This window comes from Sorex fumeus, unplaced genomic scaffold (assembly GCF_029834395.1).
Source record: "Sorex fumeus unplaced genomic scaffold, SorFum_2.1 ptg000061l, whole genome shotgun sequence".
Classification (NCBI taxonomy): Eukaryota; Metazoa; Chordata; class Mammalia; order Eulipotyphla; family Soricidae; genus Sorex; species Sorex fumeus.
Genome location: NW_026606118.1, coordinates 39062525 through 39206703, shown reverse-complemented (window position 1 = coordinate 39206703; position 144179 = coordinate 39062525). Strand labels below are relative to the sequence as shown.

Sequence of the window (144179 nt, the reverse complement as noted above, 5' to 3'; positions counted from 1 at the left end):
TCAGTCAGCATGTTGTACATTAGACTTCTGAACTAACTCAGTGTGCAACTTAAAATTTGTATCTTTAAACCTACATCTCGTCACTTTTCCTACTCTTACCAGAGCACAGCAGCCACCACTCTACTTTCTTTCTATAAGCTTGGCCAATGTTCTAATCATGAAAATGAATCCAGCATATAATGTATGTCTTCTGTGTGGTTTATTCACTAAGCATGCATTCTAGTTTCAATTATGCTGTTGTAAATGACAGTATTTCTTTGATTGTTCAGTGTGCCTTGTGGTATGTATTTCCTAGCACGTTTTCTTTCAAGTTCACTCATTGACAGACATATCAGTTGTTTTCATTTTTTTGACTATTGTGAATAATTCTGGGATAGACACTGAAGTACATATACCTCTTAAAACAGTGACTTTCCCCCTTTGTTTACATGTGTGTGTGAGTGTGTGTGTGAGTGTGTGTGTGTGTATACACACATATGTGTGTGTGCTCAGGGATGAGATTGGCAGATCATCTGGCAGTTCAATTCTTAAATTTTTTTATATGTGTTCATACTATCTTCCATGGTCGGTTGCTATAGAAATCAACATACTCATCCTCAATATAGCATAAGGATTATCCTTCACCACTTATGAATTTTAAAATTTAGGGTTACATCTCATTTTAGCTTCAGAATGCATTTACTTGATAATCTAATTTTTTTCTTAAATTTTTATTAGTGAAACACCATAAGGTACAGTTGTAGACTTACAAATTTTTGTGCTTGGGTTTCAGTTATACAATGATCGAATACCCATCCCTCCACCACCACCAGTCCCAGTATCCTTCCAACCCCCCATCCTCCCCATCCCACCCTACCTCTGTGGCAGGGCATTCCCTTTTGTTATCTCTCTCCTTTTGAGTGCTGTGGTTTGCAAAAGAGACATTGAGTGGCAATCTTGTTCGGTCTATAGTCTACTCTCTTGCATCAATTTCCCATCACAAACAAACACTTGCTATTATTACAGTAGAACCTTGATTGGCAAGAGTTGCTTCATATTCATAAGTGGTGTCATGGATCTAACACAGCTATTTTCCAAAGCATATGCTCAACAGTCCTTGTTTAAGGAAAGAACAACTTATTTGTGATTTTTAACAATTTAAATGTTTTAAATATAAACAGGCTGCTAGTCTCCATAAAATTTATAAAATTGGGGATCTCAGAGGCTTAATTCTGTGGCTTAGCACAGGGCTTCTTAACTTTTTCTACTCTCACTCGAATTTGTCTGAGAAATTATAATGTGATCCCAGGCATATAGCTCTATATATAAGAGGCATAAAAATCTATTCTTCTGTTAATAAAACAATAAGAAAATTCATTTGGTGTTTTGGGAGGGGCACTCCCAACAGTGCTCAGGATTTATTCTTGCTTCTGTGCTCAGAGATCATTCCTGGTGGTGCTCAGGAGACCATATGTGATGCTGGAGGTTAAACTAGCAAAATCCATGTGCAAAGCAAACATTCTCTCCATGTCTGAAATAAAAATCTTTAATTGACAGTTTAAGTAGCTTGAACATAGACCACCTGCATTACAAGTGAATGATCATGAACTCAAATTCCTGACGTCAGCACATGTGCCACTCTCTATCCTGGTAGCTCCACTCTCTGAGATCCCTGGTGCTGCTAGTGATTTCTTACAGCCGTGTGTGTGTGTGTGTGTGTGTGTGTGTGTGTGTGTGTGTGTGTGAGAACAGCAAAAGAAAAGAACCCAGATGAGCACCACAATCAAGAGGCTCTTTGATGAGCATGTGTGTGAGTCCTGCAGTGACCTTTGGGAAACAGCAGCCACAACTTTCATCCCTCAACTAGGAGCACAACTAATGATGAAGACCCTGGTCATGACAACAGCAGTAACAGCAGCAAAAAACAGCAGGGAAGAGAGAGGGGGAGGGAATTTAAAACAGTTAGAGCAATGGACCAGAGTAAGATTTGGGGGGAAAACAGGAGGGTTCTAAGTACCTGCAATAGTGCTTTTATAGCCAAATGTTTTGTTGAATTAATTGAATAAACACTATTGTCTTTGTCTCTGTGTGTTTGTTTGCTTGGTTTTGTTTTGGGTCCACATCTGGAAGTATTCAGGAGTTACTTCTGGCTCTTTGTTTAGGAAATAGCCCTGCTGGGGCTGGGGGGGGGGGGGGAGAACCATGTGAGATGCTAGGGATTGAACTCTAGGGGTTGGTGGCAAGTGCCCTATACTGTGTCTTTCATATGTCAGAAATTTGAATGCCTGGTATATGCAAAATAGAACAATCTGGTTAAATGTTTTGAAACAAAAACCAATAATCCTGAGTAAAAATGGAAGCAATTCTCTAAAGTTATTTTTTAATAACTTTATTTTTATTTTATTTTTAAATTTTTTTTTATTAGTGAAACACCATGAGGTACAGTTGTAGACTTACAAGTTGTTGTGCTTGAGTTTCAGTTATCTTAGCTGAATTGAAGAAATACTGAGTGGGGAAAAAAGCCCCAGGCCAGATCAAATGCCAATAGATTGGCTCCTTTGACCTCCGTTTAGTGGGGATTGGTTCAGAGTGTGGAACAAACACATAAGAGACAAACAAATATACGCAAGGACTTTTCATGTCCTGAGGTCTCCTAGCAGCCATCAGTGGTCTCAGTAAATCAGGCCATTGATTTACTATCATATCCCTCCCCACTCCTATTGGGATACCAATACATGAAACATTGTTTAAGTTCACAGACACTAAGGACTTCAACATCCAATAGATACATGAAGAGCAGAGTCTGGGATATTCCACAAAACCAACCATCAGGCATCTAAAAGACCCTAAACCGTTTATATGATTCTTTCCTGGTTATATTTTTTTTAATGAAATTATCATGAAGTTACAGTTATTTGTGATTTAGCTTGGAGTGTAAGTTTCAAAGCCAATCCTCTCACCAGAGTTCACATCCCTGGTTTCACATCCCTAGTTTCAATCCCCGTCCCTCAAGTCAGCCTCTATGTCAGGGACTTCTTTTATTATTTTTTCTCCTTTAATGCACTGTGTTGTACAATAATGTTACTGATAGGACATCATACATGTCACTTTACTTCCTTTCAGCACCCAGTTCTCATTCAAAGTGACCACTTTCCTCTATCATTGCTATAATGTTCCTTTCCCTGACCTACCACCCTCTCCCAAAAGTGACAAACTCCCGACTAAGAACCTATCCTACTGCTCTTCATTTCTATAAACTTTTGTGATTAGTTATTCACCTACTATGTTTCTTTATATTCTGTGTATGAGTGAGATCATTCTATATCTGTTTCTCTATCTCTAACTCATTTCACTAAACATGATACTCTCTAGATCCATCCATCCATGTAGCAGCAAATTGCATGACTTCATCTTTCTAAGGGCTGCATAGTAGTCCATTGTGTATATGTATCATAACTTCTTTATCTAGTCATTTTTTCTTGGGCACTTGGGTTGCTTTCAGATTTTGGCTGTTGTGATAGTGCTGCGGTGAACATAAAAGTGCATTGTCAGACTGGAGCAATCATATAGCAGGTAGGGCATTTGCCTTTTATGGGGCTCTCCTGGTTTCGATCCTCAGCACCCCATACAGTCTCCTGAGCAAACCAGGAGTAATCCCTGAGTGTGGGGACAGGAATAAGAACTGAGCATATTAGGTTTGACCTCAAAAAAAAAAAAACAAAAGGTGCATTGTCTTTTCTGCATTGTGTTTTAGGCCTTTGGAGTATATTCTCAAAAGTGAAATAGATGAGTTGTATGAAAGCTCAATTCCTGGGTGCATTTTGCTAGCCCAATTTTCTATTTATTCTCTCCTAGGTGCAGGTTTGCAAACAGTTTATGTTTTAAGACCTAAGCTCTTGTACCCAGAGGAATATCCCAACCTTGAAGTCTTTTTTAAGGTGATGATTTCCCACAAGATCTATTCATTAGACTCTCTGCAAGTGAAATTAAACATTTGAACAATTCACAATTTGGGATAGGACTATTTTAATATTTCTTATAAGTAATATAATTAAGCTTTTTCACTTATCTGTACATAAAACCTATGTACGCCATCCAAAGTGATTATATTATATATAAAAATTAAGATTTAAGTGTTTCTCTTTGGTACATCTACACAATGGAATACTATGCAGCTGTCAGGAGAGAGGAAGTCATGAGCTTTGCTTATAAATGGATAGACGTGGAGAATATCATGCTAAATGAAATGAGTCAGAAAGAGAGGGACAGACATCGAAGGACTGCACTCATTTGTGGAGTATAAAACAACATAACATGAGGCTGACACTTAAGGATAGTAGCTACACTGGACAGATAGATTGCTCTATAGCTGGAAGCCTGACTCATGAGCAAAGGGGAGAATGCAGCTGGAACAGAGAAGGGATCACTAAGAAAAAGAGGTTGGAGGAATCAGTCGGGATGGGAGATGTGTTCCGAAAGTAGATAAAGGACCAAAGATGATAACTTCTCAGTATCTGCATTGTAAACCATAACGCCCAAAAGTAGGGAGAGTATGGGGAATATTGTCTGGCATGGAGGCAGTGAGAGGGTGGGGAAGTGGGGGTATACAAGGGATATTGGTGGTGGGGAATGTGTACTGGTGGAGGGATGGGTGTTTGATAATTGTGTGATTGTAACCCAAACATGAAAGCTTATAACTATCTCACGGTGATTCAATAAAATTTAAAAAAAAAAAAGATTTAAGTGTTTCTAATCAGAAAAGTTGTTCCCATTCTTATGTTTGTATAGGAATTATTCACAGTATGCAAAACCCGAAATCAGACTCAATGTTCACTGATAGAGAAGTAATAAGGAAACTGTGGTATATATTATCAATAGAATATTACTTTGCATTTAAAAGGGTCAAATAATGCCTTGGGGGACAAAATGGTTAGGGCTGGAGTTGATGATGCTAAGTAAAATATAGAATAAAATTAAATGCTATTGCCAGATTATTTAACTTATATGTGGAATATAAATAACTAAAGTGAACAAACTAGTAAAAAATAATAGGACTAATACTGACTCAGGGAAAACCAGAGTAAAATGATAGTGGGAGTGAGAGGAATAGATTCAGAATTCATTTTGGTTGTGGGATGGCATTTAAAGTCTGAAGATGGGAGAAAAGAGTCTTAAGCATAAGTAGAGGTGTAACACTCTACTACTGATATTCTGTAGTATTGTTGGCTACTGATGCTATTTTTTTCAGTCTATAGATTTATTGTTTATCATATATAACAGAGGCAGAATAATTGAGAAAATATAAAAATCATGATAACTGTGAAGGATACTTTAAATGTGGGTAATCTACTTCATTTTAGATTTATATATTACAATGTTGCTTTTATATTTTAAAAGTAACTTCTAATATAATGTTTTTCCTAAAACATGTGGAATGTGAAAGGACTACTAAATGTTAGTATGTATTGATATTGTCTGTTCTTGGCTTGTCATGTGTAACTGTGTCATATTAAGAGGTTCAAGCCAAGTAGTGATAATTTAGCAATGTGTAGGACAACACTGTTTTGTCCTTCCTGCATAGCCTCAGGTAGTTTAGTTTATTGGGTTGCTCCCATCACAGTGCTCCCATTCCTCTTTGTTTATTTGTAACTTTCTTTGTGCTCTGTTGACTTGTAAATATTGTTTTTCTCTTCTCCCTAAGTCCTTTGCATAGTTTATTCAGAGCAATGTCCTTTTTGTATGGACACAAGCAGACATGCTTTTGTAATGTGACTCTCAGTGATATTTCCCTCCTGGGCATCTGTTCTCTCACCTAAGCCTCAGCTGCCTTTACTTCCTAGCACCCCTAAAAGCAGGGTCCTGAGGAGGGACTAGATGGAATCAGGGCAAACCGTAAGCTATTTGCTACCCTAGCATCAAGATGGGCCTGGCCGAAGTGCCATAATGCTTAACTATAAGTTAAGAGCTTGGTCATGGACAAATGCTGCCATGATCCAAATGTAATAACTATATTTGGACCCTGCTAGGTTAGGAATGATTAATCTGGCCTGAGCTCTGTAGTCTGAGTCTGAGGCAAGATGTTCCCAGGAGAGCTGCCCTACAAGTCTCAATGTTATCTCTTACTGTGTCCATACAAAAATAGCTAGTATTTTCTTCTGTTTCAAATTTTGTGATTTTTGTAAAAAGAAAAAGGGGGAGATGTAGGATAACACTGTTCTGTCCTTCTGCATAGTCTCAGTAAATTGATAGTTGATAGTTTATTGATAGTTTATTGGATTGAGGAAAAGAGAAAAATACTTTAAGGAGGTATTTTGCCTGGGGCAGTCAGGAAGGGCTTTCTTATGTTGATTTGGCTACCTGACTGGGTGGAGTGTTAGCCCAGACTAAAGGGGAGTTGGAGACTAGAGAGTTAGAGGCGAGAGAGCTGGAGAGAGGAGAGAGCAGGGCTGCAAGATGGACCATGGAGAGACTAGCAAGGGCAACACGTGCTTGAGAGAACCTGGGCCCTTCATAACATAAATTTCTTCTATGGGATAAACTTCCTGGTAATAAACTGCTACTAAGACCAACCAGCCTGGCCCTCATCTCTTCCTTCGTCTGCCCTTGGTCAACAGCGATCCCGATCCAAACCACACACAGTGGCGCAAGAGCACCCAACGTGAGCGGTGAGACAGAGCCCTCCAGAGAGCCCGCAAACACACAAACTTCTGCGTGCTTAGTTTTTTACAGCAATGTAAAAGTAGCATGACAGCTTAGAAAGATTATTTGAGGTTACATAAAGTAGCCAATTGGATTTTCTGTTTGTCAATTTTGGATTAATCATAGAGGAATAACACTAAATTTTACTTAGCTAATGCACGACTCCCCTATTTTCTGAGGAAAATGAGTGATCACACCTTGTTCTCAGAAAATATTTAATAAATAAGCACTGAAGTGGGTTTGAAACATCAAGTCATATTTTTCATATTGAAATTAATAACATTAACAAGGGGAAAAATACTGGACATTGCTGAGTCAATTAATTTCTGTGTTAATTCTACCACTAAATTTTTATAAGGTAAGTGAAAATAAACTTTTTAAATATATCTGTTTTAAATAGTAAATAGTGAGGATGAATGCTTGCTTCAAGCATATTAGACATTGGATATTCTGACCTACAAAAACAAAAGTCATTTGTTCAACAAAAGTAAAGTCAGCGTCAAAGCACATAGTAGACTCAGAAACAAACAAAACATAGCAACTTTTGTCCTTAGGATTCATGGTTTTACTGAGAAGATAGAAATATATGAAGATAAAAGGTAAATGTATTTATTAAATTTCTATTTGGGGTGGAAAATGTACACTGGTGGAAGGACGGGTGTTAAATCATTGTATGACTGAAACTCAATCATAAAAATTTTGTAGCTGTAGCTCATTTCATTTCATTTCATTTCATCATCCTGTTATTCGTCGATTGCCTCAAGCAGGCCCCAGTAACGTCTCTTTCATCCTAGCCCTGAGATTATATTCAAGGCTCTTTTGGAGAATGAGACCCATCATTGTTACTGGTATTTGGCATATTTGGTATGCCACGGGGAGTTTGCCAGACTCTGCCCTGTGGGCAGGCTACATTTGATAGCCTGCAAGTTTGTCCAAAGTAGGAATGAGATAATAAGATGTCATAAAAAGATGTCTTGATAAGATGTCGCGCGGCCGCATTTGTGGCCGCGCGGTTCCGGGAGCTGAATTGTATAGTCTCTGAGTCTTGGCCGCTGATGGGATTACACGGCGCCAGGGGGCCAGGTGGTGGGTGTGACCCCCGCCTACTGGAATTTGGAGGATCTGGGTGGAAGATGCTCGACTCCAATCCGAGTAGGCTGGGAGATCTCGGCCCCGGAGCCCGCGTGGATTTGTCCCTCTGCCAGTACCTTCATGTGTGCGGAGAGTGGTCTCAGCATGGTGGTGGCTGGTCCTGGAGATCTTCGGCTGCTGGAGCCCTGGTTGGGGCGGGGAGGAAAGCTCAACCCGCTCCCTTCCAAGGGGGCTCCGGTGAGGAACAGCCAGGAGCAGGGGCAGAAGACTGCACTGTTCTCGTTCAGGAGCTGAATTTTATAGTCTATAGTAGCTGTAGCTCACGCTGATAAAAATAAATAAAAATAAAAATGAAAAAAATTGATTTTGTATAAAAAGGGAAAATATTCTATTTTGTACTCATCTAATATGTGAAGACTTCACTGTAAACGTGGCAATAAGAAACTGCAAGAAGAAAGAAAATGTATTAAGCTTAAATAATAAGTGACAAGACAATGAATATAGAAAGGAATTATAACAAGTAGTCTGAGGCAATTAACACCTGTTTTTTCAAGCAATCATAAGACTGCAAGCCACTGAGAGTCTTATGATATTTACATATCAATTAGCCTTGGTTTTTTCATCTAATAAATCAGAAAAACTACAATGCTTACCTATCAGTTATGATAATAGGGAAGATCAAATGAAATGATGGCTGCGAAAGTGCTTTGAAACAAAACTACAGAGTCATGAATGCATTCTGTGAATTTTAGATGGGAAAATGATGTGAATAACCAAGAACTTACCCAACCCTCTGTTCCCAGCTTGAACCTATTGTTTAGAAGCAGAAGTGCTGAAGACAGCCAACTTGGTTGGCTTAGAAGAATTATTGGGAGAAAAGAAAAATCAAATCAGATAGGTAGATTTAAGGTCAAATGATTTTTGTAAGCAATCCCAAAAACTATTTAAAGTTATGACACTCTAAACTCTTCTAGTTGACAGGAAAGCAATCAAAGCTCAGTTTTTTTTAATGTCAAAACTATTACATTGACTCAAAAGAGGAAGAACAGAACAAAAATACTACCACAGCTTTTCAAAAATAATTTAAAAGCAATCTGTGCTAGAATACTCTCTATGATAATGGAAAAGATGGGCTGCATCTGAAAGGTTTTGGGATGATGACAGTATTAACTTGGCAGAAACAGAATATTGTTGCTAAAATGAGCTGTTCCAAGAGGACACCCAAAATTTCATATTGCTCTAAAACATCAAATAGAAGCAGAACACAGGAAAATAAGATTACTTTTGTTATTGTTGTCTGTGGGCCACATCTCTGTGTTGTGGGTTACTCTAGAAGGTACGCTGGGAACAGTGCAGTGCCAGGGATTGAACCTAGAGCTCCTACACTTTTGAATTTTCTTCCCAGTCTTGAAAATTCTTTAAATGTCCCAAAACGAGAAAATCCAGAGGGAATGAAAGCATTAGCAAAATTATAGTTTATTATAATCACATTGAGATTCTGGGGAAACTGAAATTTGAGGTAAAATAGAAACATTTAATTAATGAGTATAAAGTTTAAAATGGAAATATTAAGGAATATTGATTTCTTTGCATGCCCCATCACCACTGACGGCAAGCTTCCAACCGTGAACCAACTGGAACTAGTTCTGGCCCTTGAACTGAGTGCTGAAAGTAGGTAAAGGAATACATATGATAAACTTTCAGTTTCTGCATAGCAAAACATAATGCCCGAGAGAAAAAGAGAGAGAGAGAGAGAGAGAGAGAGAGATGGACAAAGAAAAGTGCCTACCATGCAAGTAGGCTTGAGTGGTGGGACATGGTGGTGGTAAATGTGCACTGGTGAAGGTATTGGACAATTGTATGACTGAAACCCAATCATAAACAACTTTTTAACTATGTATCTCATGGCAATTCATTAAAAATAAAGTAATAAGGTCTAAATAAACTTCATGAAAATTGACCTTTAACTCTTGTAATTTGAAGATGAAATTATCAAGATGCTATAATATCATGGCAACAGAATGTTTTATAAGTACATAGGTTAGGTGTGACCATTAAGACTCGGTCTTCCCATTGTTCATCGATTTGCTTGAGCGGGCCCAGTAAAGTCTCCATCATGAGACTTGTTGTTACTGTGTTTGGCATATCAAGTACGTCACGGGTAACTTGCCAGGCCCTCCGAGAGGGGCGGAGGAATCGAACTCGGGTCGGCCATGTTGGCTGCATGCAAGGCAAACGCCCTACCGCTGTGCTAGCGCTCCAGTCCATTAAGACTAAATGTTGGTATTTATTAGCAAAGTTTTCTGTGTCTGAACCTCAGCCATGTCATTTCTAAAAGGGAACAATATAGCATAACCTGATAGAGTAGTTGAGATGAATAATTTAATATACCTGACATTTAGCCTGATCTTAACTGCTCAATAAAAGTTATTACTGCTATTGTTTTAGTCAATATCAATATCACTATCATTATTATTCTTATTATTCCGAACTAATAAGATGCTGTGCTGAAATGTAGGTCTCACGAGCCATATTCCCATATTTTTTTTACTTTAATTTCAAGGTCCTTTACAGAATTTCAAGTAAATGATAATGCACAGGATTATGGTTTGAGAAGCCACAATCTTCTTGGCTGCCTCAACACTGGAAATTCTGTTTTGATAAACATCACCACCCTCACCACAGTCAATTACAATGGATACCCTTGCAAAAAGGCAATCATAATTGTTCATCACAAGTGCAAATAGCAGTACTCAAATTCGAGACAATTAAATACACAACCATCTAAAGACAAACTGGAGCTGAAATTTTCACCAGTCTGGCTCTTTTGGCCCTGCACTCTAATCCTCCCACGTTCTTCAGATGGCAGTAATGATAACTCCCATTTCCATAGCACTATACAGATTTTAGAAAAGCCTACTTTCACATCTTTTCAGTTAATTTTCATACATTGTTCTGCAGTAGGAAAGAGCCTCATTAATGTATCATTGCTTTGCAGATGAGGAAAGTAGTAGTTGTGACTGACTTGTTTGGTCAATGCACTTGATAAACAGTTAAATCTTACGTAAGCCCAGAAATTCTCACTCCACATGCATGGATTATTCCTTCTACAGTAAAACACACTCCTGAGCTCGATTTCTTCTATATAAAGACAATTAGTTTGGGTGGAGGGTTGATTTGGGGCCACACCCAGCTGTGCTCAGGGCTTACTCCTGGCTCTGTGCTCAAAGATCACTCCTGGCAGTGCTTGGGTACCATATGTAGTGTGGGATCAAACAGCCAGCCACATACAAGACAAAAGCTTTAATCCTTGCGCTATCTCTTTAGCCCTATAAAAACAATTGCTACAATATTATCTAAAAGTATTCTCAGATCAGCTTCAAGAAGAAAAGAGTTGCTAGGAGAATTCTTAAATGAAATGCTATAAAATAAGAGAGTACATGTATAGAATAATTAATGCGAACTTTTAGAGGGTCAGTAGTTGTCCTCCTGCCAGAAAGAATTAGATATCTTTGAATATATGGCTAAAATTCTTTTTCTAAGTCCTGAGAGCATCTATAGTAAACTTTCCAGTGAAAAAAAGAACTCTGACAAAGCAGGCACACAAGCAGTGGTCATCTTTCTCAGCTGTTATCAAGACTTCTGTGCAACATCGGATCCTGCGATCTGTCATTGCCAAAAGCCAAGAAATGAGGAGACAGTGGGAGTCAAGTCGTTTGTAGAAAGCAATGGAGTGTCAGGGGCTTTGTTTCCTTCTTTCTGCCAAATGGGATGGGGCTCTGGCAGCAACACTTCGAATGTAAATCGTGAAAACAGTTCTAAGGGCCAAAGAATTACTCATAGGGGAGATACAGGGAGAAAAAAGGAGGAGGCACTGAATCCCTGGAACAATCAATTTATGTGCTGTGGTATGAGATTTGATTATCTTTACATGATTTATGTAACTTTAAATGCTATTGGTCATAAAATAGCCTGATTTTTAAGATCTCTGGCTCACTTCTGAATCAAGTAACCTATCTCTTCATAGTAATACTTCATTTTTCCCAACTAATGAGTATGCTTTATCTAGATTGTCCCTAGGAGTATCATCTTGTCTTTTGTTAAGTATCATTAGCATTAGCTTTTACTTCTAAATTTCTAATTCTATTTCTAATTCAAAGTGCAGTGCATGTTGCTTCTGCTAATGCACTGTTTTCAATATCAAACTAAAGTAACAATAGGTAATAGTGAAGAAAAAAGCGGAATTTGAGAGAAGAAACATGACCAGTGGTTCTCATTAATTAATTTCATGCTTACTCACCCCCTATTCTTGTTTCCTCTTCTGCTCAGAAAAAAAACATTTATTCCTAATTTCTAAGATATTAATGTTTTATGGATGTCTATGAATTTTTGACTCCCAAAAAATCTACAGGAATTCAAATGTTGCCAACCAGAGGGTACAATTTCTTAGTGAGATACACTTTCTTACACTCTTAAAGACAAGTAAACTAAACCATAGTACAGAGAGGTAAATCCATATTTTATTCAAAATAGCCCAATATAGGTAAATTAAACAGAAAAAATAAAATATCTTATAATTGTTATATACTGCTTTTAATTCACAGTATAAAAGCTCATATAATTATATCAAAAATAAAACTATTTTGATATCAAAATATGGAAACTGAGTAAAATAGAATATTTAAAAAACTATAGGGCCAGAGGAGAATAGAAAAAAAATATGATCATATACTGTCATTAACATTGAACTTCATGTCTGTTTTCCTCAAACTTAAAGATCACAAACTTCTGGATGAATTAGTGGAGTCATGCTCAGTAGATTCAAAGACTTTATTCCTCAAATATTTGAGATTTAATATCAAATATGTCTAAATATTTTCTTATGTGGGCAGGAGAGAGTATGGGGAGGAAGAAGGGTTTGGTGAGGCCTTTGCCTTATATGTGGCAAATCCCAGTTGAAATCTCTGGCACCACAGAAGGTCTCCTGAGAATTCCCAGGAATAACCCCTGAGCACTCAAGGTGTGGCCCAAAAACTAAATATTTTTTCTCATAAAATATTCATCTCATTTAGAAAACCATGTAACATTCAGCACACTTCCTAAATTCAACATCATATTTAAAGCATTCAGGATCAAACAATTGTATATATCTTATGAAAATATTGTATTCTCTATGTTTCTTATTTGACCCATATGTAGATTTAAAATCCAAAGTCTGAATATATAGTGAAATAATTTCAACATGCACATCCCAAATGTTTATTACTGTTGGGTTCATTTTACTTTACAGTCAACTCAGAAGATAAAGTCAAGAAAAGCCTTGATTATTTGGTAGGGAATTTTACTGAGAGTGTTCATGTTTGGGGTGATGGTTCCTTTTCATAAAAACTGGTGAAAACTAGATGTGAACTTCAATGCTGTGAATCAAGTCCAGGCATTAGACAGAATCCAGGAGGCCTGGCTGGATTAGATATGTTTCCCAGAGAGCACTGGATAACAGATGTAAGTCAAGGAGCAAGCAGTAATATTATCACAAGGATTACCAGTCACTATCAGACCATGATTAAACTGAATATCCAAGAAAGAAATATAAAGACAGACAGGAAATGAGGCAACAGGTCAGGATCTATAGAGATAATGAGCAGGTCAGAAATTAGATTAGAATGTAGCATGTAATGAACAATTTATGATATTGCTCTCTTGGCTGTGCAAAGAAGAAAAAATACCAGAACATATCTTTGTAAAGAGTGGCAGGTAGATAGGTCAGATTAGAGTAGCATTAGACTGCATATTTATAACAGCTTTCCAATAGAGAGAACAAAACTGTCAAAGCTTCATGGTTCTCTGGGTCACTGAATTTTCTTGTACTACTGTTCAGACAGAATAAGCAATAGGTTCCTTAAATCGCATCATAATTTCAGTGTAGAATATTGTAACAGAGGAATATTTTCATGAAATATTGCTTCAAAAGGCAATTCTTTATGGGTCTCATCCAATTTTCCACATGATGTAAGAAGAGGTACTTTTGATAATTATTGTGGGCTATGTTTTTAAATGTTTGTAAAACAAAGAGCCTTGGAAGATAAAGTGTTTTCCACCAAAGCAAAGGACAGATTTGCCCACTGTTTTATATAATAAAAATATACCATCTTCATATCTATATTCTACTGACCATAGTAAAATACTTGGGTTCTCCTGTCTGACTCCTTTCTTTTAAGCTACTGCATAGAGAGGTATAATCTAATCTTTGCACTGTTTTATGGACATTGGAGTGTGGGAAACTAGCACAAGAAAGTGCTTATACTTTGATTATTGCTCTTGCTGATAATAACATACTTTGTTTTATTTCTGTTTCTTGGGGGCAACCCCAGGCAGTGGTTAAGTCTTACTCCCTGACTTTATGCTCAGCGATCACTCTCACCTGCACTTGGTAGACCATCTGGGGTTCCAGGGATCAAAACCAGGTTGGCTGTGTGTGAGACAACCTCCCTTCCACTGTTCTAAATCTCCAGTCCCAAATGTACTTGTTTTTGAAGCAGAAGTCTTGTGTCTTTTGCCAGCATCGTAAAAATGTGGCAAACTGCTTTGTTACCCTATAAGGAGGATTAATTTCAAACAGAATAAAAAATAATGTAATTTGCTCATAAAAGTACTACCTTAAGAGGAACTCATCTTTGTGAGAATTAATACTATACCAGTAGAAATTAACCACTACATATCTATTATTTCTACTGTGTTTGTGAAATTCTTATTTTTTTATGTATGAAGATACTGAGTGTCTCTATTCCATATCATATTTCTTTTTGGTTGACAAAACCTGAGTTTGGAATTTCTATGAACTTCCCACCTTTGACTTTGATTATCAACTCAGTTATCCCTGATCTCTCCTCCAATTAGCATAGTATTTTTTTTCTAAAGTGGTATACTGTCCAGAGTATTTTCGTCTTATTTTGCATGGTTCAACAACTAAATTACATCAGCTTATTGTTTCTTGATTATAATATCTGCACCATTTTGTCCAGATTGATACTTTAAACCTTTTATAAAAACTCTAGGGAATGTGAATTATATCTACATGATACTCTTTATACAGGTACCTCATAATTTTTTAATTTATAGTATCATATCAAACATCATATCAGGATAAGGCAGTATGAAATATAGTTGGATAAAGATGCATTTGGAAAAGAATAATGATCATAATATTGATTAAAAAAACTAACTGTAGGTACTTAAGTTGAATATTAGGCAAACAGGCAAATTTCATTATATACCAGAAAGATATAATGCTATAATGAGAGAAAAGAAGAGGAAGAGTGACAGACCATGTTGATTGAGGTGTGGCCTAAGGTGTACATTTGAAAGAACCCCAAGCTTCTCCAATTTTATGACTTTCATGTTCCAAACAATTCACTCAACACAAATGTGCCAACCAACCCATTCAATTCAGCAAATCTTTGCCAATACTAAGTAAATTCCAGTTTAAACACATGACACAGATGTTTACATTAAGTAAAGAAATTTGAGAATTTTCATCAGGATATACAAAAATTGAGTCTGAAAGTTTGTGGTCTCACAAGTCTCCTATTCAAAAGCAAAGTCATTATCACTAAACTGATGGCACAAACTGTGACAACAGACCAAGCGGTTTCAAAGACCATGGTAAAAATCCAATAATTGTTGTATACCATAAATTAAGCTATTTTTCTGGCCACATCAAAATGACCAAGACTTGATGCAGGTGCATACTTGACTTGGTGTAACTCAGAAAAAAAAATGAGTTATTTATATGTCAATAACTACACTTTGAAATTTAAAGTTTCATTTCAATTTGTTTGATTTCAGGACCTCATGCTAGAGCTAAGGGAAGACAGAATTCTTATTTATGTTGATGGTGTTTTCCATAAGTCTATGTTTTCAACACTGCCAATTTCTTTTCAGTTTATCTTTGTTTTTTCAGACTTTTATTTATACAGTGAAAGTCATTGATCACTTACAATCTTTAAAATATTTTAGTCAGAAGTGAAATATTATGAATAAAACAAAACCCCTGTCTTAAGGAAATTAAATTGGGCAGTTATCTTTGGAAACAGACCATCACAGAAGCAAGCATATATTGCTACTCCAACAAAAATATTTAGGTTTCACTTGCCACATTGATTAAATTATTTCACCTATAAAAATAAAATATATATACTAGGTATAGATTTTTTTTAATAATTTTGTGAAGTAAAAAGTGAAGCAAAATAACAACCAATTAGACTCATTTTTGTCATTAATTTTATTAAATTGTAAGATACTTGAAATATGAAAACTAGAAAAACTACCCTAGTTTAAAACATAATATCAATAATAACTTGTGGTTTTTCCAAAACCACTGCAATCCCCATTCTTCCATCGTGGATCCTGGATTTTGTCTGGGTCATTTTTTCTGCCTCTGTAAATGAGCTGCTAAATCATTCCCATCTTACTGTAAAGTCACTACCCTACCATCATAAAGTTTGTACTATTAAAAATGAATCCAAGGAAAGTAATCCAGAAAAAAAGTCTTTTAGAAAGGATAGCCAAGACAGAAGCTTATATAGGTTCTGGAGAACTATTCTACTGAGTGGATCTTTAACAGCACATTCACAAGTAAACTCTCTGAAATTTGATCTCTCCCTCCATTTGCTTTGTGATTGTTCTAGGAAAGTTTAATAATCACTTATTTTCAAGCTATTTTTACCTGCAAAGCTCCTTGACTAAGGTTCTGTTATTTTGTTTTGTTTTGTTTTCATATTATCTTCCCACTTGGATCCAGCAAATCCATTCACTGTGACCCTACTTCTATAAGTTGATAAGCCCCCCAGCACTTATTTCTATATAAGCTTAACATGGCAAAACCTGAATTTTTAATTTTCTGCCTTGTATCTTTATCCTTATCCCTGTGCTGTTATTAGCTCAATAGTGCAAGTTAGAATCTATTGTTTATTGTAGAGCAATTTCTTTAAACATCATGAACAGTTAATTGTTAAGCATTACTATTGTAATGCCCAAATATCTTCTCACTTGTGTTTTGTTTCTGTTTGGAGGCCACACCAAGCTGTGCTCAGGTCTTACTTCTGTCTCTGTTGGGGGAACATATGTGGTATTTGTGATCATACCCGTCAGTTGGATGCGAAGCAAGTGCCTTACCCACTATACTATCTCTCTGTCCTCACCAATGTCTCTTGAATCTATTTTCTTGACTGTAATCCTCCTTCTTATATTTAAGTTTTCATTGTTTTATGCTACTATAATCATTAATAAGGCTATCAAGCATTTATATATACATATAAATATGGATAGAACCTCATAATTACAATCAATGTCATTTACGTAAACACATTATCCATGCTAACTTAATCACATAAGATCAACAGTTCTAATACATCTAAATTCATCATGAAAATGCTAGGAATCTGATAAATATCACCAATCACAATCTAAAATAGCACTGCACTGCACTGCACTGCACTGTCCTCCATTGTTCATTGATTTGCTCTAGTGGGCCCAGTAAGGTATCCATCGTGAGACTTGTTGTTACTGTGTTTGGCATATTGAATACATCACGGGTAGCTTGCCAGGCTTTGCCATGCAAGCGAGATACTCTCGGTAGCTTGCCGGGCTCTCCGAGAGGGGTGAATGAACCTGGCTTGGCCGGGCTGGCCGCGTGCAAGGCAAAGGCCCTACAAGCTGTGCTATCACTCCAGCCCACAATCTAAAATAAATGAGAAAATAATATAATGCAGGGAATGAAAGTTGACAGAAATTAGTAAGAGTTTTCAACAAAGCTGAAAGGAAGGAAAAAAAATAATTGCACTTCTAAAGGAAAATAAAACTAATGGCCACCTGAGAAAAGCTACACTAAACTTTAATGTCAATGGAAGAAAAAATATTGAAAATCTAAGGTGTTTCTTGGTTTAGCTTCTTTGGAAAATGGTTTAAAGACAACTGAAAAATTAATAAGCTCCCATTTGATCCCATAATTCTATTCCTGGGGGCATTTACCCCAAGAACACAAAAAAATATTTATCCAAAAGAACATATACACGCCTATGTTCATTGCACAATTATTTACAGTAGCCAAGATCTTGATATAAGTACCTCATTATGGATAAGTAGAAAAAGAAATTTTCTTTTATATTATTTTTATACTATACATAGTGGTATTCCTGTGTGTGTATATGTATGTATGTATACACACACACACACACACACACACACAGGAATACCACTCAGCTAGAGAAAAGATGAAATCTTGTAGTTTACCACTACTTGCATAGAAAGGGAGGAATTCATGCTTAGTGAAGAGAGTCAAAAAGAAAAGGACAAAATGACACTCTTTATTTGGATTTAAAGACAATGCCCAATTGTAGGATCACATTGGTTTGTCCTTGCTGCATAGCCTCTGGTAGTTTAGGTTTATTGGGTTGCTCCCATCACAGTGCTCCCATTCCTCTGTGTTTATTTGTAACTTCTTTCTTTGTGCTTTGTTAACTTGTAAACATTGTTTTTCTCTTCTCCTTAAGTCCTTTGCATAGTTTATTCAGAGCAATATCCTTTTTGTATGGACACAAGAAGACAATAAATGCTACGCTTTTGCAACATGACTCTCAGTGATATTTTCCTCCTGGGCATCTGTCCTCTTGACCTAAGCCTCTGCTGCCCTTACTTCTTAGCACCCCCAAAGGCAGGGTCCCAATGAGGGACTGATGGGCCCAGAGCAAGCAGTGAGCTATGTGCTACCCTGACATGGAGATGGGCCTGGCCAAAGTGCCTAATGCTTAACTATAAGTTAAGAGCTTGGTCATGGACAAATGTTGTCATGATCCAAAAAGTGATAACTAGATTCGGACCCTGGTAGGGTTAGGAAAGATTAATCTGGCCTGAGCTCTGTGGTCTGAGTCTGTGGTAAGACATTCCCAGGAGAACTGCCCTACAAGTCTCAATGTATCTCTTACCGTGTCCATACAAAAATAACCAGTATTAAGATGTTGTTCATTGATTTAAAAAAGGCCTTTGATTCTCTTGAGACTGAAGCGGTAATTGAAGCCCTAGCCAAACAGGGCTTTCAAACTCAGTACATCAGGATCCTCCTTGAGCTGTATTATGAATTCACCACCAGGATCTCACCATTCTACAAAGAAGTGATCATCCATATCAAGAGAGGGGTTTGACAGGTCGATGCCATTTCACAAAAACTTTTCAATGCGACCCTCAAGAATGTCATATGATGATTAGAATGGGAAGAAATGGGAGTGAAGATAGATGGTCAGCAACTACAGCACCTCCACTGATGACATCTTTCTAATAACACCAAACAAACACCAAGCAGCACGAATGCTGGCCAACTTTGACTGTGAGTTTGGAAAGGTTGGACTGTAGCTGAATGTCATGAAGACCATGTTCATGAGAAACGGACTCATTCCTGATGTTCCATTTGCTCTCAATGAAACAAACATCTCTGAATGCAGCAGTTATGTGTACCTTGGTCAAGAAGTCAACATGACGAATGACCTGGCACCTGAGCTGCTCAAGACGAAGAGAGCAGTGTGGAATGCCTTCAAAAGCAGCGAAGAAATAGCTAAGAGGACGAAGAACCTCTGGCTCTGGGCAGATCTTCGACTCCACCATTCTTCCTGCACTAACATACGCCTCAGAGATCTGGGCCCTACAAAAACAGGATGAGAACGCTATTCCGGTCTCCCAAAGAGGAATCGAAAGAACTGTGCTTGTAGTTTCATGCTTCACTCAAGTGAGAGAAGGAATCCAGAGTTCTGACCTCTGTCGATGTTCAAGAATCAGGGACACTGTCTTGTTTGCCAAGGAGTCAAAAGTCAGATGGGCTGGACAAGTATTGCAATTTGAAAACGACCACTGTACTAGAGCTGTTACCGACTGGATTCCACGGGACATCAAAAGAAAGCGTGGTCGCCCACCTATGGGATGGTCAGGCTTCTTTGTCAAGACCCTGAACGAACAGTTTGAAGCTCTTTGTGTTCCTGAAGTGAGCAGACGCCATTTGGCTACACGAGCACGCTACAGGGATGAATGGAGACGTTACTGACGCCCACTTGAGCAAATTGATGAGTAACTCGGGATGTCAAGTGATCAAGTGATTAAGATGTTGATTGAGTTATTGGACTGAGGGAAGGAGAAAAACACCTTAAGAGGTATTTTACCAAGGGCTGTGGAATACTCCTAGGTAGTATTTCAGCCCTTGAGCCTAGCAATCAGGAAGGGCTTTCTTACATTGATTTTGCTACCAGACTTGGTGTAGCTTGGGCCCAGAGGGCAAGGTGTAGAGAAATAAGTTGAGGTGGAGAGAATAGTGGGGGATAGGCAGTATCCAGAGAGCTGCATTGAGGAATGAGGGACTAGAAAGGAAGAGTGCTGGAGGGAGAGAGGACAAGAGAGTTGGAGGAGACGAAAGAGAAGAGAGAGGGCGGCGAGATAGAGTACCTAGCAAGGGGGCCAGAGAGAGAAGAATGTAGAAGAAGAATAAGGAGCAGGCACCTGGAGAGAGAGCACAGGCTGTCAGATGGAGTGTGGAGAGATGAGGGAGAGAGAGGGGAGTAGACAGGAATGAGGGGCAGCGTGAGACTAGAATGGGAGACTGGGGAGTTAGAGAGACTGGAGCAGGCGAGTGGGGAGAGTGGAATAAACAGCAAACTGATCAATCAACTGGCTTGGCCCTCGTTTCCTCCTCCTTGTGCCCCATGGCCCGGGCCACCCTGACTGGGGGAGCAGTCCCAGTTCCCCAAATGCGGACAGTGAAAGGGAGAGCTGCCGGGATTCTCCCCTGGCAGTCCTTCCAGAGTTTATACACCCAATTGACCCAAACTCTAAGATATGGTCAATTGGACTGTGATTTGGGGTTGCTCCTGGTTGGTAAGGGAATCTTGAGACAATGGCAGAGAGGTCCTGGCACTCATGGTCGATATTATAAGTCATTTCTGGAAGTAGAGAGCAATATTGTACTCTTGTTAAAATTTTTAAATGTAAACATGAACCAGAGAGATTGTGCAAGGGTCACGGAATTTGCTTTGCGCATGGCAGACCATGGTTTAATCCGAGGAACATCACCAAAAGTGATTCCTGAGCACATAGTCAGAAGTTAGCACTAAAAATTGTCAATGTGACCCAAAAAATAATTTTGAAAAATGAACATTTTGTGGGCTGGAGCGATAGCATAACAGTAGGGCATTTGCCTTGATTCCAGCCAGCCCGGCCTAGCCGGGTTCGATTCCTCCGCCCCTCTCAGAGAGCTCAGCAAGCTACCAAGATTATCTCGCCCGCACAGCAAAGCCTGGCAAGTTACCTGTGATGTATTCAATATGCCAAACAGAGTAACAACAAGTCTCACACTGGAGACGTTGGTGAGTAGACAACAAAATAGAAACTGCCGGTAGTGAGCCACATCTTAATCACACTTAATCACTTAACTTCCCGTTAGTCTTCGATTTGCTCAAGAGGGCGCCAGTAACGTCTCCATTTGTCCCTGTCGTGTGCTAGTGTAACCCAATGGCATCTGTTCGCTCCGGGAACATGAAGGGCCTCAAAAGATCGTTCATGATCTTGACGAAGAAGTCTGACCATCTGGTAGGTGGGCGGCCACGCGGTCTTTTGACATCCCGTGGAATCCAGTCAGTAGCAGCTCTAGTCCAGCGGTCATCTTTAAATCTCATTACGTGACCAGCCCATCTGATTTTCGACACCTTGGCAAATGAGATCCTGATCCTTGATCGTCGACGGATGTCAGAACTCCGGATTCGTTCTCTCATTTGAGTGAAACGTGATATTCCAAGCATAGCTCTTTCTATTCTTCTTTGGGAGACCTGAATAGCGTTCTCATCTTGTTTGCGTAGGGCCCAGGTCTCTGAGGCATATGTTAATGCAGGAAGAACAGTGGAATCAAAGAGATGCGCCCGGAGCCGGAGGTTCTTCGTCCTCTTAGCTATTTCTTCAACGTTCTTGAAGGCGTTCCAAGCCGCTCTCTTCCTCCTGCGCAGCTCGGGTGCCAGGTCATTTGTCATGTTGACCTCTCGACTTCTCACTTCATGCTCAGTAATCACACCTGGTGGGTTCATGGGACCATAGAGATGGGATCAAACCTGAGTCAGCTGTATGCAAGCCCTATATGCTGTGCTATCTCTCCAGCCCTGTGAATTTTATTTTCTAACAGTACATATATGCTTGTGCCATACAAGAAAAACTAAAGCTAAAAATATTCCTGGAGGGGGTATGGTGCTGCCAGCAGGTCAACCTGTACCTGCGGGATGAGTGCATCAGCAGCCTGATGGTCCCTTCAGATTTCCTGATACCCCAAAATTGACGCTGTGTCTTAGGCCAGATCCCAACAACTTGGGACCAAGTTTACCAAAAAATTAAAAGGTCAAAAGTTAGGTATATGGGAGCCACACCCACAGACTACCTCTGGCTCAGCTATACAAGCTCATTTATTGGCATTATTTCAGAGACCCATAGATAAATCTCGAAAGAGATCAAATACCACAATTAATCTCGGACCTGCGCATGGCTAAACAGACTGGGGTAAATCGAAGGGGGGCTGGTTGGCATGGTAGTCCACCTAAGCAGAGCCCCCAGCAGCTGCTTGCTTCCACAAATCAAAATCATCACCATATTCCTGGCCAGACTCCACCGTCTCAGGATGGAGCTCACTGTCACTGTTACTGTCCTCCTGTTGTTCATTGATTTTTTCGAGCGGGCCCAGTAGCGTCTCCATGGTGAGACTTTGTTGTTGCTGTGTTTGGCATATTGAATACGTCACGGGTAGTTTTCCAGGCTTTGCCGTGTGGGCGAGATACTCTCGGTAGCTTGCCGGGCTCTCCGAGAGGGGCAGAGAAATCGAACCCGGCTCAGCCGGGCTGGCTGCATGCAAGACAAACGCTCTACCCACTGTGCTCTCGCTCCAGCCCAGGATGGACTTCACCAAGATATAATCTGCTGAAAATCCTGTTATGCAGGTTTTGTGACTGAAATATCCTGGCTTTCTCAGAGTTGGGGTGGGCTACTTCCCCCCACTCCCCAATACACATGGAAGCACTGGCAGTCACTCCCACAAACCAACTCCAGTGCCACCCTATAAGCTCTACTGCCAGCTTTGCTTCAGAGACCCCTAAATAAATCTCGAAAGAGATCAAAAGAAAAATAAAAAGCCACAGAAAATCTCGGACCCATGCATGGTTGGCCAGACTGAGGTACATTGGAGGAGGGTGGTTTGGCCTGTGCTCACTCAAGCAGAGACCCCAGCAGTCACTTGCTTTCACAATCCAAAATCGCTGCCATACCCCCAGTCTGACTCCACCATCTCAGGATGGACCTCATTAAGGTATAATCTGCTGAAAATTTTGTAATGTGGATTTTAGTGCACCAACAGCCCTGGCCCAGAGATACAACAGCAAGTCCCAGAAGATATCACAGTGCCGGAGATCTCTCCAGGCCCCATAACGGGCCAATTTCACCAGGGCACCCCAGATGGAGCAGGTGCAGTCTCCCCGCCTACTCTAGATGACCCAGTGACCAACAGCTTCCACAAACAAGGCTCAGGTATGCAGGTTCCAGGACTAAATCTCCAGGCCACCTGGCAGCAGAGGATCTGGACTGTCTCTCCCTGGATTTCTGCTGCCCAGCAGACTGGTTGTCACATATAATTTGCCTCCAGGTGCCGTTTTAGCCCACCAATAGGCTTGACCCAGAGAGTCCAATTGAATCCCAAAATGGATTAGTGCCATACAGAGATGTCTCTGGAACCCAACCATTTACAATCTAGAAATTTATATGTAAAATCACGGCCTTGCGAGCTCTCATGCTATTCAAAATGAGCAATATAAAATAAATTATCCTGTGCCTGCCCCTGGCAGGTAGGCTTGAATAGTGGTGGGAACACTGTCCTCCGTTGTTCATCGATTTGCTCAAGCGGGCCCAGTAATGTCTCCATTTTGAGACTTGTTGTTACTGTGTTTGGCATATTGAATACACCACAGTGCGGGCGAGATACTCTCGGTAGCTTGTCGGGCTCTCCGAGAGGGGCAGAGGAATTGAACCCGGCTCCACCAAACTGGCTGCGGGCAAGGCAAACGCCCTACCACTGTGCTATCGGTGGTGGTAAATTTCAAGCAAAACAAAATGACCAAAATTAGAGAGAGAGTATTGGTTAATTTGTCTGCTATAGAGGCATGGTGAGGGCTATGATGTGTTTGGTGAAAAATGTGCACTGGTGGAAGGATCGGTGTTACATCATTGAATGGCTAAATCTCAAACATGAAAGCTTTGTAACTCTATCTCATGGTGATTCAATTAAAAAAAAATGTAATGTGGAGTTCATGCCCAATTCAATCAGCTTAACCAATGGCTGAACAAATAGCAGTACTTCTATATTATTTAAAATATATATTATTATTTATATTTATTCATTATATTATAATATAATATATAATAATTAATAATATATAATAATATATAACATATTTATTATTATATATAAATATATATTATATATATTCCTGGAAATTAAAAACAAGCCAAATTAGGGTATGCAATCATTAATATTAAAAATTATGGTAGGGGCAGGGGATATAGCTCACAGTGATGAAGGACATTCCTCACATGTGCAAGGCCCTGAAGTCCATCCCAGCACTTGCCATCCACTCGCACAATAGCCTAGTTCCTGTGACTCCCAAGCATCTCTAAAATTAGTCCCTGGGATCCCCAAAACCTGGATGTGGTGTCTGGTGTTTAAATTATGGTAAATCATGAATTCTATTAAGCTTATTACCTAATCAAAATACTAGATACTAAGATATAGTGAGAAATCAAAAGAAAAAGAAATATTTGCTAATAATAATCTTGCATAAAATTCAATATTAAAAATAATCAGTACTTCAGTACCAGAAAGAGCTACAGTGAATAAAACATTTCAATAATTGATCATATATGTGAACCAAACATACTATGAAGAAAGAATAAAAACATAAACTTGGAAAACTATTTGGCTTTCTTAAGAAAATGTAAATTAAAACAGCAACGAAATCCTTTTCCCCAATATACACTTGGCATGAAGTAAAGATTTTTATTAGCCAGAGCTGTTTAAGCATGCTTGGAGTTTAAAAATCCCACATTGGAGTTCACTATTCTAATTTGGGAGGAAGGATTTTCCTTGGTCCATAAATACTTCCTTACTTCAACACCCTACTTCTCATTCTCTTGCCATTTATGCCAAAATATGCCTAAGTCCACATGCTATTTCAAGTAGGCTGTGACCAAGGGTGCAGGCTTTTTTTTAATACTTTTTTTTTTTTCAGTAAAATGGCTATTTCACACAGGGACTACTGTCTACCTTGGCCTTGTTAGCTCTGGGATCTAAGAGGATCAAATATATATATATATATATATATACATATATATATATATATACACACACACATATATATATCCAAGAAAAGAACTACTATTAGTTTTCTAAGAAAAACCAGTAATAGTTGGAATGCATTAAACTTGAGTTTCTTAGATTTGACTCCCTCTAGAGTATGTTGGAGGAAAAGACGACTCAGTGAATTCTTTCTCAAGACCCTTTTTTTCAGAACATGGAACTTGTTGCTACTGTACTTCCTCTCTCCTATAAAATCTACAAGTTTTCTTTTTAAAAAATAAAAGCAGAATTCAATCCTAATAGAACTAATTATTTTTCTGTTGAAGAAACTACTGATTTTTGTCTCTACTAAACCAGTACTGATATCTCTAAAGTCAAGCCACTTGATACTTATCATGTGATTTGAAGTATTAAAATTTCTAATTCACAGTGAGGCAAAGAGGTATTTTTAATTGATTAAGATTTGCAAATGATATCAAACCAGATAAGCCTATCATAAGGGCTTTATGTCTATGATTTAAAGTTCACTAAAACACTGAGATTCAGATTTTCAAATATATAATAAACACATATTTATTTATAAGTGTCTATGTTACGAATCATATATGTTCATTTAAAACTATATATTATTAGTTTCTTGTTAAAAAGGAAAATCCAGGGACTTGCTTAATTTTCTTAAAATCTTCATGTTTATGTCTATATATATATTTGTGCGTCAAAGAGATAGTAGAGCAGATAAGAGACTTGCCATGCACAGTCAACTCAGATTTGATATCCGGTACCACATACGGTCCACTGAGCACAACCAGGAGTGATACCTGAGCAGAGAGTCAGGAAAAAGCCCTGAATACTGCTTACTGTTAACTATAAAAATAACAACAAAAAATCTTGATATTTGAATAAGATTTTTTTCCTTCTTTTGAATTCTCAATTGCTCAAAATAAAATTTTTTTCAAGGTCGGGGTGATCTGATCATATTAAGTACTTTTTTGTCTTTTATTTTTATAACAACAAACCTATAGAACTTACATTTTTAAATATATCACAACCATATAAATAGAATTATGGATATATAAAGATATCATTATTTCATGAACTTCTGCTATCCTATATGGGTAGACCCTATTACAGTGTCATGCTGGTATCTATGATAATTTTTTACAGTGTAGATAAAGAAATGATATACATAGACATTCTCAGAGAATATTTTAACATTCATCTGAATTTATGCATAAGTTCTACTCTGCAGGAATATACATTTTGCTTTAGAAAACTCCTTGGTGCAAAATTACCCCTTTCCCAGCTAAGAAAGCTCTTATTAGATGTTAAGTCTCCAGCTATTAGCTGATTAGGAAGATACTTTGACTTGTCTACTAATAATTAATAATCTAACTTGATTGATAAAAAACGCTTTAAAGGCGACAGAGGAAAGTCCTGCTGGTGGGAATCTGAAACAGATTGAAGACAGTAGTGCATTAAGAATTCATCTGACTTCCTTGAATACTGAAAACAGGATAATTACTCTCATTCTGCAGAATTGGGAAAAATCCCATTTTTTTCACAGGTTGCAAAATATAATGACTAATTCTTATTATATTGTATTACACAGTTGTGTGAAAGCTCCTGATGTCAATAGACCATTTCCCATCCCACAGACCGAACTCACTTGACTTTCTGTTTATTTAAGTGACACTCTTGTTTGAAATTCTGGGTGCTTCTTATCCTTTGAGTCACATACTGTGTCTAAGAGTCTCTGCTCTGGCACTTTTAGCACCTCATTAATTACTAACTCTAGCAAAGTCCTGCTGTTTTGCAACTCTCCTGCCTTTGTTGGGAAATCACACTCCCCTTATTAAATGAGAAGAAAGAACAATACTATACAACAAATGTCCAGTTTGGATGTATGTAACAAAGGCTAATTATCTTCGGGTTTTGTAATTTGCCCAGCTATACAAACTAGGTGAGATAACTCACTGTGTCTCTGAAGTATCTCTATATTAGCACTATGGGAAATCCAATATGCATTTACATTCTCTTGAATTAGCTAAATAATAGTTAATGAGAAGCTAAAAAATAGTTAATGTTATAAATGATAAGATGAAAATTGTCTCCTCCTTCAAGATTTTCTACATATTTCTCTGTGTAGATGCTTTAGAATACCTTCTAAGCTAAAAACAAAATTAAATAATAAGATTATTTTGTAAATGGTTCTGTAAGTCACTGAAAGTTCTTGAAAAGTACAGTATTTAATATAACTAACATATTTGGGAATAATCAGTTGAACCAACCTGGTTTTCCTTGTCAATATGGCAGATAAGTTAAACAAAAACAAGTACAAACAAGAATAATACACACCAATAACAGAAAAGCAGTTTCTCTTTCTGAGTCGCATTTACCAAAAAAGAATGCTACATGAAATCAGGAGTTTTAGATATCGGGGTCAAATAGTAGCAACAGGCATTTAAAGAACTCAGCATTTTGAAAAGCATGTACTGATTCCCTTCATATTGAATGTGCCCCAAGACTCAGTCAAGTCAACCATTCAGATTTCCTTTCTCTATTGTTCCCTTCATATCTCTGAAATGTCCCCCTTCAACAATAGCCCTTTGCCAAACAAAGAATGTTAGTGAGAATAATTCGCTAATCTTGGTTCAGTAGTGATATCCTGAGACTGTTAAAAAGGGTGCAGGTGATTCCAATTCCATCTTCACTTTTGATCCCATCCCATCAGATACTTGGGAATTTGTATCTTACCACACTCTCATCTTTCTATATTTACCACACTTTGTGAGACCATTCCATCTCCTTACCTGTTAGAAGAATGTAGGTGTTCTGAAACATAAATGAACTCCTATGAGGTCACCAGATGGAAGAAATGGAATAACATATGGATTACTGATGTTTCTCAGTCTTGACTGTTAATAAATGTCAATGAGATTGCTTGTTAAATATACAGATGAACAGTATCTTCATGGAAATTCTAATTGCTAATTCAGTATGTACTAAACCTAAACTCTGAAATCTGTTTTGTTAACAAGGGGAGCACTTCTTATTTGAAGATAAGAGGCTCTTGGGGGAAAGTAGAGCTTTACTGGCATTTTCTGGTTCTTTTCTAGTATACATTAGAATCTCCTAGGAAATGCTAAATCAGAGATATCTCCTCCCAATCCCAGATATTTTAATTTAATTGTGCTGCAGTTCAGCCCATTTCTAATAACATATCAGTGCTGCTTCTCTGTGAACCACATGTGAAGAGCAATGAAGATTAATCTGATATCTCTGGGAATAGAGCCAGAGCTTGAGCACTCACTCACTCATATTTCCTTTCCTTTACCTCCCCCAAAAGCACATTATTTATATATTTTTGATTTCAGGGGTGAGTAAGAAAACAACATGAAAGAGAAAATTGAGAGTATTTTGCCAATCTTCCCAGATAGAACAGTTAGGCACCATAATGTACCAATAAGTCCTGGTTCCATCAGACCTGGAACACAAGCTCTCAAAAGTTGAATCTGAGAATTTTGAAGAATCATATACACAGAGTGGGTCATGCAATTCATCTCATATATTTAAATCCAAGTTTTTCCTTTGAACAGTGATAACTTCAATACATGAATTATCTTTCCCCTCTATCTTCATCAGATTTGCTTCAAAACTATTTTAATACTCAAGCCATCAAAGACTGGCACCATCAAAGAACCCTTTGAAGACAAGTACCTTGACTTGAATGACTTGAAATACCCTGGATATTCCAAGGGAGCCACAGGTGAAAGTCGCCTAAAAGAGGGATCACAGCATGAAAATGCAGGTCATCTGGTAGGACAAGGAAATCACTGTAAGGAAATAAGCTAGGAAGGGGGACCACAGTCAGGAAAACATTAAGACACTGGTACAAAGAATCACCTCTTACTAGGGATACTTTATTTCTCTATAAGATCTTCATAACTCAACTATGACTTTAAAGAACATAATCCTCATTTCTTAGTAATCACAGTGTTTCATAAATTTATGTTTATTACTCATTATACATACATAGTACTCTCACTGATTGTCTTTATGGAAGTAGGAAGAAAGTGATTTTTATAATGTTGTGATCAAATAATAAGTGAATAAATTTTACCTATTTTTTCTATTTATTCACTTATTCATTTATCTGTTTGGAGTTAAAAAAAAAATCTTATCGTGCTTTAATCTTGCTCTTTTCTCTGCTCAGAAATCACTCCTGACAGTTTTGGGGGTACCATAAGTGGTGCTGAGGATAAAATACAGGTCAGCTGCATGCAAGAAAAGCACCTTACCCACTGTACTATCTCTCCAATACACCATTCGAATTGTTTGACCAATGTTTTCCTTAATATGAAAAAAGCCAGATTTTCTAAAACAATTATATTAAATATCTTTTATTTTTTAAAAAAATAGGAACCAGAAATATGGTACAGGAATTGACACATGCTTGGCATCTGCTGACCAGTCAGCATTAGCCCCAAAGTACTGCTGATATGACCTTCCCTTTTTTAAAAATGCACTTCTGTAACAAAAGCACATATAAAATTGTTATATCTTCTTTATACTACATAGGACCAGTTTTCCACAAAATATCCAGTCATTTTCCAAGGTGTCTAGAACTGATTTTTTTCCATTGAGTGCCACTTTGACAAGAAGTTTACATTTATAAAGGCCCTGTAGACCTAGGGAGACACCATTGCCATAAACTTACCCTGTGCTTACTACCTAAATTTGAGGCTATCCACAAAAGTACATTTTTATCAGAGATATTTATATTAAGGCAAGACAAACATTTGGAGGCAAGGTTTTGTCATAGGAAGTTACCAATCTCTCAATCTGAGAACCACTGTTTGTTGTACTTAGATTAGGATCAAAACCCCCATTTGTCTTATTTACCTTAGAATTCATAACCATGTAAATTAGCCATTGCTACTTAATTAAATATATTTTCTCCTATTCATGTTTCTAATATTCATTTGTTTGCTTCTCCTAAAAAAAATCAGAGCTAAGGTGTTTTCCTCTATACCTCATAATTATATTCAGAATTAGTCTAATCCTAAATTCTGAAAAAAAATCATTAAAAATCAATGAAGAGGGTCTAGAGACATAGTACACCTATAAAAATAGTAGAAGGGTGCTTGCCTTGTATGTGGGTGATGCAGATTCAATCTGCAGCATACCATATGGTCCTCTGTGCACTATCAGGAGTAATTCCAGAGTGTAGAGCCAGGAGTAAACCCTGAGCATTGCCAGGTGTGGTCCAAAAACAAAAACAAAAAAAAAAAACAATGAAGAATCATTCAAAATTAGTATTGAAATGAAGGTGTATGAAAATTGATAGAGCCATATTTGTTTTTGACTATAGAAGAATTTTTCCTTTGCTAATCATATTGGAGTTAAATGACAAATACAAAAAAAAGTACTAAGACAATGTTGAATATATGTGAACAAAAGAATGTATGTACTGATAAATGAATGAGCTGTTCTTGGACTCTGTTGATGGGGGGAAAAATAATAGTATGAGTGATGAAACAGTGAATTCTGCATAAAGGACCATTTAGAATCTTGGTGTGGTCAAAATGATTCTAGTCATGAGAGGGAGTGAGTGGGTTTTAGTCTCAGCTTTGCCAGTATGCCCATAACAAGTCTTCTAATCTTTTGAGTCTTAGTTCCCTCATGTATAAAATAAAGTAATACATTCCAGATGATCTTAAGAGTTCTCTGTTGTAGAATTCAACTTCATAAAAATTTTAAATCAAGTTAAGTTAAAATGTTCATTAAGAATCAGGAGTTTACCAGTTTCTAGGCAAAGGTTCTGATTTACTTTCAAAATTTCAATTCAGCACATAAATTTTTTGTGGACATAACTTATTGTTAGAACAAAATTAAACTTGGTCTGTATTTTTAAAAATTGCAAAAAACAAAGGCCTGAGCAATGCTGCAGCAGGTAAGGTGTTTGCCCTGCACATGGCCGACCCAAGTTCAATCCCCAACATCATTTGGTCCACAAAGCACTACCAGGAGTGATCTCTGAGTGTGGAGCCAGTAGTAAGCCCTGAAAATTACCAGGTGTGGCTCAAAAGCAAAACAAACAAACAAACAAACAACCTTGCAAAATGGATTGGAAATTTCCTTCCCTAGAGGTCTTTAAATGCAGTCTATACTTTTGCCTCTCTCAAGGATGCTTTAAAATGCTCCAATCCTCTCAAGTCTGGTGGCAAACAGATTTCAATGTTGTCGAATTCCTACTACCTTTGCAATTAGGGAACAAAGAACTGTGACCTCGGTATCCTGAAGTGTTTTAGTACCTGGTTATTAAAATGCTGAGAGCATATCAGTCACATGTACCTCAAAAGAAGGAAACTGTGGCATGAGCTTGAAATATTTGCCAAGTATAAAAAACTAGATAGACTATTATTTTTTTTAAGTTTTCCACAATGTATGCTTCAACTTTATAATAATGGCAATCTTTCTTTAACAATGCACATAAAAAATAATGAAAAAAATATAGAGGACTATTTTGCATCTTTATTTTATCAAGATTCATGAATTTTACTTGCTTTAATGTAGGTAAACTTTGTTTTTTGTCCATTTTACTATTCGTTAAAATAACATCCCTCTCTTACATGTCTTTTGACTCAGATGAATTACTAATCTAAGCCAGGAGAGAGAAATAACTGAAGTAAATGTCTTTATTAAAATACCAATAAAGTTTTCAATTTCAGAAAGAAAAAGTGAATCACTTTATTTCACTTTTAAATTCCTACTAACTTAGCAACTGAAATGTAGTGTATTCCAGAAGAATCAAATTTTCTATGATTTGGTGAGGGGAGGGGTTGTTTGGATTTTTGTTTGTTTGTTCATTTGGTTTGGGTTTGGGTTTGAGATCACACTTGGTGGCGTCAGAGTTTTCTCCTGACTTTATACTCAGGGATCACTCCTGGTGGGTCTTGAAGAACCATATGTGGTTCCAGAGATCAAGCCTGTGTCAGCTGCATGCAAGGCAAACACAAACACCTTACCCTCTATACTATTACTCCAGTCAGAGTTTACTGGACTATAAGCTATATTCAACATCTCACTTGATTAGTCTGATGGAAATTGTGGGACTTTATTTCTTTATTTATTTCCTTCCTGAACAATTATGTTGGTTTATATCTGCTAATGTCTATACTGACTCAAGGAATCAGAATATGAGTAAAGGGAAATGTTAGGAACCCAATTACTACAAAGTATCTGTATGTCCAATATAATCAGCGGAGGTCTAAAGTGAGAGGATTGTTCACCATAACTTCATAGTGATCTAGCCAAAAACTTTGATTCATTCTATGCATTTCCATAGCAATCTTAAAAAGGGAGTAAGAGAAATCTGACCTTGGTTCTTTAACTTCTACCTTGAAGTGAATCATATCACTTCAGCTCTCAGTGCTTTTTATTTATACATTTACTGCCTAATTGTAAAGGGGGGGGGGCGGGGAGGGACCAGTGAGAAAATAAAATCTCTACGTATGTTCAGAAGGCACAGTGAGAAATAGACTATTAAATAGCTGCACAATTATCACATATGTCCATGCCAAGGTCAGCATTATAGGGAAATATACATTATGATGTTTTACACTTACAGTAGCACTGTCAAGGTGCCTCTGGACCACAAGAAGATCTGACTATAAATATTATATTAGGTTCTACAAGCATCGAGAGCAATATTAGTATATCCTCTGACCTTTGTCTTATGTTACTTATGAACATTTTAACATTTTGCATTGGATCCCTATGTATCTGTGATAATTCTACCACTCCTAAAAAATGGAAAAGATTATGAATGATCACTTTTCAGGGAACTGGACTATGGCATTTTTGTTTAACTCATCTACTCTTTTTCTTCCCATTCCAAATGTGCTCTCCATTCTCTTTTCCTTCTGACAATGATATGGGCGTGTGCCTTGCACGCAGCCAACATGGCCGACCCGAGTTCGATTCCTCCATCCCTCTCAGAGAGCCCAGCAAGCTACCGAGAGTATCTCGTCCGCACGGCAGAGCCTGGCAAGCTACCCGTGATGTATTCGATATGCCAAACACAGTAACAACAAAAGTCTCCAATGGAGACATTACTGGGCCCGCTTGAGCAAATCGATGAACAACGGAAGACAGTGACAGTGACAGATGCTTAGCTACAAGATGTCTTTCCATAAAGTTCTATATTTGGATCTCCAATTTTCCTTGTGAATTATCAACAAGTTTTAGAGAGCAGAAATTTATACTATCTTCGTAAGTTCATGGCAAGAACATTACTAGGGATTCAAGAAAGATTACTTGAGCAGACTCAAAGTAGAACAATCCCTTTATGATCTAGAGGTACCTGTCCCAAATAATGAATGTTTTAGATTAAATGGATAAAATAGTTGTAGCTATTTATTTCATTTTAAGTAATGACAATTCTATCTGTTAAGCACTTTTTTAAATATTTCACTGAAATAAAGCAATAAAGAATATTAGAAGTCAGGACCATAATTTAAAAAAAAATTCCCTAATGGGAGCAATCTTTAAATCATAATAAGGATACTAGTAGCCAATCAGAAATCTTTGTTGTCACTGAGGATTCTTAGTGAAGTATTTATTTTTTTGTTTGTTTGGTTAGGTGTCATAGAAGTGCCTAATTTATTTTTTATTAATGATTAATTCCATTATATAAATGTGCGGGTGAGATATTCTTCGTAGCTTGCCGGGCTCTCCAAGAGGGGCGGAGGAATCGGATTCTGGTTGGCCATGTTGGCTGCGTGCAAGGCAAAAGCCCTACGCGCTGTGCTATCGCTCCAACCTAAAAACTAAGTCATCTTTAAATACTCATATATCCTCTTCTGTGGCTTCATTTTCCTGCAGTGTCTGCTTTTGCTTTTACTTTTTTTTTCTGCTTTTACTTTTCTTCTTCCAAAATCACTCAGAATTCTTATCAGACACGCATTCTCTCATACTCTCATATTTCATTATGCTATTTATAGGCCAAACAATCTTTTTAATATAAATTTATAGATAAACAATCTTTCTTAATATAAATTTATACAGAAAACAATCTAGGTCTCTGGAGAGATAGTACAGGAGGCTAGGGCACTGGCCTTGCATGCAGCCAACCTCAATTTGAATCCTGGCACCACATATGGTCCCTAAGAACTGTCCATGGTCACTCCTGAACCAAGTCAGGAATATCCACTAAGCATGTCTAGATGTGACCCAAAACCCCCTCCCCAGAGAAAATAATGTGATTTAAATAATTCCTTTGTTCTTACTTTTCTTTGGATTATTTGCATCTAAAATAAGTTTGTGGTAGAAAAGGCAATAGCAAATGGTCAAAAGCAAGAGGTAGAGGTCGGGGGTGATGGTCACCCTGAGCAGATACAACGGTGGAGAGAAGTGGAGACTCTGATGGAAGGTGTTATTAGAATGTCATATGTATGGAACCCTATCAGTAACAAAATTGTAAATCACAGTGCCTAAAATAAAAAATAAAATAAATAAGTATATAACAATGAAATTTAAGTAGTATGTATAAAATTATGTGAATATCTTTGTGATAATAGAATATACATACAGAGAGAAAACTATACATATAAATATAATTCTTTTAATGAGACATCCTCCAGTTGTTATTGGAAAACATCCTCAATTCATCTACTAAAAGCCAGGTTATCTTTGAGTTTCTATTATTCCATTTTCCTTTAACAAAAACATGAAAGATATCATATCTTATACAATTCATAATTTATGAAAAGATGTGTTAATCCTTATGATCACAGTAACAATTATTTACCATAAACTCATGCAAAATCAATAGAAAACTGTTTCTTTCTTTATTTTTATTATTTTGGGGGATGGTTGGGTCAGACTAACTGGTACTCAGTTCTATGCCTGCAGGAGACAATGTCTTTTTTTTTTGGTCACACCCAGCGATGCACAGGGGTTATTCCTGGTTCATGCACTCAGGAATTACTCCTGGCTGTGCTCAGGGGACCATATGGGATGCTGGGAATCGAACTGGGGTCAACCGTGTGCAAGACAAATGCCCTACCCACTTTAAATTTGAATTTAAAGAAAGAAAATTCACTAATTTACTTGCCTTATTTTCTAAATCCTGAAGGTAAATCTATTTTATAAGCAAAACAATAGCATCTATTCCATTAATCTTAGAATTATGCCACTCCATATTCCTGTGCTCTAAAATGATGTCCTTTAGTCAACTTTGGTAGATTAAAAAGAAGGCTTCCCAGCAGGAGAAGGCCTTCTCATTTAATGGTCCTTCCTAATGAGATCGCTTCTGTGTTGTATTCACAAATCCTAAGTAATGCTGTCTTAACTCTTCAGACAAGAGAGAAAGAAAGAAAAATAACAGGATAAAGTTACCTCTTCATGAGGAAAGCCCTCATGACCTCACTCAAGGTCAGAATGGGCCAGCTTTTTTTTTCTCCCTTTGCTGTGTGTTCCAAACCATAATAACTTTATATGTAGTCCAAAAAGCCATCCTTGAAGAGGCCTGGAACTTTGAACAGAACTAACTTTTCTGAGGCCTCCCTCAATATTAGAACTAAATCCAGTGGATTGTGTGTGTGTGTGTGAGAGAGAGAGAGAGAGAGAGAGAGAGAGAGAGAGAGAGGAGAAGCAACTATTCTAGAATTAGTACACTCTGCAAATTGTAAATTCAATGTCAGTATTCTGGTCAGCCAAGGGATTCCAAAGCCTCCCTATATAGAGAGACCAATTGATTACCTATTTATAAACTATATGGTGGATATAAATAGACAACAATTATTTTTATATTTTTCTTATATTAAATCATGGGTGAATTCTGGAAGCTGAGCTTACTCTGTGACTTTTGTTACTTTGATAACAAAATTTAGTGCAAGTACATTGAAAAACATCAGGTCTCTACAACTTGCCCTGCATGTACCTAGAACCCAGAAAACTGATGAACAGAGGAAGAGTTCTAGTATCTCCCCCATCTCAGTTGAATCCAGGTCCCAAGTAATTTTATAGCTAAATGTAGCATGTGAATGAGACCAGAGATCAGCAGCAGCCAGTCAACCCACAAAATTATTGAAAGCCTTAAATAGTTGACATTTTAAGCCACTGAGTTTAAAGGGATTTGTTGCATATAGAATATAACAGATATTATGTTTCTGTGAGTAAAGTCCTTTGCTTCCCTCTCTCTTTTTTTTTTTCAGAATACTCTATTGTGGCCATTTCACTATAAACACAGACTATCACCTGCAAAAATGGAAAAAGTGCAAGTAAATTTAAAATTGTCAGGACCACTAATCAACTAGAGATTTTTATTTCTTTTCTTTTTCTTTTTCTGGGGGGGGGGGGCAGTTCTTTGTTTTTTGTTTGAGGGCTACACCTGCTGGTGCTCAGGGATCACTTCCTGGTAATGCTCAGGGTACCATATGTGGTACCAGATTTCAACATTTATTCAGAGGTTAATGATACCCTCCCCTTGGAACAGTGTTTTGGGCTTCACTGACCAGTCTTTTCTAAGCACTATATTACCTGAGGCATGCCCTCTAAGGCAATGTGAAATTAAAATATGGCTCTAGAGGAAAAAAAAAAGATTATGTAGAAGAAGAGAAGGATAAAGGGAAATGCTAAGCTAATTCTTTATCACTGATATGTGAAGTAGGATTAGGTTGCAAGATAGGGAACTAGTGATGTGAAGAGGACTAGAATGTTCAATGTATGAGACTCAGCAGGAGACTTTTATCAGGGTTGAATGCACAAAACACTGTCTGAAAAGAATATGTAGAAAGCAGTGCTAGAATACATGAGGATAGCATGGAGATAGAGCAAGTGCATGAGAGTACCAGACACCTAGAAAAACTGACTTTCTTCTTTTCCTTGGGTTACCCTAAATATCATCAAGCACTTCGAGGAAAAAAATAGAAATGAAATGTCATTTTTCTCGTTTGAGAGAAATCAACTCACCATCTAACTACAGTGCACTGGTCAAATCATTAACATACATAGACCCCCCACATAGGTATTAGCCATTAACAACACTCCCACATGGCCGATACTCAGTCACATTGAATTGCCTCAGGAGAAGGAGGCGCGATGCCACTCTTGGAGTGTGGCTGCCTCCCTACCAAGCAGGCAGCCAACCGTGGCCACAACCTCCAGAGAACAAGATGGACTAGTTTATTCCTCCACCTTTCAATCTGGATCAGCTTAAAACAAAAACATTGTCTCTGCCCTCTCCATATGAAGATTTACCAACAGTCCTTTAAACTTTTTAAATCAGTCTTTTAAACATCTTAGACACAGTCCTGCTCTTCCAAGTCTAATTCTCCCTTAGACACCTTTTTCCTTCTAATTTTTTTGTTACCCTCTGAAAACATATTTCCTCCTTTTCCTCTCTCCTCACATCTAAGCAATCTCATTCAAGAAAAATTACATTTCTTCATTTAAAGAAAAACTCAAACTAGACAGTTTATCCACCCTACCCAGCAACCCCCCATCCCACCCCAAAGAGCTACTGTTTCTCTAGCTTCTTCCCACAAGACACTACAGAGCCTTTATCTGAGGAATGCTTTTTATGGTTAGAGGTCTATCTTACTTACCCACAGTGTTCTACATAAGGGCAAGTGTCTATTCTTCAGTTTCATACCTCTTTACATCCATTTTATATAGTGTCAGCAACTTACATAATGTAGTTACCCAAATCCATCAGTAGTTTGTAGAATTGTCCATTTGCTCATGTGAAAATTTATGAAATAGGCTTATTAAAGCCAAGCTTTATGCTTTTTCCCACCTTCTTATTTAATGTGTTAGTTTGCTTGTCTTCTTTAGTCATTATGTTCTACATTGACTGTTTCTTAGACTGGAAAATCTTCTAGCATTTTGATGAAAATATATAAAAAAAACCAACAGACTTAGATGCACAATAGTCATATTCTACTTTACCTCATCTTATATGCTATAGCTATATCTATGTATATGTGGATATATGTATAGATACAGACCTACATACATGTAGCTTCTTTTAAGATATGCTTCCTAATGCTTATTATTAGACATACTGCTACATTTTCTGTTGCAAACTATACAACTGCGTTTTTTTCCTCTCCCGTCCCCACTATACCACTGCATTTAACAGTACTCGTACTACTTATAAAGTCATTCCTTCAACTGTCTTTTTCTTAAAAATCATGCCTAAACTCTGTTTCTTGAATCACACAGTGAACTCAATCAATAAACATTTGTGTGGTTGAAGAAAGAATGGTTCATTTCTTTTAGCTGCCAGCTTTCACTATCTCTTCCCATAAGGCACTCTTGACTTTTTAATTAACAGTAAAAATAGATAAAAAGTGACTCAGACAAAATAGGCCTAATGTCAATATCATCTCTTACTTTTGTATCTGAGATATCATTTCAAGTCCAGTTCTTCTACTTATAGCATCACTTGTGGATCCAGAAAGAATTTTTTTTAAAGATTTTGCTCTACAAAAGGACTATTTATAAAAAAAAAAAAAATCTGATTAAAAGGAAACAACAGAAAATATTGAGGCATCCAGAGGCCTGAAACAATGGAAAATGATTTTTCATTCTAGTGCCTAAAGAGCAAAGAGTAAATGGTGAACTAGGTTCAGTCCAAGATCTACAAAAACAGGGGCTGTCCAACAAAGCTTCAACCACCTAAGGGGTAAAGTCACTCCAGAATCTCAACAAAGCCGAGAGGGAACAGAATTGATCTCTCACCATGTTCTGATTTCCTGCTATTTCCCTCATTGACTCAGCCCAACAGAAATCAAAGGAAAGTTCTGATGATTTGTCCCTAGAAGCCAACATCCTAGGAAGCATGGAGAGCAAGGAAAATAACCGTTTGAGGTAAAAAGCAGGTTATATTTTTTATATAAACTTGGTCTAGTGAGAATGGCTTCAGCTTTCTCATTTATGAAATAATGTCTTTCAAGGCTGTTTTAAGATAATGCATGTAAAAGTCATTGCAAATAATAACAAAAATGTTGCTCGTTTAAGTTATACCTGGTTTATTCTTGTACTCTATATCTTATAGTCCTTTTATGTGTTTGAGAGTAATCCCTCAATCTCCAGCTGTGACCACAGCTACTCAAGCCTCATTGATGACTTTCTGAAGAAGTTTCTAGAACAAAGGAGACATGGACATAAAGCTTAATCCAAAGATATGAACAAAAATGCAACAAATAACAAAGAAAAGTCTTTATTCTATAAAACACATCGTCCCTCCTCACCTAGGATTTCAATCCCTGACATCAAGATGAGATTGAGTGAATTTCCCTGAGGTGGAAAAGTTCTTTTCCCTACTCATTCTAAAAGCCTGCCCAGAATTTGAGGTTTAAAATCTGTTCTTCGTTGGCTCAAATTCTATAAACATCTAGAAAAATTATACTAGTCCTGCACTTATTTTGCTAGACGAGAGTCATCTAGGATTCTTGTAATGGGTTAGGCATTTCCAGAAAAATAACAAGTTTGAAAGCAGATTTCTAAATCTGGGCCCATTCAATTAAACACAATTCCGTAAATGAAAGTTGTGATGTCACATTACTAGAAATAGCTTTGACATTTGCAATCACAAGTCTGTCTTTCTTTTTTGGACATATTGCCTTTTTCTTCAGAACTGAAAGGGAGGTCAATTTTTGTTGAACTTCTCATTTTCAAAAGAAAAAAGCTGAAATACAATAAATACAGAACAGACCAAGGATTCACCTTGATCTCCACATTGTTAGTCTAATCTCCCCTTTATTACAATACTCAGCTCTTTGATATTTTAATCCCATCATCAAATTTTTCTGAGGCATCAAATTATTTATATAAAGTATATTTGGATATTCACTCTTTTAAAAATTCCAATTAACTGACTTGTGAAAGGATTTTTTCTTTTTTTTTTTTTTAACATAAGCACTGCAGACTAGGCTTAGCACAGTTTTATAAGTGACCCATAACTTCATCTGGGAAGAAGAATTCTTGTTGAAAGAAAGTAATCCATCACAGGTCTTGATTTTCTCATTCCCTTAATGCTACATAAACATTTTATCATTCTTCAATTGCTGTAATAATTCTGTCTCCGTTATTTCTCTCTCTAAAAATAGTAGTTGTCCTTCACCTACTCATTTCAATGACTTTTACATGTTGTTGGCTGCTCTGTATTTCAGAGATGTCTTCTAGTTCTGTCAGTTACATAGCCCCAGCCAGCAATGCCCTGTTGATTTACTCACTCAGATGCCTCCAGACCTGAGTAACTGGAGAACTGAGCATTTTCAGGATCTGCATGTCAGCTCTGTGGTAGAATGACTGATGTCAGCCCAAACTTTGCCAAACATCTCTCAGCACTACTAGTTATATCCCATTCCAAACTATTGGGCTTGTTCTTTCTTTCTCAAACACACCCCCTTCCACATATTTTCAGTATGGATTCAACAATACGACATTCATATTCTTTCCTTAAAGTGCCACTGCTACAATGGATTAAAAAAAAAAGTAACAGTAACGGTTGTCACTGGCAAATAAGGGAGGTTATAAAGAAGAGAGGAAGTAGTCTCAGGGTGGTTTAAACTAGTCTCGATATATTCTAAACTATTCTGTTCTTCTGGTCTGATTCTCTTAGGTCTGATTCTCTTAAACTGCCTGGACTTTAATGATTTCTAGTGAAAAATAACAAGCAAATGTTGCCTTCCATGCTGAGCTTATGGTTTTTAATTTGCTTTAGGCTTGGACCCTAGAATTCACTGGCAGGCACAGGCTTCTGTGAGTGCTGCTTTCTTGATTAAAAAAAAAAAGGTGGGGGGGGGCAACTGTGTTGTATAAAATAAGCCAAGACATGCTTTCCATAAGCTGCTAGCACAATTGAGGGAATGTAAGCCTCATCCAGGCAAGTAAACATGCATTTAATAGCACGGTAACATGGATCAGGAAAAAGTTATTCTAAAGCATAATGTCAAGAGAGAAAGAATACACTCGCCGTTTATTTAATGTTTTCCTTATGTTCACTCAGAACAGCACTTGACAAGCTTTTCCTGGCCCTTGCTTCTAGTACTTCTTTTCTAGGATGGCTCAAGAACTGCAGCTTCTCACTATTTGTTTATTTATTTACACTGCCATTCCTGTTCTCATCCAAGCTAACATATGTCTACACAACCCACAGTGAAAAGTAAATGTCTTTCTTCATGTTTATTTCCCTGAAGTTGTTCACCAAATTGCTTTTTTACATCCCTTTTGCAATCTCAGCCCATCCGGCTCAAGTGTCCTGGATTAGAAAGGCTGTCTCTGGAGTCCTTTTCAAAGGGAGCCTCCCACAGCCTTTAAATCCCCCACGTTTTATGGTGCAGATATTCAGGATCTGAGGTATTAAGTAAGAAGGAAAGCAAAGCTAAGAGACAGGAACAGAAAAAGAGAGTAGCTTCTTTTTTGGATAATCATTATTGGAATTGCCCTGTTGTCTCTCACTACTCTAGTTCATAGAGATAAATTCAATCATTTGTAAGGAGATCTTATGCAGTGTAATAAAAGAGGTGTGTGTGTGTGTGTGTGTGTGTGTGTGTGTGTGTGGTGTGTGCTACAGAGAAGACCACAAAAAAAAGGAAAATACTTCAAATAGAAACTCCTTAAAAATAAGCCAAATAATAGTCTTGATGGAATTGCTGTCTTCTCCAAAATACCAAACCCTTTAAAAAACAAAAACAAAAAAACAAACAAACAAAAGAACAGGGTTGCAAGGTAAGAGATGATATTTAATCAAATTAAGGAATTAGCAATGGAATGATCAGTCTGACAGATTCTAACTTCAAACATTTTGACAAGAATGCAGATTTGATGTTTTCTTCCTTTGGCTTCCAGTCCATCTCAGAGCCTCTTCCATTCTCCTTTCTGGAATGTGTAACAACTTCACCACAGAGGACTTCAGAGAAATAGATCAAACTGAAGTACTACAAGTTTGCAAAATGGGATGGAATGGGTATCAGTGGCCTGTTTGGTTTCTTCATTCTCCTCTCAGTTATCAACACATAAATTGAAGGCAAACCAGTAACAGGGATTACAAATGAAAGGAAAAGAAATACAATCTTGTCTCCCCCTTCAAGATTTTTGGTATTTTATTTAGCTATGGTGTCCAAGCTATGGTGTCTTTCAAAGTGCTGTGCAAAGTTTGTGCTGTGCAAAGGAGTAGTAATACCAAGTGCAGTCCCTTAGTGCAATAGAGAACAGGTTTATTATAAAATAATTGGGGGAGGGGGGACTTGGATTTTCAACGAAATATTTTGCAGCTTCTTAGAGCTCATCCAGTGTGCCACTGAAGAAAAGAGTTGGAAAGCTTACCACTGACCACCAATAATATTCAGATCCAGAGAGCCTGTCCTCAATTCTCCCAGCCCTGGGTGAACCAAGGAAGATTATTTCTCCACAGCCTCTGGGGCCCTACTTGTTCTGGGAACCCGAAGAAGGCATGAACCCCTCCCGTCCCGTCCCAAGACTGGTAAAGATCTTGACAAACATCATTCCCAATCTCCCAGATGAGAAACCAAATTGCACGAAATATCCTCAGAAGAAAACTTGAGAGGAGAGGAGAAAGGAGAGGAGAAAGAAGAGAGCAGAAAAAGAGAGAGAAAAGAAAAGTAGGGGAGAGGAAGAAAGGAAGGGTGACAGAGACGAAAGGGGGTAGAGCCAGGGGGGTAGCGGGAGAGTAGAGCCAAGGAGAGAAAGAAGAGAGGAGAGAGACAGAAAGAGGGAGAGAGGGGAAGGGAGGGAGGGACGAGGCACGGAGGAAGGGCAAACGAGCTTCTCGCAGCGAGCTGCTGAGCGAACTGCTGGAGTTGGGGGAGGAATCTTCCAGAGTGGCTTCAAAGACTGAGTTCGGGAGGGAGCCGCGGCACAGCTGCATTTCCCCAGCGTCCGTCCGGCCGCGCGCACCTCTGGGTCCTGGGGCACTCGGGGCAGGTAACCCGAGGCCGAGCTGACCGCTAACGGCCCCGGAGCTTTCCCGGGACCGACCTCCCGACGCCCAGCTGAAGCTACTTTTATTGAGAAAACAAAAAAACAAGAAAGAAAGGCCAGGAAAGCAACGGAGGAGGGGCTCAAGTACTGGGGCGGGGGGTGCAGGAAGCCCGCTGCCAGCGACCCTCCGCAGACCCCCACGGACCCGGCCTGTGTGCGCGCGGGCGCTGGAGGAGGAGACGCGGGGCACTCGGTGGCCGAGAGCCGGGTGCGCCCTGGCCCGGGCTGTCGAGACCCGCGGATCGGCGAGGTGGGGAGGGGGACGCGGGTGCCGACCCGGGGGTCTCCACCCTCCCAGCCCCCGCGCGCCCACCGCTGCCCCGGGAGCGGCCCTCCTCTCCGCACGCAGGGCGGCTGGGGTGCCACCGCCTCCTTGGCGGTGTCCAGGGATGCTCCGCTGCAGACCCGGGACCCCTTAGGCGCCTCTTCCCGTCCCTCTGCCAAATCGCGGCGCCTGTACTTTTCCAGCTCCCTCTTTCCCTCTTGAAATTGAAAGTTATTGAGGTCGCTCGGGGTTGTTGCTCCAGCCGTTTCCTTCCCCGCCCCCCGAGCTCCCCCGCCCCCCGCAGCCATCCACTCCTCTCCCCCTCCCTCGCCCCCTCCCTCGCTCCCTCCTCCCCTCTGGGGTGCTTTCCCAAGCCCTGCCCGACACTGAAGCGGCTCCTACTCGCGCGCGGCAGAAGCATCTCGGGGTCTCTCTCCGCCGCCCCTTGGCCATGGCCGCGGTGCCCACGGCGCCCGCTCCCCTGCGCTCCTGGGGCTCCAACCGCTGCCGCTGCAGCCGCCGTCACCTCTGAGCCCCCCGGGCAGCCGCCGCCGCCGCCGCCGCCTGCCCGCCCGCCCGGATCGCACCCGCCGCCGCGCACCATGCTACCTGCGGCCGCCCCGGCGAGGCCGCTGGCTGCTCCGAGAACCCTCGCTCGCGGCACTGACAGCCACCCTAGCGGAGCCGCCACCGTCCGGGGCTTGGAGCATTTGAAAGCACTATAGTTGTTTTTCCCAGTTCACCCGATCCGCTTCGTTTGCCATCCCTGCAAGCTTCTCGGATTTGCGTGGTGGAGTCCGCTGCTCGGGTGCTCTCGCGCCCGCCCGCTCGCTCTCTTTAAACGCCTAACACCTACGTATATTTCTAAAACGTTCAATACCATTAACAATCCAAAGGGGGGGGGGGGGACAAAAAAGGAGAAAAGGAAGGGAACTCTTACTGGGTTACTATGCACTTGCGACTGATTTCTTGGTTTTTTATCATTTTGAACTTTATGGAATACATCGGCAGCCAAAACGCCTCCCGGGGAAGGCGCCAGCGAAGAAGTAAGTGCAGCGGTCTTTACGCATTTGCTCCCTCCCGCCGCGTTCACCTGTCGGGTCGCTTTGCCTGTCCGGACCCGGGGCGGCTGGTCCTCCAGCCCTGCATCCACGACTCCCCCCCCACACCCCACCCCCAGGAGATCAGAACTCAGTGTTTGCGCTGGAGGCATCTTGCATGCCTTCCTCTGTGTGCCCTTCCGTCCTCCTCGCATCCTCCAGGGTGCAGGACTCGGGAGGATCGAGCGCTCGGTGACTCCCGCCCCCTGGCAACTTTAGGTTCGCTGAGAAGTTCGCTGCTTTGCCAGACTCGCTCTCTGGGTTCGTGCGTTCCTTCCGAAGTTCGGACGAGGGCCTCGAGCCCCAAACGTCCCAGACGCGCAGCCCGCGAGGTTGTTGCCCCCTGATGGCTGAGGAAACGACGGGGCAGGGGTCGGAGGGGCGGGGATGGGGGTGCTCAGCAGCGGTACCCGCTGGCTTCTGCGCGACACCTGGAGTGGGAAGACCTCCCTGGCTCTGCAGCTGCCTGGCACAGAGCTCGCGTCCCATCCCACGATCAAGCTTTCTGAGCGACCCCCTGCCCTTGGCCACGCACAAGCGGAGCAGCGAGGTCGCGTGTCCGCACGCATGCAGACCCGCTCCCAGCGCGTTCCCGGGGGGTCCAGGAGTACCGAAGCCTGCCACTGAGAACTGCAGGGGCCGGGTTTCCAGTTACAATCTTGCCTGTCACGCGTGAGCGCTTTTACGATCTCAGGCCCTTCCAAATGGGTCCCCTGGGGCCAACACATGGGTGGGGTCCCCCGACAGACCTACGCGCGCATCTTTCACCGGCTGACTTCTGTTCCTTGCACGGTGGGCTGGGGAAGTCGCTCAGACAGCGTTCTAGCTAGGATGGAAGGGGCACCCCAGGGTGCACCCTGACCAGATGAACGGACCCCTCTCAAGCATGGACCTCTTTCTGCAACGGGATAGCCGGGAGCGCTCGCCGGTGGGGCAGCGGCTGTGGCTGTCCCAGGAGTCCGGTTGCAAATAGAGACGGGGAGGGAAGGTGGGGGCAATTCTGGATCCGGCGTGTGGGGGTGGGCGCTGGCCGGGGTCGAGAGAGGAGAAATCATGGCGCTCGCGGGGGTTGAGGGACTGCTTTGACCCCCCCCCCCCCCCTCGAATTTAAGCGGCCGGGGAGCCCGCGACTCTCCGCCCGCTGAGCCCTCTCGGAGCGCCCGCCGCGAAGACCCTGCGGGCAGGCGCGGGCGCAGCCCGGAGGACACAGTACTGGGTTGTGTGAGATGGAGATTTAGCAACCGCTGGTCCAATGCTGTTTGTTTCTGCCCTGCCTCGGACTCGAGGGTGTCCTGAAAGCTGCCTTTGTGCCTTACTGCTCAGGCAGACAAGGTTTGATTCACCTGAAAATTGCCTTTTTGAAAATCCTAGTTGGGCCAGAGCCCCGGGAACTCCCGCGCGGCTACACCGCTGCTGGGATGGATGGAACTTAGCAGCGGGGCAGGAGGGCCTAAACTAGCGGTCAGAGCATCCGATTACTTCTCCTGGGCCTCGGAAAGGGTTGTCTTCTTGCTTATTTCTCCACCGACCCGTTTGCTCCAGCCTTGAGGTGGCCGCTCCTAGGAGCCGCCTCGGGCTCGGTGGGGTTGGCCCACCTGCGCCCCTAGCACTATCCCGCCAGGGAATCCAGGTGGTCGGTCGGCACCGGGATGCGAGATTCCAGCATCTCCTGCTGCTGCTGCTTAATGCGCTTCCAAACTCGCGCCCCACACCCACCTTCAATCGCTAGAGACTCCCGGGGAAGGGGGGGAGGGGGAGGGAGGCAGGAATCACTTAATCGCTGGCACGGGGTAGGGTCCTGACTGTCGGGGGTTAGAGGTTGTCTCGGTTGAAATGTTCAAGACCCTGTTGCTGAAGGAAGACACACGAGAAAGAAAACTCGCTGTCGGTTCGTTTCCACCTCCCTCAGCTAGAACAGCGGTCAGGGAAACTAACTGGAAGCTGCGGGGGGTTGGAGTGGGGAGTGGGGTGGCGGGGTGCACCTCTGGTTTTGGACTGGGGAGGAATCCTGGAGTCCAAAGGCAAACTGCTTTTTCGACCTGCCTCAGCTGTCTCAAAGCCAAGGCTAAAGCGCCCTCTGGTTGTTTGGTGCAGATGAGAGGGGGAGGGGGGCGGGGGAGGCAAGGGGAGATTGGGTTGAAATTCCAATTATTCAGCGGGGTGGGAGCTCCTGTACTTTGAGACTCTCAGGACTCTGCACTTGAGTCTGGATTTGCGACTGTGTTTGCTGGCGCAATCTTGGGAGAGGGGCGACCCCTTGCGTTCTCCAAGGGGACAGACGAAACGCTCTTGGCAGGTGCAGTTGGGGTGTTCCTTTTTTTCTTTTCATTTTTTTTTCTTTTTTGGTCAATGGGGTAGGGGCGGCTACTAAAAGACTTCTTAAATGTCTAAAACCTAAAAGTCAAATTGAATAGGCACATTCTTATTTCTTTGGAAATCTCTGAACAAAATAGAAAGAACAGGGATTAGTCAAAGGTGCTTTAAAAATAATAAAAAATAAGGTCAACGGTATTTTATTAAAAAGCCATCTTTCCTGTGTTTTGCCTTTAAGAGACAATGAAATGAATATTCAAGAGTATTTCTTTGGACCTATAGTTAAATCTCTTCCTTTTTTTCTTCAACTTGTACATTTTTTAATTAAAAATATGAGAGAAAATGAAGAATAGGAAGTAGCTACCAAATCGTCACTTAAATATTTTAGCAGAAATACCTCTTGGGAGTTATTTTTACTGCTAAATATTGTCAAGTATAAGGAGCCATGGTAAATCCTCAAAAAGCGCTGATAAAAACCAACATTCTCAGCCAAATAATTCTCCTGTTTCCCTAAAACAACTGTTACAGCACACGTTCCTACTTTGTTGCAAACTACAAGTCTTGTTCCTTTAATAAAAAGAATAGCATTTAAGTGAGAGTTTCAAATGAGAGTTTCGTGTTTTAAACATACTCGTGTACATACATGAGTTATAGGTGAATGAACATACAACAATTTTTTTGCCCGTGTCATGGATTCCTGTACTGCTCATAAAAATAACATAAAGTACAGTCCTTACAAAAAATATGCAGCAAAGAATTTGAAGTGAAGAAAGCAATAAGAAGTAAACTTTGACTTAAGTACAAGACCCTACATCAAGAACCCAAGTTCAGTTTTATGCTGATTTCCAGTGTAGTTTTCACAACGTACTACCCTCAATTTCTGAATTCCTGATTAGATTATCTGCTAATAGAATATTGGTCATAGTAATTATAACCACAATGCCATGCCATTTCTCTAATTTTCATTTGAATTACTAACTTGGCATTAACAGAGCCACCCTAGGTATAGAAGCAGGTATTAACTTTGCTAAGAAACAGAGGACTAAGTAAACCAACTATTGCAGACCCATTTCACAGAGAAATGATGAAGTATGCTAATATATCTTATGATACCCAACTCATCATTTATTTAAAAAATTTTAAGACCAAACTTTTCCGGTGAGTAGAATTTTTTGAACTGATACTTACATTATATATGAGACTACTGTCAAATAATTAAATAAGTAATAGTACTAGTGAGACATGCTAGACATAATATAATATTCTGATTAATTCAGAACACATTGTGGGATCACATTATGTCTGAAGACTATTGTTAGAAACATCAAATACTACTGTAGTATCCTTTTTATTTGAAGTCATTTATTGGGTTTGAATCATTTGGATTCTAGATTAATGTAAGTTTTGAAATCATATGCATCATTAAAACACACCCTTTCCATCAATCTACAAAACTTGCATATCTTTTACAAGTATCTAAAACAGATCAAGAGTAGAGAATTAATAACAATAAAATAAATAGGATTCACTGGAATTTATTGGTCATGACGCACTAACAATGTTCAAGATGTTGACCCATTTTCTTTTTTAAAAATTTTTAATTGAATCACAGAGAGGTATACAGTTAATTTGTTCATGATTGAGTTTCAGTCATACAATGTTCCAACACCCATCCCTTCACCAATGCACATTTCCAGTCACCAATCTAATGTCTCCAGTTTCCTTCCTTCCCCTATCCAACCCCACCTCAATTGCAGACACTTCTCTCTCTCTCTTTCTTTACCTCTCTCCCCCTCCCTCCCTCCTTCACTCCCCCCCTCCCTCCCTCTTTCCTCTCTCCCTCTCTTTTTCTCTCTCACTCCTCTTTTAGGCACTGTGGTTTGCAATGCTGTTACTGAAATGGTATCATGCATATCACTTTACCTCCTTTCAGCACTCAGGTGACCCATTCTTTCAATATTCTGATATTCTTTTGCTAGTCTTGGAAAATAAAAATTTAACTCTCAGATAGTAAAATCTTTCACTCTTATATAAATTTTGTGATATTAATTTTGAATAAATGAATGTTGTGGTATCTGTCACAATGTAGTAGGAAAAGACAAATCGTTTTTTATCTACTTTTATCCCCAACCTACCTTATAAAGTTATTTGGGGGCAAAGGCCACACATTTGACAACCCTTGTAGGACCTTGTGCAGGGTTGGGGATTAAACCAGGGTCAGGCACATGTAAGGCAAGTGCCTTGCCTGCTGTACTATCTCTGTGGCTCCATGAGAGAAGTGTTGTTTAATAGATGGAGACATGTGGAAATTTTGTGGGAAAAGTCTATTTGGAAGCATATCAATATGATGCTTGTGGAAGTCAAAGCCACAAATTCAAATACTGAGGCAGTATAAGCAATATCCATCTACATACAAGTAAAAACCATTTAATCTTGTGGATTCAAATTGAATTATCATTATACAATCAAAGCTCCTTCTTAAAATACTAGTGACACTGTTTATTCAGTTCTCTATTACTTCAATAAGATGATTTACTGAAAACATTAAGAATGATGATTTTAAAATATTTTCTTAAATATCTTTTAGTCACAAGTTATAAACTATTCCATATAAAATTAGTGAAAAATAAAAGAATGAGTGTAAGATTGAGTTATTGTTTTGATTTAGTTGTCCTTTAAGCATAAAATGTGAACAATATTGAAACTTGTGAATAGATCATTTTTGCTAAATCATTTATCCATTAAAATTTTCCCTGGAATTTAATACTTTACAAATTAGGTCCCAAGAAGGCAATGAATGAAAATTACAACATGCAGTTAAATTTGATTTTCAGATTATTATGGGGTAACCCTTGCCACACTATAACAAAACAAAGCTATTAGTCATCTGATCATTTTAGACTATTTAAACATGGACAGAGACCTTCAAATTGCTGCTAAGCTTCTAAAATACATTCTAGTTAAGTGGTTGAAATTTATAATGGAACAGTTCTTCTAAATCCTATGTACTATTGATAAAGTAGTACATCAAATTCTAAACGACTCTATGTAGAGTTTAAACCAATGATCACTCTTTAATTATAAGAATGAACTACTGGGGTGGAAAGCTAGTCTATGAGGATTTATTTACTCAATCATCATTTCTCTCTTTATCTCTAGCCAAATGTTTCATTTTGGATATTGTCCTAACCTCTCTTCCCACTTCCTCACAATTCATTCCCCACCCCACCCCCAAAATCTTTTTCCAAGTAGTGAATTCTTGAAATACCATCAGAGTGGGTATTGTGTTTCATGAAATGTAAGAATCAACTTTGGTTACCATTAGGAAAACATCATTCAGCTTTGAGAGCATGGTAAGGATCATGCAAGACAGTGTGTTGAAATTATATGTTTTACTTGGTTAGGATATTTTCTTCTAACAGTGTACTGCACACTGACATTCTTTGGAGAATGCTGATTTGAAAACATGCTGTATCATAAATTATATGTGTATATATTGCCTTGTTTTTTATTTTAAAGGAAAATGTGGATTTGTTTTTAGATATGGATTAGATATCATGGTTATAATAGTGTCAAACTTTATGGTATGATATACAAAGGCACTTGGCCCACTATCCACCAGAGTGCTCATGACCTTTTCTAACTGTTCCTATGTCATCTCTTCTTAATGGTGGTAAACTTTCTACTAATGTTTACATTTTTTATAGCTTGATAGTTATTTTTTTTATCATGAGTTTTGCAATATTTTGTAAGAGTAACAAAACTATAAAATATACATCTATAAAAGATGTTGTTCCATTTTTCTATAATTTAGTTTTGACCATCAGATGTCTCCATTCAGGCATGTTGCTAACATTCTGATTGGAATACTTATCCTGCAATACTGAAATGAATGGAATATTCCATTTCAAGAATTAGGGGATAGATTGAGATTTACTATCTAAATTCCATTAAGTACTAAGAACTTTCACTTTCTACTCCTATGTTTCTACAAACTTTCAAGTAAAATATCTTGACTTCTTTTGCATGTAAAAATTATGATAATTTCAAGTTTTTTATTTAAAAAATAATCTTTGCATATAATCTTGGCAAGGTCTTAGTTACCATGTACTGTCACTGAAATTCTTGTGGAAGTTCTTTAGAGAAAATTTAATGGTGCTAGAAAATATAATTTCCAGATAATTTATAGAAAACTTTAACCTGTCATTATGCTTCATGCAAAAGTATAGCCTAGCTACTTTATTAGGCTTTCACCTGACCTGTAAGAATTTGAAGAATAGCAAACATCATAACTCGTGGTTGATATTGAAGTCTCGGAACTCATTGAGGGAGAATCTCTAATGTATTCTGGGATATATAGTAGGCTGGGAGGTAGAAGATCTGAGTGCTACTAATATGTATCTAAGACAAAATAGTCTCTTTCTCATGCTAAGTTGCAGTTCCTCACCTAGAAGATGAGGTGATTGGTCAAAAATTTTAAATTTAAAATGTTTCCTATAGTGTCTTTGATTTTTAATATGAGAACATAAGCCATGACTAGGGCATTAGACTTTCCCCTAAAATTCACTTATCATATTCAACTATGTTTAGTGGATGAGGATTGAAAATGAAAGCAAATGTAACTATCCATTTACTTGTAATGATATGGGTGAATTGGATATGATGATTATTGAGTTAGTCATATCAAGATTATTCTGTAATCTACCAAAGTTGAGAATGAATTTACTATGAAATTGCTCACATGTCACAATTTCCAGTGACCCAAAACCATGATGATAGCATCAGCTCAGAGTCATTCTTTGACAACCCCCTCCTGCCTTTGACCTTGAATCTGGTTTAGAATATCAACTCTAAGAGATTTGTCAGAGCTCCAAAGGGTTCTTTCAGGTGTGGTCTTGTAAACAGCAGCAGTTATGGAAACTAAATCAATTGGTCTTAAATACAATGGGCTGGAGCGATAGCACAGCGGTAGGGCGTTCACCTTACAATCGGCCAACATGGCCGACCTGAGTTCGATTCCTCCGCCCCTCTCAGAGAGCTAGGCAAGCTACCGAGAATATCTCGCCCTCATGGCAGAGCCCGGCAAGCAACCAGTGATGTATTCGATATGCCAAACAGAGTAACAACAAAGTCTCCAATGGAGACGTTACTGGGCCCGCTCGAGCAAATCGACGATCAACGGGAGGGCCTTTACCTTCACCTTTACAATGGATACAAAGGATAAGAAAGTAGGACCAAATTTTCTACTAAACTTGAGAGTTTGAAGATTCAGGTCGAGGTAAATAAAAAAATACTAGAATTTAAAAAATAAATAAAACTGGAAGTCACTGTCACTGTCCTCCCGTTGTTCATCAATTTGCTCGATCAGGCCCAGTAACATCTCCATTTTGAGACTTGTTGTTTCTATGTTTAACATATTGAATATGTCACGGGTAGCTTGCCAGGCTTTGCCATGCGGGCGAGACTCTTGGTAGCTTGCCGGGCTCTCCAAGAGGAGCAGAGGAATCGAACCCGGCTCGGCCGGGCTGACTGCGCACAAGGCAAATGCTCTACTGCTGTGCTATCGCTGGGTAGTAGGAGAATTATATTTGTTAGGCGACTTTTGAGCTATCTTTACTTAGAGGGAGTAATAACACCAAATTTGTAAAAGGTATTAGATGTTCAGAAATAAAGATAATTTTAAAATGTTTACTTTTTTACTTTTGTGGTGTAAAGGATGGAAGTGAAAGTTTCACATACAGAGGGCAAGTACTCTACTCCAGCCAGAAGATAACTATTTTTAAAGTAATTAATATAAAGTGAATAGTTGAATGTATGAGATAAAAATCTAGTGGTAACTTGTTTGTTGGTATCAAAAGTGTCTGCATTGCTGGAGTAAAGATTCGTTTTTATTTTTTTGGATACCATCAAAGCAAGATTAATTGCATAAGGGTACTTTGTTCTAAAGAGTCTTTTATATCATTCTCAATTGTGGTTTCTCTTTTTTACAGTATGCTTTGATTTAGGGAAGAGTATTGTCTTTGGGGTAGTAAGCTGCAATTTTAGATTGCCAAATCTTCCAGTTAAAGAACATATGAATTGTCATTTTTTGTGTAAATGTATTACTTTACCACAATTATTGAAAACTTGAAAAATTTATGAATATGAAAGACAAATTTTCTTAAGGCACAAGTATGGCTCCTTTTATTTTTCTGGAGCGATAGCACAGCGGTAGGGTGTTTGCCTTGCATGCAGCCAACATGGCCGACCCGAGTTCGATTCCTCCACCCCTCTCGGAGAGCCCGGCAAGCTACCGAGAGTATCTCACCCACACGGCAGAGCCTGGCAAGCTCCCCATGATGTATTCGATATGCCAAACACAGTAACAACAAAGTCTCCAATGGAGACGTTACTGGGCCCCTCGAGCAAATCGACGATCAACGGGAGGGCCTTTACTTTGTCCTATATATCATTTCATTTATACTAGTAAATGTAGCATCTACTGACAACTGTGGCATTTATTTTCAAGCAGATTACTCTGAAAGGTTTGCTATCTTAAAACAAGAGAACTTTAGGATGGGATAAAAATTGAAGCATACCTGTCCATCAGTACAACCTGTGACTACATTTGAAACATTCCCATAATTGTTATTGACTAATTGTCTTGCCTCAGTAACAAATAACCCTCACACTTTGGTCTCATATCTGAAGCACATTATAATTATACTTTCCCTTTTATGTTTTTTATATTTTTATTTTTTACATTTTATATATTTCAATGTGTCTAGCCTACTTATTGTTCTCTTTAGAGTATGTGGCATGGGCCCAGATTTAGATTGAGTTACCTTAAAACATCTTTCTAAATGAATATGTGATAATATGCTGCTCGATAGTCACTTCCAAATTTTGTCCTCAGGAAAGTAACTGGTAAGCATATTTATAATTATACCCCAATACAAAGCACATTCCTGAGAGTAAGTGGTAAAGTAGCCCCATTTTATAACCACAAAATACAAACCACCACACAATATAAAATAACAGAATTTGTGAGCTGCTTATTTTAGAACACTGTTTTCTTAACATAGGCTTGATAAGTTGGTAAGAAAAGGAGCATCTAGTTAGTTTCTCACGGTTATATTACGCTCATACAAAGAGGCCTCACGGAGTGAATCTAGTCATCCCACGAAGTTGTAGATGTAGAGAAACTCTGTCATATTTTGATAAAAAATTATTAAGTAAAGGCTATACCAAAGTGTGTAAATGTCTCATTGTATAAACTCTACCTTTGTTTTGTTAGAACCAATGTTATATTCAATACATTTTGCTTTTACATGTGTGCTTATTTGCTAAGGTGTTATGATGAGATAAAATAGAGGTTGTTTTCAGGCCCTTAAGAACAGATTCTGTACTTGTTTTTTTGCAAATGTTTTCTTATTTGGTCCTCACACTTCCTTGAAAGGAAAGTGCCAGTAGTCCTATGCTCATTGCATAAGGTCACTCAAGGAATATATGGGGACTGAGGGATTCCAGTCCAAAGTCTAACTCCAAAGCCCATGGATACCCTTGATTGCTTTGCTCCACTTCAACTATTAAGATTAGCAGCCATGGAGATGTTTCTGCAAACCCCACTTTCTTATTTATTTTTCTTATTGTCTGTTTGCTCATTATCTCTTCCTTCTCACTGAACAAACTAGAAGTCTTTTTTGAACATTTACTATACAGATTGCTCTCTGTGTAATAGTATTCTTCTCCTAGGTCTCTTTCTTGAGTCTCTCGTCATTCTTACTTATAGCATTTCACTTATTGATTTTTTTGTTTTTTGTTCTTTTGGGGGTACCATATCCTGGCTCTCTGCTCAGGCATCATTCATGGTGGGTCTTTGGGGGCTATGTAAGCTCAGGGATCGAACTTGGGTGAGCTGTGTGCAAGGCAAGTGCCCCATCCACTGTACTATCACTCTGGTCCTATTTATGGCATTAAACAAAACTTGGTTTTGTTTTGTTTTGTTTTGTTAAAAGCAATAGAATAGCAGAGTTTATTTAAAGTACTCTCAGATTAGTTTTCCCATCTATGGTGAGTACATCCAAAGAAGATTAACTTAGGCATTAGGATATGGGCAAAGTCTATAATTTTGCAGTTAAATATCAGAATCCTTGTATGTAATTTACACACCACAATAGATATTTCACTGGCTAGTCTTTGTTATAGTGAAAAGTTTTATCTTTATGGTGCTTCATGAAATCTGTTATTTATACTACTTTTACCATGTGCATTAGCAGTAACCTCCTCTCCAAATACTTGCTTTATTAACCTTGGTATAAGGATTGTTGGTTTGTTTTTTGGTTCACATCCAGCAGTGCTCAGGGTACTTCTGGCTCTGAGCTCAGGGATAACTACTGGCAATGCTCAGAGACTCATTTGGGGTGCCGGGGGTCAAACCAGGTCAATTGTATGCAAGTCAAACTCCCTACCTGCTATGCTATCACTCAGGCCCCTTGGTCAAAGGATTTTTAACAAAAAATTCAAATTAGAATCAATTGAGTAGCTTAAAATGAAAAAATGACAGACTCCACCCTAGACCAAATGAAACAGTCTCAGGTGGGCCTCTGTATTTTCCAAAGCAGTCCTAGTTACTCTTAAGATTAAAGGTCTATGACCCTTAACTCAGTAATAACTGTTACAGTTGTACAACTGCTGAAAACAGCAGTTTCATGACAAAATGTGTGTGGAGTATGAGAAGAGATGATATATGACATTATTATAGATAGTAAATTAGAATATTAAGGCAAGCTGATGACCTCATATTGTTTATCAGCAGAGCATTGTTAAACTAGTAGCACTAACTAAGGCAGACAAGACTGATAGAGAATGTTCTCCGAGTTTAAGAAAGGAGCAAAGTGCAGAACAGGAGAGTGAGTTTCACAGATATTCATTTTGTAAGAATACTGCTGATGAGAAAGGTATGATTGTTCTTACTGGTTAACTATGCATTAAAATAGAGATGGATTAAATGGGATTAAATGTAGAAGATGGACTATCAGTCATAGCAAATCAATCAATAAATAAATAAGCTGCTTAGTCATCAATTATCTGAAGCAGGTGAATAATATCATGGCCTAAAATCCTCTTTGTTTTTGGAAAAAGCATAAAAGCTATAAAACTACTAAAAGAGAAATAAACATCCCCTTCATTTTTACTTTCTATAATTCTTGAACTAACTTTAGAGTGACTACTGGTGATCAGTCAAAACTACTATAAATAGCATAGCTTTAACTCTTTTAATGGGCTGTTCTGCGGTAGATTGTTTATTAGTGAACTTTGTTTCTATTTCCCTCATAATGTGTCCTTCTCGGAGTGGTTATCTTCATTAAATCTTGTTGTTTATTCTTTTCTAGTCCATGAAACATGTTCAAACCTCTCCATAAACCAGGGAAAGCTCCCTGTTAAAGTGAGATAGAAGTCTGGGTTTCCTGTCAGTCCCAATTCTGCCTCTTAAGGGCAGGGTGGGGGCGGGGGTTCCTTGGGAGAATTTGGGTTCTAGTGAGTCACTAGACCAAATCCCAATTACCACAATTGCCAAAAGTAATTAGATTGAGGAAAACCAGGCTCCTGGGGAGGAGGGTCATCACAGCACGCTTGAGCCATTGCTCTGTGGTCAGCCCTAGTTCCTTGTCTCTAAGGATTGAGAGCAACCTTGAGTTATAGAGAGCAGGAAATAAAGCCACCAGAAAACAATGCTTTTCCATTAATTTTATCCTCAATAGATTATTCAGCCTAAGCAGGAAAAAGATAGAAACATGTCACTAGCTTACACACATAGGTCAAGTCCCTATCATCTTATAAACCTTTGTGAATTCATGATTATACCCATAGAACGCCTGCTATCATTGTCGCAAATTCCCCCTCCTCCCTTCCTGAGTGGAGAAGCCAAGGAGTTTAGTCTGAGTCTTTTGCAACAGGGATGCCCGATTAAGATGGAAAGGGAAAGGGAAAGGTACTTGTAAACAGATATAATATTTATTAAAGTTAACATTTAGAAATAAGAAACTAGTTGTACATTACATTAGGAGAGGAAACCTCTAGAACTAGAAAATGGTCAAGTGCAAATCTAAGATATGTTATACTGGAAAGAATACCATGTAGATGTTTGGTACTATAAATAGATCATTAGAAATAAATAATCACTGTATGGTTGCTTTAATTTTAAGCTTTCTATATATTAGAAGTTTGATTTTTCAATATACTGGAAGATCCAAACTTTTGGAAAACATTCAAGCACCACAAATATATCTGTGCTTAATAACCAAAGTGAAAGTTTGCCTTTGAAATTATTGGCATTGCTTCACATACCCAGAAAGGATACTTCTTCATTTCATGTGATGGATCATAAGCTGAACGGAGACTCGCGGCTTCCACGGGTTTCTGTCCTTAATGTGGAAAGTTTTACATCCTCATGACTCAGAATAACTTCAGGATATTTCAATAACTCTAGAGCTTAAGAATCCTCTCTTTGCTTAAATATGTGAGTGGGTAATACTGCTTATTTGCAAGCTGCAGAGAAGCAAGCAGTTAGATTCTTTTGGGGGTTATTTTTGTCAAATAGCCATCCTAGCTAACATTTAGCTAATAAACAGTGACCTTGTTTATTCTGAACACTTAATAGTTATAATAGCATGCTATGAATATAATCTATGTAGTGCATGTATATAGAGGTAGATAGATATTTCAAAGATAATATGGTTTCTTTCTGTGTACTATGAATCTATTTGGTTATCTTTGATCTTTGACAATGAGAGCACCTGAACAAAGAAGATAATTAACCTTAAGACCTCATCTTTTGTGAGGGGAGGGGAAGAAATGTGAAATCTCCCAAGTGGTACTCAGGGTCCATGGGCTGTTTCTAGCAATTTCTGGCCAATCTAGCTGGTGTTTCAGTGCAAGAGCCTAAGGAGCTGGAGCTGCTTGGGCCCTGAGGTGTTCCAGAGAGACCTGGGTCACCTTGACAGTAGTCCAAGATCTCCAGGGCTTTACCTGATGATTTGGAGGGGAATGGGGCATGTGGTGCTGGAGATGGAACAAGGGTCAGACACATGCCTTGCATGAACTCTAAATCTATACTATCAACTCGACTCTTAACTTTTGGAAACTAATCATCAAAACTGTGCCCTATATTTATTTGTATCATTTCCTTCTGATAACAAGCAATTTCTGACTTGAAATCAAAATGTATAGACAAATGCCAATGGGTCACAAACCAAATTAACACATCTTGAGTATCTGAATGTTCATATTATGGATTGCACTGTTTTTTAGTTTATCACCGGGTTGTTCACCTAGAATCCAAAAGGATCCTCATTACTTGTTTAGTAACGGGTGGTATCCTTACCACTCCCAAGCCTAAATTTACTGACTCATGACTCATTTAATTTCATCCTCCAGATGTTAATTCTTAAATTATTATCATTTAAAAGGGATGTTGTCTCTCTTCCCAGTAGAGTGTTTCTTTCTTTTCCTGTTTTTTTTTTTTTTTGGCTTTTTTTGGGTCACACCTGGCGATGCGCAGGGGTTACTCCTGGCTCTGCAGTCAGGAATCACTCCTGGTGGTGCTCAGGGGACCATATGGGATGCTGGGAAGCAAACCTGGGTCTGCCGCGTGCAAGGTAAATGCCCTACCTACTGTGCTATTGCTCCAGCCCCAGTAGTACTTTTCTAAGACAGTCATCCAATTTCCCACTTTCCTCAGTATTTGATATGAACTCCAGTTTCCAACACTATCAGTAGGATTCCTTGGAGGCCAATTAGCTTTCACAGTATTATGTTGATTCATACTTAGCCTCATACATGGCAATGGTGTGAATTAATCCACTCAACGCTATTACTCAAGGATCTAGTTCTGATTCGTGTCTGTTGTTAAACCAGTGAGATTAAGAGCCTGTGCCTCAAATTATCATTTCTAGTAAAACCAGAACTCCAGTAAGAGGAACCCCAGGCCATTTCAGACTATGGCTTCCATAGTCCACACCCACATTGACCTTCAAGGGATACCTCTGATATTTTAATAGATGTCTATATTAAGTAAATGAAGAGTTTACAATCCGAGAAACCTTTATGTAATAGCTTTTAACCACAGGCTGCATGGTAGAAGTGCAATAGTTCATTAGATAAGGACAAGTTTCAAATGAAAATTGCAACGATATCCCAGTACAGGATATTTTCTCTGCATTACCTAGCCCAAATTCACTTCCTAATCCACTCCCCAAATTCTAAACCACTACTAAGATAGATTGAACAGTCTTAATTTTAGAATTTCCCCCAAGAAAAAACAAACACAGAGACAGCTGAGTTAATTTATAAAACACTGCTGCATTTATCTTGGCACATTTCAGTTCTCCCCTGTCTAAACCTTGCATGCTTACTCTCACTCAACAACTCATGGAAAGGAACAAGTCATTTCTATGTATTAAGCATCTAGCGAGTTTGTACTGAATAAATTTGGCATTTCTTCATGCATCTTGTACAAGTTCCTGTCTTTCTAAATAATACAATTTATTTAGGAAGATAAATAATTACAATTTATTTTGTACAGTAAATATAATTTATTTACTGGGTGTTTGAAACCTCAACAATCCCTTAACTTTAAACCTAAGGCAAGAGAAGTAGCTATTTGGATACTGTTCTTGAATTGTTATGCATACTAGAGTACATTTTTATTAATACAGACCCTTTGTACCAGCAAACAGCTCCCTGAAATTCTAGGGTTGCCTAAAATATAAGACCAGAGACTAGATATCTCCACCTCCCCCCCCCAACACCACCCCCTTTCACCAGTTCCCTGCTCCTGGGAGTGTGCCAGCAATTTTGCAGGATTCATTCTAACAACTGTTCTGGCATAAATATTTAGAAAAATCCTTTCCATTAGAGATTAAACAAAGTGTAAGTAACTGTTCCTAAATGATAGATCTTATTAATGTTTGCAACAGGAGGCCTTACGCTATCTGATGCAGATTCCAATTCTTTACACTGGAGAAAAGACTAAGGGGAAAAGAATCAAGACAAGAATTAGATTGAATTGCATGTAATCTGAACTGAAAAATGTTATTTTAAGATAGCACTTTGTAGATGACATGTTTAAAAGTTCCCCTGTTCCATGAGTTAATTTAAATTGAAAATAGCAAAAAAAAAAATTACTACTGATATAATGTTTTTAAGAAGGTGGATGCATATGTCCAGTGCAGTTCCTGAGCTTTTCATCACCATGCCAGTTCAAATGCAGTTCTTAGTAATCTCTCCATATTTCGAGCAAAAATAAAGAAATACATTCAAGATACTATCTGATATGAGCTCTAGTTTCTGTATATTATTCAAGCACTATTGAAAGGGATAATGAATTAGTAGGAATGCCTATATCAAATATCACTTGCTAAAATAGGGTGTACCTTAGGCAAGCAAGCTCAAGGGAGGGAAGTTCACCCAAATTCCACTTTCCTGCTTTCCTGTTTTCATGGCACTTGCTATGTATGTGATGTGTGAGGAGATTATATCAGCAAGTAACCTACAGTGAATAAGTTTCAAATTAATTCTACAGTATTTAGTACTGAGATGCTTGATGGGAAAACATATGCATGCTATTAGACTAGTTACTGTTTTCTCGTTTCCTAGATTTAAAGCCTAGTTAAAAGACAGAAAGCCGTGAATTTTAATTGAGCATTGTTTGTTATTGTGTTTTGAGCCACACCCAGCAATGCTTGAGACTGCTCCCAGCAGTGTTTGGGGGATCATGCAGTGCCAGAGGCAGAATTCAGGATTCCTGTAAGCAAAGCATGTCCTCAACCCCTTGACCTATCTGCCCAGCCCATTAATTAAAGACCTTCAATGGTGTCACAATCTCTAAGATTTCTCATTAGTATCTACAGCTTTTTCTTCTTTATAGGAGGAGTAGAATTATTCTTAATAGCAAGTTTTATTTTTGTCCTGTGGAAAATGATTTCAGAAAAAAAGATGTTTGAAAATAGTGTTAAAATACAACTTTTTTTCCCCTGTTTTGTTTCAAGTATGTAATGACAATCATACACTACTGAGTCTCCAATTAAATATCATTCAAATTCTGTGTTTGTTCATTATTCAGCAAAGAAAACAATATTTTAAAAAATATTTAAGTGAGATGAAATAGAAACTATACATTTCATTTTAGGAGAATCATGTCTTTCATCTTTTTATAACGCAGATTTTACAAACTGAATCATGATTGAGTTTCAGGCAGACCACTAGTTATTCATGATTGATTGAGTTTCAGGAGCACAATGTTCAATCACCAATTCCTTCATGGGAAAATCACATCTTTCTAATGCCTTCTTAGAATCTCTATCTCCTTGAGTTTTGACTACAGTTAGAGAAACCCACATTAGTGGGTAGATCAATCAATTTGTTCCTTTTGTTGTTGTTAATTTCCTCCCCACTCCCCCTCTCCATCTTTATTGTTATTGTGATAGCTGAGGATACACACATTTCTGGCTGTGACAGTCACACATTTGTAACTTGAGTACTCACTGAAGTTACATTTCAGGTTGCAGTGCTCACAAGTGTTTAGCCATGTTTGCACTTCTTTAGTTGCAGGGCGCGCACATGTACTTACCAGGGCACACACTTATTTTAGGCACACAAGCTATGTGGTGCTCACCAAGAGTTACATCTTTTTCTGTGCTGCACACACACACACACACACACACACACACACACACACACACACACACACTTTTCTGTTACACAGACAGAAAATACTTGTGGAGCCAGAGATCACAAAGTGCTTAGTTGTCAGGCTCAAACTACAGAGCTTCTCTGTGCATGTGAGACACCAGGGATTTGAATTTGTGACCATACATTTTCAAGGCAGATGTTCTATGCTCCTTCATTATTCCTCTGGGCCCATTCTTTCTAAATAAAACTCTGTTATACAATTTATACATATAAGTCTCTCTGAGATTTAGTTTCATCCACTATAAAATGGGGTATATAAACTTTCAATTTTCTGAATGCTAAAGGTTGAGCCAAAGTTCTTCCAGAAATAACATCAAAGGGCTTTCACCTTTCCTCTTGACTGGATGCTGTAAACTTATTTATCTGAGTATGTATCAACATTTCAAGAATGTGGAGTTAAAATTTAAATTCTAACATATCCATTTCTCTGTACCTTTATGATGTGCTCACACAATACTTTTAAAATATTTGTTTTCAATTTAAGGCACCGTGATTTACAAAGTTGTTTATAATAGAGTTTTAGGTATAAAGTGTTCCAGCACCAATCTTAACACCAGTGTGACCTTCCCTCCACCAATGTCCCCAGGTTCACTCCCACGCCAGCCTTCCTCATTGACAGACACATTTTTATGTTTAAGTTATTATAGTTTGGCACTCCTGTTTGCAGTATTGTTGATTCTGTGATTTATATATATATATATACATATGCAAGCACATATAATATATGTATATATATGCCACTTTTCTACACCTAGATCCAGGATAATCTAGGTAGCCTCCCTTTGATACTTTTCATTCCCTTGTCCTATTATGATATATAACACAGATAAGTGAAATCATATCTGGTATTTTTCCTTCTTCTGAATTACTCTCCTTAATATATTTTTCAGTTGTAGTAAAATGCATGAATTCATCATTCCTTGTGGCATATAGTATTCCATTGAGTATAAATACCACACCTTCATTATCCTTTCATTTGTTATTGAACATCTGGGTTGATTCTGTATCCCAGCTATTGTACTAACTGTTGCAATGAAAAATTTACATACACTATAATTTTAGAAAGCTTACGAGATAAATGCAGGTTTTGTTCACGGAAAATTATGAAAGCAAATTGAAATTAAGCTTATCCCTAATTAAAGCAACTGTTAATTGAACATTATTTTTTCAGTTTGTGCTAAGATTATAAAGGTGAACAAAATATACACAAAACCCATAGTTATAGCATATCATAGTAGGAAAGAACAAAATGAAACCAGTATTAAGCAATTTTAGCTCAAGATAAAATATAACTATTCCTTCTCCTAAGATTTGTCTCCTTAAACATATGTCTTCTTAAAAATATGTTTAAAAGCCTTGATTAAATCAAATTGGAAATTAGTTTACAAATAAGCCTAATCCAGATTTTTCTCTGGAAACAAGGAGAATAGACAGTGGATAGGAATGTATAAAGAAGGTTGAAGATCAACTGAAAACACTGAAAATTAATAGTCCTCTCACTATGAAAATTTATGACCAATAAATAGAAACCATCACTTAGCATGACATTTGTGACAGAGAGTGTTTACCATGTGTACTATAAACTTAGTTGTCATTGTTAGGTTGAGTTTGTAATAGACTGGCATACTTTGGCTAAGCAAATTTCCATTTTCAGTACAATGACTAATTTTTCTATATCCGAACTTTCACACTAGTTCACTAACTGGAATTACTTTTACCAAACAAACATTAAAATATTGTGTGTTTAAAAATAGTACATCTTTGTTCATCTCTTAGAGTCATTTTTCAAACCTTTTATGGTAACCCCTTGACCACAGAACATAGAATTCAATCTACTAAGAGCACTAGTTTGGCAAACACTTGTCAACAAGTTATTTAGATTTCTTACGTAAGTCTCTTGATGACATTTTTCTAACATCAATTGATAGCTTTAAAGATGTAATTTTCCAGAATTCATTCTTGAAAATAACTTGATCCACTTTTTTTCTGGACATCATTACTAGCTAGTAAAAGAATCTTAAGAAAAAAAGAATAAAATTTATGAGGTATCTTTATGTGATTAACTCTTGTAACCCACATAGCGTTTTCATAATAGCCTCTTTATACATGAAGAAAGTGAAGCTCCACATAATTAAAGAATAGACCAAATTAACAAAGGCAGAAATGGTAGAAGCAAGCATTCCCTGTATCTTCCTTCCTAAAGTACAACTTTGCCTATTGTGGCTAGTCATTAAACCTATTAAAAGAGCATGCTGGAGGGGATTTAAATGAGAGAGCTGAGATGGTATTATGCTCTCTTCCTTAGATTAAAACTGAGGGTGAGGGAAAGCTTGGACTAATTAACAGAAGTGGTTACTTGGAAAGTGGGTTGAGAGGATCTTAAACTATTTTTAAAACAGGAGTCTGATAAGATCATAACCATTGCTCTTAAAAGAACATTCTCACTGGGAAATGATGCAGTAGTAGTGGTAGAAAATGGAAAGTTGACAGAAGCCAGGAGAAAGAGTGACTGGAGATAGGAATGAAAAGATCTCCTCTGTTTTCACTATAGTGATTGTTGTCATTTATTCAAATAGAAAATATTAGAGAAAAAACATGTAAGGAAAATATGTAAGGATTACATATTTTAATCATTAGGTGGGTTTCTCAAAAATAATTTATGCACTGCTGTGTTCATACTAACAAAGAAGAAAAGAGAAGCTAAATGCATATGCGACTTTACCAAAGTTTCTTGGCAATAGAACCAAGAATGGATAGAACTCCTATGACCATTCTATAATACCAAATGTCACACACAGATGCTCCAAGACCTGACATTCCAAATAAGTACTTTTTGGATCTTTTGGCAATCTGATTTCATACATGCTGAAATAATGGTCATTTCAAAGAAAAATATCTCTTCACTGGCTGAAGATTTATTTCACAATATCATCTGTTCCTGCTCCATGAGATCCTAATCTTAAAAAGTTACTACAACCTAATATAACATGACAATGGAGCACAATTTTTAAATTATACAAATTTTAAAGATTTAACATTTTTTAAATAAAATATACAATTACAGAGACTCTCATCAAGCACATTTGCCTATTTTCTCATCAAATCTATTCTTATTATACTCCTGGAAATGATTAGACTCAAATCTAGTTCTAAGCTGATATAGAATCACTAGGCTCATTATTAACAAAAGCATATTCACATACATCATGTAGTTTGTATTCACGTTCTCAGTGCTATTTTACTCTTAAAGGGCCAGTTAAATAGTTAGAACAGGAGTTTTTTTTCTCACTTTACAGATGTTTGTATAATAGCACAAACTAGTAATTGGCAGAATACACCATCAAATTTCTGGTAGGGGCATGATTGTTTGCTTTGGCTATGAACAGTTATTTTTCATATATGTTTATATATCTCCCATGAAGTTTTTACTATGGGTAATTTCTCCTTACGGCAAAACAATAATGGCATGTATAATAGAGAAAATAATTGTATGAATGAAAACTTAAGTTTTTTTCTTTTTGAAGTTTCAACTGGAGTCCATCTTTGGAGGAAGAGAGACTAAGGGAAGAGGGGGCCAAATAATTTATTTATTTTAAACACTGAGCAAAACTTTCCAAGTCCACAGCCACCCTAATAAGCCTTATAAGTTAAAAGAAATTAAAAAAATACTGACAGTGATATATTATTATATAAAATGAATAAGAAAAAAACACATTACCATTTGTTGTTTCATTGCATATTCATTTTACATTATGTATAAGGTAATTATATCTGTAAGATCGCTAAGTTGAACCCAGCAATTAGCTCCTTACTTACAGATGGGTCAGTAAAACTTCAGGTGATAGAAATTCCAAAAAATATGTCTGCTTAGGGTATAATAGAAATGAACTGTTGGACTGTGCAGAATTGCTTTTTGTAAAAAAAAAAAAGTTTCAGCTTTGTGATTTCTATTTAGGGTGGTCATTTACAAAGGACTGTAGAAAACTTAGTTTTAGTCAGCTGGAAATAAAGAAAACCAGAGAAATAATTCTCAGATGTCTCTGTCCCCATTTTGACAATTTTCATAACTAGCTTTCTAGGGTCTGGCTCCACAGTGACTGCTGACCCAAAATGCACATCAGAAAAGAATCAAAAATGGAAAACATAAGGAAACATTGATACCATAAAAAATGAAGCTTAGTTTATGATACTAGGTATCTTTGGGAAACTCAGAATCTGTGCCTCAAAACATGCATGTGCGGTTGTGATAGTTGAACTCTTTGGTTAAAAGCATCTTTCCCCTAATTTTGTCTTCGGCAATTGTGCAATTCATGAACAACTTTTCCTAACTCTGTTTTACAAACCATGATGTATCTTTGTATCATCACATTAAATACTTTACCCTGATATTAATGCTCACCATTTTCCCAACTTATATGTAGTCTTAAGATTTTTCCCCTCTATTCCTCAACATAAATTTTGCATTTAAGTAAAACAAAAACACCAAGAAGTTTTGTTAACAATAGGTGATCTTAGAAAAAATAACAAGACTCCCAAATTTTAAGTGGTTTCTTGAGAGTTTATATGTAAATAATTCTAAAAATATGATTCTGAACCTGTTAATATGCCAAATCCTGCCTAAATAGATACTATATAAAGGGGCTATAAAATAAGCTCAAATTCCCAGGATTTCCATTATCAATGTCTTGCACCAATTTTGTCATGCATCTCAAATAACATATCAAGAAATAAACATTCAATATTACATTTAAACTATTCCTACATCTCTCCCTTGTCTCAATAGCCTTATCTGTCAGTAATCCTCTTGCCTTTTAATATGAGTTCCTGAGTTTCTAGAGAAAGGCATGGGCACATGAGGGATCCAAGCATTCTGTGCCCGAGAAGTCCCCTGGCAGGCCCATGGTGATGGATGGACAAAGGATCAGGGGAATGGAGAAACAGGAACTGGGCACCAGGTTGATTGGTAGACAGTCTATTTCTCTTCCTCCCCAGCATAGTCCAATCTCTCTCCCTTATAGCACAATCATAGTCATAACAAGTCTCACAATTTGTTGTGAGACATTACTGGTGCCCGCTCGAGCAAATCAATGAACAACGGGATGACAGTGCTACAGTATTGGGTATGTCTCAGGGGCACTATTTTGGGAGTAACTCAATAAACCTAAGCTCCCTGTGGGAGAAGCAAGGACAACCCAATGTTATCCAACATGAATTGAACTAAATATGTGATCCTTCTATTATGGCCCTTAGATTATAAGAAACTGTTATGCTAACTGAATTTTAAAGCTTCTTCTGTCAGAGACCATATTTTGCCTCTCAGTTCCTTGAAGAGTATTTTTAGTAATATATATATATATATATATATATACTTATTTCTGATGATGGCAATGAAGTGATACGCATTGTGGTATTAGTGTCATGTGCATTACATATATCTGGGGTATTCGTCATAAATGCAACTACGTAGGCCCACCTTTTTGTTTCTGAATCAGAATATTTTGAGTGAAACCTTTTTATGTGCACTATTAAAATTTCTTCAGGTAATTTTACACACAATGTAGTTTTAGAACCACTAGGGTAGAATTTCAGGTACTCTGTACAAGACAGACTGATATCATTTCTGTGGTGTGCCTTACCTCTGTTCAGGCAGTTTCATATCTCCAGTGGTCTTCTAAATTCTCAGAGGACTTCTTGCTTTGACTGTTATATGAGACCACCAATGATACCTTTTTCTAGGCGCTTCCCTTAAATAGCAGTCCCTACTTGGTGACTTTTAGCAAGCCCCTGGACTCTCAAGGAACTTCCCTAAATTTGAGTTAGAAAAAAGTCATAGCATCTGCTCTCTCCAGCTCACTTGCTTGGGAAGTTTAAAAGAGAGCTATTTTTGAGTAAAGCTCCCAACTAAAACTCCCCATAAAGTATGGAGATAACACAGGATTCATTTAACAATTCTAACACAAAATGAAATGTTTTACATATAGTGCTTTGCAATGAATACAGCCCTATGAGAGTGCAATGTACTTATATATCAACTAGCTTAATATCCCTACCCCAGTAGCAAGGAGATATTCCCATGCTGTGGAGAAAAAAACCTAAAACTTAAAGAGATTAAGCAAATTTTGTCTAAATATAGAATCAGACTGTGAACTTCTTGACTCATATTTTTGGTTTGATTCATCCTTGGCTTCCAAGTAACTGCACAGTGTCTGCACACTGAGCAGGATAGTTGTTTAAAGAAAAAGCTGAATGAAGAGAGACATGTCTGTTAGTCAGCTAGCAAATATCAGAGCTCTGCATCGTGTCCAGAGTCCATCCTCCAGTGTGCAGTCCCTGTGCGCTTTGGGGCTCATTTCTGAAAGAGACAGCAATGAAGAGAGCCACATACCTTAAGCACCAAAAAACGCATCCTTCTCACAAAGGTGCATGTCTGTTCTGTCAACAATCTTATGAATCTGGAAGAATAATTCATTTATTTTCTCCAAGTAATATTTTAGATGTGACACAGAAAGCTGGAGTTGTTTACTGGTATACCCACTATTTGCACGTCTTCCTGGGCCTGTTAAAACACCACCACAAGCCCCATCCCTACTATTTGTTTATGCTAAGGCTTTAGCCAGAGCATATACTACTTTAGTATGCCATATACTATGTGGCAGGAAGATTTGAGTTTGTTCATAATATAACAAAGTGGAGCTTGTGTTTAAGCACAAACTGAAGTTTGTTTCACTCTCAAATGTAAAGTGAATAGTTATGAAATCAGAGCCATGCAAGTTCATCACCATCAAATGATCACACTTTCTGTTTATATTAATTTCTAATTGATTCTCCCTCTAAAAGGGTGGCAGGGGAATGACTCTCTCAGCCAAACCAGAACACATAATGATTACTACCGTTGGAGGAACACCATTGAATCTGTCTCACAAAAAAAATCCTGCTCTTAACCACCCACTAACTCATCAACAGTTCCTGGCTTTCTGTGGAATTTGGGTGTCTGTTACCCCCTATTCACACCTTTTTTGTCAAAAAACAGCCAGTTGGAGAAGGGGAAGTGTTCCTCCCTTACTTAGCAACAGCTAGAGATGCTTTTATTTTATTTAAAGCACCTTTCATTTTACACCCATAATAGGGGGCATAGATTTTCTGTTTGTGGTTACAGGGAGGAGGAAAGTATTGTTTTTATTGCATAAGTGCTTTTCTATTACAGTTTAAGCACCAGAATCAACAATAGGTCATATTGTCACAGTGTTGATGTCAAAAAACAACAGGTCATTCTTGGAAAATAACTAAGGTTTCTAAGCTTATGAAGAATCAATTTTTTAATTAACCCCTAGGTTTTAAATTCTCTAAGAGGCTAAAACTCTAAAGTTTGAGATTCTAAAATCAAAGATATATTATTGCCAACACAATAGTGTTATATCCTTTGCAAATGTCAAGAATTCAGAAAAATACAAAAAAAATGCATGATTGCATGACTTTTTATTTTCATTCTTTATTCTTATGACCTGATAAAACCAAACTTTCATAACTTTCCTGTTTTTAAGCAAATCATTACCCCCACACAAACTAGTAAAAAATAATTAATTTTTAGCTATTTTATTACTTCTATCTTTTGTATTGGGGGGCCATATTTCACAATGCTCCAGGGTCATTTTTGGCTCCATGCTGAGGGGTTACTTCTGGCAATGCCCAGGGTATCGTGTGATGTCATGGATGAAACCTGAACCTCTAGCATGCACAGGATACACTTGGCCCTCTGAGCTATCTCTTTGTCCTGAAATAAACATTTTAAACCACAATGAAAATTTAAAAGGCCTCCAGAACATCGATAAAAGAAGGAATAAATTAAAATATGCATAACAGTAAAGGACAAGTAGATAATCTAGGCTAACATGCACAGTCTTTTCAAAGATTGAGCTCTGAATGTAAATTCCCAAGAGGTGAACTAGAAAACTCTACTATTAAAAAAATAGAGAGCATGTCTGTATGGAATACAAAATGCTGGATCTGTTCCATCATCCACCCCCACCCCAAAATAAACTAAAAGTAAATGATTAACTATCAGGCAAAATATGTTTTCCTTTACCTTTGATATCTAATTAGCAATGTAGTCTATGTGCAATTGGAATAAAATCTCGGCTATTTTCAAAGGTCATTAGGAGTAGGTTCCAACCTACTCTAACCTTTTCTCTTCATTTATAGTAGTGTAGCCTTCAATAATTCCTTTCCTGCTGCTCCTTATGACTGCTTATTTCTCATAACCTTCAAAACTGCACTTTCTGATGCTCCATTTGGAATACTCTCAATAAGGTTTTCATAACCGACTCCTCCTTCTTCTCCTGTTCTCAGCAAAAAAGGAGCCTTCCTAAAGGAGCCTGCCCCAACTTCTGTGTAAAAAGGAGCTGTGTAAAAGGGCCAGAGCAATAGTAAGCACGGAGTTTGTCTTGCACGTGGCCAATCCAGGTTGAATTCCTGGAATCCCATATGGTCCACTGAGCACATCAAGAGTAATTCCTGAGCATTGTCAGGTGTGCCCCTCCAAAAAGAAAAAGAAAAACAGTGTATTTCCACAGAGCTACATCTGTCTTAACTATCTGTTTATTTCCTTTGCACATTCATCACAACCTTTAATCATTTCATTATGTTTATTTGACTATTAGTGGATTGTAAGAAATTGGGAACTGAATGTTTTGTTTAACTGTTGCATTTTCTACATCGTGTCTAATGTTAGACACATATTACAGTTCAGAACCTCAATCATAGTTGCAAAAATGGTGCCTACTTTATCTTTTATTTCTATTGCTAATTTTGTAGTTTGTGAATAGTAGAAGTATTGATAACCAAGTTGACCTCTAGCTACAAAATATACATTTTATCTTAGATTTCAGGAACTCTACATCTGCTATCATTTGCTAGCCATTTTCTTAATATTTTGGGCTGGCTTGAGTTTAGTGGAAAATCTAGTTAATTGCTACTTAATGTTAGGCCTGTTTTATTGCTGTGGTTTTATTTTAAAGTATTTATAGAATATAAATATTAGACTCCCTCCAAGAAATTGTTATTCAGTAAGAGAAAAGGATAGATTTTCCAATTTCTTAAAGAAATGCTTTCCATTAAAAACAGTTATCTTCCCCCACATAATAATGGTGGGACCCTAAATGGTCATATTCAGCAGCTGGTGGATACATTCCTATTTAATATTGTTAGAAATTTTGTGAGACCATTGGTATGGGCACACATTTTAGGTTATTAAAATTTAACTCAATGGGACCAGAAAAATAGCACATTCTGTTAAATTAACTGCATCAGATCAATTAACCTCTATACTATTTACTTTGATAATATATTAAATAGAATGTGTGTGATATGTCCATGTAGATGTATATGGACACACATGTATACATTTAAGTTGTATTGGTGAATTTTAATTCACTTTGATGTTTAGAATTGGTTTATTAAAATTCAAATGATAAAAGGTTGAAAATAGAAATATCAAATATGGCTTTATATATTAACCTATGTCACTTTCAACAAATTACTGTAAAATATAATAGTAGAAGACCAAGTAGATGTTTACATAAATGGAATCACTTAAGAATACAAAAGCATGCTGTATAATAATAAATTACTGCATTCATTTTAGACAGTTATTGGGCTGGAGCGATAGCACAGCGGTAGGGCGTTCGCCTTACAAGCAGCCAACAGGGCCGACCCGAGTTCGATTCCTCCGCCCCTCTTGGAGAGCCCGGCAAGCTCCCCGTGATGTATTCGATATGCCAAACACAGTAACAACAAAGTCTCCAATGGAGACATTACTGGGCCCACTCGAGCAAATCGACGATCAACGGGAGGGCCTTTACCTTTACCTATTGTATATATTTCTCTTTCTAAATCTAATACTTTCACCTTGCTCAAATGGTTGTAGAAGTCTGACAATTATCAAATAAACAAGTGAGAAACATTCATTCTCAAGACTGAAGAGATAGTACAACAGATAAAGTGCTTACCTTACACCAGGTTAATACTTCGCACCACCTATGGTCCCCTAAATCCCTTCAGGTGTGACCCCTGCATAAGGAATCAGGAGTCAGTCCTGAGCATTGCCGGGTGTGGCAGAAAAAAAAGGGAAAAAAATCACAAAATTAGCAAATAGTAGGAAAGTTTGCTTAATAGTTAAAGAAATTGAAATTATTTAGGGAATGTTGACAGTAAACAAGAAAATTTTATGTTATGCATTAATATCTAGTCATTTTCATACTTAGCTTTGAAGTAGAATAAGATATTTTACTCTCTCAAATTCAAGGAAAAACTACCAATTTTACCTTAACTTTAACACACTTATAATCACAAGGTCAAAATTCCATTTTTCAACTTCTATCTACACACTCAACCTTCTAAACTTTAGCTACGTGTAGAGAAATTAGTACCTAATAAAAATCATCTACGTTATAACTTTTATTCTAAACTCACTATGTATGAAGCAATTCACAGCACATCTTTTATTCTTAGTTTGACATTTCAGAATAGATCATTGTAATAACTTCTGCCTTCTCTAGCATCAGTTACCACAGGTAATTTAACTTTCTGTAAGTATTCTTTGAAAGCAGAAACACACACAGTATTCTTTAAATTAACTAACAATGCTTTTTTAAAACAATTTTACTGACTGATACTTTGTGATTTGTGTACTATTAATAGGGCTGGAGTGATAGCACAGTGGGTAAGGCATTTGCCTTGCACGCGGCCAACCCGGGTTCGATTCCTCCGCCCTCTCAAAGAGCCCGACAAGCTACTGAGAGTATCTCGCCTGCACGGCAAAGCCTGGCAAGCTCCCCATGACCTATTTGATATGCCAAAAAAACAGTGACAACAAGTCTCACAATTTGTTGGAGATGTAACCATCCCAATTAAATATTTAATTAAATATTTAATTAAATATCAATTAAAATATTCTATTAAATATCACTTTCTGAGTATCTCATCAAATCTTCAAGATCTTATTACAATCTGTATTTACATTTTAGACCTTTTTATTCCATATTTCATACACCAGGGCTGGAGCCATAGCACAGCAGTAGGGCGTTTGCCTTGCACAAGGCCAACCCGGGTTTGATTTTTCTACCCCTCTCGGAGAGTCTGGCAAGCTACTGAGAGTACCTCACCTGCACAGCAGAGCCTGGCAAGCTCCCCATGGTGTATTCAATATGCCAAAAACAGTAACAAGTCTCACAATGGAAACGTTACTGGTGCCTGCTCCAACAAATCGATGAACAAAGGGAGGACAGTGCTACAGTGCTACAGTCATGCCCCAATTATTTGACTGAAAACTTTTACATCCCACATATTGATATCCTCTCTGTTTAATGGCTGGATCTAGAAACTCAATGTCAAATCTTTTTTTCTTGTTCATTCTACATTCAGTAGATCACCATATTTGATTGTTATGTATTTTCTATATATCCTTGGAATAAACATTCCTTCTCTATATATTACATTAGCCTAGGTATATGTCAAGCTATCATCTGTATTTTGCCTTGACCACTACATTAATCTTCTATATTCCATGCCATCAGGAGAGTTACCTTTCTAATACAAATGTATTTATATTCACCAGTCTGAAAAAAACTATACCCATAGAATGATTTTCTTGACATAGCCCATAAAAAGTCACATTATTTGTTTTCATTTTTATAAGGGTATACTCAGCAAAACTTGAACATACAGTGAGGTCTTGGTGAACACCTAAAGTCAGACACAGCAGTGCCCTGAAGTCACCAAGTTTAAATCTGATAGTGCTCAAGAATCATGTAGTGCTATGTATCTAACTTAGTTTCTTTGTATGACAAGCATTTGCTCTAGAGAGGTTTGGTTTCCTCACTTACCCAAAGAGTTTCAGAATTAAGATCTTTCTTATGCTTCCAATCTTCTTGGTACTTCACAGATTTTTTATTTTAACCATTGTATGTGTATTAATTGCATCTAACTCATGCATGTATCATTGATGTGGGCAATTACGGTGTTCCATTCACTATCCCCACCATATTGACCATTATCTGGTGATTTTAGCTGATTTTCTAAGATTAGGTTGAAGCATTGGATATTCTATGAAATTTCCCTATCACTCTACAAAAGCATTTGTTCAAAAAATAAGGATCAGAAATCAAAATCAAGTTATTAGAATGGGGGGAGGAGGAAGAAAGATAAAGAAGACTTCTATTTTCTATCTCAGAATCATAAGATTTTCAGCCTGAAATGGTTTTAACGGTCCATCCAGACTAAATTTTTCTGTGGTTTTCATATAAAAAGTAAAGAGCTCTTGCCTTAAGATGAAGTTTGGGAAATTTGTATCAGTTGTGTAATACTGTATAATTTCAGTGATCCTTCTACAAAACTCAAGAAGGCATTCATTTCACTACTTTAAAAATCTGGGATCACAGAATCTGAACTTCAGAATCTCAATATTTTTCACTTTCCACTTAAGCATAGTACTTGAACCTTTCTGCAAGTACAGCTTGTGCATATTTTTTAAAAATTTGATTAAAAATAAACAGAAATTTTCTTAGCCAGTTAAGAAAACTTTGCCTTCTATACTATTTCAAAATTTTATTTAGTTAAAAGCTCTTGTTTAAAAAATCAAAGTATGAAAACAAATCAAGTAAAAAGAATGATTATGGCACAGTCATGAAAATCATTGTGATACATTTCATCAGTGAAAGTTCTAGAGAGGGTTTTTTGTTTTGTTTTTTGGGGTTTTTTTTTCCAGTTTTTGGGCCATACTTGATGTTGCAGAGGGTTTATTCCTATGCTTTGTGCTCAGGGGTCACTCTCATTGATGTTTAGGCAATAATATGGGATGCTGGGGAATCAGACTCGGTTTGACTACATGCAAGGCAAGTGCCTTATCCACAGTACTATCACTCTGGTCCAGAGAGAGAAAACTGAGAAAGGTGTTCTGGTATGTTTCAGAGTTACAAGGAACGTTTACCCATTGAGCATTAAGATGATCACAGTCCTCCCGTTGTTCATCGATTTGCTTGAGCGGGCCCAGTAACGTCTCCATCGTGAGACCTGTTGTTACTGTGTTTGGCATATCGAATATGTCACCGGGAGCTTACCAGACTTTGGCGTGCCGGCGAGATACTCTCGGTTGTTTGCCGGGCTCTCAGAGAGGGGTGGAGGAATCGAACTCGGGTCGGCCATGTTGGCTGCCTGCAAGGCAAACGCCCTACCCACTCTGCTATCGCTTCAGCCCCGCTTAGACAAATATCTCCACTAGACATTTCAGAACCACCAAATCCATTTTTTAATTAGAATTATTTTAATACAAGTTTTAAATTTTTGAGACTGAACATATGAATCATTTAATTTTGTAACTGATCTGTTTAAAATTTTATCGCAATTTTTAAAAATTTCAGAGTCCTTAAGTTAAAATTGTGTGTTTACTTTGAGCACCTGCCTTTCAGCGAATATAGATTGGCATGGACCAACTCAACTCATCTGCATTTAAACTGTTATATGTATATTACACTTAAGAACCTGGGTTTGGAGTGACTTTCTTTCATGCTGAGGTCTACGTTTTTATAGACAGTTCTAATGAAAATGTTTTACAGATATTTACCTATACAAGACATTTTTGAAACGGATCAATCAGATTCTGAACACATGAAATTGTCTTTGCTGCCCAACCCTCCCCCCCATCTTTTTGGGTCCTTCCATGTAAAAATATGCACACATTTTCTGTAAGTCTCTAATGCTGTTACTGGCACAGAGTCTTGTAACTTGGAAAACAGTTTTCACTTACAAGTCCCCCAGGTCCTATAATATCTAAACCTCCTGTGCCACTTTATATGACCGCCCCACCCCACATAAGAGCATATACAGGAAAAGCAGACTTCCCTTCCCCCGCACATTTCCTCAGTTTATTTACAAAGCGTCTTGGAATGAGAATGAGCTGCTTGTGGTTCCTGTGGCTGATTCAGAGATACTTTCCTCTAGGCGGAAGATGCTGGTCAACCAAATGACCTCTCTGTAACTAACCCATACACCCCCCTGGTAAGGCAGTTCGAGTAGAAGCTACCTTTCTTACTAAGCCTAGTGGGATCTATTTTTGCCGTTAAAAAAAACTTAGAAATAACAAAACATTAAAGAAAGATATAATTAATAATACCGAAGGTGCATTAGAGTCTTTCCCTCCAACCACAAGAAAATCGAAGTGATAAATGTATTGGGATTTATATGTGCTTCTTTTCATGAAGTTTTACTCTCATCGGGATCAGAGGTTTCCTCTTTTGTTTCCTGCAAGGAAAATAATGCTAATGTATTCAACCAAGAATACATTAGGAAGGAAATCACAACCATCGTTAAGGGCATCAGTGTGGGAGATATGCCTTAACAATTTTCCATCAGCTCACAATAGATGTCAATGACAAATGAATCACTATAAAAAGTCTTAACATTATGTAACCTCAAATAAGCATCAGTGTTCCACATGTTTCCTTAAACCTTCTCAGCAGCTAGTCAGTTGCTTCACAAAAGACATTCATGATTCTTTAGAAAACTTAAAATTCTGAGAAGTATGTGTAGCAGTTTTCCTTACTATGAACTAGTCACCTCCTCATTAAATATATATTTAACTAAAGACATGCAAGATGAGAACCCCAAAACACTAACATTTATCTCTCTGAAAGACAAAATATTGAACATAAATTTTTATGCTCACATGTGTACTCTCATTCTATCACTCCACATGGAAATACTAGTGAGATAAGATAATGCTAAGATTTTACCATTATATCAGTTTGAACTGATAAACATTAAACTTGAATGAAAATAAATATTTTGGGGAAAGATAGTATGTGATTAACTGCATAGCTTCAGCATCAGTTTGCATAGAATCAAAGAGCAAAATTGTATTCTCTAACAGACCATATTTGGAAAAAGATATCCTAGAAGAGAAAAATCCTTACTCGTTAAGAAAGAAGAATCTTTATTCATTAAGTCTCATGATATGTTATCATATCATCTTGTTGAAGGTTATGAGACCTGTGTATTTTTTGCTACACAAATGAAACTTAAAATTAACATGTATTGATTTAAATCACATGAAAATTATCCATTCTTCATTCACCCTGGGTGCTAGTTCAATGAGAATATTTCACTACATATGCACTTGGATATTTTTTCCTGTTACATGATCTGCAGATAGTTTGAGGCAATATATTTTAATATTTGATGCTTAAATTTTAAATGCACTGAAGTGAAGAACAATACATGTGTACGTTAAAGAGAAATAGGAGGTCACAGAAAAAGATGGGCAAAAATATCAACTTGTTCAACCATTACTACAAAATCGAAGTGTAATGAAAGACAATGTATTTTCTACTCAGTAAATGACATTTAACTTCCATATTGATGATTTAACCTTTGTTGTTCTACATTTCTCCCTTCAGTGCATCCTAACGTCAGTCAAGGCTGCCAAGGAGGCTGTGCAACGTGTTCAGATTACAACGGATGTTTGTCATGTAAGCCCAGACTATTTTTTGTTCTGGAAAGAATTGGCATGAAGCAGATAGGAGTGTGTCTCTCTTCATGTCCAAGTGGATATTATGGAACTCGATATCCAGATATAAATAAGTGTACAAGTAAGTGCCTACATAAAATTATGTTTTTATCTCATCCTTGGGGGCTTTCCAGATTTGAAATGGTTTCTTACATATCTGTGATCATCAACATTTTGTGATAGGAAAATAACATTGACCTAATAATTAGGCTAACCTGTAGTTATCCCTAAGGACAGAAAATTGTTGAACACATATGAAAACTTTATCATTATCGTTGTTATTGTTATTAATGCAAAAACTGAGAACACATGCATTCATTGCCACTTCTGGAGCCTATAATTGCAAGCTTCAGTGTCATCTAAGTTTCCATCCCCATTCCTAAATCTGGGCATTTACTAACTTAAAAATCAATTAGCAATTTTAGCTTCAATTAGGATTTCAGTAGATTAGTTGAAACATTTATCAACTGTGTTTAAAGGCACTTTCTCATTGTCTCTCATCTGAACCCTGAAAGTTTAGTGCCCATGAAGTAAGTAGACCAAGTAACTTTTCAAGATAGGAGCTTAGGAAACATCATTCCTGGCCTGTCTCTACATTTGCCTCCTATGACTGCTCTTCATCTGCTTTTCACCAATTTCACTGGCCTCAGTTCAAGATCGTCCCATCTCAAGGCCTTTGCATTTATGGTCTACACTCCATCTTCTGACTGTTAGGAAATATTTTTGCCACACCTTTTGCTAGCTCGCTCTCTTCATTTAGATCCTACTTTCTTCCATCCTTTCAGAAAGATATTACATGACCATCTCATACAAAATAATAAATCTGCCCTCCTTACTACCCATATCCAAAGTTTTTACTTATCTTTTACTGTTAAAATGTTTTCCCAGGGCACTTATAACTGTGGATCCGAGCTCTTCTTTGATTTTGGACTAAGAGCATAATAAATTCAGAACCTAGTTTTTTCTCCTCTAAAAGATGGGTTCCTTCACTGGATTAATATATGGGTTACATGATTTAATTTTATAAAATATATGTAGACTGACCTACTACTATCACCATATAAAACTATTATTTTTTCTTATTTTTCCCCTTTAAAATATAAGCTTTGTGGAGCTGGGGTCTTATTTCTCCTTTGTGCACCACTATCACATATATACAACAGCATTTGGTACATAATGGAAAGTCAGACAATAGTTGATCCATGAATAGTACTCAAAAAAAAAAACACAAAGATAATACCTTGTACAAGATGCTAAAGTTCTGATGATGCATCATTTTCAGTATCATTTGATGCAAATAAATACTAGTATTATGAACATCCTTGACAGTAGATATATTGCCAAGTGTTTTTTTGTAGAGAACTCAGAACAATGATTTTGAGATCAATGATTGATGTACAGCAAATAAATTATTAAGGAGGAAATATTTAATTCATCCAGACAAAATAGTTTTGAATTCCAACTATTTGACAAAAAGTTGCATGTTCTTGTTTTGAAAGCCTGTAAAATTGAACCAATCACCATTAGATAAAAATAATGAAAGCATATTTATTTCTCTTTTTTTCCTTTTTCAGAATGCAAAGCTGACTGTGATACTTGTTTCAACAAAAATTTCTGCACAAAGTGTAAAAGTGGATTTTACTTACACCTTGGAAAGTGCCTTGACAATTGCCCAGAAGGGTTGGAAGCCAATAACCATACCATGGAGTGCATCAGTATTGGTAAGGAAGAGCTCTAGAATGTTAAAGGGTTGAGAAATCCTTAAATGATAAAGCTTAACTCAATGGAAATGCTTTCAAAGACCTCCATCACAAGAATCCAAGGGACTGTCCTTTTTGCTCAGCTAACCTTTTTTCCTAATGGTAGTCTATGCTTTTGCCAATCATGTACCTTGATATAATTCAGTGCCTTTTTTTAGTGTTGGATTATCATAGGGACTGCCAACAAGTGTTTTCACTTTTCTTATCATTGCCGATTTATTTATATCATTTAATGTTTTTCATATAGTATTATATTAGAAATACGTATATTTATTTAAACTAGAGTTATAACTTTGATCTTGAACTAAATTTATACCTCAGGGTGATGGTTTCACAAAACTCTTAAAATCTAATGTTATACAGTGACTAAAGTTATTTTCCAAGGTGTGAAAACATAGTCTCTTGCTAGAGTTCATCAACATTGCCTCCATGGAACAAAAACCTGCCAAACTGGAACTGATACAGTTAAAAATCTCACATTTTTCTCTTATGCTGCTTTGCTAAAATGCCCTGCCTGCCCAGGTATTCAGAAACAAGGAAAGGATTTTGGACTTACTCAATTTGACAGAAGGACATAGTCCGGGGTCTGATTAATTGCAGGCTGAGTTTCCTGGAGGGGAGGTCCCTCAGACAAGTTGTTTGTCTAAATAACAGATCACTGTCAGGCTACATTTTCCCTCTTTTCAATGTTGTACAGCTACTACAGCTACAAGTTTGATGAACACTTGGTTAACAGATGCTAAACCAAAAGAGAAAACAGCATACTAAATCTCAAAATCCCCTGGGCAAGAGCTAGGAGAACCTTTGATGCTGCACTCATGTTGGCATATGCACACAAATGTCCTTCTGATTCAGTACAAGATAGTCTCCAGGACTCCCCTGGGGTTCTAGCAGACAGATCCATTAGAAACTACAGTGATGAAGGAACAACTGTAAGTGGAGATTTAACCATTTCGGGTCCACCAGAGAACATTTGTTTCTTAATTACGTTTGTCGGAAAAAGATAGATGATATTTTAAAGATAGTTGTAGAAACATCTGGAAAATAACAGACTCCAAAAAGTTCACAGCTATCTTTGTTCACTCCTTTTTTGTTGTTGTTAGGAAAAACACAGCTGAAGAATAGGGTAAAAGTACAGGAGAAAGCACTTTGATCTCATCACTTTGCAGACACCAAAGGCAAATGATTTAAGTTCTTAAGTTGTGGGATAAATAGGAAACAATGCTGTGGAATATACAAGGACAGATATTCTTGAGGAGCTTCAGGAAGTTTATGGTATTTCTGTATCCAAGAAATAAAGGTATTTTTTCTTAATTTTTGAAAGTACTACATTCCATCCTTAAAAGACCATATCAAATGTATTTTAATAACACTTAGTTATTTTTTTTAAATCAGAGAGCATATTCATCAGCTGCTGCTATTTGGTTAGTTACTTGGACGTGTTGATAACTTATACTTCTAAGAGAGAGACTATTTCTTAACACAATCAAAGTAAGACTTTTTAATAATTTGGAATAGGGGCTAGCAAATACAGGTTATGAAGTGAATCAGATGCTTTTGAATTGAACCCGTAGGTACTAATAACTTCAAAGACAGTAATAACACGAATTAGCAAGTTTTGTTCAGATCAGGCTCTTGTTGTTTGCTCCAAAAGGAATGTCTGCTATCATGTGGTGTCCAGCCCACAAACATTGTGGGAGGCAAGCCTGCAGGCTTGGCACAGAGTTTTATTTTTTTAAAAAATGATGACCTGTTTGATTATCACGAAGAAACAGTAAAGCCTATTCCTTTAACAGATATGAAAATGAGAGCTAAAATGATGATCCCAAGGATGCACTGTGAGTTACAGTGAATGCTATAATTAGTATCTTGACTCTGTTCTCTTTTGCTCACCCAAGAGCTTGAAGATTGTATTACTCTCTTTGTTGAAATCCACACTGTGTGAGTTATTAGTTACCCAGATTTTACAAAGAAGAGAAGTCATAGAGTGAAAACCTATTCTGATATTGAATAGTGTTAAAAAAATTATTAGAATATATCCACCATGCTCCATGACTGGCAGGTCAACTATTTTATCAAATTAATAATAGCCACAGAATTCAATTTTGTAGGATATATTTCTCACATCTTGTGTTCCAGATAACTTTTTCTTTTCTGAATCCTCTTCTTTAATCCTCATTGCTCCTTGCATATGTATGACCTTGCTGAAGTAGTCACAGAGGGATGATATCTAACTACAAACATTTAAGAATCAAGGAACATGCCCTGGCTTTAATCTCTATGGGATCGTGCAGTTAGTCAGCAAGAATTCAAGATCACATAAGTACTTTAAGGATCTTTGTTGTGATATATCTAGTTTAATTTTTTTCCCAAAGCAAAAATTCTTTTCATAGTATTCAGACTGACAGGATGAGCATTTCTAAGGGACTGGGATCTCATTACTTTTTTAAACCTTATTTCCTTAGTAAATACTTAAAGTTTTCCAACAGAGAAAAGGCTCAAGTGAATGAAGCATGTGATTTGTACTTACAAGATCTAAGTTTGGTATCCAGCATTGCACAGTTCCCCAAGCACCATCCAAGAACAAGTCCTGAGCACCAAGCTGGGAATAGCCCTGAGCACCACCATATGTGTCTCTTTGAGCTATTTTCTAACGTTTCATTATTCAATAAATTTTTTAACATCATCATCATAGGTTTATTCTAAATTATTTTGTTTTAAAAATTCTCCTCTTGTCAAACTTTTTTACTGTATAATCTTTTATAGCTTATGAACTACCTTGATCTCATTTATTTTGATTTTTTTGCCTACCTTTTTTCTCAATAAAATTGACAAAGATTGCAACTAGAGTTTTATACTTAGAACTACTCATCACTCCACTAAAGACTAACAGATACCTATGCTGCAAATTTTTCGTCTATTTATTCTGAAAACTAGGCATCCATTTGCCTAAATGACCTTTATTATTATAAAAAGAAACCCTGAAGTTCTGGTAACATCCACATTATGTAAATATTTCTAATGGTGTCCTTGTAGTTTTAGCATTAAATACAAGCCAAAGTGACAGCTCATGTTTTTAAATTTTCCTACTTGATTTCCTGAATGTGCTTTTATTTGAATGTTCTAAAAATACACTGCTGTTTAATAATTAATATCAAGTTGAGAAATGAATCTTTAGTTGGCGACAGTCATTAAACGACTGGCTGTTCTGTCTTTACCAAAATAATAACGGCACAAATCAGGGTGAAGATTATTTAGAAAATGATTCAATAAAGGTCATTTAAGTTCAAAAAAGTTAAATCCACTTATCTAATAATTTCATTTAACTATATTGCATTCAGATATTTAAAGGTGAATAAAAATAATATGGAAAAATATGTGTTTAGTGGACTTATATTTCTAAAATATTTGTTTTCTTTCATTAGACTGGAAGGTAGTCATTGCTTTTAAATTAAGAATTCTTTAAATAAGAAATGAGTATGGAAGTTATTGGGACCTTCTACCCAACTAGAATCATATTATCTGAAAGAGTTACTGTGGCAGCTGTAACTGTCACTGAAAGTTTAAGAAGTATTCTTGGATATAGGTATATGTGATAACAGCTTTCACATATTTATTTTCATTAGAAGGGCAAAAAATATGTTGAGACCTCAAAAACTAATTTAAAGAGAAATTAGAAATGAATACATATCAGAAAAATTGAAAAAATCTCCTTTAAAAAGTTTTTTAAATGTGCATCAGTTCTTAAAAAATCAAGCAGTTCACTTTAGAAATAACTAGCTTGGAGTAAGACCTGAAGTTGATTTTGAATTTGCTTAGAACTAATCCTATATACCTGAAACAGACCCATTAATAAACAACAATATATAGGTCTCCCAAAGCACATATAGTAAAGGCAATTAAGAATAGACCCAAGATCTCAATTTAATATTTGATTAATCCTTCTCTAGCACAAACGTTCTCAAAGTATTTCCCAGTACCTGCAAATCAACATAACAGATATAGCTATAAATGCAAAAATCTTAGGCCTCTAAAACTCTAAAACAATGAAATCAGAAATTTTTGGAGTGAGGTTGAGCATTCTGTTTTAGCAACCCTTCCAGATTTGCTATGAGTCAGTTCTCTAGCACATATTAACAACTATCTTGTCAAGTTATATATAATTAGTACCAATCTTTCATTTAAAAGTGCTTTAGAAATCGTGAAATATTGGTCAATGGTAAACAATTCTATGTCTGCCTGGCTAATTAAATTTAGAGCAAAAACTAAACCTAATGAAAGAATTAGTGTACCTGATAAGGAATTAAAAAAAAAAAAAACCTGAACACACTATGTTCCTGTTTTTTTCCTGTTTGTTTTACTTTTAAGTCAACTTACCCATTCTTGTTTTGCAGAAGTTCTGCTCAGAACTTGGGCAAGTACTGATGGAAGCAAAACCTTGTTGTTTATTTAACAGTCGTGACAGCATTGGGGAACCAGCTAAGGCTGTTTCTGATGTTCTGTTTCAGTGCACTGTGAGATCAGTGAATGGAGTCCTTGGAGTCCATGCATGAAGAAAGGAAAAACATGTGGCTTCAAAAGAGGGACTGAAACACGGGTCCGAGAAATAATACAGCATCCCTCAGCCAAGGGTAACCTGTGTCCTCCCACCAGTGAGACAAGAAAGTGTACAGTGCAAAGAAAGAAGTGTCAGAAAGGAGAAAGAGGTACAATCATACTAACACAATGTGTTCAATTGAATCTTTGTCCTTTGATGGAGATCTCATTTTTCTTTCTTAAGAAATCTTTAGCAATATTACTGTGTCTAAATCCCTAAGAAGTATACCAAAGAATATGTTGGCTGCAAATGACAGAACACAGATGTGGTTCTTTTTAAATGGAGCCTTATATCAGAATTTTAAACTATGAAAGAAGTGTGCTAATTGAATCCTGATGAAGGAGGCTGTGTTATAAGCATTTAAGCCTTGTTTTTTCTTTGGGGCCATATTTCTCCTATCATCCACCTTCCTAGTATATGGAAAACTCTTGGGAAATCTTATAAACACAGGATCTACTGCATTTGGCCATCAACTTACTGATTTTTGCATCTCATATAAAAAAAGTACTGTGACTAGACTGCAAGTTTTCATAGCTAAAAATATTTCAAAGACTACACAAAAGTTTTTAAATGTATAACCTGATATATGTTGTAATTATTTGTTTGCTAAGGTAAAATTAGTACACAAGAGTATAACCATGATTTTTTGACACATATTTTTAGTATTGGTCTTATACTTAAATTAAATGTCTGAAGTCATATTTTATTACAAGTATTTATGACATTTTTCCAATTTTTTTATGTATATTACCTTTGTACACCACATTACTGATTTTTTTGGTAAATATTAAGTAGCTAAGTCAGAGTTTATTTGGAAGTCCTGTAAATGCTAAAGTTACCACTGAATGTGATCCTTAGGGTAATTAAAATTCTACTTAGGAGATCTGAAATTGTAGACTTTTCAAATACAACGTTTATGTTGTCATCACTAATGTCTTCAGCACCCCTTACTATAAATTTGTTTTGCAGCCTTATGTAACTATTTATATTCTCTGGTAAGCCAGTGAGAGAACCTTTCAGATTAATTGCACCCTGAAGAAAGTTTGGCTACCTCTATAGTTGGACTTCCTCCATATATTTCATTTATTCATTAACTCATTGATTCATTTATTCATTCCACATAGTTTTATTGATTCCTTACTTTATGGTCACACATAGTGATGAGCTCTGAGACTTCTCTATTAAATAGATATTATCTATTTTGTCAAGTGCAATGGGGTCATTGAAATGTTTAAATAGATAATCATAATATCTCTTAGTAAGGGACATTGGAGGTGTGTGAACGAAATTTAATGAGAACACAAAAGAGGGTGCTGCACACACTTAACCATTCAAGAAATTTGGATCCCCTGCACTTTGCAAAATAATTATCACTAAACCAAAAACATTAGCTATCATCAGAATGTGCAATGCTTATGGTCTCCATTAATAAATAGGTGGTTGAATGTGATAGAATTCTTGAAGACAAGGCTCACCTTAGAGGGGAACTTCAAATCTTTGGTAAATTTAAAGGAGGTTTTTAGTTAAAATTAGACTTAAAGACTGAAAGTTGGCTAGTTAAAAATGTTCTGCATTTTTTAATCAATTAATTTAAAACATCATATATTTTTAAAAGTTGGATTTGAAAATCAAATATTTCATCATTCTGCTTGTTGGTAAGCTCCCATAACTGTACATTTACTTATTTATTTTTTAATGAGTTACATGTGGTCTTCATTCATACTAATTTTGGGGATTAGTAAATTAGCATTCTATTTTCCTCTTAAAATCAAAGTGAAGAAAATTTTATTCAATAAAAAATTAATTTAATTTTATTTTATTTTTTATTTTATTTATTTTATTTTTTTCTTTTATTTCATGATATAGTCTTTTAATGTATTTTGATGAGATTTAAATATTAACATTGAAAATATCTGACATTAAAGTTAGTTGCAGGTAGATAAATAATGCCATACTAAATTTAAAATACTTACCTATGATATAAGTTTAGCTTGAAAATTTCTCTCGTCCTTTTATTTATTAACAGAGTTAAATATAGTGACATGACACTCTATAAAGAGAAATATGAATAATTAGGAAAATTTAGTTGACTTATTTTTCACATTAGATAAACACATTACTTGCTAAGTAAGACATGTGGATAATACTTACTATTAAATTCCAGATTTTGTCCCACTTCTATCTAATCTTCTTTCTTGATTTCTACATGTGACAATTTTTTTTCAGTGACCTGGAAAGTTTTGAAAATCATCTCTTGCTTCATTCTCTAATATCTAAACATATAATTTTTCTTTATTTCTATTTATAGCAGCTTACCAAATATCTTATTTAAATATAAAGAAACCAAGTAGAAGGCCAGAGAGATAGCTCAATAGATTAAGAGTATGCTTTGCATGCAGGTGGCCAGGGTTTGATAACCCCTGAGTACCATCAAGGATCACTCCTGAGCACACAGCCAGGTGTAACCCCTAAGAACTTTTAGGTGTCCTCCCAACCCAAGAAAGAAAAGAAAAGAAACACACTAAATAAAAAGTCATTGCGACCTCTGTGTATATCATTATGTCAATTATTATATCAAAATACTAACATTTATTCTTGTTACTCAATTTTGACATATATTTATAAAGATAAATATAATAAAGTTATATAAAGACATGATTAATCCTACTTTTCTATACTCTAGAGTTATTTGCAATTGTTGATAGATTACAAAGAATCTCTTTTAGGCAAACAGTATTTGAGGGCTGGGAGATGTCTCAAAGAAATAGTGTGCGTGATTTGTATGTAGAAATCCTTGTTACCATGCCCAGCCCTGAATGGCCCCTATTCCCTGGGCACTATAAGAAATTACCTTAAGAAAATTCCTGAAACTACTTCTAGAGTCCCACTGAGAATGGAACCCAAACCAAAACCAAGCAGAAAAACAGTACTTAAAATGAAAAAAGCAAGTGAAAATGTAGAAAATGATCTTCTAATGATTCTCAACTTATATTCACTGGCTATTTTGATTGACACTGGGTGCAACAATCCTAGTTAAGGAAAAGTGAAACTTGACAAAGAAATGTACGTGTGTGTGAGTTGCATGAGCTTGCACAGAGTCTGCACATCAGACAAAAGGGTGAATTTTGTTATTTATTGGGGAGAAGGAGAGGGGACTAAGGAAGTAAGATCACCAAACATGTTTCTCATACATTGGTACATTCCTCTAAGGAATTTCTAATAGCTATATGATTTTAAGGCAAGTGTCTAAGGATGAGATCTTTGACTAATTGCATAAAGAGGATACTAAATAATTGCATAATACATGATTTTTTATCCCAAATCATGATCTTGGGATTAAAAATAAAAAGGGAAAAAAGATTCATAATGGATCAGGATGTACTATATTTAAACTTATAGGAAACTCAGTTTTTAATAGTCAAGCAAATATAGGGGTCTGTTTTTTACTAGATTTGTTTCTTTTAATTGCCTCATATTTTTCATAGCTTGCTGGTGATAAATAGTTGAGTTTTCTAAAAGAAGGCTATATATTAAACATTCACTCAAATTCAAAACACATATGTAGCCCAGACACAGTTAACATTCATCAATATCCAAATTAATTCATCAGCTCAATATTATAAAATTCCAATAGAATTAGGGTATTTTTTTCTCTACCATCAACTCATGTACAGTAGAATATAGGTACTTATCCTGTTGAAACTCAGGAAGTTGTGAATTCTCTGCTCTTTCCTAAAACCCACTCAGTACTTTGACACAGATTGTAGAAAATTCAAGAAAGTACAGAACTGAGATAAAAGAGAAATTAAACTAAAGAAAAATATGGTGGATATTTCTCAAAAAATATCATAAAAATATGTATCATGTGATCAAGCATTCCACTCCTAGACATCCCCAAAACAAAAAGTTCGTAATTCAAAAAGCTACATACATACCTATGTTTATTGCAGCCTTATTTATATTAACCAAGATCTATAAGGCAATTCAAGTGAGTGGATGAAAAGGTTGCAGTGTGTAGACAACTATAAGAAGAGATGAAATCTTTCTTTTTGCTATATTATGGCTAGAACTGAAGAATATCATGTTAAGCAATGTCGGAAGAACAAATATTTGACGATCTCCATTCATATGTGGCATATAAAGAAACAAAATGAGGGAATAGCCAATATCTTCTGAAACAACTCTTAAGAATCAGATAACAACAGTCGTTATTTTAAGGGAGCAAGGTGGAGTCATAGGGATAATCAGATTGACTCTGGAGGATGGTTACTGGCAATTTGTTTGTGGGCATGGTGTATATTGTACCCCTAAGAAATACAAATATTTATAGTCATAAATCATTTTACCTCAATAAATCTATCATTCTTTAGAATTTCAACCAAAAAGAAAAAGAAATAAAGGCATTAGAGACTGTTACTCTCAACCAGGCATGATTTTGCTCCCAAGAGGACACTTCAGATTATCAGGATTTGGAGAAAGAAGAAAGAAGATACTAGTGGCATCTAGTGGTAAATATCCCACAGTGCACAGGACTGACAACAACCAAAAGTATCTACTAATAGTGCTAAGGATAAGATCTTGGGATACATTCAACAATCTCTCTTTTTTTATCTTCTTGGGGTCTAGTCAGTCCCTACTAATATGAGTTATTTATTTAAACTCTGGAGAGGAAGACAAGTCACCACCAATGAAAACCTGATCAAAAGTCTGGAGAATAAGAACAACATGGTATAACAGAGGAGAGATATTTGCTCCCCAATAGAAAGATAATGATCAATTTTGTTAAAATTAATTTTCTTTTAATTTAAAATATTCCCATACCTGATCAAAAATAGCAGTGTCTAAAATGTTTAGTACCCCATTGCAACAAATAGCACGTTTCACTTTTAGAAGAATATTGCTTTATATAATATATGTATATTATATTAATGTAATAGGGCTGGAGCAATAGCACAGCGGGTAGGACGTTTGCCTTGCACGCGGCCAACCGGGTCGACCCAGGTTGGATTTCTCTGCCCCTCTCGGAGAGCCCGGCAAACTACCGAAAGCATTGTGCCCTCACGGCAAAGCCTGGCAAGCTACCCGTGATGTATTGGATATGCCAAATACAGTAACAAGTCTCACAATGGAGATGTTACTGGGCCTGCTCGAGCAAATTGATGAACAATTAATGTACAGTGCTATGGTGCTACATTAATATAATATAGGTATGTCCTCTTAAAAGCTAGGCCCAATTTTGCATTTATTGTGGTCAGTAGAGATGCTTGTCAGTGTTGAATTACTACTTTTTTTCTTTAGCCAGACTAATTACATGGCTACAGCCACTAATGACTTGACTATAGCCCTCCCGTCTATTAGGCTAAACAATATGCAATTATCTTTTGGGGTAGGTCATTGATAACTAAATATTTGCTTCATACAGTTCAAGCTCACAGAAATTTTCAACCTAATATAAATAATTTAGTTTTTCTCTTTGTATTTTATAAATCCTCCAAGTAAACTTAGAGTTTGATTGTTGCTGTTAGAAAAATTAGAGTTTGTATATACCAATCTACTTCAAATATTGGGTTTTTAAGAACAAGTCAGAAAACAACAAGACAACAACACAAAACAACAATATGTTAGTTGTTTTGAAGAGGGTAGCACTTCTAAAAATCTCATTAAAATGTGGTTCATCTGCAAATCATTTTCAGTCATGCTCTCTCGTCTCCTATCTCCAGGTTTGTATGAGTACGTTTCTTTTTTCTCTTTTGCATTATTACTTAACTTGTAGGGTTTTTTTTTTTTTATTTTTTCCAGGCATGGGCTAGAGATAAAGTCCCAAGCAAAACTTAGGGAACTGGAGGCCTCAGTCTGGTTGTCCTCTGGGATGTTAGTGCTGTACCTGTGGTGCTCAGAGGACCTTACTGTATCAGGGATTGAACTTGGGAACTTGCATGCACTCTAGCCCTTTATCCACATACATTTTTTCATTTTTCACCCACCAATTCTAATATTATCTGTGAAGAATTAAATCAATTTTCTAATTCAATAGGTATATAACAAACTTTATTATCGATAGAAGTAAAAGAATGACTGTGACTGGCCCCAACTTCTCTCATTGTTTCCTCTGGCTTCAAAATTTCAATGATGAGATCTTTGTGAAGAATCTCTGTTGCCCAGGTGTTTTGGTTGAAGAGAACTCCATGAGACTTTATATGCATAATTTAATAATTATGTAATATTGAGCAGAAGGAACATAATCTACTTATATAGTTTATTTCTAATAAAATAGTTTATTTCTAATAAATTAAATTAAGTTTTTTTACTTAGTCACCATGAAATTATAAAGTTTTTCATGATTGGATTTCAGGCATACATTGTTTCAATACCAATCCCTTCACCAATATCCACATTATTCCACCAATGCCACCTCCCACCCCAATTATTTTAAAATGAAATAATAGTTATTTTATTTCAATTCAGTTACTTTATATTTCTCAACATCTATGTTCTCAAATTTCTCAGCATTGGAAAAAAATTATGTACCTTTTATTTCTTATCTAGCAATCTTTGTTATAACCATTTAAAAAATCAGCAGTCAGTTCTCTCTTTTTCATTCCATTTATTTAATATCTCTAACATTTGTAGGACATTATTTATCATGGTCAAAATTCATGGTTGATGTTTTAATGGTGGGAAATAAGCCATATTTGCATATGTACTTTTTACTAAGGTAGTAAGAAAACTATTTTTAGTTTTGAGAGTGTCATTGTTATATATTTTGGCATCTTGGCTGGAGCGATAGCACAGCGGTAGGGCGTTCGCCTTACACGCGGCCAACATGGCCGACCCGAGTTCGATTCCTCAGCCCCTCTCGGAGAGCCCGGCAAGCTACCGAGAGTATTCGATATGCCAGACACAGTAACAACAAAGTCTCCAATGGAGACGTTACTGGGCCCGCTCGAGCAAATCGACGATCAACGGGAGGGCCTTTACCTTTACCTTTACTCTAAATTAATCTTAATAATGAATTACCCTTACAAATGTCTGTATTGGGGGAGATTTCTATCTTTTATGTTTATGAATGTAGTACTTTCAACCCGATGGTACATGCAATATAACACACCCTGGTTAGTACTTACGAAAGTAAGAACCTGTAGTATCAAGGAAATTTCTCATTCCCAAAGTCAATAATTATCTTGCCTTTGTTTAGATCCTGTACAAGAGGACAACATTGTTTCAGTTACCTTTCTGTGTAGCACTGTCCTCCCTGTTGTTCATCATTTGCTCGAGCAGGCACCAGTAACTTTCCATTGTGAGACCTGATGTTACCTTTCTGTGTAAAGCAAATAATTAAAAATATAGTGGCTTAAAGGAACAGTCATTTGTTTGACAATAAATCTTGGTAAGCAATTTAGACTTGTATACACTCCAGGTCTGACCTCCATCCCTGAAAGAGGTCTCAAGAAATTGCACTGTGTTTCTGTCATAATCAACATAACTAGTAGATACTATGAACTTCACAAGGAAGAAGAAAGACAGACTCCATCATCACTATTATTATTATTATTATTATTATTATTATTATTATTATTATTTAACGAATCACTGTGAGATACAGTTACAGACTTACAAACTTTTGTGATTATGTTCAGTCATACAATGATCTTGTACCCATCCCTCCACCAGTGCCCATTCTCCACCACCAATGTTCCCAGTATCCCTCTTGCCCCATCCCATCCTGCCTCTGTGGCAGGCACATTCCCACTTACTCACTCTCTCCTTTTTGGGTGTAATGGTTTGCAATACAGGTATTAAGTGGCCATCATGTTTGGTTCATAGTCTACTTTCAGCACACATCTCCCACACTGAGCTGTTTTTTAAATTGGCATAAAATGGATTCTTTAAATCTATTCTTGAGGTAATATTGATTTACAAGAGTCTAAAAAATATAAACATATATTTATATAATATATTATATATTTCATATGTAATATATATGTGCTATCGAGCGATAGCACAGCGGTAGGGCGTTTGCCTTGCACGCAGCCAATATGGCTGACCCGAGTTTGATTCCTCCACCCCTCTCGGAGAGCCCGGCAAGCTACTGAGAGTATCTTGCCCGCACAGCAGAGCCTGGCAAGCTATCCATGACGTATTCAATATGCCAAACACAGTAACAACAAGTCTCACGATGGAGATGTTACTGGGCCCGCTCAAGCAAATCGATGAACAACGGGAGGACTGTGAAAATATTTGTAAACATTTAAATATTAGGGGGTACTGTGTTATTATACCACACCCACCAACAAATGCCACTATCCCTCCACAGTCTATTAGACCTTTTTAATCTACTTCCCATACCTTTGATAACCACAACTATGTACTCAGGGTTTGTTTTCGAATGTTATCTATCTCCTCTGTTTCTTTTTTTTTATATCGCATTAATGAAATCATCTAGTATTTGTTTTTCACATACCTTCATGCTCTCCACTTCCATCCCTGTTGCAGCAAAATGAAGGATTGCATCCTTTCTAATGGCTAAGTAGTATCCCATTGCATATATACAGTGAACCCCTTTATCTATTCATCTGTCACAGGACACTGAATCCGCTCTTCTTGATGCTAAACTCAGAGCTGGTATAACTTGACTTCCATCACATTCAATTAGACTAACTTAGAAGTTCAGCCCTAACTCAAGAATTGAAACAAATAAACTGCAGCTCAGTGGGAGAAGAGGTAAAGTTATTTTGCAAGATACCATGCCTTGACATGAATGAGTGGAAATTTGTAGCCATTCTTGCAAACTAACAATCCCCTGGGGACTGTTTCTTGTTTGCCAGAGGATGAGCGTAATTGCTCATTCATTATGCGTGTTCTTTACAGAGTACCAGCATCTACAGTACTATCTCTTCCTATACAAAAAAATACTCAGATTTACATAGACAATGTCATGTGGTGATCTGCTCATACCAGTTCATGAAGCATAGCACTTAAGTACTGTCCTCCCTTTGTTCATCAATTTCCTCAAGTGGGCATCAGTAATGTCTTTCTTATGAGACTTATTGTTACTGTTTCTTGGCATATCGAATACACCACAGGGAGCTTGCCAGGCTCTGCCATGCGGGCGGGATACTCTCGGTAGCTTGCCAGGCTCTCCATGAAGGACGGAGGAATCGAAGTCAGGTTGGCCGTTTGCAATGCAAATGCCCTCCCCATTGCACTATCCTTGTGAAGCATACAGTAATAAAATGCCACATCCAAACTCAGCAAATATTTATAAAAGCACCAGTGATATACTAAGCCATTTTAAATGCTGAGAATATAGCCTTGACCAAGAAAGTGAAAGTTCCTGCTATCACCAATTTTCATATTCTGCTTGTTGTGTCATGGTTTGTCACTCCACCAAGCAGGATGATGAACTCACTTGTAGCCTAATACCTATGTTGAGTTTCCATCTTTGTGGTTTGCTCCCACCACAACTGCAGACTTCAGTAGCCTGCTAACACATTTACTGAGACATTTGTTTATGCTGGGAAAATGAAATATCTCAGCTACTTTTTGCTTTGGCCTTAAAGCATACACATATATATTTTTCCCGCGACTACCATGTTGACGTGCTAGGATGTGTTTGTGTTTGTAAGATGGCTAAGCAGGGTTAAAGGTACAAATTGTGGCTATGGAACAGCACTGAATTAACTGGCCCTTTGGAGGAGTGACCCTAAGACCTTGGCTCCATCCGCAGCCTCTTCAGGCCAACAGTGATCCCTGCCAATTAGGAGGGCTCCCTAGAGAGAGACTCAGAGAGCATCAGCATAAATTTAAATTCTGGACCCCCAAGTATAGTTTCCAAAAGGGCCTTCTTGTCCTGTGCTAATTACAAAGTAAACATTTTTCCAGCAAAAAGACACTTCCTCCTTTCAAAGCTTCTTGCCCTCCTTCCCACTTTCCTACTACAGTCACTCTTTAAAACTGCTGGTGTTGCTGAAACCTCTTTGGCAGAGAAGATTCCCTAAGTTTGAAGGCACAAAAGAATTATTCTTTTCATAGATTATTATCATCTCCTCTTTTTATCTACTCCAAGCAGCTTCTTCATGGGAGCTTTAGAGAATGTAGATTGTTATAGCTGGAAGAAAGGACTAGGTACCTCAATCTCAGGCCTCCCAAGAGGTGTGACTGAACACCACATTCAGTTTACAATTACATTCTTCTGACTTTGAAATGGAAACATCCTCAGACTCATTAACATGAAAAGCGGCTCATTGAGCTGAGTGCATGCTTTGCTTGTGGGCAGTCTGGATTCTGTCCCCCAACATAGAGCTACCTGCAGTGACTCACCGCTCAGAGTCAGGAGTAGTTCCTAGCACCAGCAGGTGTGGCCCTAAACAAAAAAATTAATTGAAAAAATTTTAATTAAGCCATGTAATTTTTAGCTCTGTAAATGAAAAAGAAATGGATTAAACGGTCTAATCCTTATACATTGCTATAAGTTTTTAACACAATGGGCTATTATTTTTTACATGTATTATTATGGGGGTGGAGCAAAAGCACAGTGGGTAGGGCGTTTGCCTTGCACGCAGCCAACCCGGATTCGATTCCTCCGTCTCTTTCAGAGAGCCTGGCAAGCTACCGAGAATATCCCGCCCGCACAGCAGAGCCTGGCAAGCTCCCCGTGGTGTATTAGATATGCCAAAAACAGTAACACAAGTCTCACAATGGAGGCGTTACTGATGCCTGCTCAAGCAAATTGATGAACAACAGGAGGACAGTGTTACATTATTATTATTAACATGTACAAAACAGTTGTAAATAGAAAATATTTCAAAATCTCTCTTATTTTCTCTGCTTTTGCTCTCAGACAGATTTTTATTTGATTTTCAATTCAGGCCTTTTTGGCTTTTGTTACAAGCAATTCATTGCCTATATCTTAAATAAAAAATATTCTATTGTTTCTGTTCTTAATTTCCCTAAATAATTATTTGCAAATATATGGAATTATTGTTTTAGTACAAAACCAGTATGTCAATTTTTGTGACATATTGATAATTCTTTTTGCCAACCTGTTAGCCCCTCTATATTCATTAGGATATTTTAATTGGCAGTGAAAAAGCAAGAAAAAAAATCCAATAAAACTATTGGCTTGAGTCACAGTTTGCTCTAAGTATTCAAACTTTATTGTTAAGTTCATCACTTTCTCCTCTCTTGCCATTTTACTACTTGTTGTTTCTCTTTATTTATTGGCCTTGCTTTTCCTTGTTTGCCCCATTTCTTGTTATTTATTGGCTTTGTGTTTGCTTGTTGTAGAGTTTTTCTTCACTTAGTTGGATATCCGGCTTTGGATAGGCCTAAATCTATATCCACATTGCTCTTAATCCAAAAGGATTCAAAGGACAGTGTAAATTTCATTCAATCTCTGAATGAAAGACTGCAATTTATTTTATTTTGGTCATGTGTCTACCTCTTGAACCAATCACTATGTCAGGGTATCTGGGGAATTGTGATTGGTCTGCCTAATTTACAACCTCACTATTGAAATCAAAGGATACCTGTATCATTTGGGACCATTTTCAGTGGCTGACGATAAAGCTATGAAACTAATCATCTGCAAATAGCTAAAACTTACAAAACTTACAAATCTTTCTGATTTGTTTGATTTGTCAGAAATATTTTTTATGTGAGTAAACTGGCTCTGAAACGAATATAAAAAGAACCCAGTGCTCACATGAATGGTTTCTGGGATTGATTTACACAAACTTAAGTAAAGACATGTTCCTTTCCATTTCTAGCTGCCGAATGTTCTGTGTGAAATGCACCAGTGTGGGTAATGACCTTTTCCTTGATTCGGCACCAGGCCACTGAAACTTTAAAATTAACTCAAACCTAATTACTGAACTCTTATGTTTATACTGTGTATACACCACCCGGTCATAACTCTAGCCTCTGTGAGCCTGGGCTGCCATAATTGAGAAATATGCTTGCAAATGGTTGTTTTGTTTATTTGTTGTTTCTGCTGAAAGAGCTTGGTTTTCTTATTTTGAAGAATCAGATTTAGAAAAGAGTTTCTAAACAGAGACCAATTACATTTTATATATCAATTAAAAAAACATACATTTTTAAATAAGATATTTCTTTTGCCTTTGGATTACATGAAATATAATGTAATTGGAAAAACAACACTGTTTTCACTGGCATTTTAAATAACATCACAACAAAATATCAACATACCAAACTGAAACAGGAAATATGAATAATTACTCTTTCCAAAAATAAAACAGAGAGAAATGTATGTGCACTTAGGTTAGAGGTCAATTTCTAATTAACCAAAAACTGTGAGTAAAGGGTATTATCCTAATTGACAGAACAATAACCAGTTTTTCACATTGTAATTAGTAGAATCTTAATTGAACAAAAAATTATTTTTGTAGAATATGGGCATGTGATAGTCAAATATCCCTCAGTATAATAGATGAATACAGATATATTCATTTGATTTCCAACAAATCCCCAAATAATTATAAAGGGGTTTGTTTTAATTGATTTGTTTCATTTTGATTTGTTTCAAGTCACTAAAACATTTGATTAAAAATTTTATTTGGAAACTGTAATGCAATCACATATATTCAGTTCGCAAATTTTGTTTTGAATATGTAGAAAGGTGTCTAATGAATTGACCATAAAATTTCATTGTTCGATTATTGGCAATTTTCTTACTTTCACCCCTCATATTTTATGCCCTTGATACTCCTCTTTATGTTTCATATACTGAGTTCTCATCTTTTAATCCCTACGGATTTCCTCAATTTTGAGATAAGTATCTACTCCTAAAAAATTATTTCTTTTCATGTTCATCACTTTAAAAATAATATTTAATACTTGTAATGCCTACTAAAGTTTTTTTAAAAAGTACTATAATAGTTGAAAAGGCTGAACCATCTCAGTTCAACTCTAAATTCATTGTTTTCTTATTTTGTTCTCACAAAAGAATTCATTTCTAATGTTTATAATGGTATACATGCTACATTATGCATGAATGCCATAACCATAATGGTATCCACATCAGTAACACATAGTGGCATTTTAAATAATCAAATATTCTTTCCTATTTTTTCACTTTTTTAGTAACATCTATAATGTTCATAAAATGACTGACAAACTTATTTTCTATCAGATATAAAAGAAGCAATGCATTCAAGTATTTAGAATACAGAATGGAGCCACAGAGCCTGTTCTTAAATCTCTATTATGATTTTTAATAACTTGCACTGAAGCGCTGGAGCACTGTCCTCCCGCTGTTCATTAATTTGCTTGAGCGGGCACCAGTGAAGTCTCCATTGTGAGACTTGTCGCTACTGTTTTTGGCACATCGAATATGTCAAAGGGAGCTTGCCAGGTTCTGCTTTGCAGGAGGGATAATCCTGGTAGCTTCCCGGGCACTCTGAGAGGGATGGAGGAATCGAATCTGGTTGGCTGCATGCAAGGCAAATGCCCTACCTGCTGTGCTATTGCTCCAGCCCTTTTAATAACTTAGTGATTTTAACAACTTAATGACAATTTTTTGTATACCCTCTTCTTCATCTATAAAATGAGTATAATAAGTAATAAGGAGTTATTACTTATAGTGAAAATTCACTGAGTATGTGTAAATTGTGAGAAAGAATAAGAGATAGAATCCCAAATATTGGATAGGCACACTGAAGAATGCATACATTCCAAATATTACTGCAATATGCCAGATTACCTGTAAAATGTCAATTGTGTACATTTTCATGCTATCAGAAATGTCTATTTCTTTATATCCCTGCCAACATAAGAAAACTGGATATGAGACAGGAATGATAGTATAGCAGTAAGGGTACCCTTGCAAGTGGCCAACCTGGGTTCTATTCCCAGCATCCCATATGGCTCCATATGAGCACCACAAGGAGTGATTCTTGAGTGCAAAGCCATGAGTCACCCCTGAGCACCCTGGTGCAGCCAAAAAACAAAATCTTTAAAAATCTAAAATAAGAAAAGGAAACTGGATGTTATCAGTCCTCTAGAAACATTAGCCTTAAGGAATAATGTTAGTATTACATTGTTTTATTACTGGCATTTTTCCAACTACTAATAATAACAACTGTTTATTACTTCCTTACATTTCTAGGATACTTATTTGTTTATATGTTCTGTATTTTTGTTGAGTATTTTCTGAATCATTTATAAAAAAGTCTGTTTGGTATTAATATTAATCTTATATCATTGTATAGCAAATATTTATCTTCTATTATTTATTTGATTATGTTTCTAAATAGGTTTTCACTGTCACTTAAATAATCTACTTCTTGTGTACTCATTTTTAAAAGCTTGCTATTATTGGAATCTTATATTTGTACATATTCAAACATTTTATAGAAAAGCAATTATTTATTAGGGATTCTAGTGAAAAAATGGGCTGGAGCAATAGCACAGCAGTAGGGCGTTTGCTTTGCAAGCCCCTGGCCTGGCCGAACAGGGTTCAATTCCTCCACCCCTCTCGAAGAGCCCGGCAAGCTACCGAGAGTATCTCGCCCTCATGGCAAAGCCTGGCAAGCTCCCCGTGACGTATTCAGTATGCCAAGCACAGTAACAAGTCTCACAATGGAGACATTACTGGGCCCACTCAAGCAAATCGATGAACAACGGGAGGACAGTGCTACAGTGCTAGTGAAAATGTACTTGTTTGTAAGTACAATGATACATAAATGCATACATACGCGTATATTTGTGTGTATGTATTTATATATTACATATACACACATATATATATTCATTTTTATATATGTGTACGTACACACATACATATATAAATATACGCTTTCTTCTACAACCAAGAAACCCACTTTCTCCTGTGATAGTATCACTAAGAGTGTGTTAGGACTAATGTTACTTCTCTTATGTAGTAATAGTAGCATATCACTATCACTATCACCCCGTTGTTCTTCAATTTGCTCAAGCAGGCCCAGTAATGTCCCCATTTGTCCCTGTCACGTGCAAATGTAGTCCGATGACATAATGGGGACTCCTTCAGGGTCAGGGCAATGAGGACCATTCATTGTTACTGTTTTTGACATATCAGTATGCCACAGGTAGCTTGTCAGGCTCTGTCATGCAGCGGGATACTCTCAGTAGCTTGCCAGGCTCTCCGAGACGGATGGAGGCTTTTGGGGCAGCCTCTAATCACCTTTACAGGTGTTCCTAGTCAGGCATATAGGAGGGTATGATACTCTCAGTAGCCTGCTGGATTCTCTGAGAGTGAGAACTAGAGAATAAGAGGGAGCTTGGTTTTATTGTCTCTGGATGGCCGTTAATGGGGTTACACAGCAGTTGGTGGGTATAACTGTCTAGCTACTGGAAGGTGGGAGAGCTGGGCGGAGGAGGCCAAGTCCCGAACCGAGCAGGCTTGGAGATCTCAGCCCCGGGTCCCACACACCTGGGTTCCTCTGCCAGTTCTTCGTCCAAGTATGTGGAGGGTGCTCTCAGCATGGCTTTGGCTGGGTCCTAGAGGTCTTCCGCTGTCAGGGCTCTACTCAGGGTGGAGAAGGAAACTCAACGCACCCTCCTCCAAGGGGCCCTGGTGAGGACAGCCAGGCATGGGAGCAGGAGACTCTGCCTTCTTCTCTTCCAGGAGCTTGGTTTTATAGTCTCTGGACTATAGTAGCATATAGTAGCATATAAAAAATCATATTTAAAAAGTTCAAATGGACTTTTAAAATGCTTAGTTGACCAGTATTTTTTAGGCAATAAAAGAAAGCAGTACTGTAAAAGATGAAGTGATTTTGCGCAAGTGACTTTATCACAAAGCTGGTGTTGACAGCAGAGAATGAGCATTTTGGTATGTTGTATTTTCCACTTTAATATGCTGCTTTAGGAACACATTATTGTCTATATGTTATTTTAATGTCTTTTTATAATAATTATGTTAATGTTCTTTAATTTATGGGCATACAGATATTGAATAATATACCACTGCACTATTTTTCTCTGTTTTTGTGTCACTTCTCATCATTTACGCGACAAAAGAAGGCAAACAGTAGGTCTTTCTCAGAAAGCTTGTTCTCTGCCTGAGGTGGCTTGGAGCCAGATATTCTGGAAAGTAGATCCAGGCATTAGGCTAGGAAAGTCCTCCCTGGAAAGATATCTGGGAAAGAGCACCGAAAAGAATGGAACCAATTAAAAAAAGAATTAATACAGAGGCAAGTAAGAGTCACCTTAAAGAGGAAAAGACAAACTATAAATAGCCATTTTACTAAGCTTTGGGTTCTATTGTTAATGTATTTCTAAATTATCTGCAGAGAAAAGAAGATTAAATTAAAATTTGGTTCATTTTTCTCTTGGAGCTCATGACTCTCCTTGAACACATATCTCATTTGCTTGTCTCTGTGTTTCTTTGCTTGCTTAGTTCCACTCTGGAGAAACCTGGTTTTTATGTTTTTTAATTTTATTAAATTTATTTTTATTTTATTTTTTATTAACTTTCTGTTCTTTCTCTCCTCTCACATCTTTTTAAACAAGTTTTAGTCAGTTAAACTATCTTAAATAAAAATAAATAAATAAAATTTGGTTCAAAACATTTAGCTTTACTGAATTTATACAGACCCTAGTAGGAAAATAGAAGGATGTGGAATAACTAGAAATGTTGTTTACCATTGATGGTAATGTGTAGTGGTAGGGCCACTGTGGAATACAAAATGATGGTATTCCTTCATTGCTGGTGGGAATGCCGACTGGTTCAGCCCTTTTGGAAAACAGTATGGACCATTCTCAAAAAATTAGAAAATGAGCTCTCATTTGACCCAGCAATACCATTCCTCTGAATATATCCCAAAGAGGCAAACAAGCATGGTCAAAGTGACATCTACACTTGTTTGTTCATTGCAGCACTGTTTACAATAGCCAGAATCTGGAAAAAACCTGAATGCCTGAGACAGATGACTGGTTAAAGAAACTTTGGTACATCTACACAATGGAGTACTATGTAGCTGTTAGAAAAGATGAAGTCATGAAATTTACATACAAGTGGTACTACATGGAAAGTATCATGCTAAGCAAAATGAGTCAGAAAGAGAGGGACAGACATAGAAAGATTGCATTCATCTGGGAAACATATAGTAACAAAATAGGAGACTAACACCCAAGAATAGCCGAGATAAGTACCAGGAGGTTTATTCCATGGCTTGGAGGCCAGCTGCACACACTAGGAGAAAAGGCAGCTCAGATAGAGAAGGGATCACCAAATAAAGGGTGTTGGGAGGATCCTCCCAGGATGGGAGATGCATGCTGAAAGTAGACTATATACTGAACATAATTGCCACTCAATGCCTCTTTTGCAAACCACAGCACCCAAAAAGAGAGAGAATAAAAGGGAATGCCCTGCCACAGAGACAGGGTGGGATGGCGGGGATGAGGGGTGGGAGGGATACTGGGATCCATGGTGGTGGAAAATGGTCACTGTTTGTGGGATGGGTACTCGATCATTGTATAACTGAAACCCAAGCACAAAACCTTGTAAGTCCACAACTGTACCTCATGGTGTTTCACTAATAAAAATTAAAAATAAAATAAAATATGTATTAAAATAAATATATCTGTATAAAAAAAGAAAACAAGGGAGGAATCATTATATAAAATAAAGAACATTTTAGTATGCAAAAAAAATGATGGTCCTCAAAAATCTTAAGAGTATGATTACCGGGAGTGGGGCAATAGCACAGCGGGTAGGGCGTTTGCCTTGCAAACGGCTGACCTGGGTCCGATCCCCGGCATCCCATATGCCCACAAGCACCGCCAGGAGAAATTCCTGAGTGCAGAGCCAGGAGTAACCTCTGAGCATCGCTGGGTGTGACCCAAAAAGCAAAAAAAAAAAAAAAAAAAGAGTATAATTGCCACATAATTCAACATTTCTATTTCCAAAAAAATATTAGTTACACTCATGTCCATAGCAGCGTTACTCACAATAACAAAAAACTGGAAGCAGCCCATTAGTAAATGAATGAATAAATAAGACATGTTTATCCGACAATGAAATATTATTCAGCCTTAAAAAGGAAGAATATTCTGGCATATGTTATGCAACATGGATGAACCTTATGAAAACAATACTAAGTGAAACAATTTTATCACCAAAACAGATTAGTTCTGTACAATTACACTTATATGAATTCAACTTCAGAGAGTAGAATGGTTGTGGCCAGGGCTGGGTAAGGATGATGTGTAAATAGTGAGTAGAAATAGGGTATTTGTAATTTTGTGAACACAGTGTTAGTTTTGCAATACAGAAAGATTTCTGAAGATGAATGATGGTCATAGTTGCACAACAAAGTGAATTCCCTGAATGACACAGGCCTTCTCACTTAAACATTCTCAGATAATAATTTTTATGCTGAATATATTTTGCCACAATTTAAAATAAAAAATATTAGAAGTGTTTGCTTTAAAGCAAGGGTTAATCAACCAATAGCCTTATGCTAAACTATTGCATATTCAAATTATTAAATAAGAGGATTTCTAAATTGCTTTTATGTTTTTAATGACAAATCCTCATATCCCTATGAACTCTTAACTATAGTTTTATGTTTTCCTTAAGAAAATACATGAAATCTAAGAGGGGAAAATATGTCTCAATGGCTTCCATTCAGAGGCCACGTAGAGATATCTTATAATGTTATATTATGCTGTAGTTAGAGTATTAAATGAGATAAGGAATAATGACAGTAAGCAGTAGCTCTCTCAGGTTGCATAAACTTACAGCTCTTTTAATTTGTTTTACTCTGAATTTTCTCTATAAATTTGTGTTCACTTATACTCTTTTATGGAAATTTCACTTCTGCACTTTTTTCTTGGGAAGCTGTGAAACTAGGGGGAGAATGACATAAAATTTGTAACATCATTCCTAACTTATAACTATACATATAACTTTTAACTTGTGTTATACTTAATGTATGGCATCATATCATTTTCAACACTATCTCTTCTTTCATATGTCCCACCTAATCCCCCTGGCACAACACTAACTCAGGATTTCCGTAAGACTTTTCTCCCCTTCTCCCCTCCCCAAATACATATCTAAAACACTAGATTGCAAACTGGCCTTAAACTGTTTAAGCACTGAGCCAGAGCAATAATACAGAGAATAGGGTACAGGAATGATCCCTAAGCACAGAGCCAGGAGTAAGCCTTCTATACCTCTGGGTGTGGCCCCAACCAAAAAAAAAATTATTTAGGCACTTAGGAAAATGACTGTGCACACTTATTATACAAACTTAAAGAGGTCAGATTTTAGAAAACTTTCAGCTGCTACACTTGGATCCATGAGCCACTGACCATTTATAATTAATATTAATAAATGGCAGATGACAGATGTTTATTGCATAACTAAAAAATGTGTGCAACACTAAATTTATAAATAAGTTAAAGATCCAAAGGAATATGTGTATATAATTATATATGTGTATATATAGTAGTGAAAAGAATGAAACTACCAACATGTTATCTAGAATTCTCTAAGACCAGACCAAAGTTCCAAGGGAAACATGAAAAATTTAGTTAAGACTTACTCCTGGATCTGTACTCAGGGATCACTTCTGGTGCATTATGGAGGCCAAAGAGAGCACTGGGGATTAAACCTGTGTTAGATGAATGAAAGGCAAGTGCACCTGCTGTACTATTGCTCTACCCCTCCAAAAAACTTTAATTTGCCTTGCATGCAGCCAACCACGGTTCGATTCCCAGCATCCCATAGGATACCCTGAGCACCGCCAGGAGTAACTCCTGAGTGCAAAGCCAGGAGTAACTGCTGGGCATCGCCGGATGTGACCCAAAAAGCCCCTCCCCCCCAAAAAAGTGGCAAAGAACTCAAATCCAGACCAATTCCAAGTCCAGTGAGATTTCAAGTAACTTATAAAAGTTTGCAATTACCTTCAGAATGTCAGCCAGTAATAAAGTGAATCACAACTAAACTCTGGATCTTCTGCCTATTAACCCAGTTGCTTTTCCATGATGCTTCTTTCAACACTTTTGCCACATGTTCTAGATGACCATTTGTTTCTATTTGTCTTACTTTTCTAATTATACCCATCACGCATGTGGTTGAAATTAGCTGTTAGCTGTTATTTCTTAGTATTGTCGTTATTGTTGATAAAATTGACAAAGACCTATTTCTATCACTAAATCTGCCAAGTTTTTTTTTATTCTATAAATAGTAGCTTATACCATTTTGTTCAAAATCCAAACATGAACTTTAAAGTATTAGGTCAAGGATTTTCTTTGTCAGAAATCATCATATTTTAAAATAAAATGACTGTCACAAATTACCAACATCATTTTCAAATGCAGTAAATGGTTATGTAGTGGACTTCATGTCTTCTCAAAAAAAAGACACTGTCAATACAATCAATAAAATCAGTAGCTTTCAGAGTTAAGTGCCTTATTCAACTTTCACAACGTTATATTTAAACATGAGTTCTAATAAAGATGTTTAATTTTACAAGATGTTTTTTAGAAGATGATAAAAATTAATATTCTAGCAAACTACCTTAAAATCACATGGAAGACCTAAAGGGAAATTTATTTTCAAATGCATTTCAAAGGTTAAAGTTTTTTTATTGAACTTACAAAGTATATATGACTTCCTAAGTGTTGTGTGAATCAGAGAATATGCCAGAGATGGAACAATTTTCTCACCCCAGGAGGCTTCTAAGCCAGAAGCAAGCTGTAAATGGAGGGAGTTCCAAGAGAGAACACAGTGTGCAAATAAAGCAGATGCAGCATGACTTGGTTTGTTCTTTGGGAACTCACGCCTATATGGAAAAATCACATGCTGCTCTCAATTGTTGTAGACATCTGCTGAAGGCACGTGAGACTGATGCTAGGGTGATGATGCAAAATTCCTCCTAGAATATAGTGGCTTAACTTTAGAAAACAAAACTGACTGTTAACAGAATACGGGGTTCATTCTAATAATATAAGTATTCAACATTCTAATTCAAGTGGCAAATGGAGGGCCGTAAGTGTGGCATTTACAAAAATGTGGGAACTTTTATTTCCTCCTATGGTAGCATTAGAAATGTCTTTGCAGACTGTAGTTGGGAATATCACTGCCAGCCCATTTCTAATGATGTATGGTTTTGTGTACCCTGCTTTTGACAAAGGCCTAGACATTGAAATAGGATTTTAAGTATTTTTGATGTGAAATTGAGCTCACAAAGTAAACTGAATAGCAAGTGAGGAACCCATGGCTATGGTTTCTTTAAATCATATGCAGATATTCAAAATTAAGATGTGGTAAAAAAATACTAGCATTCTATTAAATCTTCTAAGCACTTGAAACATAATTAGAGATTCTAAAATTCAAGGATGGCCTAATGAAAATAAGAACAAATTGGCGGTTGGCATTTTGGCATGACCAGTGTATTTTTGCAAACACTTCATTAAGTCTAGTTTTGAAATAGTGGATATGTTCCCATCAGGAAAAGCCAAGAGGTGTAAGAGAGCAAAAGAAACTCAGGATGTTAAGGAATCTAGGCCATGGATACATTATGAAACTTCTCTATGATGGGTATCATTTTGTTGCTGTTGTTTTATGATGAAGATTGTGGCTACTCCGACTAAACTTATTGCCAACATATTCTTTAGAAATGCTAAAATGGGTGTAGTCTAGTTCATATGCTTCAAAGAGTGTGTTTGTGTATGTAAGCAAAAATAGTAACTTATGTAGTCAGAGAACTGGAATTACATGCATCAACATATTTTTAAGTCTATATTATTACTTATACATGTCCTCGTCATAGAATAGATTTTCATTTGATCACTCACTAAAATTTTTCTAAACCAGTTTTCAGAGATGTCTGACAGAAAGTGTTTAGATTTATGAAGAAGTTTTATACCTTGGGCTATTTTATCTTTATTCTTTAAAGTAGACATGAAATCATGAGTAAAAAATTCATATTCCTTCACTTCTTTCCTTGTATGAGACACAGGTGTATGAGTATGTATTCAGTTTTAAAACTTCTTGGTTCTTACAATGTTACAATCATTTCAATTTAAAAAGAAGTGATTTCTCCAGCCTACTGCTGAAAGCACTCAGTCTTCACCCTTTGCCTTCTGTAATTCATTTTTACAGAAATGAAAAATTAATTACAGATTAGATTATCTGATTTGAAACTGTGTCTTTCTCTTTGTCAGTTATATCCATTTGTTTTTGTCTTGTTTATTTGTAAATTTAACAACCAGGGCTTTTTATTAAAGATAAAGTTCCATAACAATATTAATGCTGGGGGCTGGAGCAATAGCACAGTAGGTAAGGTGTTTTCCTTGCACGAGGCCGACCCAGGTTCGATTCCCAGGATCCCATATGATCCCCTGAGCACTGTCACAAGTAATTCCTGAATGCAAAGCCCGGAGTAACCCCTGAGCATAGCGAGCATAGCCGGGTGTGACCCAAGAAGCAAATAATAATAATAATAATAATAATAATAATAATTGGCTGGAGCGATAGTACTGCAGGTAGGGCGTTTGCCTTGCATGAGGCTGACCTGGGTTCGAGTTCCTCCATCCCTCTCGGAGAGCCCAGCAAGCTACTAAGAGTATCCCACCCACATGGCAGAGCCTGGCAAGCTCCCAGTAGTATATTCGATATGCCAAAAACAGTAACAAGAAGTCTCACAAGGGAGATGTTACTGATGCCCACTCGAGCAGATCCATGAACAGCAGGGAGGACAGTGCTACAGTGATACAATATTAATTATAATACTTATGGTCTTTTGGGGAGGGTGGGAAGTATACTTCTTACTGAATATTGAAAACCTAGAAAATCCAAAGAGAGTTTTACTAATGTTATAGAATGTTTGAAAACATACAATCATTTTCATTTCTTTTATTTTATATAGCTAATCTGTTGTTACTAAGAGAAAATTGCTTAATGACTGCTTCAGTGATCTACTGCTACTACCTGCAGCATTTATTTTTTATGATAAATTAGTACAAGGTGTTAGAAATCTTTCTTTGTTTGCATTTATATAAAATATCTCTTTAAAATTTTAATTTCTATATTATTTTTCAATAATTTCTCTTCTCGTTGGTAATCATTACAAAGGTCAGTGTTAGCACACTTATGTCATTCTATCCTGAATCATATATTCCATATTCTTCTACTTTAACCTAGATATTTTATTCCTCAATCTTATTTTTTTTTTTTTGCATTTCCATAACAGTCTGAAAGCTGTAAGAATAGATCTTGTATCAAACCTGAATAACTCTTTAAGGCCAGTTTAACAAATTCTTAGAATTGGTAAGGACATATTGTACTGAATGAGGGTATTATTAACCACATTGTCTCTAGTATACATCTTAAACTGTTTTTCATATAATAATTGTGTATTTATCATTTAAAAATCACTATTATTTTTAAACACTGACAAAGTGCCCATCTGAAAATGATATGCTGTTGGATGCTTTGTAATGTTAAACAGATGCAGACATAAAGACAAAAGCAAATTCCAGAGTATTTTTCGCAGCCATGAAACCACCATAAAAAAAGAGGTTTGTGACCCCAGTGTTACCTTAACATTGTCTTCAGCATTTCATATTTAATTATAGCAGATTACTCACCAATATAATAAATATAGATTTATGGGATACTTTAATGTTCTTAAAACAAATGAAAACCACCCAAGAGGAGCCTCACCAACCCTGAGGTTGTCCAGATTGCATTGGCTAAGATTAAGTGGAAGATCATTCATTTCCAAGGGTCATGCAATTAATCTCAGAGTGGGAGTTAAAGCAATGACTAAGCAGAAAAGGAAACTGAAGTAGAGGCCTCTAGCAGAAGGGCTTGGAGCTCCAACTCCAGGGAACTTGTTATTTCCTTTTCTGTGAATAGACCTAAAATACTCACCCTTTTCCATCCACTTTGTTGGGTCCTAAAAGCCCACTTGCTTAGGTCAGCTATTTTTCATGATTACTATTAATATGGTCAAGCAGATGGAATGACTAAGCTTTTAAATGAGCACAATATGTTTTAGCATCTAAGAAGGAAAAAGGGCACTTTGACATCAGAAACTCATGTAGGATGAATTTCTGACAATCTGAAATTTGGACAATGAAGTTCAAGGATATTTTTCCAAAAAGCATGTCAACCTGCAGTTTTTATCTATGTTTATAACTTTAGATAGAAATCAAATTCAAGTTTCATTTAGTTCAGGTGACATTGGTTGCGAGACATGGGTTCCTTGTAGCTAAGTTTTTGATTTTTTGAAAATATCTAGATTTCCCTTGACAACATTTTATTTCTAATTAAAACTACCTGTTTTTATTCCACTATACCAAGAGTATCAAACGATAGGGCTTTCCTCTAACTGGGGAGAATTCTGACCCAAGATTGGCCTGCCTTTTGGGTTTTTAATGTGATGTACCACGGCTGATGGGCCATGAAAGTAACTGTTAAGTCTTTTGCTCACGTCAGTGTTCCCACTGGATATTGTGCTCATTCCTTGGGAATTTAAAAGAATAACAAATAACCAACAAATCATCAAAAACTATAACATGTTACCCAATTCTTGGGAATAAGCCAGACACTAAAATCTGCTTAAATATCACAATGTGAATTTGCAGCATTTCAAGCTACCAAATTGTACCAAATACTCACCGATGACATTTTCTTATCTCAGATCATGAAAGGGCCATCTTTAACTGGTGTCTGTCAACAATGAGAAGCTACCATCTTTTTAAACCCAGTTGTCTGTAACAGCTGGCTGGACACTGAGCTTGCCCCCAGCACAGTAGAGGAGAGTGCCCTGCCAGAAAGGATATGTGGATGCAAGTGCAATCTGGAATCAATCTGAGGTTGGCACCAAGTGTTTTATGCCAGTAATAAGTGCTGTTCAAAAGAACTTAATGGTTTCTTCTATTATAATAAGTGATAGGTATGGACAGAGAAGGTCACAAACTATAGGAACAGAAAAAATCAGAGCAGGTTGCAAAACTAAAATGGTGAACCAATAAATGAAAGTATTTTAAAATGTAAATTAAAGATTTGCACATACTGTTTCCACCTTGAGCAAAAGAAATGAAAGGTAAAGGGGGAAGGACTTAGAAGAAGCCAACTATTTTTTCCCTCAAGTTTTTTTTTCCTCAAAAGTCAATTTTAAACCCTGTCCAAAGCCAGGAGGCCTGGAGAACCACACAGTGGTGGTCACAGTTTGGTCAGTTTTCTTTTTTGGGGGCAGAGGTTGTGGGGGGGAGGGTTCTGTTACTAATTTTGTTTTCAAACAAATACTCTTTTAGTTTTACCGCACTAGTATTAGTCTCCTAATCTCCGGGATACAGTTTTTGACTCATTTCTGAAATAAAAATAAAGTGTAATAAATACCTTAAAGTAATAGGCATTTCACTCTTCTATTTGCATCTTCAAAGGTGGTTATATAGGAGGCAAACATAAAATGTTAACTAATTCTGTCTTACTGTATGGAGTCGAGAAAGTACATTATATATTGTAGTGGGCAACTAGAGACATTTTATAGAATTTGAGCTGAATAAAAATGTAAATATCAGAGATAATTTATTGAGAAACTCTAAGATACACACATCTTCTTAATGTCTAAACTCAAAAGAATGTATGTCTTCAAGAAGCTTTCATCTCAGCCCACTTTTCTTAGATAATTATAAAAAAACAAAATTTAAGTAAATTGGTTAAATTTGCAGTAACTTGGGCTTTGGTGTCTCTTTGAAAAGTTTACTAAAATGCTTGAAAGTCTGACAAATGAAAAATTCTCCATGCTGTAAATATATGGATTTGTAAGTCAGAATGAATAGCAAAATATTGGTTTTCTATGAGTTTTTCAAAGAAAAACACACTGAGCTGTGGCAGCATAAACATGATATAAAATGTATTAACTTATATTACCTATTATATGCAATATAAAAATATTATTGCATCTCATGTGTATATTCTCTTAGCATTTCCAAACAATGTTTATATTTTATGTACTATTATAAATAAAGTATGTGGATATACAAAATACATATTGTTCTAGGTTCCGACTAAGTTTTTCATATTATACTTCAAACTATGGAAATATTGCTGAGAAAGGAGCATCTGTGTCTTTTCAATTATAACTTTTCTTGATTATTTCTAGGAAGGCAGACTAAACATGCAGTTCTGACATAACGCAGCATCCCATTTTAATTTCTGGTTAGCTCAAAAGACTTTACCAACTAAAAAAAGTCTTGAAAAGGGCAACACTTTCTGACCTCAGAAGGTTATGATAGGAAGAAATGAAGCAATGAAAACCAAGAGTAGAGAAAACATAGAATAAATTCCCCATAGTTCTCTAATCACATTGGTGTGGGCACAGACGGAAGGCATAATTTCATTCTTAAAGAATCTCACTGTTTTCACATTCTTTTTTTCTTAAAGCTGATGTTGCAGATGATATAGTCCAGATGAGTTTCTGCTTAATAGGAATCCTTGCTCACAAATTGACACTGAAAATGTATCCAAATTTTATGTAAAAATTAGGTGGGGTCCTAAGCATACTAAAAAAACTTTTTCAAAATTTGGCTAATAATTAGAGCACTTTTAGAGAAGACTTTTTTTTTTAATTCTCTTAAGAACTGGATAAATAATAGAGATGCAAAAATATTTTTAGATGTGGTTTTTCTCTGACACTTGACCACCTTTGATACTGCAGTTGGCAATAAATAAATTCAATTTTTCAAATTTTTATGAAATAAAATTTCTGGAAAGAAAACTGAGATGCTTATGTTGTAATAGTCCGTGTAGATTAGTCAGGTGCCACTCATAAATAAGAGATTCAATTTATACTGTTTATATCATTTAAATAGTGGAGAGGAGTTCTTTAAAAGCTGTTTGGAGTATATGTTTACAAACTATAATTTTAAAATGAAACACTGCAAAGATTGGATTTGTACTCCTTTTCTATTTTCACCATAAATTTTAAAAATTTAGTGTCTTATGCAACAGAAATTTATCCCTTCACTATTGTATTTATTGGAAACCCAAAATAAAACTTACCAGGCTAAACTCAAGGAATCCAGAGGTCTGTGTTAATTTCTAAAGTCTCTCAGTGATTATCTATGTCCTTGTCTTTTACAGCTTGTAGAATTTACCTGTACATCATGGCTCCTGGCCTCTTCCTCTGTCTTCAATGCGACAAATGTCACATTAAATCCTCTTCACAGAATGTATCTAAACATCTTTTTGGCCTTTTTCCACTATTAAGGAACCACATAATTAATTCATCCAGGCCACCTACAAAATCCCAGATAATAATTTCATTTAAAAATCAGCTGAATTTGAAGAAGGAATCTTTATTCCTTCTTCAACCATATTTCCTTTTTACCGTGTAAAATACTTATTCACTGATTTCAGGATGAGGACTAGATATCTTTATAAGTCTCTTTCAGAAAAACAGGTCAAACTTCTTGGAAATTTGAAAGAAGTCCCATTTATATAATTCTCTCTTAAGAAAATGATCTGCAAGCCAAGAACAAACATTAACTGCCATTGCTCATTTTGTGAAGGGTACACTCACTGAAATTATTTCCTTCAGTGGAAATTGTCGGCAAAACACACTTAAATCTGCTCATTTCTTTCATTATTTTCTGTGTTTCCCTTCTATCTCTCACTGATTTAAAAAAAGAAAGTTAATCCTTCTCACAAACAGACTATAGAGGAATATGACTAAATCTATCATCCCTACCTCATGCATGCATGTGTTGTGCATATTAATCAAAGGACATACTGAAGCCTAGAAATTGGAAGCTGGATGTGATGGTACCGTGAGTAAGTCTTGTATCTTTACTGCTCCCAGCTGGGGTGATGTAATAAAGCCTTGCCTCATATAGAACAGTTTTATTTACTACATCACATCATCACCAAAGCAAAAATTCCTTTACTTAGAACAGTATAAACTGCAAGGCAATGGAAATGTGACAAAGAAAAAGTAAATCTAATAACTTGAAGTTCTACCCAAAAAAAAAAAGGTTCTTATGAATAGAATGGACATTAAACTGGTTGGTTAAACATTGTGGTATCACCACTTGCATTTCTTTGCTAGAGTCTGGCATTGAACTTTCTGTTTATTCTCTTTCATTTAACTTTACATATTGCATCACTTCTACATGCTTGATGCTGTGAGTGAAAACAAGAAAGATACACACTGAAATTCATTTGAGAATTAAAATTTCTTGGAAAAGTTCTTTGTAAACAACCAGGACAGAGCAATAGTACAGCAGGTAGCGTGCTTGTCTTGTATTGCCTTGGTCCAGGTTCAATCTCCTACACCCCATATGGTCCCCGGAGTCCACCAAAAGTGATCCCTTAACACAGTCAGGAATAAGCCTTGAGCACCACTGTGTGAGGCAGAAAGAAAGGGAGGAAGGAAGAGAGGGAGGGAGGGAAGAAGGATAGCTAATGGAAAAGTAAATATTTTAGTATGATTTCTGGAAACGAAGGAGGTAAACTTTTATTGGTTCTGTAGGCCAAGTAAATATTTTTTTAGCTAAAACTTTTCATTGAGAAACAGCATCTAAAGCATAGTCAAAAACAGAACACAGTTCAATCAACAATTACTGAGTCATATAATGTAGTTGAAGCAAAGGCTAAAGGAAATAAATTATTTATTAACTAGGATAGATTTGGGGCTGAAGAAATAACACAGCATGTAAGGCATTTGCCTTGCATGCAGCTGACCCGGGTTCAATTCCCAGCATCCCCTATGGTCCCCCGAGCACTGTCAGGAGTGATTTCTGAGTGCAGAGCCAGGAATAACCTCTGTGTATTGCCAGGCATGACCCAAAAAAGCATAAATAAATAAATAAATAAATAGGCTGGAGTTGATTCAGGAAATACTTCTAAACCTTTTACTCCCAATTTTGATACTATACTATTTAAAATGAGACCTACAGGAGAAACAATTCTCCCTTCTGTGCTTTAAGAAAGTAGCATGAAGGGGTCAGAAAAAAGACAGTGCAGGAGTTAAGACACTTGTTTTGCATGCTGCTCCCTGGTTGGATCCCCATACCACATATGGTCCATTGAGCATTGTCTGGCATGATCCCTGAGTATAGACTCAGGAGTAACTCATGAATACTGTCCAGTTATGATCCATCCTTACCCTGTCTCAGAAAAGAAGACAACCTGATTGACAGGATAGTGTAAAATATTTGTAAAAGCAAAACAGACATTTTTCTTTCCTATCAAAATTATATTCTAAGGATGATAGAAGCTTCAACTAAATAAAAATAAAGACAGAATAACACATGAGAAATATCTGAGATAACAAATTCGAATTTTTAATTTTTGCGAAAGCAGTTCACCTTGCATGGGTTAAGGATTTTTACCAAAATGTTTAAAAAGAACTAATTGTCCTGAGATTTTGCTCTTGTCATGTTAAGACTATTTTTTTTCAAGATGACTTGACCCACTCAACTGTTTTATGTTTTCATAGAGACCTTATCATCACCATTGTTTTAGGGATTATAAATTTCATAAGTCTTTCCGCACCCAGTCCAAATAATGAAAATAACAGGAATTATCTCGTCTAGTTTGATAAATGAAGCACAGAAAGTGCTTTACTTAAGGTCACTTTCGTGGTGATGAACATAGTTGAGTCTAAATTCACAATTTCAGATTTAAATTAAAATTTCAGTCATCAACTTAAGGTATTACCTGAAGAGATCAATTTATAAGAGGCGCACCTGAAACGTAACATGATTCTAAAATGTAAGGCAAGTTCAATGAAAAATTTTGAATTAAGTTTAATGTCACACATTTTCTAAGCACACATTTTAGAAAGTAAATGCTGAAGAGTTGAAATATCATCCTCCAAGGATAGACAATGACTAAATGATTTGGCAGAGAATCAGACTCAGCTCTGACTTCAAAGTCCAAGGTCAGAAAGCTATATTTACTGCATCCCTCCTCACCTGCTAGAGAATGAGCTGAGAAAGACTTCATGAAGAAATCAGTCTTTGAAATGTAGCTACAATATGGACAAAGGCAAGGGGTGATTTGTTTAAATATGTAGAAACTGGTAGAGTCAACTATGTTACTATGTTAATTCATGTATAAATAAAAATGTTATGTATATTAGCCCGTACCAGATGTTGTAAATGGCAGTGAAAATCTATTAGACTATTCGGTGATCTCTGAGATATTTGCTGCTTTGTAGAAGTCATCGTACCATTTTCTGTTATTTAGGTCAGCTCACACATTCATATCCAGACCTGCTCATAACTTAGGGAAATTTGCCCAGAAGTTTTGTGCTTAAATCCTCAAGGACTCTGTTGCTAAAAATGTCTAACAGAGTTTTCAAGCCCCAAAATTTGCTCAACTAAGGGTGACCAGGATATAAAAGGATACAGAGAATTTGCTCTTCTATTACTAGCACATAGAGCAGCTCAGAGACATATATTCCATTTTTATTCCTGCCATCCTTAAATATTTAACTCCTCGATATTTTTAATCATTTTCTGACTACCAGTTATTTTCCTGAAAAAAAAAAAGACTTAGAAGTTGAGGTTTTTGTATAATCATTAAGCACATATTCCCTTTCACCGTGGTCCTGTGCTCAGGCTTACAGGAAGATTATTCACCTTTCTCAGAGAAAAAAAATACTTTAGAAAGTCTAGATTATTAAAAATTATTGGACTCTGAAAATTTTTCCTGTTTTATTTGGTCTTTTATGTGAAGGATTATCTTATTTGATTCTTAAATGAAAAAAACTCAAATAATTAATATTTATTTTCCTAGAGAATTAATAGGACAGAGTTTATTTCTTTAAAAACAGTCACAATTTCTTTAATTTTCAGCTCATTTACTTAAGTCTTTTCTAGGACTTTCCCTTCACATTAGTTGCGTTATATATGCCATCTGCTGCCCTTGCTACACCCTCTTAAATTAGAAGTTTCATCATACTACCCAAAAGTCCTTCATGTTAGTGGATTTCCACTGAGAGCAAAATTCAATAGATTACAACAAAAGCCACAGTCACTCAAAACTCAAGGGGAAATCAGGCTTTGGTGACTGTGGAGAGCCACTTCAAAGCCCCAAAACTGATCCAAGATGAGCCATAGTTGTATTTCATTATTTGAAAAGACTATACTCTCATCTTCAACAAATAAAGCACCATTTACTTGTGCAGTAGAAGATAATTTAAGAAAGAAAGGATTACTTTGGCAAAATGACCAAATTTTATTTACTTTCCCCCCAAATTTTACTATATTAAAGCACCCTGAGTTCATAGCTGGGTTTTTTTTTTTACATACAATGTTCCATCAGTGATCCCAAGACCTTGTCGAGTTCCCTCCACCAGTGTTCCCTACTTCCCTTTCCAACCAACCCCCATTCCCACTCCAGCCCCAGCCTGCCATCTTCACAGACACCTTATAAGTTTGGTTATTAAAATTTGGGTCTTGTGATTTCAGTGTTGCTGACCTGCGGTTTGACTCTTTAGGTCTACCATTCCTTAATAGCACCAATGTACCTAAATCTTCTTGACCCTTGCCAATATTGTTTCAAAATGACCAAATTTTTTTTTTGTTTTTTTTCAAAATTTTTATTAGTGAGACATCATGAGGTACAGTTGGAGACTTACAAATTTTTGTGCTTGGGTTTCAATTATACAATGATCAAATACCCATCCCTCCACCGGTGCCCATTTCCCACCACCACGGATCCCACTATCCCTCCCATCCCTCATACCCCCAATCCACCCTGCCTCTGTGGCAGGGCATTCCCTTTTGTTCTCTCTCTTCTTTTGGGTGTTGTGGTTTGCAAAAGAGGCATTGAGTGGCAATCATGTTTGGTCTATAGTCGACTTTCAACATGCTTCTCCTATCCTGGGAGGATCCTCCCAATACCCTTTATTTGGTGTTCCCTTCTCTATCTGAACTCCCTTTTCCCCCTAGCATGTGTGTCTGGCCTCCAAGCTGTGGAGTAAAATTCCTGGTACTAATCTCGGCCATTCTTGGGTGTTAGTCTCTTATTTTGTTACTTTATGTTCCCCAGATGAATGCAACCTTTCTATGTCTATCCCTTTCTTTCTGAGTCATTTCGCTTAACATGATACTTTCCATGTAGTACCACTTGTATGTAAATTTCATGACTTTGTCTTTTCTAATAGCTACATAGTACTCCATTGTGTAAATGTACAAAATGACCAAATTTTTAAATATCCAAAATTTACAACCATCCAAACTCCCTTCCTCTCTTCCTCCTTTCCACCTTCTCTGTCCACTTCTCATATTTTAATATGCTTATTAAAATATTTAACTTTCCCCACATTTTAAATTAGTAAATACAACACTAATGTAACTTCTAAAAATGTAACATTTAGTAAATGATGAATAAGAAAAAATATGAAATAATTATTGCATTAGATGACAATTATAACATTATTATGTTATGATTCTGAAGAACTCATGAAAAATAGTGATTCTTTCTCCAGACTAATTAAAAATAAAATTGGAAAATAAGATGTCTTTGAATTGATATTTTTAAATTCACTAGAAAAACACAATTTCCTATCTGTAGTGGAAAGGGAAATATGTATGTATGTATATATGTGCATAAATATATGCACACATTTGCTGCACATGTGTTTGTCCTCCCAACTCTCCTCCTCCACCCTAATGTATTAAGATAATGACATAGGAAGTACAGTGCAAAGCTATAAAATGACATACAATAAAGTCTTATTAATCTTGCTTAATTATAAAATTGATATTTCTAGTCTAATTAACAGGCAACTTCCAAAAAATCTAAAAGAAATTAAACTTGCTATACTCTGATCATTTATATATAACCACTTTGATGACTCAATTGTAAGAAACATTTTTTTACTGGATGTGGAAATGCATGTCAAAAGGATTTCTAATTAAGAATAGACAGAAAAGGGGTTGCACAGATAGCACAGCAGGTAGGTTGTTTGCCTTGCACGCAGCCGACCCGAGTTCGATTCCCAGCATCCTATATGCTCCCCTGAGCACCGCCAGGAGTAACTCCTGAGTGCAGAGCCAGGAGTAACCCCTGTGCATCGCCAGGTGTGACCCAAAAAGCAAAAAAAAAAAAAAAAAAAGAATAGACAGAAAAAAGAATTTAAAATAATTTACATTATTTGTCATAAATAAAATATGGCCCACGTGATATTCTTTAATCTGTGAATGGGCTGGAGCGATAGCACAGTGGTAGGACGTTTGCCTTGCACGCAGCCAACATGGCCAACCCGAGTTCGATTCCTCCGCCCCTCTCGGAGAGCCTGGCAAGCTACCGAGAGTATCTCGCCCGCACGGCAGAGCCTGGCAAGCTCCCCGTGACGTATTCGATATGCCTAACACAGTAACAACAAAGTCTCCAATGTAGACGTTACTGGGCCCGCTCAAGCAAATCGACGAACAACGGGAGGGCCTTTACCTTTACCTTACCTTAATCTGTGAATAAGTAACATGATGAATATTAATATGAAATAAGGTTTTCTACATTTTTTTTACACTAAGAAATAGCTTAGGATAGAGTTGTAACCAAAAATACTAAAGCTAAGTAAAAGCATTTGCAAACATATTAAAGGTGCATAAAAAACTATGCTTTACAAAGTATGTAGCTCAAAACATTAAAGTATGACTATAAATGTGTGAGACATCTTTATAAATGTCATGGAGCAGTAAATGGGGGACTTGGTAGTTGTCCCTCTCCCCTGCCTGTGATGTAATTCCAGATTTAGTTACATTTTCCCCCCAAAGAACAGTAAAAAGCTTCAAAGAAAGAGTGGGTTGTGGTAAAATGAGAATTAGACAGCAGTAAAATAGTGCATAATGATGAAAGAGACTAGAATAATATCAACATTTCTTGTACAATCAATCACTGGAAATGTGTCAGCAAGTATGAGGCCATCCCTTTCTTTCAATACGCCCAAGTAGACAATTCGAGAAAGGGAAGAAGGACAGCACAATCAAACATGGCTATCAACACTTCTCCTGTCGCAGAAGAACTGAAAATTCTGAGACAAGTTCTTGGAGCAAATGGAAATGTATCCAAATGAAAATCAAATAACAAATGCCAAGAGAATATTGTTTCTTTGGAATTCTTTCAGTTCTTCAATTTAACCAGCTGGACTGAATTTTCAAGTAGCGTTCTGTTCAGCCTTTGAAATAAAGGACTTTCCTGTTAATTGGAAACCTATATTTCATCAAATATGAAGACAGTACTCTTGATGTAATGATTGTCTTTTTTATTTTAAGAAAGGATGGATGTGATGGATATTCACCATAAACAGTTTCCATAATTTGTATTTCTAGGATGAAATAATGAACCATGAGCCTGCGCATCTAAATAAAAGAAAAATGGGAAATTCAAATACCCTTTTTAGTCTAAATTATATATTTTAAACATTCTCACTATGCTTCCCCATGAAAATAATATGGAGGAATGGATAAAGATAAAGAATATTATTAACCTTTATTGATACTATTGAGCTGTACACTTTTCTAAAATAAATCAATTCAGTAGGCCAATTAGTTTAAGTGTTCCTTATTGTGTTGCTTTGGTATGTGTCACTTGGACTGGTGTAGCGTGATTGCCAATTATAAAAGATTTAGAACAAGAAAATAAAAATTTAAAAATGGGAAAAAAGTGTTTTCAGATTCAAATCTTTTAAATCAATCTGTACTTTTTGTACTACTTAGAATTGTTGGTTAGTGACATATTAAATAAGGTCACATTTAAATTTTAAATTACAAAAATATACAAACTCACTTTTCACAAAAATTGTAAAATGTTTAAAGATAATTCATATAATAAAGTACTAAAAATTTTTCCAAATTTTATAAAGGAATCACTTGATTAATAGTCCTAATAACAATTGTATATTCTAATTTAAAATAAAACGAGTTGCTAGAGAGATAATACAAGAGTTAAGAAACTTATCTTTGGGGGCTGGAGCCATAGTACAGCAACTAGAGCGTTTGACTTGCATGCAGTGGACCTGGGTTCGATTCCCAGCATTCCATGTCATCCCCTGAGCACCACCAAGAGTAATTCCTGAGTACCCAGCCAGGAGTAACCCCTGTGTATCGCCGGGTGTGACCCAAAAAGCCAAAAGGAAAAAAGTAAAAGAAGTTTGCCTTGCACGCAGCCAACCCAAATCAATTCCCCATAACATTTTTATTCCTTGAGTGCCACCAGAGTGAAATCTGAGCATTGAGGAATAGGCCCTCAGAACAAAAAAATAAGTACAGACAATAATAAGTCATAGTGAAACCTACCTATAAAACTTTATATACTTTAATTATAACTATATAATAGAACACCTTCCCAATGAAATAATTACACAGCGGTAGGGCATTTGCCTTGCACGCAGCCAACCTGGCCGACCTGGGTTCGATTCCTCCACCCCTCTCGGAAAGCCCGGCAAGCTACCAAGAGTATCTCACCTGCACGGCAAAGTTTGGCAAGCTACCCGTGACATATTCAATATGCCAAACACAGTAACAAGTCTTACAATGGAGATGTTACTGGGCCCACTCAGGCAAAATCGATGAACAACAGGAGAACAGTGCTACAGTGCTACAGTTTTTTATGCTTTATTGCAGAAATCGAATATTTGAAGGCCAATATAAAAGAAACATTTGACATAAACATTCTACAGGGCCAAGAATGTAGTTCAAATAGGTTGAGACACATCTCACATGCCATGAATTCATTCCTTAGACTTGTATGGCCCTCAAATATTGCATCAACAGCTAACTAAAAGAGCAACCCAACCAAAAAAACAGTAAAAATAAATCAAACCATTCCATAAAGTCATATATTTACTTATTTGTGATATAAAATGGTGTTCTATAGTAGTAGTCAAAATGAGAAGAGATGGCAGTGAGGAGGGATTCACAGAAAAGTATGCCATACAAAAAAAGATAAACACACAATTTATTTTAGAGATTGGCATTAATAGCTTAAGAGTTTTCCAAACTGAAAATTGTGGTACAGTACTGACTGTAGTTACAGAGTATGAGTAAATGTTTTTCAAAATCTTAGGAATCAGCCCTACCATTGCCTACATTTTTGAAGATAAGCAATATATAAGTAAACCACCATATTAAAAGTTTATAGACAATACATAACACAATCAAAATGTGTGTTATATATAATATATGTACTTACACACTCTTAAGAGTGCAATATTATTCATTTTATAAGCTAATCATTAATAATTAAAAGTTAATTAAAAGCTGCAAATAATTAAAAGTTAATGGGATTTAATAACAAAATTTACCAGACCATTTAACAGCAGGGGAAAACTCAGAATAAATTTATGTTTTAAAACTGATAACAGTTCTATGAGATCCAAGATCTAGTTCAAAACATGTTATGCAAACAGGTCTAATTCAAAAATTTTCAACATGCAAATTAATGAGTATAATTTAGCTTCTGAGAGTTCTGTGATTTAACCTAATATGGTAGATAAAATTTCAAAGTCAAGTTAAGATCTTTGAAGCAAAAAAAAGGAAATTGAAACTAATAATTTCAAATAAATGGATAACCAAAAGGTAGTTGATTCAAGAGAAGTAAGCCCACATAAAAGGAAAAGTAAATTTAAAATAGTGATGCAACATAAATTATAATGTCTTGTTATGTTTTTAAAATATCATAAATTCAAATACAGTATACTGATTACTTTTATAATGAGTAAATTACAAATATTGCAAATAGTAAAAAGTCTGTGGTTTTCTCCCCTCTACACTTTTAACTGTTTTTTAACACTGATTATTTAAAACATGGAGACTTCCTAGATTGTAATATCCAATATCGTAACAGTTTCTTTTGGATTCTGTCCTTGTTAAATTCAAGGTCCAGACCAAGAGCAGCAAATAAATGTGGTGGAATAAAGATATCAGAAGTGAAAGGACTGTAAATACAGCCATTTGGACATAAGAAATATGTCATAGTCAAAAGAAAGTAATTCAGATCTTGAGTTTTCAGTGAATTATGAAATTATTCAGTCAAAGAGGAGAGATACACAAAGGCCTTTTGACAATAACCATTTCATAGGAACAATATTTGATTTGGCAAAAGCAAGTTTATTATACCAAAGCAGATTATAATCAATATTGATATTGATGATGTTTGCTATAAATAATTTATAATAGGACCACATGCAAACCCAAGTGAGATTTAAATTTTAACATCTATAGTTTGCCTTTCTCCTTTTGGTAGTAAGTGCAACAGAATGTAGAAATTGAAAAGTTTATACAAATTTCAGAAATAAAATGGTAAAAAATATATTTACATTCCTAAATTCAATATATAAATATATACATAATTTCCAAAGTAATATACCTTCAATGCCTGTATAATTAGTGGTTCAGGTAACGAGTTCAAGGTAATTTCTCAATACATTTTAAAAATCAATAAATTTGTAGCAGTAAAACTAGGCAAGTAAGTAAAAAATGTGGTAAATGATGCTGACATAACACTGCTATTTCATTTCAAAATACTATTGGGTTCTCAATTAGGTTCTGAGAAGCAATTTTCCGGCGGAATTTGAAGAAATTATTTATGTCCTAAAACATTAATTTTTCATTGAACTCTTGCTTTAATAAGTTCAACCAGGCCTGGATACTTTTCCTGTCAGTTTGTTTCAACTGATACTTCCCCTACTTGTTTGTTTTAACTCAGTAGCTTAAGGCATAAAGTAAATCAAGGAATTGATGGTACAGAGTATTCTATGGAGATAAAATGTAGAGTCAAAAGAGTCTAGACAGAAGAGCCATTGGTTTCATTGTTTATTACATGGGGCTTCATTCTAGAATTAACAGCCCTTGTCATCGATGGAATACACCCAATATATAGAAGTGGTAAAGTGAACTTTGGCTACCATTATATCTACTAATTTTAAAGAGAACACCTAAGACCTGATTATTACAAATGTTTCTATGTAGAACTCTAAGAGACAATGAGAGGAGAAACAAAAATAGTCTAACTGCAGAAAAAATTGGAAAAACGAGGAAATTTCCACCAGCTGGTAACATGTAGGTAGATCATTAAGCACTGAGTTCGAGAGAGAGAAACTGAAGACTATGTTCTAGGTAAATGTATCACATGACATCAGGATGCATTATTGTAGTGAATGAAGGTCGGGAATAAATTGAGCCTCTCCTGTGTAGAAACTGAGTAGGAGGGGCCAGGTCACAGAGGACAAGGACCCTGAATGCCCTGAGTCACAAAACTTGTTTTTTTTTTTTAATCCATATTCACATCCTCAAATTGACAGTCTCTGATAGTCAGGACATCCTTGTTTTAAGATTCCCAGAAGAATGTGATACAAATAGACTATATCTCTTAAATTAAGCTTTTCCGATTGGTAATTTTAATCTTAATGTGTTTGATTAGAAGCAACCTTAGGAAAAAAAAAAAACAAGTTCAAGGTACTTTCTCAAATTAACAGCATTTGAGGCTGGAGCTATAGCACAGCAGGTACGGCATTTGCCTTGCATGCACTGACCCGGGTTCGATTCTCAGCATCCCATATGGTCCCCCGAGCACTGTCAGGAGTAATTCCTGAGTGTATGAGCCAGGAGTAACCCCTGTGCATCACTGGGTGTGACCCAAAAACCAAAAAAAAAAAAAAAGAACACCAGCCTTTAATAGAGTATGTAATGATTTATCAAATTATTTCCACTGAATAGTTACTCAGAAGCAACTTGAAAGTTAAATAAAGATGCACTAGACTCAACTCATATATAAAACTACAAAGTAGACAGTTCAGGTCTCTTTAAAAGGAATATGCATGATATCCTTATGATACCTGTACTGCAAACCATAATGACCAAAAGGAAAGAGAGAGAGAGAGAGAGAGAGAGAGAGAGAGAGAGAGAGAGAGAGAGATAGAGAGAGAGAGAAATTTTCTGCTTTAGGGACAGACTGGAGTAACTGGGGAGTAGAAGGAGGGAGGTTGGGAACATTGATAGTGGCAAGTGTACACTAGTGAAGGAATGGGTAGGACTGAAACCAAATCATGGACAACTTTGTAACTTTTATTTCACCATGATTTAACCCCCCCCCCAAAGAATGCTTTTAGTTTCAGTTTGAAGATATTGCCTATTTACCCTACAGATTATTCACTGTATTATATTTCATTGTTATAAACTCCCAGGTTAAAATATTATCAAGAAAGCAACTATTCCTCTTTTATCAAAACTAAAGAAAGACAAAAGTTTTAGATGCAACTCTTGAGTACTTGGTAATAACTGAGAAGGGTTGTCTTGATGACTTTGAGTTTTATTCGTTATCACTGTGCCAGGCTGTCCTGTGTTCATATGTCCACAGTTCAAAAGTCTTTAAATAGGTGTATCTACATAACAGATCATAATTGCTGAATAGTGATATTCACTCCATTGCAAGTTTTCCTCAGTGATCTCTTAAGTAAAAGGAACACCAGTTGGAATTTCATGCTCTATAAATAAATACAATGTCTAAGTCTAGATACAGAAATCAGATTAAACCTCATTTTCACACCATTTTTTAAAGCTTTCTAAAGGTATGAGTTTCTACTTGAATTTTATTCCACAACTAGCAAGCAGATAAAAGCTGGAAGTAAACTTTATATTTTAATGGTATATTTATTCAATTTTTTATATCACTGAATCAATGAAATTTAGTCCTAAATCTCAAATATGGAGCATATTCTTAAATTTTTGTGTGAAAAATTCTCAGCTTTTTGTGTAAAGCTCAATGGCTCCCCTTAGTGGTATTTTACTATAAATTCACCAAGAAGCCATTTTTAAAATACCTGCAAAATCATAAGCTCAAAATCATAATTCTCAATAAATATTATATATGAATCTAGGAGACGCAACTTTATGGATAATCTCATTACATTTCAAAGGGGTTATTGAGCATTTTCTTTAAGTTCTATTTTTAGTTGGTACTAAAATACAGAAAATCTAGTTTAGGAAAACTAACTCAGAATCATCTTCTCTTTGTTATTTTGCACACATTTATTATTTTTAGTCCTTTTTAGCTTTCATTTTTATTTGAACAGCTTTCAAGACAATTTGCAACTAGATTTTATTTTGTATCTAGATATCTATTTTACGTATACTTAACCAAAAACTTTCATTAAAAGTTCACAACTACAGTAAGCAAAAACCATATATTTGATATCCAAGAGAGAAAATAATAAATTATAAACCAACTGATATAAATAAATTTTAAAAGTATATGTTTCAGAAAATTGGATCTTGTACTTTCCTCTAGCAATGGTTCTTAAATAAACTGTACAGAAAATTAATGGCAGAACTTGTTATTAAGTGCAGGTTCCTGGAATTATCTCAAGTACCAATGAATCATAGGCTCCAGGAAAGATCCTTGTGTATACCTATTTTTCAAAATCATTTATGCTTAACTGTCTTTCCCTGTCTATGCACTAGCGATAGAATTAAATTTGGTCTACATATTATATGTGATTTTTATGTATAATGTTATTTGTTTTTAATTGAAGGATATTAATTCTGCTGAAATAAAATGTAGCAAAATAAAAGAAATGATGCAAACTTTAAAAAAATCATTCATGCTTAGAAAGCTGGTCTGCACAAGTCCCTTGGAGGTGCTTATATAAATAACTTTAATTTTGTGTTAATAGGAAATAATTTCAGATTCTCAAAAATGTTAGTCACGTATCCAATTATACAATATCAGTTGCAGAAAAATTTTAAATAACACAGCAATATGCACTGCATAAAATCTTTAGCTACTAACTTAAAAGTTTAGTTTCAAAATAAATATCAGTTATTATCTATATTCCATCTCTGGATTCTTTAAAAGTATTGTCTAAAATAGGAACTAAGATCATATGTGAGAATTTTTTTCTGACTTTTCCTGAACTAGCCACAGAAACATCCAGACTCTCCCTTTCTCTCAGATTTTGATACTTGTCCTCCAGTTTTTAGTATCACTAGTCCTCAGAATATAATCCCAACTTGATAATTGAGTCCCAGAATACACGCCAGCTTCACTGTGTAATATCCTATATATAGACTGTGATCAAAACCAACTCTACTTTAGTTCTCCAGATTTACCATGTCCTTGCATGCCTTTATGCCACTGACATATTGTTCACTGTCCAACAGGCCCTCTTTCCCTCATCAGATGGCAAACACTTATTCTTTAAGTCTGAACTATCTCCATGGCAATTGACAAAACTCAGTGCTTTCCTTACTGTTTTCCCCAATGGGATGTTGTGCATGCCTCTATTTTTTTTTTGCATCAGTTTGTGACTTTAATTATTGTGTTTCTATATCTCACTTGTATCCTTGGGTTTTAGCAAGCATACTTTTCGGCATGGAGTGAAGGCTTAATTCATGTTTGTGTAATGAGTTTACAACATTAGCTTTCATTTTTCCTGTGACTAATGTGTCCCAGGCACAATGGTAAGTGCTTCACAAGCTTCTCTTGTAAGCCTTACATTGTTTAACGAGCAATGGTTATCCACATTTTAAATATCAGAAAATTAAACCTGAGGGCATCAATTTGCCAAGAGAATATTGGTTGCAATTTAAACACCATTTTCCTCTCAGAAGACTGTAAATGACACATACCTTAGTGCTCCTTGCAAGGCTCAGGTTGTATTGATCACTAATAGCAATTTCTCTTTGATGATCTCTTCCAGCACCACCTTCAGAGCTGGAAAAGGGAGAAGGCCAGAGAGATAGTACACTTACTCTGCACAGGGTAAACTCAGATTTAATCCCCTGTATCTCATCTGGTCCTCTGAACCTGCCAGGAATGATTCCCCAGAGCACAAAACCAGGAGTGAGCCTTAAGCATTGCTGGTTGCGGCCCAAAAAAACAAAACAAAAAACAAAAACTGAGGGAAGACGGGCATTCATTTAATCATTAGAGCATTGCATAATCCAGTTCTCGTGCACATGTGCATGTGTACATGCATAAATAGCGAATGACAAAGTACAAATATGTATGTTGGAATCTGATAACTGGAATGCTAAATCTACAAATTTTACCCCAAAAAGCCCATAAAAATATTTACCACATCAATGAAAAGTCAACAATTAGACAAAGAAGCCTGATTTAATGGAAACCTTACAGAATTTCCCAAATCGCACATGATTTTTAATGGATTACAGCCACTCTTCTGCATTTCTATTTTATTTCCTGGACAAGAGGAAAATATATTATTTATGCAAAGGGTAGTTAGGATTTCCAACCACTAACACATGGCCTGTAAAAAATAATAATCCCATTTTTCTATTGTGCAATAGCTCTCTGTTGGGCAACAACAGTCTACAATGTGCTAGTTTCCTGTTACTTTACTAGGGCCTCCCTTTTCACTCACCGCCCAGACTAAATAGTTATTCCTTGGATAATAAAACTATAATACTAAATTTCAATCTACTTCCAAAAATGTTCCTGCCTGTCTTTATAAATAATCGTATCAGTTTGCTAATAAGCAGATATGCACTGCATGTTGAGTATGTTGTCACAAGTGGATAAAAAACACATAAATCTTGCTGTGACCAGAAAGAAACAATATATTTCTTATGTGTCCAAAACATTATGGTTGGGATAACAGCTGTAAGATGTTGGATCATCATCAAGAGAACAATGTCAAACACTGAACTTTTGGATGATTTCCATAAAAATAATATTTTGTTTGGGGTCAGTAATTTTCATAGAACTTTGGAAGGATTTTCACTGACAAGTTTTTAGAGCTGAACTTGAACACCTCTAAAATGTGCCCCCAAATGGAAATGTTATGCAATCTAGCCTTTGTAATAATGTCCTTCTGAAAAACCAAGCACATCTCATAAAAGCCATCACTTTTCTTGCTCACATTGTGCAGCTTGACAAAAAAAATGTATTATGCTACATGTTTAGAGAGTAAATTTATTCAGAAATTTTCTGTTTAGTTACCAAGTTTAATGCAACATTTCAAATATGCAGTAATTAAATCTAGCATTAGTTGGGGGCAGGGGCACCTAGATTCCTTCTGTAGAAATCTTATCAACGCAGCAAATATTCTTTGAAGTAAAACAAGGCCCCACTTCAAAGTCAAGGGCCTCCATGGAATTGTGAACCAACTTACAAAAAAGAGTCTTGAGCATAGCGGTCAGTTTTCATATTTTGTATTCATCTCTAGATATCCAAAACAATTTTACTGATATTTGTTTTACAGCAGTCTGGATTTTTATTTTTATTAACCGAAATTTTAGACTCTAGAATTTGGAAATGTGTTATGTGGAGTCTGACAATACAGGTTTTCATAAGAGGCTAGAAGATTTTGTAAATATACTCTCAGACAAAGGTAGTTGTGGCACAAAATCATTAATCTAAAGAGACTGTGTTGGCTGAATATACATTTTTAGTATTAAGAGTATTTCATGCTAGGATTCTACAACCAGAGCTCAAGTAAAAAAGAGCCAAACCACTGAATTCAATATTCACAGCCTATTTCAGGACATGAAAATATTTTGGTTCTCTCATACAAAAAGTTTTTCCAACATACTTTTGTCCAAAGTGACTTTTTATTGATAAGGACTTATTTCAAACATTACATGTTTCATTATGTAGGAATGATCATAACCAGAGTTTGTTCCACCTTAAGAAATAAGGGATTAAATGTTCATTTTCTATGATATTCATTTAAATCAGTAGTTCTTCACTGATAGTTCTATTAATGGGTATTAATAGAACCATGTAATCAAAGAGTGTTTTACACTATTGAGTTTATAAGAGAAGTGTTTCCATGATAAAACTGGAGATATATCTCAAAGAGCTGAAGAATATGACTTGCATGTGCAATGTCACAAGTTCAATCCTAAGCACCACATAGCCCCAAGCACCACCAGACCCGGCCCTGGTGGCCCCACATACCTGCAGGCCAGGCAGCACCACTGTGCCAGGCCGAAGCACTGAAATTTCAGGTCCACATATCTAGAGTATCACCGGAAGTGGCCCCGAGACCACTACGCACTGCTAGGGAGAACTCCTACCAATATTTGTGTAAAAATAAATCATCCAGTTAATTTAATATTTAAGAATAAATGAAAGCAGGGTCAGAGCAATAGTTCAGTATGCAGCCAAACCAGGTTCAACTCTCGGCACCCCATATGGTCTCCCAAGACCACCAGGAGTGATTCCTCCTGAGTACAAATCCAGGAGTAAATCTTGAGCACTACCAGTGTGGCCTCTAAATAAATAAATAAATAAATAAATAAATAAATAAATAAAATGCTTCCAATATGGTACTAGTTCATGCATTTTGATCAAATGGCTTTCTCCCTCAAAAAATCTTAGCAGTTCTCCAATGCCAACAGAATGAAATTCAGTTTTGAGGGAACAGAGGGGCAACAGTTAGCAGTGCTCAGGGGTTACTACTCGCTCCGCACTCAGGAATTACTGCACTGGTGGTGTTTGGGAAACCATATAGGATGCCAGGGATAGAATCTGGGTTGGCCTAGTGCGAACGCAAGTACCCAACTGATGTGCTAATTCTCAGGCCCCAGAATGAAATTCAATTCTTTCTCCAACTGTAGTCTGCAGTCTACCTTGCAATAGAAATTCCACATAAGAAACTTTGAAGTCAGGGTGGGGGGGATATTATCCATGGTGGTCGAAAATGGGCACTGGTGGAGGGATGGGTATCTGATCATTGTATAATCAAACCCAAGCACAAAAAATTGTAAATCTACAACTGTACCTCATGGTGTTTCACTAATAAAAAAAAAAAATTAAAAAAAAAAGGAGAAAGAAAAAAAAAACTTTGAAGTCCTGTTGATTTGTATTTAAATATTGAGTAGTGTGAATCTGAATTAAAATCTATACTTCAAATCTGGTGATCCTCCACTTCCACTTACATTACCCATCACTAATATCCTCCGCATCCTTCCTGCTAACCCCACCCTCCAGCCTGCCTCTATAGGAGGAAATTCTCTCTCTCTCTCTCTCTCTCTCTCTCTCTCTCTCTCTCTCTCTCTCTCTCTCTCTCTCTCTCTCCCCCCCTGATTGGTTGAATATCTCTGGGAGTTCTCCATGCCACATCTGCACCCCACCCCCACGTCCCGCCCCCAGCCTTCCTGAACACTGTTTGGGAAGCCCAAAGTGGGGAAAAAAGCAAATTTGAAAAGAAAATAATCCCTCAAGTAGGTATAATATAACATATACACATTAATAAATTTCTCATATGTTAAAACCCTGATTCATAATTTTGCCAAATTATCAACAGGTTACAAGTATTTACCAATATTTTAACAATAGAACCCTCTAGAATTCAAAACTATTTATTATATATTAATTTCCCCATTTTTGTTTAATTTAGTATATGTTTTATTTAAAAATTTACAAATAGTAAAATATTATTATTGCATACATGCAAAGCTACTTCATCATATCCACCACCAGAATACCAGGATCTCTCTATCACCATCCTAATGTCCCTCTAATGGTCAACCCTGAGAGCCATATGTGTTTCATAATAGCATTGCTTAAAATATAGTCCAGACATAGCAAAAATAAAGAGTTTAAAAAGTAGATATTTGGCATCTGTGGGTATGGAATTCAACTAAAGAAATTTATTCTTTTTTTTTAAATTTAGAATGACCAGTTTTAGAGTAATTGAATATATATTTAAAAGGTGTATTCTTTCATTACAGGAAAGAAAGGAAGGGAGAGGAAAAGGAAAAAACTTATGAAAGAAGACAGTAAGGACCCAATTCCTGATAACAAAGGTCTGGAACCCAACAGAGAAACTCCAGAACAACGAGAAAACAAAGACAAACAGCAGCAGAAGAAGCGAAAGGGCCAAGATAAACAACAGAAATCGGTATCAATCAGCACTGTACACTAGAGGGTCCGTGAGATTGTTCTAGACTCACGATGCTGCTATCTCAACCAGATGCCCAGGACAGGTGCTCTAGTCATTAGGACCAGAAAAGGACAACGTGTCAGTTACTGCTCAGTCTAAACAACATTCCAAATAGTTGCTATATTCTTCATAAAAGCATAGTTAACAACAAAGAGCCCAAAGTTCAAAGAAGGGATGCTTTTGAATTATTATTGAGCTTCTGTGCATTTTAAAGAGACAAGAGATTTTGTACATAATTATCAGTAGGCTATAAAATATAACAACATAATGATGACATCTGGATAAGGAGCATCTTTTCCCTATTAGAATATTTTTTTCCAAGCTATTGTTTTAAGAAGCAAAAGATAGTTCTGCAAATTCAAAGATTCAGTATCCCTTCAAAACAAATAGGAGATCAGGGGAAAGACACATCATTCAAATGACAGTGTTGTTTTGTCCAGGAGATCTAGAAAATGCTCAGATGTTAGGGGCTGGCACTTGGAATCATAGAAACTATCGTCACCGAAACAACTGTTGTAAGATCGGTTCTATTGCCCACATCATGTCCTCTGCAAGAACATGGGAGTGCACACCAGAGTAAAATATGCTTATGGGATTGGAAAAGAAAGGAAAATATGGAAGAAACCATAGAGTTGGAGAGGACTTACGTGTTTTACAAAACTGTGAAGGGTTGTGAGTACCTGGAGCAGCTCTCCAATCTGTTGTCAGCGTTGTGTGGTTCAGCCTCTGCTACCCCCCGGGTTATATGAATCTGTAAACATGTACCTGTTTCTTATTTCCAGAATCAAAAATCATACTTCTTAGAAGAAAATTCGATTTTTTTGTGTAGAAAACAAAAACAAGAGCAAGGAGAAAGTGACATGTTTGCAAAGTCATGTATTTCCTCTCTCGAGGAGGGAAATGCAATTTCATTATGTGCTCAAAGCCCACCTGGAACTAAAAGGGATACTACTTTCTATCAAGGTGTATCTAGTAGCGGGGAAAGCCACCACAATAAATATATTTGTTGATAGTTTTTAAAGTTTTGCTCATTTTTTTTCATTGTTTTATTGAAAAAAAATGCAACTCATGAATTAGGGAAGAAGATTCTGCATCGTGCCATTCAGAGCATTTATTTCTCAGCATTTTTGTTTGTTTTTCAATCGAACCATGGAAATGTCCTTGTAGAGTATTAGGAGGTATTTATTCAGTGTTTTTCTTGTTATATGATTAATCAAAAATATTCTATTTATGGTTGCATGGGCCTCCCTAAATTATTTCACTGTTCTTTATGGCTTAGAAATTAACATATTTTCTTGTATGTCACTTCCTCTCGCTCCTTGAACATTTGGCCTTTTCTTCTTCATATTTTCTCCATCTGTAGATCTCTTTTGGGGATTGAAGTCACCTAGCTGAAGGCCTCGCCCGTGTTCGACAGAGGACACAGCCCAGGGCAGGACGAGGCACCTCCGTGTGAGCAGCACAGACTCTCCTGACCCACCCTAACCTGTCATAATGGGAGGACGTTCGGCTGCTCTGTTCATGCTTCTAGACCTTTGCAGATCACTGTTTTCTCAAGAATTTACAGTGAGCCTGGAACCCCATCTTTGGGCACTCTTCCTTCTCCAACTGTACAGCTCACGTAGACTGCTTGGCTTAAGCAGTTTCCCTGTTCTCTTTTCCTCTTCCCGGATATAAAAATTTTGAATGATGTATTCCTGTTCTTCCTGTTCTTACTTTGGTGTTTCTTCTCCTTGTCTGCATGGGATAAGTGTTTTTATTTTAATTTAAAATGTTTAGGTCACATATGTGTTCCCAATAGCTAAAATTAATTCAGTCTCTAAGCTACAGTTTGTCACCAAGGAGAATCAAACCTTTTCCTATAGAAATATGTCACGTGGAGGCACATTCCCATGTACTATAATTTTTGGTTTTGAACACCGTACTCATTCTCAGTCTTACCCAGTGAATTATCAATGGCCAGATTATTTTTTCCTATATTCCTATGCTTATCACTGTGTTCATTCTTTCAATAAGCAATTGCTGGGACCATCTAAGCCTGTCTACACAGTTCTGGAAAAGGGTGATGCAACAATGTGGCATATGACTGTTGTGTCTTCCCATAGGTTTGGGCTTTTTATAGTGAGGTTCCCCCATACACTAAAGACAATCCAAATCCTTCATGCAGCACTGAAATAAAAGAAACCTTGAAACAATGAAAAAAATATAAACAACCATTATTATTAAGGTGAAAAATAAGTGAAAAAACAAAGATGGCATCATTGTTAATTATCAATCAAGGTCTTTATTTGGGGAGGGGCTTCACACACGGCAGTGCTTAGGGGTTACTCCTGGCTCTACACTCAAGAATTACTCCTGGTGGTGCTCAGGGGACCATATGAGATGCTGGAAATTGAACCCGGGTCAGCCACATGCAAGGCAAATGCCCCTACCCGCTGAGCTATCACTTCAGCCCCTAAAAACAGGGTTTTAAAATTGTCTGAAAAGTATTTATTCCAAAAAGCATAAGGCAATTAAAAAGTCATTTAAGATAGTAAATATGTCTTATTTATTGAACCCAGGTTGGCCATATGCAAGGCAGACGCCCTACCTGCTGTACTGTCTCTCCAGCCCCAATTGACGTCTATTAGATCTATTAACACATGAAATCACTATGATCTTCAAACTAATTCTTTTAAATTCTAAGCAGAAAAGTATCAACAAATGATAACTTTCCTGCACTTGTCATAGAAAGCATTAAACTTCATCAATTCTACCTTCTTTGTCAATTCTTCAAGTTCTGGTACACTATTGGTAACAATAGATGTCTGCTAAGTTTTTGATTAAAAAAGTAATTCAGAGAGTGCACAGCTAAAATATGGCTCTTCCTGATCCATATTCCATCTTTGACCTCCAAATTCTACTTTATAACTCAGGGGAGACACCTGCCACCTGTTCTATTGGAGATTAGCTTCTAGTTATTACACACAGATGAATAGAAAATCATCTAACTGCTCTCCATTCCTGTTCCTTATGTGCAACATGCAAGAAGTGGCTGGGGTGATCACTATGCTCGCAGGCACAAAGTATGCAACCCTTTTTTGAGCTTAGGTTGATGACCTTAATAAGTCCTCAGGAGTGACAGTGTCCTTTGCCTTCTCCATCCCTGCTTTTCTCCGAAGTAGAAATGTGTATATACAAAAACTCTTAGCCGATACAAAGTGAACTCTCCTGCTATGTCTAATGTTACTGATTTAAAATTTTTTCATGTTACTGTTTATTAAAACAATGAAATGAAGGGTCAGGCATGTGACTTAGTGGCAGTGCATGGTTTCAATCCCCAGCACCATATGATCCTTATAGAACTAAGGAGCAACCACCAAGTACTGAGCTGGGTATGGCTCAAAAGCCAATTTTTTTTTAAAAGAGAGAGAGAGAGAGAGAGAGAGAGAACTGGACATATAAACTGGTAATTGGATCAAGGCTTTCCCCAAAGCAATCAAAAATATTCTTTTTCACTTATCTAATCATTTTTATTATTCTAGATGTATGAGGAAAATTTTTTAAAAAAGACATGACGCAGCTTATGAGTAGCCACACACCATTTGAGTAGCTTTTATTGTTTGATTATATCTTCTCTAAATTGTTTTAAAATGAAGAACTCAAGGGCCAGGGAGATGGCGCAAAGGGCTAGAGGGTGGAGGGTCAGGTTAAATCTCCGGCCACCATATGATCCCCCAACACTGCTGGTTATGGCCACAAAAGAAAATACAAAAAGAGGAAGTGCTCAAAATCGCACAACCAACAACCAAAGAGACCACTGGTCACTCCCAGTTCTGAATGACTCCAAAATTCACAATCTCTTCCTACTTCATATCTCTTGAGAACACAGGTATCCATTCCAAGAAAGTTCAAAATACACATTTTCCCACATCTGCACTAGTAACTTAAAAAGTTGTATTGGATTACACTTGGCAGTGCCCAGAGTTTACTCCTGGCTCTACACTCAAAAATCACTCCTGGCTGGACTCTGGGGACCATATAGGGTGGCAGGGATGGAACCCAGGTCAGCCTTTTGATAGAAAATTGCCCTACTCTTTTCAGTTCTGAATTAATATATTACAAAGAAAAAGTCAAATTACATAGTCTTTAAACTATGTAAGAGGCCTCACCTTGAGAAAAGTAAAATTTCAGAGATCTCAACCCAGCTGAAGCTCAACATGGTAATGAAACTCAATTTGGAGCTGAATTCAAATGTGATCACATGTATGATTGTGTTTATGTGTGTGTGTGTGAGAGAGAAAGACATACATACATACACAGAGAGAGAGAGAGAGAGAGAGAGAGAGAGAGAGAGCACTCTCCAGCCAGAGGACCTATAGAATAGCTGGTGAAGAAGTGAGAAGAGGTAAGTGTGTTGAGAAAGAAAAGGAGAAATAAGAATTGTGTTCTCACTTTGGTACATTTACACAATGGAGTACTATGTAGCTGTTAGAAAAGATGAAGTTATGAAATTTACATACAAGTGGTACTACATGGAAAGTATCATGTTAAGCGAAATGAGTCAGAAAGAGCGGGATAGACACAGAAAGATTGCATTCATCTGGGGAACATAAAGCAACAAAACGGGAGACTAACACCCAGGAATGGCTGAGATTAGTACCAGGAATTTTGCTCCATGACTTGAAGGCCAGCCACATGTGCTAGGTGAAAAGGAAGCTCAGATAGAGAAGAGAGCACCAAATAAAGGGTGTTGTGAAGACCCTCCCAGGGTGGGAGAGACACGCTAAAAGTAGTCTATAGACCAAACATGATTGCCACTCAATGCCTCTCTTGCAAAACACAGTACCCAAAAGAAGAGAGAGAGAACAAGGGGGAATGCCCTGCCACAGCGGCAGGGTGGGACGGGAGGGATAGGGGGTGGGAGGGATGCTGGGACCCGTGATGGGGGAGGATGGGCACTGGTGGAGGGATGGGTACTTGATCATTGTATGACTGAAACCCAAGCACAAAAATTTATAAGTCTATAACTGTAAAATAAAAATAAAAATAAAATAAAATAAAATAAAAAGAATTGTGTTCTCGGGGAAAAAGAGTAAAGCAGGTATGTTCTTTAAAAAAAAGTCCTAGACTTAGACTGTTATATCCTCATAGAACTATGAAATGACTCAAGTCAGTGTTTTTCAGTATAAGCCAGATGTTTTTTAACATTGTTAATTTTTCTTTGAGATCTTATTCAAAATTACAATGATAGAGGAAAAACAACAGTGGTTTTTGTTACTGTTGAAACAGCTTAAAATGATTTGAGAGTATGCTGCTCTTTCTCATGCTACTTAACATATTCAATAACAATATTTTTATTTTCACACACCTTTTTTGCCCCTCCTATCTCAAAAATAATTTAAAAGCAAATATTCTTTAAATAAATATGTTCTTCTTCAAAAAATTATGAGGAAGGACAGAAGAAGGTGAGAGAAAAGGGGAAGGAGAGAAAAAAACTAGTTACTATTTTCATTTATAGTGATGTGTCAGATAAACTTGTAACCTCAACCAATAGTAATATTTCATATCTATAAAATTGACATGATATGTCAGAAACTTGATTATATCAATATACTAAACTGCTAAGTATTTTTACACTTCTGTATTTGCAATTGAGCATGAAAAATATTTTCCAAATAATGAGACTAACCGAAACATTGAGTCATCTATGGAGATTAAGTATTTTTAAAATAGAGAGTTGACAAGTAGTTATTAAAAGAGTTTTTTAAAAAAATCAACAATTCATTCATTCATTCATCATCCTGTTATTCGTCGATTGCCTCAAGCAGGCCCCAGTAACATCTCTTTCATCCTAGCCCTGAGATTATATTCAAGGCTCTTTAGGAGAATGAGACCCATCATTGTTACTGGTATTTGGCATATTTGGTATGCCACGGGGAGTTTGCCAGACTCTGCCGTGTGGGCAGGCTACATTCGGTAGCCTGCAAGTTTGTCCAAAGTAGGAATGAGATCATAAGATGTCATAAAAAGATGTCCTGATAAGATGTCGCATTCGCGGCCGCAAATGCGGCTGCGCGGTTCCGAGAGCTGGATTTTATAGTCTCTGAGTCTTGGCCGCTGATGGGATTACACGGCGCCAGGGGGCCAGGTGGTGGGTGTGACCCCCGCCTACTGGAATTTGGAGGCTCAACTCCAATCCGAGTAGGCTTGGAGATCTCGGCCCCAGAACCCGCGTGGCTTTGTCCCTCTGCCAGTACCTTCATGTGTGTGGAGAGTGGTCTCGGCATGGTGGTGGCTGGTCCTGGAGGTCTTCGGCTCGAGCAAAAAAATCAACAATAACTTTACTAAATTTAATGACTAGCTGAGATTTACTTCCTGTACTAGCTTTTTATTGTTAATAACAATTACTATTCTACTTATCCCTACTCATGTGACTTTTTTCCATCAAAATAGATAAGAGTTAAATAATTCATTGGATTGAAAAACTACTTAAAAATTTTAGGTATATCTACTTTAAAAAAAACTTCAAATGATGAAATATACGTACTTTTAAAATATAAAGCACAATAAAAATATAATACTGGTTATTGTTGCTAAACTGTCATTAATTGCTTTCCTTTTCTACATTCTTCACACTGTTGACTTCACTAGATATGTTATTCTTAGAGGAATTTATCCATATTCTCTCCAAGAAAAAAATTAATGAAAGTACTAATTCCTGAGTCACACATGCTTGAGAATGTACATGCGATCTTTTTCTTCTGGAATACTTTTCTGTAGCTGCTTGCATCCGAGTTAAGTCAAAGGTAGAATAGGAGAAACCACTTTACCTAGAAAATTTTTGTGGTGCCCAAACACAATAGGTTAAACTACAATTAAATCTGAAATCAATACTGAAGATATCTTTGAGTTAGAATGTTCTCGTAAAGCTTTGGATGGCTCTCCTCAGACCAAGCACCAAACACATACTCTGGGTCAGTTTCAAACTAACAACAGGTAAGTTCTGCACCAGTTCAGCTTAATCAACCCTCTAGCCATGAAAGACTCAATGGAGGGGAGGGGGATTATTAAAAGAAAAGTCAAAAATGAAAGAAAAATTTGCATCTTCTCTAAATGTGAAAACTTTCATCCTCATAGCAACTCAGTGACACTCATGTAATACCTTCCTTGCTGAATGTTATGCAGAGAAAAAAGAGCCAGGCCCCTAGCCTCGAGGAACAAGACAGTTCCTGGTGGCAGCGCTATTTGGCCTTTTTCATAGTTTCCATTCCATATTTCCAATGCATTTAGTTTTTAATTGGTTCGTTTTAGAGAAAAAATAGAATGAATCATTTCAAATATCCATGTAAGAAGGAGCAGAACTATAGTACAGTAACTAGGGCTTTGTCTTGCTTGAAGCTGACCCAGGTTCAATTCCCGCACACCGTGTGGATCCCTGAGGACTATCAGGAGTAATTCCTGAGTGCAGTGCCAGGAATAACCCCTAAGCACTGCAGAGTGTGGTCCCAAAACAAAAACAAAACAACAAAAGGGGAAAAAAAAGCTATTGCAAGACTAAGTTAGAAAAAAATCTTAGTTTGTTCTATATTCTTCTACTTTTAATATAAAACTAAGGAAAAATATTATTTGTACTTCTTAAAGTGTCACCTTAATACAGAGAAACAAAAATGGAAACACTTGTACTTATCATACCAGGGACTGTCCTCATGTGGTAACTATTTAGAATCAGGTCCTATTTATCACTAAGTTTGCCCCTGCTGATCTTTTTTTCCCCTTAGTAAAAAAGCCTATGACTCACCTTAAGAACACACCAAAATGTTACAAAAAAATAGATTTCAGTTTTATCCAAACCAGCAGAGAGAATAATTTATGATTCCAAAAAGACAAAGACAAGCAGAGTCAGTTTAGAAAAGTGAGTCATTTTCATACAAATGAATTTAGCTTTCTTGATTGCCATCCTAGTCCCTATTTAAACGTTGGATTTTTTTTTAAGGGTGGAAGGCGGGAAGTATAAATTATTGTGGTAAACCAGTATTTCCGCTTGTTGACTGTGGGATATTTAAAGCATACGTAATATGCAACATCTGAAAGGGTCAAGAGAATAGAGCTTAATTTGTATATCCATATGAACCAATTAAGCCCAAAATGGTATTATTTATAGAATGGAACAGACCATTAGAATGTGCTGTTTTAAGATCTCCAGATTTTACAAATTTATTATGAAAATCATTTCCATGACCATCAAAATAGATTATTTGATCATAGACATTCCACAAGCCTAAGCAATTGGAGTTAAGGGCCAATATCAGTATCCTATTTTCCAGCCTCACATGGTGAGAGGGGTTAGGGAGTTTTCCCAAGACTCATTTAGAATCCCGCTAATTCCAAACATAGGGTGCAACCTCATGATCTCAACACTGCCCATGGGCCCATTTACTAGAACCATCACAACAGTTATAAGCACTTTGACATGTAAATAGGGTAGCTGATGGAGGAACATATTCAGCACTATCTATTAAGGAGATATTATATAAACAAACACTCTGGCACTATAGCACTGTCCTCCCATTGTTCATCGATTTGCTTGAGCGGGCACCAGTAATGTCTGCATTGTGAGACTTGTTACTGTTTTTGGCATATTGCAAATGTTACGGTAGCTTGCCAGGTTTTGCTGTGCAGGCAGGATACTCTCAGTAGCTTGCCGGGCTCTCCGAGAGGGGTGGAGGATTCAAACCCGGGTCGGATGGGTCAGCCGCGTGCAAGTTAAACACCCTATCCGCTGTACTATTGCTCCATTATTTAATCTGTTTGCTTTAAACAAACATTAAATAATCCAACCATAGAGTTGGCACCTCCATACTGTACAGCTGAATAGCACACAGTACCTTGAGGAGGCTAATAGAGCTACCCAAATGCACGAATTATTTTCATATGCCTAGACTCTATGCATACATATCCTCCTAAAATATTTAATTAGGTCTCTAGGTCTTGTGTTATTTGGGGGTGGGGGAGGAGGGTGGTGACTCTCTATTGGTACTTGAGATCTGGGGCCACTGCTGTTAATACTTGACCAAAACATGCACTGTTGTTCCTGTTGGGGTTCTAGGGTTGTTGGAGCTACTCAGAAACCTTAAGGCCATACTCAGGCAGAGTGCTCAGGAATGGGAACCATCAGGTCCACACCTAGTGGTGCTGAGGAACGGGGTGCGGGGTTGGGGGGAGACTCCAAACCTTTGTTATAATAATTGTTTTACCAGTGCTAGTAGCCATGACAAACTGGAAGTTTCAAGTCTGTGAAACTGATATAAAAATACAAATTACATTTTAATTCTATAACTATTGTAGTTACACAACAGAATTTTTTTAACCTGTGTGACATTTTTGATACCAAAAAAACCAAAAATGCGAAAAATAGGAATGTATCTCGATAAAGAAAATATCGCTGTCACTGTATCACTGTCATCCTGTTGTTCATCGATTGCCTTGAGCAGGCACCAGTAACGTCTCCTTCGTCCTAGCCCTGAGATGAAGCCCTTTCAGGGTCAGAAGAATGAGACCCATCATTGTTACTGGTTTTTGGCATATTGAATATGCCATGGGGAGTTTGCCAGACTCTGCTGTGAAGGCAGGATAATTTCGGTAGCCTGTCAGGTTCTCCAGAGTAAGAACTAGATAATAAGATGTCGCCTTCCAGGAACTGGGTTTTATAGTCTCTGGGTCTTGGCTGTTGATGGGATTACACAGCACCGGAGGCAGTTGGTGGGTATAACACCTACATACTGGAAGATGGGGGATCTGGGTGGAGGAGGCCCAGCCCCAGTCCTAGCAGGCTTGGCGATCTACGCCCCAGGTCCCGCATATCTGGGTTCCTCGGCCAGTTCCTTCATGTGTGAGGCTCGTCCGAATGTGTGGAGAGTGGTCTTAAGCATGGCTGTGGTTGGAACCGGAGGTCTTCACTATCTATCTATAAAACCAATCATAACTGAACTAGCTAGCAAAACATTAATTCTTGACCAGCTATCCAAGCAGTGCTTCAAAGGATTTTGAGAAATAATACATACATTTGAAGAGTGCTTCAGTCAGAGAAGCAGCGAGCAGTAGGATTGTTTCAGTTTTCTAAAGAAAGGCTATTTTATTGTGCTTAATATCCTTGTAACACTTGATACACCATACAAAGATTCAAAATTTTTAAGTCAAAGATAAGCTGAGAAGAGTACTTTGGTAACAAACCTATTTCCAGGTCCTTTTAAACTGGAGGGTTGGTTGGAAGGAAGGGAGAGGCCGAAGTCCTACCATCACTCCAACCCTTAAGTCTCATATCACAAAACAATCTTTGAAGAAACGCTATTAAATTTTATCAAAGTAGAACTGAAGTAGTGTTGAAGGGGAAATGAGAGCTTTCTTGAAGTTTCTCATACTGATTTTGCAGCTTCATATTTTATTGTGACACACAAAAAGGAAAGGAATCACGGAATCTTTCAGTATTGGCCTTGAAAACCTTAAAAGAATCCTTAGGCGCAAATGCCTGCCTCCTTTCCAGTCCACTAGCCAATCTGAAGTCTAGTTTGAGATGTGCAACTCATTTGTCTAAACATGGCAAGCTACTTCGTATCCTGGTGCCCTGGGAAAATCTCAAACTAGTCCAGTTTCTCCTTTGACTGGCCCAAACTTGTAAGCAAGTGTACTGAGGCCCAACCATGTATTCAGTCTTCTGGAATTCTCATTCCCAGAGGCAGGTAACAACTCCAGGAACTCAGCTATTTCCCACAGGGCAAGTCATATAAACTCTTAGAGAATGTAAGGGAAAGGTAGGGAGGGGAACAGACACCTTATAATTAAGAAAACAAAAAGAATAGTGGAGAAAGTGCATGAAGTTGGCTGTACCCATTCCTTCCAGGCTGTGTAGTTTAACCCAAACCCAAAATAAATTGCCCTCACTTCAAGAAGCTGTCGTTTCTATAAATAAACTAACCAATTTATCTTTAAAACATAAACGGCTTGGACTGTCATAATAAACACTGCAAAATAAATACCAAATAACATCTGGAGGCAACACTTTTGAGGGGTGGGGTGAAAGGGAGTGCCAACATCTCTTGAATGCTGTTAATCACAATGGGTTTCATTTTTCAAATTTAAAAGAAATGTTCTCTATTGTTAACCAAACACACACTTTCTTTCCCTTAAAAATAACAAACAATGCAATATTATCTGTATATAATGTCTTATTAAATTGGGTTAATCTTCTTTTTGAAATTTTTTAGTTCTTGGGTTTTTTTTTGTACTTGAAAAAAGCAGAATGTGTTTCATTACTCACTATTTCATTTAGATATGAAAATGTTTTCTATTTAACCCTAATTATTATTTGTGCTTGTAGACAAGAAAACTACATTCTTTTATGTCTTGGGAAACCAAAATGTCTAGTGTAATATATACAGGGGAAATGTAACATGTGTAGTCTAAAAGAATATCATAGTAATTATTGCACTTAATTGCTATTTCTCATTAAGTGACAACCAAAAGGAGTATGTGCTTCACATGCATTCAACTTGATCCCATTTCATTACATTTTTCAGCCTCCTGTAATGGGTCAGACCTCTTTCTGTACAAAATAAATATATGGCATGCTTGGGTCTCTCCCCCTAAATTTAAAGATTTCTTTGTAGATGCTTGCCTAAAAGTAACTTTGCTTGTTTTGTGTACCTCTGATAAAATTTTGGCAAGTGCGTTTGTAAGCATTGTGTATTAAGTGCAAAAAAACCCCAAAACTTTATGTACTTATGTAGCTTGTAGATAAACTGTAATAGTAAGAATACATCCTACAATTTTTTATGCCTAATTTATAGTGAACGCCCTACCCGCTGTGCTATCGCTCCAGCCCGATAGCACAGCGGGTAGGGCGTTTGCCTTACAAGCGGCCAACATGGCTGACCCGAGTTCGATTCCTCTGCCCCTCTCGGAGAGCCCGGCAAGCTACCGAGAGTATTCGATATGCCAGACACAGTAACAACAAAGTCTCCAATGGAGACGTTACTGGGCCCGCTCGAGCAAATTTATAGTGAATGATAATAATCAGCATTTACCTCAGAATCATATGTCAGTGGTTGTTCTTGTTCCCAGTTTATATATTTAACTATGTGTTGGGGGGGACACACATAGTTAAGTGCTCAGGACTTAGTCCTGGCTCTGCACTCAGGGATCAGTTCTGGTGTTGCTCAGGAGACCATATGGAGTGTGGGGGTCTGCCCATGCAAGGCAAATGCCCTACCAGCTGTACTCTACTCCATCTCCTAGCTCAACTAGCTTTAATTTTTTTTAAATCCACTTATTACCAATGAGGTAATAAATATTTCGAATTTGCCAAGTAAATATGTAAGGATTTTGATCTCATAATTTTCTTAAAGTATATTTGTTTCTCTTTCCATAAGAATACTAAGAAATAGTCTGCCTCAGCTGCTGTCTCCTGCTAAAGGCAAATGTTTATTGCATTTCTCACATGACCTAAAATGCTGGGTATGGCCCCTAGCCCTCCACAAAATATATCTTTTGAAAATAATAGACATATCATAACATCCTTTCCCCCATCTTTATTAAATAAAATGTCAGTTGTAGCTACATTGAATAAAGAATCATACAAATTCCAATCTTTCATCAGATAATGCAAAGGTCGTAGGTAGGTCAGGCTACAGGTTGTAATAAATTTAAAAGAGTCATTCTCCACTTCAGTGTTAACCATTTCCTGTCTTTCAACAACAACAAAAAAAAACCTTAAACAAACAAAAACAAAAATTCATTCAGATGGCAAGTCTCAAAAAATATTTATTTTATTAACTGCCAAACATAGCAAAATAAAACATATTCATTCCAACTCCATTCCCACCAAAATTCCATAACTCAGCAAAAGGAAATCAGAGGAATTTTGAACCCAGTGTTAGTATTTGATACAGATCTTTTCATCCACTCTCTGACAGCCTTCTTCAATGCTTTTTGGCTCTTTTCTCTCTCCCTTTCAGTAGCATCATTGCATCATAATCCACCAGCATTGGGAAGAGTCAAAATAAATAGCTAGATGGAATTACTGAAGAATTTAGAAAACAAGAGTGGAATAGGCTTATTTGGTGAAAGAGAGCACAAGGTTTAAAGAGAGGAAAATCTGTCATGAAATCTCTCTACCACTGAGACTGTGCAATCTTGGAAAAATAATTCCTTAATCTTCGTATCCTCTTACATAAAGTGAACAGATTATTGTAGATTAATTTGTACAGATTTCTACAAATTAAGAGAAAGAAACTTTGTGGCATGCTGGGTACATGGTGGGAGCCCAGTGGATTTTTTGCTATTATAATCAGCTTTACATGCATTGTTTAAAAAAAAAAAAAAACAGGATTTCCAGATCATCCTGAAGTAGAGACTTACTTGTTGTACACACACATATACATATATGAGCATATGTAATATGCACGATCACAATCACAATCATCCTGTTGTTTGTCAATTGCCTCGAGCAGGCACCAATAACGTCTCCTTCTTCCTAGCCCTGAGATTTTAAAAGAGTTCTATTCAATGCTCTTTCAGGGCTAGGAGAATGAGACCTATCATTGTTACTGGTATTTGGCATATTTATTACGACATGGGAAGTTTGCCAGATTCTGCCTTGTGGGCAGGATACTTTAGGTAGCCTGCCGGGTTCTCCAAAGTAAAAATATGATAATAAGATGTTGTGCGGCTGCAAATGTGGCCGCATGCTTCCGGGAGCTGAGTTTTATAGTCTCTGGGTCTTGGCCGTTGATGGGACCACCTGGCGCCGGCAGCAGCTAGTGGGTGTAACGCCTACCTACTGGAAGACGGGGGATCTGGGTGGAGAAGGCCCAGTTCCAGTCCAAGCAAGCTTGGAGATCTCAGTCCCGGGACCCGCATGCTTGGGTTCCTTTGCCAGTTCCTTCATGCATGAGGCTTGTCCAGGCATGTGCAGAGTGGTCTCAGCATGGTTGTGGCTGGTTCTGGAGGTCTTCGGGTGCTGGGGCTCTGCTCGGGGCAGGGAGGGAAACTCAACCCGCCCCCCTCCAAAGGGCCCCGGTGAGGACAGCCAGGTGCGGGGGCAGGAGACTCTGTAATATGTAATATGTAATACGCATCCCTCAAAAATTAATATTAATATAAATATATAATTTAATTAATGAATAGTTATAAACCCATTGGTTGCCAGATAACATGTTTAATAATCCTAACATAAGTCGACAAGTCATAGTTATTTGAATCTTCCTTAGAGAAGAAACAGAAGCTAGGCAAGCACTATTGTTACATTTTACCTTAGTATTTGTCTAGTGGTGTAGGGATACAAGAAGTATGCCAGAATCTAAGACCCTAACTCAGCTTTGGCATAAGTACTAGGAGAGGACAAGTAACCAGTAACCTGAACTAACTGTCAAGTCTGAGCAGCTTTTTGCCAGAAAATCAAGGTAAGAAATCCAGTGATAGCACAACAGGCCCCCAAAGAAATCTGGCATTACAAAGCATATGCTGTTTGCAGAACTGTTAGTAGCTTTTATGTTCTCTGACAAGAGGTTTGGGAAGTGTGTGGGCAGGGAACAGATGACAAATGGCCTTATGCGCTATGAGAAAGACGACTAAATTTCTCTTAAAAACAGTGATGAGTCTGCTAAAGGTTTTCTGAAGGGCAAATGAAATGCTTATCTTTGCCTTATAGAGATGCCTTGGGTAGCAATGAAAGAATCAGTATTTTTTAAGAAGGCAAAAAGAAAAGTCCAAAAAGCAGCCATTTTATACA

General features: G+C 37.0%; 1 protein-coding gene across 3 annotated transcripts; it reads left to right on the top strand.

Moving 5' to 3' along the window:
- The first annotated feature begins 44052 nt into the window (after positions 1–44052).
- Positions 44053–131074, top strand: RSPO3 (R-spondin 3). Of its 3 annotated transcripts, none has more exons than XM_056126093.1 (6): positions 44053–44509; positions 77056–77247; positions 78740–78886; positions 83434–83631; positions 129201–129397; positions 130776–131074. In XM_056126093.1, the coding sequence occupies exons 1-5, from the start codon at positions 44413–44415 to the stop codon at positions 129392–129394; spliced, it is 828 nt and encodes a 275-aa protein (XP_055982068.1). In that variant the 5' UTR covers positions 44053–44412; the 3' UTR covers positions 129395–129397; positions 130776–131074. The 3 variants fall into 3 exon arrangements, with proteins under 3 accessions (XP_055982068.1, XP_055982067.1, XP_055982069.1); XM_056126094.1 differs by having other exon boundaries at positions 44057–44509; positions 129201–129370; XM_056126092.1 differs by lacking the exon at positions 130776–131074 and having other exon boundaries at positions 129201–130539.
- The last annotated feature ends 13105 nt before the right edge of the window (positions 131075–144179 follow it).

Excerpts from the sequence above, each read along its gene's own strand:
- RSPO3 (XM_056126093.1), top strand. The coding sequence starts at position 44,413 with ATGCACTTGCGACTGATTTCTTGGTTTTTTATCATTTTGAACTTTATG. Across the intron at positions 77,248-78,739 it reads AGATATAAATAAGTGTACAA|AATGCAAAGCTGACTGTGAT; the intron begins GTAAGTGCCTAC and ends TTCCTTTTTCAG. Across the intron at positions 83,632-129,200 it reads GTGTCAGAAAGGAGAAAGAG|GAAAGAAAGGAAGGGAGAGG; the intron begins GTACAATCATAC and ends CTTTCATTACAG.